Below are 144,179 nucleotides of genomic sequence, written 5' to 3'. Positions count from 1 at the left end.
AAGGTCAATGCTTTTTTATTACAGATCTTTTTGGTTATACTTAGTCATTGAATTGTAAGAAAAGATGTAATAAGATCCTTTATATATATATATATATATATATATATATATATATATATATAAAAAGATAATTTTACTTTATATTGTATCTGTAACTGTAAGACTTCTGTGGTTTACGAATCAGATAAAACCAACTTAAAATCATACACACACACTGTATGCTGACAACCTTGTTCTCACACCCACACACAGACTGTAGGCACGTATATAAATACATAGTTATGTTCAATAAATTAGAGTCCAATGGGTCTGGTTAGGGAGATTAAAAGAAGCATTTGAAAACGGCAACCTTGAATTAAAAATGATTTTTATTGAGACCGCATTTCTGTATTAAAATATTTTTTATTGGTCTAACATATTCTAATCTTAAAGTTACATCCGCTGTAAGCGGAAAAAAACACAATAGGTAACAGAAATTATGTTTTTAAAGCATATGCAATATAAATAATGTGTTTTACCTTGAATGAGTGAATGAAGTTGCTAAAACATTCCCAATTATATTTAAATGGAGTTATATAGAATTACACTTATATGAAGACAGAGATTAGAGATACTGCCCCATACATTTTGGTTCGCTCTATTTATAAAAAATAACATACGTGCTCCTAGCCTCGCATTAAGGTGTAACTAAAAGCACCGGGGAAGCAGGTGGCAAAAAATCAATTACAATCTACACATTTTTTTTTTTTATAAGATGAGTACAAAAAGGTCAACAAGTCATCTTGTGAAGTGATTTATTTTTCTGTCAGGCGCATGACTGACACACTGTGAGCTAAACCGAGCTAGCGTGCACACTGCGTTGTGCACCTGCCAGCACGGCCTCACACTTGGACACCGTCTTCTGGCTTCTCAGCCCCTCCGCATGTTCATTCTCAGACAGATAACCACAGGCAACGCGTCGCAAACGCGGCAGCCATTATTGGCTGATTCACACATACAAAGTTGTGGAGCAAACAAAGATTTAAACCAGGAGGGAGAGCATTCACATACAAAGATCATCCGCTTGCACCTCAAGGAACATTTAAGAAAACTAAGTAAGTTTTATTTTTAATGCTTTTTATCACTGTTTAATAAAAAAATAAATAAAAAAAATACACATAAAAACTAATATGATCAAATTATTGATTCGGTGACTTCTTTTCTTCTTTCAAACCTGACCATTAATGGAGATGAAGACAAGTTTGCCTTCGTTATGTGCCAATCAGTTCCTTTTTTGTTTGCAACAACTTTTCTCAGAATGGAGGCTTATAAATTAAATTCAGAGTTTCTGTGAATTCATTAAACTGTGATACAATCACAGCAAAATACACTAAAGACTCGGTGGAGCCAACAAAGAGAGCAGCCCAGCGTTGTTCTTTGATTATTGACCACAGTTCACCAGTTTCAGAGTCCTAACCATGCTGTCAGAAATTAAACTGTGTTCTATTGGTAACTTAGAAAAACAGAGAAGTGAAACAATTTTTTATTGCATAGCTGTGAATAAGACAGATATTAAAATCCCCATACCAAAAGTAGAGAATTATCTTATTGGAAATAATAAAAGCAATTAGTTTCATTTTGTATGTAATTTTTTTTATTTATTTATTTTTTTTACTGATTTACTGCCAGTAAAATAACTGGTTTATTATTACACTGAAATGTATAAAACCTTTTTTTGAGATTTCTTATCTAGGGAGAAATAATTTGAAAGCATCAGTTTATTGATTGCGCTGAAATGTAAAAAAAAAAAAAAAAGAGGAATGTATGCATATGTACTTAGGTATAGCGCACAACGCTGTATTGCATCTCCTGTTTCAGAAAACGACTTACAGATACGTTTAAATGAATGACAGTAAGCACAGACACAATTATCCCTTGTTATTTCATTGGTTATTTATTGAATTTAGAAATAAGTCGTCATGGGTTTCCACATCTACAACACGCTAAATGGGAAACATTTTGTTTTGGGATTTTTGTGCACAACTCAAGCAAAAAATGCAGCAATTTATGACTGAAAGATTTCTCTGAGCTCGTGTTGGGTAAAAGATGGACGGATTTCAGAGATGAATTTCTTTTGCAGCCGAGAACATTGGAAATCTAACCATATGTGCGTTGCTTCAAGTCAGATTAAATTTACATATGCATGAAATAAATACGATCCAAAATTTACAGTAACTGCCTACACCTCAACTCCAATCAACTCAATTGAGTTTGACTCAGCAGCGCCGATTTACAATGAAAATGTCTCCTTATGACAGCTTACAGGACAAACAGGTCCAATTTACATCCTCAAAGATGTGTTCAGTTATATAGATTCAGATGTATTTCCAATTTTAACCTAGTTATAGTACAGTGTAGTCTGATTTCCGGTATAAAGACAATGGGTTTGAAGTCAGACAATTTTCAAGCATCATTGTCCTCTCTTGTTCTGAAACAGCCGTCTGCCGAAAAACACACTACAACTGAAAATGTCCTTCTGTACAAACATAGATGAGTCTGACCAGCTTTCTTTGATTTGTAGGCAATTTTTTCACATCGGCGAAAACACTGAGGGAAATTGTTGAGCAGATAGTTGAGGGCCCTGATTTTTACAGTCTATGCAAGTTTTACGTTTCGAGACTGAAATGATCATTCTAGACGAGAAAAAAATCAGACCTGAATAATAGTAACGGTCTTCTAGATTAAAATCACAGGAAACTTTATCATGAATTTAACTGTGACTGACAGCATGCTTCGCTGCTCTTTGGTTAACGTGCACATTGCTCCCTCTTCTGGTTAACAGGCAGCAGCATTTTAGAGGAGGAAATGGCTGTTTTCTTTGTTTTAGAAGAAGAATTGATGTTAACATTAACTGTCACTTTTTTTCTTAGGAGCTTACAATTCCCAACTTATAGCATAGCATAAATGTATTATTTGACAAGCATTTTCTTAAAAGAGTAAAGTGAAATCTACATTTATTTTACCAAAAATAATAAAATACCTAGTCTTAAAATGAGCAAAACTTCAGCTTTCAGGCTTTTCACTCAGCCTGGACAGCTTTGTGGATTTTTTTTTTCATTTTCATTTTCTCTTTTGGGGTTTCTTCATGCACTGTGCTGAGGAGAGTTGGCGTTTCATGGGCTGACGAACCTGAGATTGAGCCTGAAATCACCATTCTCAGGTTGGACAGTCCTGGAAAGAACCACTCAGTAGTCAAAGAGCGGCCGCTGGTCTCGGTCAGGCCGCTCCGTGGGCCTCAGCTCGCTGAGTCCAACGGGGAAGGCAAAATGTCCTGACAAACATAAAAACAAAACAAAAGAAAAAATCCAGCGGGTGAAAAAACGGGAAATGTGTAGCTCTTATAAAAATCTGGTTTAGAATGGTTCAGACAAATTTTCTTCACTTTCGAGGCGAAGTTTCTACCTTATTATGACCGGCTGCCTACAAGGCTAAATAATTAATTAAAGGTGCATCTTCTTTGTTTTATGCATTTTTGCTAAACTATCTACTGTCTATTTGTCTCGTTTTAGACAAATGTACCTAACTTCAGTAGATGTGAGACTAATTCACCTGTTCAGCATGATAAACTGTTTCAGGCCTGAGCTGAATGCAGGGGATTTTGGCGGGAAGAATCATCATCCAGACTGGGGGGGGGAGTGGGAAACTCCTAATAAAAAAATACAATCAAAAGAGATTCTCTCTTTGTTTTTGTTTTTTTAACTTTTTTCTGCTTAATTGCTTCACTCATTTTCCGTAAATGAGTCTCTGTGCGTATAAATTGATATGGTTTTTAAGTTTTAACGTCTGATGCTATCGATAGCATAAAGGTCGATTAAACGAGATAAGAGGTGATGGGCTTTTCTTTTTTTTTTTTTCTTTCTGTTTTTAAAATTCGATCTCAGAAAACTTAATGCACAGTCTCTGAAGCACAGCACCACATTTGTCTTTCTGTTGCCTGCTGACCTGCACTCACAGAGCAATTAAACACTCAGCCATCTGAGCGTAATGCACAAACTGCATCTCTCACTGGAAACATCTAAATCACCCCGGCCTGGCTTGATGAGGACTGTCCAGTCTCTCAGAGATCCTACTCTCATATTAAACTATGCAGATGGAGAGAGCACGATGAGACGCGCAGACAAAGAGAGAGGGCGAAGGGAGAAGGAGGAGGGGGGGGAGAAGGGAAAGATAGTACTTTACCCTCTCAAACACACTAATCTAAACCCTCTTCATGTGATTCAGAAATACTTCATTGTCTGAATAATTCATTTTCAACTCTGAGCACTGAGCTGCTGCTCTCCGTTGGCCTACATCACATCACATGTCCAACCCTTACACCCTCACAGCCTGATTGCGCACTAAACCAAACAAATAGCAGCCGTAAAACATAGTTATTTCCCCCCACATTGCTATTGCGGTAATCATGGTACCTTTGCAAAGCCTAATCCTGAATTAAGACCCTTGGAAGTGTTCAGAGCATGCTACGTACCCACATGGCAGACCCTGAGGCTCTTCACACCACAGTTCAAGACAAGGCAGGTAGACGCCGGCATGTGAAGCGCAGAGCAAAAGACACAAAAGAGAGCAGAGGAGTAACCTGGTTGAAAGCGTGTGATGTGAGATGAAAAAAAAGAAACACAGGTCTCTGAGTTTTAACGGCCACTCCTGCAGTCTTCAGCAGGCTGTGACCTCATCAGGCTCTGTGCTACCAATGGGGATGCAACAAAACACACGGTGACACGCCACCTTCCTGTTTGTCAGTGCCGGTGCTGAACTTTCCACTGACAGCTTCATTCATATAGTTTTCATGCATTTTGCAGAGTTGCTTTTTTTATTTTTTGTTTTGTTTTGTTATTTTAAACAATGCTTTCTTTTCAAGCGATCTCTTTTACTAAATAGAAACAGAAAGAGATTTCTATGTTAAATTATTGAAAGAATTAACATTTGAATAAAATCACATCAATCAAAACTGAAAAAAAAAGTATTTTAATTGCACATAAAAGTGCTGAATTCTTTATTTTAAAAACATTAATAAAAAATGCTGCTGGTGAATGTTTGATATTTTTATCTCTTGCATGTCTGCTCTCCAGCCCCCTCACACCTCCTCTCTAAGAGAAAAATCGTGCTTCGTGTCGATACCCACCCGGCAGGCCGGCAGTTTGTAATTGTCTCTCAGCCTCATGAGATGTGTGCCAATCATATTTTATGGTGACTGACGTCTCGACAGCTGTCAGGGCGATAATTATGGAAACTAATGGAAGATACTGAGGTTACTTTCCATGAGAAGAGGACAACCACAATATCCTTCCTGTTCTTCCTCTGTAGCGCAGGTAATGTGCGCCTGTGCTGAACGGCTTAATATTAAGCCTGTTGCATTTGCTGAGGTTTATTTCACTTGCTCTCTTTTATAAAAGTGATGCAAGCGCAAAATTCACCTCTTGTAGGGAAGCTCGGGGAAATCAGTTTTTGTTGCACCATTTATTTGCAGCTGCTTTCATATACATTCACATTGAACTTATTCACATTTTTGACACATAAGCTACGATGTTTTGGAGGTTTTTTTGTGGTGAGATTTTGTGTGAAAGGTCGACAGAGTAGTGCACGATTGTGAAGAGGACGGAAATAAAAAATAAAAAAAACACTGCTGAAAAGTGCAGTGTGCATTTGTGTTCAGCCTCCTTTATTCTGACACCCTTAAATAAAGTCCAGTGCAACACATTTCCTTCAGAGGTCAAACAGTAAATATATTCTAAATGCGTGAAATGTAATCTTAGTGTAATGTTTTCTGCAAAGCCCTCAGGGTGTTGTTGGGGAACATGCTGGTCATCTCACAGGTGAGGTTTCAATCCATCATCCTAAAATGAATATTTGACACAAAAGCGCACCGACCTCAACTGACTGGCAAGGCAAAGAGATCATGAATCAGGGACGGAGCTGTGAGGCTCATAGTAACAGAGACCCACGTCTCAGGTGTGAGAATATGTTCATTCATTTCAGAGGGACAAATCTGGCCTCCACGTAAGAAGAACAAAAGAAGGTCACAAGCTATCCTGTTTGCAGTTTGGTTCCCTACATTACTTGTTTCAATCAACTGTCTGCAAGAAGGTGCTCTGCTAAGAATCAGGCAAACTGAACTTTTAGGCCAAGATGTAAAAAAAAAACATGTATGGAGGAAAAACTAATGCTGCCCATCATCCTAAAAATATCACATTGAAAACACAAAATGATGGCAGCATTGTGTTGTAGAAATGCTTTTCTTAAGCAGGGACATGGACGAAAAGATAAGATGGGAAATCTGGACAAAAACAAAAGTTAAAAACGACAAAAAATTTGAAACTTGGGTGGAGGTTCACCTCCCAGCAGGACCAGAGCAGAGCTACAGTAGAGCGGTTTGGATTAAACTATACTCATGCCAGAATGGCTTAAATCTGTAGTTTTATTACAGATTTAAATCGATACTCAAAACTTGATGTCCACATATACCTTCCACCCGAACTGGATGGAAATCAGTTGCTCTGCATACAAGAATCACGCATCATTTCAAGTGTTAAATAAAAATGCCCATCACGCTTTTCAGATTTTTTTTTATTTGCAAAATAATTTGAAAACATTGCATGATTTTCCGTCGGCATCACAATAACGCAATACTTTATTTTGGTTTGACACAAAAAGGTGCAAATGAAACACATTGACATTTGTGGTGATTGCATAATAAAACGTGAAAACGTTCAAAGGGTATGAAACGCCACGCAACCGTTTGATTTCAGTACGGGTCGAGTTTATTGGCGATTAACAGGTTGCAAAATGGCGGAGCAGAGATAAGCAAATAAGACATATGTTCAACTAACATGATGCAGTATTTTCCACTTTTCAATATAAAGTCATTTTACCGTACTTTTTAACATTTCCACCTCAAACGTCGATGTTGCAAAAACGTAAATTATAAAAACACTACAATCTCCACGACTTGACCTTCAAGATAGGAACTATAGAACTGGTGAGGGTCAATATTGCAGAGTGTGACCCCAGTTCAGGTAAACTGAATATTTTACAATAAGAACAATGCAACAACTTAAACAAATTGATATCGTTTATTTTCAATAAAGCTTCCCAATCAAAACATTCGGCACATTGGGGGATATTTTTATGCCATCATTTTCAAATCACCAATCCCACCTGCTGGGTTAAAACCACACGCCTCATCAGTGTTTGCTTTATGCAGATGACCCATTTCCACAGCAACAAAAAGATGCATGCCCGTCCTGCTCAGCTGCTTCATACATAGTAAAAATAGATGTAAATGACAGACATCCAGCATTAATATACGCCACAAGTACATACTTAAAGCTGTATAATAAACTTCGGTTTTCAACATCCTTTTTAGGATGGTTAGGTCAGTATCCACGTTGAAGGAAAAGGTTGAATGAGAGAGCTAAAAAAAAACCACCCACACATTTTCCGATTGAATGATCCTTCAGAAAAGCCTCACGGCGATGGAAGTTGAGCAAGACGGGTTCGAGCTACGATTTTAAAAGTTGCAAAGAAGGAGGCATGTGGTGAAAAAATGTAAAAAGAAAAAAAATTATGTAAAAAGAAAAAAAAAAAGCTTCAGTTTCTTTTTTTTTTTTTAAAGTGTGCAAGCTCACATTCAATTGTGTCGTCCACAGTACATGACTTAAGGCAAGATATAAAACTGCACTTTTTTTAATAGATTGTCACAATTTAAATATTTTAGGTCTATTACAAACTGTACAAATAAAAAATATTTTGGATTCATAACAACAAAGTCACTCAACAGTGTTCAAAATTGATTTTTAAATGCAATAATTTACCAGATAATCTATTTGCAATCTCCCGCTTCCTGGTTTTGAATTATTTTGCATGTCTTTCCTGTTCGATCCCTGAAGGATGCAGGCTGCAGTCAGAAGGAGAAAGACGAGGATTCATGTCTTCAGATTGCCGCCAAAAGGCCCAAATCCTTAAATCGCGAGCAACAATCAGTAACTGGGCTCGTCTAAGTCCTCGTCGCTCCAGTCAGGCGGTGCGTCCGTTCCAAAATACCGATCTCCAAAATTTCCTGCGCAGAATAAAAAGACGTTTTATAAACTGGAATCGGCTAATTTTCCCTTGATCAGATCAACCGACTTTGACTCACTTCTTTATTAACAAGTGAGAATCAAGAACTAAAAATTCAAACAGCACTCACCAATGCCGGGAATGATGTGGAAAACATCATTGACCTTCTTGTCCACAGCTGTGGTGATGATTTTCACCTGTGGGAATGCGTAGGCCACTGAATGGACTCCCATTTCCGCCATTAGCAAAGAAACTAACAGGATCTTGTCCTCCTGAACATCATGGTCCTGAAAATAATAATAATAATAATAAAAACTGGTTAAATATCGAATGCAGCTTAATGAATGCAGAAAAAGGAAGATTTTTGGAGCAATCAGCACCAGCAGAACTCGAACAGCCATCATGGCAGCAGCCCCAGTGGACACAGTGCAGTCCATCAGAATCACGTGGTCCTCGCTGATGTCTTTGGGTAGACGAAGGTAATGAAGCTGAAAATGTGCAGACAGGATGTGTGTGGTTAATACCAAAAAACGTGACATAACTGACCTGCTGCTATATTCGGGACTCCTGCACCTTCCGAAAAGTCCAAGTTAAGAGCGCTTCAAACTCCTGCTTATTGAAAACTTTATATTCATAAAAGGTTTATTTTAATTACTCGTCCAGTGAAGTTAAGTTTTAAACTGCATTAAAATGGTTTATATCATGTTATCTAAGGGTAAAGCAATTACAGTTTTAAACAATTTACTCAAAATTTAAGAAAAACATGACTCAGCAGTGTTGATGCAGTGATTGTTACATTCTCCTCACTGATATCAACTCGGTGTCCATATGTATTAAAAAGTTACACAACTAAAGATCTACTATAAATAAATATATAATGAAATAAAGAAATAAATTTAACACAACAGTGAGCTCTATTATAAAACAAGTTTGTGTTTTTTATTATCATCACATGGAAAACACAATTATAAAAACAAGCAAAACAAATATTGAAAAATATTTTTTTTAAATTCCTTTCAACTTTACAAGCTTAGTGCAGAAACACGCACCTTTTCATAGTGCTACACAATTACTATACTCTTAAATTGGTTGGGATTTATATTTATGCTCATTATTTATAAGACCAGTTATATCTCCATTTCAATTTTACAGCAGTGATCGTTGTACCTCAGGTTCTCCTGTGTCCTGGTTGGTCTGGATGAGGATCTTCCCGATGCGGACGTCTTTACAGACGGCCCTCAGGGCTGGTTCCATGGTCTCCCCAGCTCTCAGGATGGACACCCCTGTAATCTTGGGGAGGAAAAAAATGTAAGCGAAAAAGAGAATTATTTTAAGTGGCTTTAAACTGTGACTATTGGAAAGAAGGCATAAATAAAGCTCACTCACCCTCTTTCCATGGAAACTCCTGCCTTCGTAGTCCTCTCCCTGGGGAGTCTGCACTATGTGGACCTGAGTGAATATTGGAGAGCATCACAGTATAAACGCAGAGCTGTTCAGAATGCTGTATACTGTGCTAAGGGGCATTAGAAACTCATGTGAGTGAGAGTGAGAGATGCACACAGCAACCCAGGATTTAGGTTTAAACTTTCCATTGTGGTAAGTTTCTAAGTTTCCATGCTTGTGTTGCAGGTCATCTCGGGCTGCGTATCTCTTTCTAACACAAGCGCCTCATCTTTCCATTTGTCTTTATCTTTTCACACTGTTTGCATTTTAAAGCCATCCATGTGTTTTGTTCTCACAGCGTCCTGAGCTGATTGTCGGCTGCCTTTATGCTTATTATACTCTACAACTCAAGACTCCATGCAGCATAAATCGATTTATTGATATGTATTTAACCTGAGAGGGGAGAAAGGAGAGCGCTCGCTCAATCAACAGGCGCATCAACCTCTTTGAGTAGAAGATGAACTCATCACGGCTGGTTTCCTTGTTTCTAAATGAGGTGATCAGTGGAAAAAAAAGAAGAAAAGAGTTACAAGGTTTATTCTGACAGCAGAGGCTTTCCTGCTAAATCTTCCATTAGGGTATTTTTCCTTAAGCTTTTACCTGATGATGGTGTGCATGCCCCTGACTTGGGGTGTGCTCTCCAGAACGCTGAGGGTCTGGGGGAGGGGTTGGGCCTGGTGTGCAGAAGCCAGGGCTGCCCTGTAACCACGGCAACAAATAGTAAAGCGGGGGTGGCAGAGGGTGAGAGTGCCAAAAACGGAAAGAAAGATGGACAGAGACTTGAGTGCGAGCACAAATGGATGCAAGCGCAATTAAGACTTGTGCAGAAATCGTGTAGAATTCACACAGAGGCGTGCACACACACTCTGTATATTCATATTCAGAAAACACACACACAGGTAAATTTACATGCAGATAAAACAGTAAATCAATAAAGATCTATTTCAGTAGTTAGAGAAAATTTGAAAAGCAAAACAAAATTGCAAGAGCACCTCTGGACTAAAAAATAAAAACCACAGAAAGCCACAGGGTACACAGATTTAGCAGAGACCGTGATAATGGATAAAAAAAACAAAACATTTAAAATCCAAAGAAATCTAAAATATTCTTTTGAATATTATTTGTAAGAATAATATTAATAAAAGTCATGTTAAAGGGAATATAACACCATATTTCAACAAGTAATGTGAAAACCATCCACAACCAACACCTTCTTTGTTTTTCATAGCTGATAAGTAAATCAGAAATTTAAAAAAAGTCTTTCAAATTTTATGCTGTAGACCAAGAAGAAGCTACCATATATACGGATGACAATATAGCATCTGTATTTACATCCTCTGAGCATCATAGCAACAAAAAATTGAAGAAGACGTAACAACAACACTTGAATGTTTCTCGATCCTTTTTTGTTTGGAATGACAGTAATTGGTGTACGAAGGTAAATTTCAGGCATACAAAGTTCGTCACAGAGTTGTTAAATACCTCTGTGTTGTGGTGGTTTGCTACGTCTCCAAGCTACTTCTTTCAGACAATATTTCTAGACTCTTCCTTCGCCTTTGTGGCTAGATACCCATGTAAATATTTACTTTAACCACTGGAATTTGAGCTGGAGACTTTGCTACCTCTACAAATGCAGTTCAGATGAAATGCCATTACTGTTAAGCAAGTGTGTTTCTGACACTGGCTTTTTTTCCTTCATGCCATTTTCCTTTTCTCTCCTAGCTATTTCTCTATTGCAGTAATACAATTACACAGTACATCTGAAAAAGAAAACTGATATATGCCCTTTAAACAAAAACGAATTGAAAGCGTTTTTTTTTTTTCTTTTAATTGGTCTCTGCTTAACCACTTGTAGACATTAGGTCTGAAAAACTAACTGGTTGATTTTGATCTCCAGAGGAGCAGAAACACAGTTATAAACACCCAGTGATGCAGTTATGTTGACACTACAAAATATCTACACCATCAGAAAACATTACAGATTAGCCAAAGGCAAGAAAAGAAAGACTTTAGCAGATCTGCTCACATATCCCAGCGAAGTTTCCTCTAAGGGGAGATTTTTTTTTTTTTTTTTTTTGACAAGACAACAATCACACAGAACGGGGACAAAGAAAAGACAAACAGATAAGAGAAGACAAATGAGAAGAGACACAACATCAGGTGAATGAAAGGATGAAGGTTGATCAGACAGTGTAAAGTGTGACAGCTGCGACTATGTAGAAATACGTCAAATTGTCATTTCAATCACAAAACAACAAAACAAAAAAAACCTCAATAGTTGATGTTTTCCTTAACATTATGAAAGCCTAGAGCTACAGGCCATGCTTTCACAGATTCCTACAGATACAGTAGAAAACAGAAGTATCGCCTTTTGGATCAGATTTTGATATCTGCATGTGCATCCAGTGTGTGTATACGCGTGGGCGGTGCACAAGCGCTGGTGCGGCTGTCACTCTTTCACCGTGTACAACAGTAAAGGTTGGTATTTCAGCTCACAGGCCCCAGCACATCCTGTGTCTAAAGACAGACACCGAGCTCACTTCCTTTCTCTGTCTGCCTCATGTACTGTGGCCGACATTCAATGGAAAAACTCGCTGCTTTGTAGTAGGGTATTGGAAACTTTCTCTGTGGCTGAGGTATGTGATAATCAACAATAGATGCAGCGAGAGCTTCCTTTCTCTTTCTCTGCTTTCTGTTAAGAGCCTCTTTCCCTCCGTCTCTGTTGTTGTTGCCACTTAAAGGAGGGGTCAGTTGCTCAGACTTTGTGGCCGTATTTTTAGACACAGGCGTCAGGAAGAGTGTGAGCTGTCATTTATTTAAACATAAAGAGAGGGAAAAACCAACACCTTTCACTGCGTGCTGGCTGCGTTGCACCATGTTTAAACTTTTTTTTAAACTACAGTTTCCATTGACTTGGAACTGGCCCACAGATTCAGATTGTACAGTCTTGAAACAATCACATCCCTTTAACTTTGTTCACTTTTTTTTGTACACATTCCAACCACAGTTCTCATTATGTCTCTATGGAATTTTATTGGAACAAAAAGTTAAATATTATTGCGATGCGGGAGGATAATGACATGTTTTTCAAACAAATAAACATGAAAATTGTGTCATGGATTAGTTTTCACGCCCCTTGAGTCAATATTTTGAAGGGCTAGCTATTGTTGAAGCTACAGCTGTGGGTCTTCTGTGGCATGACAACTAGCTCTGTGCATTTGGAGACCGACTTCTGCCCTGGTCTCGAGGATTTTTTCTTCTTTTTTTTTGCAGCCTTCAACTCTTAAGGAACTTGTAGGCCAAAATAATTAATTTTAATCTAATGCTATGTAGGATTGTTTTTTGTAACAATGCCTTTCTTTGTTCAAACTCACCATTATGGTTGGATTTGGGAAGTGACGGGACTAATTATCCTGACTAATGATTCTCCCAGTGGATCTCTGGATGTCTTTGGCTGGTTCTCTGATTTAATCTCCCCTTACCCAGCCATGTCTTGGTAGGTCTACTGCTGCGTCACACCCTTTCCATTTTCAGTTGATGATCTGAACAGTGCTTGATGAGGTGCTCAAAGTTCGGCATATTGGTTTAGGACTTACCTCTGCTTAAACACTTTCACATCATCTCTGACTTGTCCGCTGTGTGAATTGATACTGATTGTTTTCTAACAAAGCTCTGAGGCATCCAAAGACCTTTTTTATTATATACCGAGATTAGATTAAACGCAGATATGCGCTTTACAATGAAGCAACGTCTGAAGGTAACTGGTATGTTATTTTGGGGTGCCAGAGTAAAGGGATTTTTTTGTGTGTAAAAAAAAAAAAGTTTGAAAATATGATTTTTCTCCCACCTGAAGAAAGACTTGAAGTTTGTGGTTGTAACGTGACAAAATGTATGAATATTTTTTGCACATCTCCGTAACATATTACTACATAGTGGACGGCTTAATTCCGCATTAATACAAGATGCAACAGCACCGCCTGCTGATGTGTCCTGGCAGCCAGCACGACAGAGAGGAAGACATGTTGGTTTGTGCTTGGCGCTTTTTCGGTCCCTTCAAGTGGAAAGCTAAAGCAAGTGGTGAACTGGGAAGATGTCAAAGAGAGAAAGACATAGAGGATAAAGGCCACTCTACCTGACGCTGAGCTCACGCTGTGAGCAACGGAGGGTGTGGAGGAGGGGGGGGAGAGAGAGTGAGAGAGCAATCCATCAGCAGCAGGTGTGATACTGTGTTTGTGATGGGGAGGACAAACTACGCCACGGCAAAAAGTGCTCCCCACAAACAAAACTTGCGATTAGTGCAGTGGTACAGGAAAACCAAAAGTCAGTTTCATATGTCTTCTCATTTTAACAAACGTATCATTGGTGGGATCACAGGTTGTGTAATGTAGAAAGAAGCAGTCATGCCTTTAAAGACTAACTTGCTCCTTGTATCCCAATTTCTTAAAGCTACCGGTCAAGCTTTCTCCACAGAATCAATCAAAGTCTGCTGAGATACAAATTGTCACCAATAGAACAGGACGTCATGGTCAGTTTTTGTCTGTTGGTGCCATTTTGCTGTAAGTCATCACTCAAGATAGAATCAACCATCCTAAGCGCAGCTTCCATATGAGAAAATGAATCTGGTTATTAAATAAAGCATCTGATCAGTTATTTTACGTTTGCATTTGCATTGTTTTTATTTTTGCCTCTTTCTTCCGCTTTTAATTAAATTTCCTTTTAACAAAAATAAAAAACATGGAGTAATTTTTAAACATGACCAAAGCAGACTGGAAAACAACCTGAATTCTTCACAAACTGTGTTGAAATCTACAAAGTAGCTAAACCACTACAGCATTCATTAAGCCATCTGATCAGCTTGATTTTTGAGTCTTTTTCGGTATTATCAATCCAAATACACACAAAGCAGAATTAGCAGTTTCCCTCTTATGTGCAGGAGAAAGTCAAGGATACAAATCCAAAGACATTCAAAACCCTCACTAACACTCAGGCAGTTCAGTCATCCTCCACAAGAGGGCGTGATGGCCCTTGCATGCTAAACATAAAAATGGGTGTGAGCAAAAACAACTCTACAGAGTGCATGTAGTTAGGAAGTAGTACTTTAAAAAAAAAAAACAAGATGGAAAAAATGAAAATTAGCGAGGCTTTATTGAAATCTATTTTTATATCTCATGACCCTCCTTACCTCCTCCAGCTGACTGTGAACATGCTGCACAATCAGGTCAATGGCTACCATGTTTCCACCGCCTGACAGGATGATAGAAGTCAATGTAGTTTCAGGGTTTATTTGTCTTTTAGACCACAGCTTTGACCTTTATCTGATTCTATCTGATTCTGAACTAGTCCATGCAGTCAGTGTGTGTAAGCGCTCACCACGTGGCACCACCAGATCCGCCAGGCGCATGGTGGGCTCGATGTACTGCTCAAAAGCGGGCTTCACAAACTTGTTGTACTGCTTGATGACGCCCTCGATGTCTCGGCCTCGTTCCGTGATGTCCCTCCGCAGCCGGCGCACTAAACGGATGTCAGAGTCGGTTTCCACAAAGATCTTCATGTCGAGCAGCTGCCGGGATGCACCACGCAGTTAGAAAAATTTTGGTTGAGTTCACACCGATAAACATGAAGTAAAACAACATTGAGAATCTTATTGGTTGGTGGTGAGTTCACCTCCTTTCAGATTTCATTGCATTGTATTTGCTAATAAAAAAATATGGTGAAATTCTCTGAGGCCAAAACTACTGGAAGTTTATTAAACTTAGATTTTTTGGGAAAAAGTCCAATAACGCAGAAACAAAGGGTGTCGTGACCAAAAATTATTTATTATTCTTACAGTTTGTGTCAAATTTACTTAGTATAACGTTTTCTTTTAATTAAATATATTTCAGTAATGACAAGCTACAAATATATATATATATATATATATATATATATATATATATATATAGATATATATATATATATAGTCAATAAATAAACCCATGTTTTTGGAATTTATATAAAATTGTGTGTAATTAACTAAAGCCTGGGTAAACATCTCTAAATGTCATGTGAGTTACAAATTGCAACAATGCAATCAAACTATAATAAGCTATTATTGCAGACAAGTTTGTGTTGTGACTCAAAATGTAACTTTGTTACATAAAATAATGTTTCATTTTTAATTATAAGAAAACAAACGTATCATGAACACACAGTCAAGCTTGCACTTGGCAAAGTTTGTTTAAATATTTTTATAAGTTACTTCAGTAAGAGACCCATATAAAATAACAGTTAAAGTATGGAAAATGTAAACACCTGCAACAATGAAAAAGAGAAAAAACAAGGAAACTTTTTGAATATCCATTCTAAATGAGACATTGAACAGCCAAAAACAAAATCTAGAAAATCAATCAAATTTATCTTTGTAATTCTCTGCTCATCTGTATCAGCCCACATGTGCATGCATATGAGGTTTCTGCATTTGTTTACTTTGCAAACAGAGAAAATGAATATATATGTGTAATTAAAAGACCTAGTGAGAAATGAGTGCACTAATGAAATACACTAAAGCAAGCTTTTTCAATTATTTGCAGATCAGTATTTATGCTGTACCTGCAGGAGGGCTTTATCTGCAAAAGACATGATTCCCTCAAAGATGATGACACTAGCTCCATATACAGTTTTCTGTGGAAAAACAGACACAAAACATTCAGGTTAAATGCCCATAGAAAAAGTGATATAAAGACAGATCAGATTCATGAAGTGATATCTCAGTAAGTTTTAATAAATGCTGAAAAATAAGCACCGTGGCAAAAGTATTCCTACCCCTTTTACAATGTCATAGACAGTATGACAACTAATGCATTAAGTCTGATTGCTCTTCCTCTTCACTCTGACCAACTTAACTTTCCCTGCTTAAAAAAAAGCACGGCATAATGCTGCCACCACCATGTTTGATTACCATGGTACTTTCAGGGCAATGTGCAGTGTTGTTTAATATTGAGTTTCCACTACATGTGTATGCAGGTTTTGGTCTCAGATCAGATCCGGGCCCACATGCCCAGAGATTATCAGAGTCCTCTCAGAGAGCTCCTAGCTTAGAGTGGCTGATGCTAAGTGATTGATGCAGCTGAAGCTGGGTGGCTAGTGATTGGTGGATACACAAAACAAAGTAAGACTAAAAAACAAACAAACAATAATTTGTTTATAGAAATTAACCAATCATACACTCTAGACTGGATAAAGAAAAATGTGTCATGATGATGAAAACGAATTAATTGCCACACTGAATCAACATGTTTAATGGCAACTTATTTACATTCCCATCGTCATTGTGGTTTGTCACGGCTTCTCGCCATGCCGGTCATTTTACTAGGTCGTCTATCAAATAGAGGATATGGTATTTGCTCAGCTGTCAGCAATTTACTGGGATTGTTTGCTTGTATGAAGTTGTTTGATCAATACAAAATAGGGAAGTAAAGGACACATAACCCAACAGGACAGAGGAGCAAAGCCTACGGCTTTATCAGTTTTATAGACAATATTTCTGCTTTCTGTTGATCTTTCTTTGCAGCTTAAGACACTTTTATACTCACTAAAAGTCCTCAACACTCCCAGCATTTCATGAGTATAGGAGCTCTCTAAAAGCCTAAGGTGCTTTGGGATTAATTTTACCTTATCGAGGTGAAATTCTAAGACAAATCTTAGAATTCCATAAAATCCAGAAAAAAGATTTTTCTAAAATGTCATTAATAGGAGCTACTTTTACTTTTTGGAATTTTTTTGTCCAGCATTTTCTTTTTGCTCTGTTCTTGTGGCTTGTGGTAAACTGTATACGGGACTTTATGCAGTCCCGTATGCTACTGCTAAACAAAGACCGGGTTTGTGGAGTGCATGCAAATACACACAAACTTTTCCAGGTTTTCATTTGTAAAATATGTAAGAACTTTAATAAAATCCCATTAAAACAGTTTTGTTTGCAACGTGACAAAATGTGAAAAAGCTAACACAAATCAGGCCAGGCTGCGCTAGGTCGTCCTTACCCACTCTTTCTGTCTCCCATGAGTTGTGAAGTCATACACGGGGATTTTCACACTTTTGCCCTGTTTGAGTTTGCGCAGGGTGTGTGTCAGCAAATCAAAGTCGAAGGCATCTGGGTGGTCAAAGTTATAATCATTCCTGGCTGCCAGCAGCTGCTCCTCAGGGGACAGGACCTGAGGACAGGCACATCGTTTCAGCACAGCATGACTTCTACTGTAAAAAATTAGCCTGTGTTGCTCTTGTTTAAGCAAGAAAGAACTGGAAACATTTTATAAAAAATAAAATAAAAAAATATATATCTGCAATGCACTATCACAATTATACACAGTCAAATACTGCCACATAATATACACATGCTTGTGTGAAAACACTCATCCCTTCAAGAGCAGTCGAAGTTGGGAACCTAAATTTAGTAAAACATCATGCGCCACTGTGACGTCTGTACCAGGTGCTGTCTCTGTATGTATGCGTGTGTGTGCGTGTGTGTGTGCCCTTAGGCTAGTGGTGCTTTGAAAAGCCCAGACCTGCTATTTGGCAGTTTCTGAACACTGACACCTTCTTAAGTGAGCTGATTACACACTTAATATGATAAACTGATGTTCCTCGCTCTGTGTGGGCTGTAAGCTACTCCACCAGAAAAAAAATGAAGTCACTAATGTACAAAGAAATCCCTGTTAGCGTAGCGAGAAAACAGGCTGAAAGCTGTAGCAGTGGGGTATGACCCCCTGCAGAAAAGGATTACACAACAAGCGTGGGCGAACCTGTAGAGGGGTAAAAATGAAGTCTCTCATTTAACTGAACTTCACTGCACTCTTTTTCTATTCAGTCTGGCCTCCTTCTCCTCTGTCACTCCACTCCCCCCCCTCTCAGGATTCAAACTGAATTATATTTTGGTTTCTTTTTCTTCCACTATATTTCTGTCCTTCAGGCCAATGGGAGGATTTAGGGGAGCCTGATGTGAGTAGGCACCAACAATCTTTCAATGTAATGTTATGGTTTTATTTTCTTCAGTCTAAATGAACTTGCATTGATGAAAACTATACAAAAAATGTAGATGTGCGCGCGAGCACGCGCACACACACGCACGCACACACACACACACACACACACACACACACACACACACACACACACACACACACACACACACACACACACACATCGGTTCATGTCAGACACGCTGCATCATTATAAGTACCTTATAAAAAGAGTCCATTGAGAGCAAAACAACCCATGGAACATCTAAAGCTTCAATGATTTTCCTGGCAACTGTGGTTTTTCCTGAAGCGCTGCCTCCACAAAGACCTGTCAGGATAAGTTGGAAAAAAAAGACATTACGATATGTATTTATAGAATAAATAAAAGACAAGAGCTGCACATATCGGCGCATGGAATATTGATATTACAAACTCATGTTCTTAACATAATCTTTATTAGCAATTACTCCAAGTGTCAGATTTTGCATGCTTAACATTTCCAGCCTGTTGGGTTTGGAGCCTCAATACAGCCAAACTGCCACAGATCACAGTGTGGTGAAAACTAAAGGTCACAGAAAGAGCTGAAAATATTCTAATGATAGAAAACAAACATAAGTGAGAGAAAAATGTTGATTAATTGCAAAACTTAAAAATATATATCACTACTTCATGACTTTCTAATATCATGCAGCCCAACTGTGATGTCATATAAACCAAGCATGAGCTTTACTTTCATCAGGTTATTGTTTTACATTATATTGAGAAATTATTGCCAGACACCGGTGGATGCCCCCATAAATATTACCATACCAGAACTAGCAATATCGAAGTTTTTTTTTTTAATTAAAACTTTAAAGCTTTGGTAAGCAAAAAAAAAAAAAAAAATAGCAATGACAAATCTGCCAAATAAGGAAACTGAAAGTGCTTTAACTGTGATAGTACTATTTTCCAACATAAAAAGCCAAACAGTCTTATGATATTAATCTACCTCATAATATATAAAGCAATAGCAGACTCTGCAGCCGTGATGACGCTCTCAAATTATTTTAGGGATGATTATCAACCAGCAAGATGTCCAAATCTTGCTGACACTTAAGAGTGTGTGAGTAATCCAAACACTCAGTTGCACCTCTCAGGTTGTGAAGCATCGAGGCAGCAGCGCGTAGGAGTTTTTCTCACTTCCTGCCTTACTTTCACTGACATCCAGCTCTTTCTGGCCTGCGTTCTCTCACACCGTAGTAAACAATTCGGGTCAGAACCCAATGAAATCGGGTTCTGTTTGTATGCTCTGTGTACGTTTACATCAGCTGCTTTTTATGCAGCTGGGAAGAGATCAACAGTCTGGAAATACAGCTTTCACTCATCACGGGAATATAATATAATGAAAAGCAAATCAGTGTTAATTTCTGCAAAGTACAATTCTTACGTATGACTATTATGTCAAACTTGTCAAATCTAATTGAAAATGGAAAAAAATGTACATATATCTTTTATTAGATATCAAGGTAGGACAGTTTAGAAAAATGGTTAAGAGGTGAATTTTTCACTTTCTTTTTATTACTGAAATGAAATTCAAAACCTTTATGTAAACAGCACACTAAATATATGACCCAATAAGCCTCATTTATTTTTTTTAATTATCTGAAGCAAGTTAAATACGGTGGTTGTGACTCTGCTTTCGATTTCATTGGTTTTCCATCGAGATTGTGCAACGAACTTCTCTTTACAGTTTGAAGGGAAGCCGCTAAGTTGTTATAGTTATGTTGCTCCCTGCTGATAGTTATCAATAACAGATTTAGGCAACTTTAGAAAACCCCTGTTGTCAAAGCAAATTTCAGTAGATATATATTTTCTAGAGGTGTGCCGATCGATCGGTCACCGATCATAATCGGCCGATTTTCATGAAAAAGTGAATGATCGGTGATTGGCGATCATTGGCTCTTGTTGCCGATACCGATCACCTGCATCTCATTTCGCAGCCTGCCTGTGCAGCTGGTCTCCTCTTTCCTTCACACTGCGCAAACACGCAGCAAGAAATCCTAAGCGATGTGGAACTATAACGCACTGAGTGAATGGGGAAGTTTGCGTGTTGGGGCAGAAAATTGAAGCACGTGGGGTGAAGCAGGTCAAAATGGATCAACACAACGAAGCTAATATGGCATACAAACAATGCCATACTTGACGGAGTTTGGCTACATCGAGGCTCACTGCAGTAAAAAAGACATATGGAGGATCAGATAGCAGGTAAAGCAGCGCACAGCTACAAACACTCACCCAGATTACGGTCAGAAAGCTAAACAAATAACCCGCAAAATTATGATGAAGTCTTCGAGCTGTGGTGTAAGACGCTGATTCTGATCTCGCTGTTGAACCGCTGCTACGCCCTACAGGTAGTAATATTTCAGACGGAGCGCCGCTTCTGCTCCACCTGGTAGTGACTCTCACACCGAACCTCTGTTTAAAGCTGCAGCATCTAACCTAAAAAAATACATTTTACATACGTATTAAAACTTTCGCTGTCCTAACATGAGACAGATAATCTCTGAAAAAATAATCGATCTTCTCCCTGTTCTGCATAATTACTCCGCTCAGTCAGAAACAGCCACTCAGAGCTAGCAGTAATCAGCTAGCCGCCATGCTATCAGGAAGTTTTCATTCAGTAACTCTGGATTGTTTATTGTAATGGAACCTGTATTTGCCTTTGAATGTTAAGTTTTATACTTGAATTTTTTTGGCAATGTTGAGAAGTTTTATTTTGGCTCTTTGCATTTTTTAGCCTCTTCAGAGCCTTCATATGTTATCAGTCTGTTAAAGATAGTATTACCAATTGCAGTACAATTTGCAGAATACCTGCTTTGTTTAGTTTTCTTCTTGGAAAAAGTTATTAAAAACAAGTTTTTGTCTAAATCAGCGGTTCTCAACGTGGGCGGTACCGCCCCCCAGGGGGCGTTCAAAGGACGGCAGGGGGCGCTGGCGGACATTTTTACAAAAGGGGGGCGCTGGGATGCCTTTGGGGGGCGTTTGGTCGAAGGTAAACTTTACACCTTAAATCCACAACCATACCAGTTTAGACTTTGAGCAACTTGGTAAAACTGTATTGTGTAACATTAAATCATGCTTGGCTGCAGCTGTATCGATGGCAGCTCTTCTTCTATTCAGTGTTTTTAGCTTCATGGCGCAGCTCCGCATCAGTTCAGCGTTACACCGGCTGATGTCAGGGTGAAGGTGCGACGCTCACTCGCTCCCGTTGTTTTAAAAGGTTTATGTCGGTCTGCCTTTTCCCCATCGATACGCTTCCCAACCGCCATGCACCTTAGGGAGTTAAAAAAAAAAACAAAAAAAAAAAAACGCCGCGCACATTGCGCAAAATTCTGAAACAGGAGAAGCGGGCAAAACGAAGCGACGAACTAGATGTGAATTATGGCATAAAAACAGAGAATCCGACGCTGAACAGTGGAAAATCAACACATGACGATTAGGAGGCGCAGCAGGTGATGAGTGAAAATTACTGGTGGTCAATAAACGACAAAATAAATGTAGCAACAGGAAAGAAACTAAAGTGGACATAGCAATAAACCAAGAGAGGATAACACTAATCAAAGGAAACTAAATGGAAATGAATGAAGAACAAAATGCAAGAATAAACTAAGAAACTAAAGTAGGCTAAATACGGAGGAATAAACTGGTATGGCAAGTCCTTTTGAGCAATAATTAATACAGAGGACTGTATGGCAAGAATAAACAGACACTATTTCAGATAAAAGGTAAAATAATATTGTTGAAGTGCCATGGGTAGGGGCGCAACTACACATTATTCAGGTGGATGCAAAAACATAAATCGGCGCCCCCCCACGAAGGAGCGTAGAAACATACGCTCGCCTCCCCCCCCAACCCCCCTCCTCCAGACGCCGATAGGTTTAGGGCAAAACTCGCTACATTTACGCGAGTTATGTGCGCGAGGTGAAGGAGCGTAAGGCGCGCTGACGTGTACGGGAAAACATAATCGGTGCGCCGATTCAAAACATCTACAATAATGATAGTAACATTAATAATAAAATAATTGTCAGTGCAAAGTAGCCTACAAATGTTTTGGTGGGGGGCGGTGAGGGACCTGGATAAAGGCTAGGGGGGCGCTGGCCCGAAAAAGGTTGAGAAACACTGGTCTAAATTAAGGTGAATTCGTGGTTCCTTTTTCCACATTATGTAACCGGTAGTGTTTATGATAAAAAAAATAATAATAATAATTATGTGATCGGTATCGGTGATCGGCCCTCATGGGTGATCAGTATTGGTATCGGCAGGAAAAAACCTGATTGGCACATCTCTAAAATTTTCCTATAAGCAGGAGTTAGTAATGGAAAACACAACAACGTTTTGATCTACGTGCCACAAACACGCAACAAGTCAGATTCAGGATGGAATTTTTTCAGTCGGTTCATGAGCAAGGCTGAATTCCTAATCAGACTGGTTGTTGAAATGCATCATGGGACTTCAGGTTTTGTCACAAAGTAAGAGCAAGGAAACACCTCAGTCAGAACGCAAATGATTAAATTTACTTTTTAAAACACTTGGACCACGGAGAACAGTGCTTTTCCCAAAATATATACTGTGCTACGCTGCTATGAGAAAGTAATCTTAATAAAACAAATATGTACATAAACTGTACGTCTCTGCAGTTTCCTACCGATGACGAAGGCCTCTTTGGACTGTGCTCCATGCTCGTTGTACCATGGTGGGCGGCCGGCTGTGTAGATGGTTCGTTTGGAGGTGCGCAACAGCGGAGGCTCGGATTTACACTGGCTGGTGGTCCGTTTCCTGGGAGAAAGACCCAAGATGACAGAGGGCAGCAGCCGGTCCAGCGATCCCTCACCGCCTCCACTTTAAATAAGCAAACACAAAAGAGATCCCAGCGTAAGTATTTTAGAGCATTAAAAGAAAACACATGACATAATGAAAATGATCCAGTTAAATCACAGTGAACATACTGTACCAGCGATGACCTACTGTATCCCCAGTCATTGGTTAATGTTTATTTTTTTTACATCTTCAGCAAGTGAACTTTGTACACCATTGTGGAAAAGGCAGCAGGTAAAAAGGGAGTTTTTACGGCTGATTTGGGATAAAAGCTTAACAGATAAAGAAGTTCATATACAACTTTCGGTCCTGGAGATAAAAATGAGTTAACAAAAGACTTAAAATTTGTCTACAGCTATTGCTGAAAAAAATAAGACAGCCAAACATCCCTTTAGATGGAAGCAGAGACCTGTGTGTATAAATCAGCTCAGACAATTCAATCAAATGGATCCAACTGTTCAATCAGAGCACAGACACAAAGACTTTAAAATGTATTCATTGCCCTTGGACTTTTCAGACTTAATCACAAGCTTTGCTGTGTTTTATTGGGATTTTATGCGAAAGAGCAGCACTAAGTGGAGCAGGCTAATTGGGTGACATTTAGTAAAACCAACGGTTGGAATTACATAATTCTGCAAAATAGCTCAAACTCAATTGTATTGGACAGAAAATATTTAACCCAGTCAAGTAGCCATATTTCTGGACTTTGACTAGTCCAGACCATTCAAAACCAAGAATATGCTTGGATCTAAATCATTCTAGAGTGGATTTGGCTGAACCTCCACCCAAGACTTTACAGTCTCTCACTGGTTAGACTTCTGTGCATTTAGCTCCATCCATTGACTGACAGCATCATGCTATGGGAAGGCTCTTTAAAACAAAAAACCCTGATCATTGATCGACAGCCACAGAGGAGGAAAATCTATAACCTCTCCCTGCAGTGAGCTTTACTAATAACTGCTGAGTCATGCAGTCAGTTGTCCAACTGAACAAAACGCATCGTCCCAGTAATGAAGAAGGTAAACAAATTGCAACAAGCTGATTCAAATTAGACACAAGGTTCTCACTGGACAAAGGCACAAAGTGAATTTGCATGAACTACTCAAAGCAAACACAATGGACATTCATGTCTTTTTGCAAGACAGAGAAGCAGAGAAGCAAGGGCCCTGTGACTCATTACCAAAATAAGTTGAAGAGTTGAAACGTCAAAAGTGGAAATACAGCTGCTTCACTTTGCAGAACAAAAGCAATGCAGCAGCTAATTATAGAAGAATAGAAGTGTTTCTTCAGCTTTAACAGAAGTACTGTCTGCTACAGATCAATTTAGCCATACAACTGGAAAAAAACAAACATATTGTAAAATCTAGCAGAATATTAAGTAATCAAATCCTAGGAGAGCGCAAAACAGTACAAGTAAATTTTCTGATTACTTTTAATTTCATGTTTATTTAAGTTTTTTCTTTTGCAAAAGAAAAAAAAAGAACTACATTTTGACAAATAAAGCCAAATCTGACCTGTCCCCAGTTTTTAGCAACACTTACTGTAGTATGCGAGACATCCACACCTCACCCAGACAGGACTGTAAAGAGCCAGAGGCCATAACCACAAACTATAAGAAAGGAATTCAAAGACGTCTGCTGTCATCCAGTCAACTCTCTGCCTCTAAAATCTTAACTCAGATCACATAGTTCCTCAGGTAGAGTGAGGAGGCGGTCGGGAAGCAAACGAGAAACTGGCAAAGATTTATCTTATCTCATCAGTCACCTGGTTGAAGCCAAGGAGTGTACTCAGACAACAGACAGAGCTACGCATGAGACGCGGCTCGCTCAAACTGGGTTATCAGTTAAAGCCAAACCACAGTGCCATAATAGATTAGCCTGGCTGATGGTGCTGAATCATGTTCTTGCTCATTGCTCCAAAATGCAAAGTGCACACCATGAATGCAGCTTTGAGAGGAGTGGGGGTGGGGGAGGCCAAAAGGTCAGATTGCAGGTAAACAAGAAAACCTTTCGGAGTGCACATGTGAAAAAAAGGTAGCAATTTTAAAATATCCATAGCATAAAAATACCAAACATAAAGTGACATTTAATGATTTTAAAAAACAAGCTAGAGCCTTTCTTGCCTCAATTTGTATAACAGAGTTAATTTGTAAGACAATGCAGTCGCATGATTCCCCGGAGATCTTCTCAGTATATAAACAATAACAAGTTGATTCAAAAGATAGCTCAAGACGACATTCTTCCACAATCGGAGAGGAAAAAAAGGCTCCTTTAGAACCTGAAAATAAGATGTCAACATTGCAAATATATGAATAAATAAGACACTTACCTGCCATCAGATCTTAGAGTCCAACAGCCAGATATTCTAGCTCCTGAGTAAGCTGGTATAGTGTTCATGACGGGAGAAACTATTTCGGATTTGCTTGTGTTTTAGTTCAACACTTCTGCCAACAGGTAATAGTTTTAATACATCGGAGCACAGTAACACGTTCAACCACGCCCCTTGTTGCAAAACATCCAGAGACACTAAGGAGTTGGAGGCATGAGGGGGTATTAACTTGGGTGAGAAACGAAACTTAAAGCATCTGTTTAGGTTTCAGATTCTCCTTCCTTTGGACAGAGGAAGAGTCCACAGCTTGGTTGTTGGAGAAAACGACAGAGTGAAACTGCAGCACAGCTTTTCCCTCCTCTTTCTCTGCTCCTCCCCTTTGGCTGTTCAGCCAGCAAATCTAAGAGGATCACCTACCCTTTTCCAGATTATGTTCATTAGTTTGTATTAATAGCATCAGGTTAGAGCCATACCTCCCTAGCACTGGCACAAACACACGTGTCTCATAAACAGTTTGGACAGTCGGTGACGCAAAACGTGGCTGGAGGGGGGGGACAGCGCGACCGGAGAAAAGCGACACCGACAAGGAAACTTTTAAAGAGGGAATAGACAAGCAGGTAGCTGCTGTTGTCCTCTGATGTTGACTGGATCCAAAGAGGAGACGCCTCGGACTGAGCTGAAGAGGTGACAAGAGGGAGAAAAAGAGGGAAGGGAGGGAGATGATGGAGGAGGAGGGCGGGGAGGACGTGATGTGCTTGTACCCTGCAGAGACTCACTACGTCTCTGCCTTACTCAGAGACTGGAGATGTCAGCACCACTGAAAACAAACACCCCCCCCCCCACCACACACACGCAGAGAGCTGTGTCTCCTCCCAGGCTTCACTCCCACTGAGGACGGAGGGAATAAACAGCATGATGAAACCCAACACTCCTGCTCAATCAGCTGAAAGTCTGAAGGACGGCCGTTGGCAATGTGCAAGTCGCGCCCTTACACTCCTCCTGGGCCAGGCAAAGCAAATATTAAGTCTTTATTTATATACTTATTGAAAATCGATGCAATTAAGAACAAAAAAAATTACTAAAGAAATAAAGAAGCAAACAGATTTACTTTAAACCAACATGTCAAACCCCTACGGGGGTATTCTGACTGTACTACACACATCCAGCTTCTGTTTTCTTCCTTGATCAAACTACAATGGAATTCCTCTGATCGTAATCACAGTTATGGAGCCGTGGCCAGAGCTTTAAAGTGCAGGCTGAAGACAGCTGCAGCACAAGAAAGCCACACTGAAACAAGAAGCTCCAGTTAGTTGCTATGCCAAACATTCAACCAACTCTCTATGGATACAAAGACGCAAAGCCAAGTCCAACACAGCAGAGGCAGCTTGGGAAAAAATATGAATCTCTACTGAAGGCATGATTCAGATCGAGTCTGAAATGAAATGCATTCTGTTGTTATTCTGTTTAGGTATGAGTCAGACACATTTTTACACAACAAGAATAGGCTGTTTATCTAGAAAAACAAGGTTGCTAATGAACTACCAGGCACGGGAGAGAACAAAACTCATCTAAAACCAATCACTGAGACTTACAAATTTTGTATAAAAACTTTAACAAAGGCATTTTGAATATTTTTTCTTATGCCATATTATTTTGTAAGTGAAAAAGTGTAATCGCAAAATAAATGTCCCTACAGTGCCTTGCAAAAGTAATAATACTCCACTTACAGCCTCCAACTTCAATGCACTTTATTGGTGTTTTTGTGACAGACCAACAAGATGTGTGCAATACAGACTTAAAGTTTTAGCATATTTTGTGGTACTATTGCGATAAAAGTGACAAAAACTATTTGTTACTTTTGTTTTAGGTAATTGTGCAACATTGCATAACACAGCAACTGCAGCCCCACACACACAAATACAGGTCTTGAAAAGCAGCCACATATAGTACGACTAAACTTCACACAGTAACTGTAATAATCATATTTTCAAATTCAAAGATAAATCTACATCCTTCTCCCAGTAGGACATTTCTCACAATAAATGATAAAGAATTTGCTAAATGTCCATCACTAAAACCAACATGTTTAATATTTTTTTACAAGTAAAAACATTAAAAGTGCATCAAGAATAGATATTAGGCTCTCTTAAGTCAGTGCCAACTTTTACTTAGGACTGAGTCTCTATCCGCTTTGGTAGAGAGCGACATTAATTCCCATTCTTTTTTTTTTTTTAAAACAGTTTTACCTTATTCATATTCAATTTTGTCCCAGTTTTAAGTTTTCCTTCAATAATCGCCTGTTTTTAGCAACATTCATCTTTCCTTTAACTCTAACACCACAATCCCTACTTAAGACAACTTAATATGACGCTACCACTACAATGTTTTATGGTAGGCATGGTGTGTTCAGCATTATGTATAATGTTCTCTAACAAACCTCTGAGACTTTCAAAAAAAAGCTGCAGTGCTTAGATGAATTTTTTAATTGTTCACAAATTAGGTGATTTCTGAAGGTCACTAATTGCATTGGATGTAATTTAGCAATATCAAAGTTGATGGGGTTGAATGCAAATGTACAACACACATTTCTGATTTTTATTTATAAAATTCTACACACAATTATCTGCCACTTTGCATTGGCTCACTTTTAAATTTCCAGATAAAATATATTAAGTTGGTACTAATATGTATGAAAGGTGATGAATATGTCTACATTTTTCATTCAAAATTAGTAATGAACAATAAAATATTTCACACTTAAGCATTAGAATTTAGATTTTTGTGGAGTCGAAAATCATTCAGTCCTTGCCCTTTTTCAACTATACATAGTAAACAAGTCATGTCCATGTTCGATCCCCTTTTGAGGGCGTTTTTAATATCTGTGATTGTAGGTAAGTGAACAGGAACAGGGACGCATGGTACTGTGCTATTGCAGTGGACTGATCAGCAACGCCCTCTGGTGGTACTTCATGGGATCAACCGTCATGCTGGTGTGATGCAGAGACAATTTTTTCACGACATAGCACGTGTACCTTAAATTACACTATTGGGCCATTAAAATGTGAATTTCTTCCATTCCGTAACCATGAACCCAGGGCAAATATAATAAATTTGTCCGGAATATTAAAGAGATTAATATGTATCGCCATACAAAACCTAAATTAAAGTGGACTGTGGTCAGTGCCTTACCGTAATTTATGCCTCTCGGTTATACGTGTTAAAGTTTTAGAGCATGTATAGCTTAATATTGTTAGCTCATCGGATGTTTCAAAATATAAAGCTATATCAGGGGGCCACTTAGTGTACAATGGGACACGGTGGACGTTCCGACGGGTTACTGTATATGAAATTTGTATCTACCTAAAATTCTACCTAGAATCTAGCAGCTATTATAAGTGTCAGTTTAATGAAAAGAACAGTGAGTGATAGCATCAGTGAAGATGCTTAACTATTGCTGAAACAAAAAAACAAAAATATATATATATATATATAAATATATATAACAATCTATAAAAATGCAAAAATAATCCAAAGTTTCAAACGGCAAACACCCCACCCTGAAAGCGGAGTACCTGTTGGAAACAGAGCAAGTTTTCTCCTCGTTGTCCATCTTAGCAAGCCTTCCTTCCACGCTAACGGCAGACATTGCTTTTCTCTGTTGACAATCAGGTGTTCGGTCCGCGCTGAGGCATCATGGGATATGTAGGCGTTCCGTTATTCAGTCTTCGAACGCTGTGCAGCGTTGGCTCTCTGAAAGACTTCAAGCCCTACAATGCAATTGCAAATTTTTTTTCTTCTGTTTTACAGTAAAAAGCATGTACCGTTGAGTAAGCTATGACATCACACGGGGCCTTTCCCGAAGCTTAGTGAAGTTTAACAGCGCAGAGTAGATCCTAAATCTGATTATTTTTGATTATTACTAAAAAAAAAAAAAAAAAAAAAGAAATGTAAATATATAAATAATTTTTTTTAAATTTCTGAATGTGTTATTTTAACAATCGTTTGTCTTACAGAAACGGGCTGCACAGTGGTGCAGTTGGTAGAGCTGTTGCCTTGCAGCAAGAGGGCTCTAGGTTCGATTCCCAGCCCCGGTCTTTCTGCATGGAGTTTGCATGTTCTCCCTGTGCATGCGTGGGTTCTCTCCGGGTACTCCGGCTCCCTCACACAGTCCAAAAACATGACTGTCAGGTTAATTGGCCTCTCCAAATTGCCCCTAGGTGTTAGTGTGTGTGTGTGTGGTTGTTTGTCCTGTGTGTCTCTGTGTTGCCCTGCGACAGACTGGCGACCTGTCCAGGGTGTACCCCGCCTCTCGCCTGGAACGTTAGCTGGAGATGGGTACCAGCAACGCTCCCAACCCCACCAAGGGACAAGGGACAATTTGATGACGAATACTGCTGCGGCTGCATGTGGGAAATCCTTCCAATTCTTAATAATTGTTATCAATGAATATCAACACTTTTAAATCATCTATTCTACCTGGCTTTCAACTCCAACGGGATCTAGTTTTAAATTGTATGTTTGTTTTTAAACTGTAAGAGTTGTTTTTTTTTTTATTGATATGTTGTGTTTTAATGCACAGCACTTCGTGTCAGCTGTGGTTGTTTTAAAGTGCTTTATAAATAAAGTTTGTATGGTATGGTATCGTTAAGCGTTTCATGCTTGAAAAGCTCAGTAACTGTCATAACACTTACATAGCAAGACCTCAGAAAACTATCATAATGTGTGTGTCATTTCAGAATTTAATGTCACAATGCGATAGAAAACATGTACACTGTTGACATTATTCTATGGTGTGTCAAAAATGAAGTATCTGAATGGGTATTTCATTTTACATAGTAAATAGGCAGATGGACTGATGTCTCATATGCTGCAATGTGGTGAAGAGAAGGAATGAGGCTGGTTAGTCTACATTCTGACCCTCATCTCTTTTCATAAGATATGAATCATGACTTAAAGAACCTGCTCTTGGTATCAACAGCTGAATTAAAAAAAAAAAAGTAATTTGAGGTTATTTATGCATCTGATAAGGATCCCTCCTGGACATCTCCTTTGGTGGATTTAAAAACAGGACAAAGAAACTCGCAAAGGCACTAACAGAGAAATTAGTTTCTTTGCTTAAGGTAGCAATAACAAGAATAAATTCTTTCTGACACTTCATATCTAATAAGAACCCAAGTAGAGAAGTCTTGGGAAACCTTTATAGGTTCCCCCAACAGTAACATTTATCAGTATAGTAACCACAAGTTTTTGACAGTGACACATTATTTGTCATACAATGTAGAAGAAACAAAATCTTCATATTGTTCTTGAAAATGTGTCAAGAACAAGCTGCAAAAATATAATGGTGTCAAACCATGTTTTTTCAGCCTTGTGAAAAAACTAATTTCTTGTTTAGGGTATGCATAGTCCTCTAAAACTCTTTTATAGAGTACAAACCTTTACCAGTTGTAGTGAAGTTATTGTGAAGGATTGTATATAATGTGAATAACATTTAAAATAACACTGGTAAAGACCTTACATATGTACGACACTGATTTAGTCATCAAACTTTATTAATTAATTAAGGGATACTAATGCACAGGTAATACAACAAGTTCTGGGAGAAAAAGTGTAACAGTTCAGACACAAAGGAGGAACTGATTCCTCCAGTGTTAAGTACTATACAGCTTAATTTCAGATATGGAAATCTTAATTACATCATCAGTCTCATTTTATCTGTTACCCAAGTATCATAAACAGTTACGAGCCGTTGTGCAGCTCTCAAATATTTCATTACAATGGCCGGCACCAGAGACGGATGCCAGTTCCTGCTTTTCAAGTAGGTAGCATACAAAACGAACCAGGGTAAAATTCATAGGCTAAGAGGATTTCTAAGGATTAACCTTGGTTTTGGAAATAACATTGCTGACAAAGGGAAGACACTTGAGCCTCCTGTTTCCCTGGGTACAAAAGTCACACCACACAGTCCAGGTCACTAGAAAGCTCCAACAACACTCCTATTTTCAAGCCTATTTTATGTTATAGTAAGTGCACTAAATACAGAAACAAACACACATACATATGCCTTGTTGCCCCCATATCTATATGTAATAATAATAATAATAAAGGACTCTCTCAACAGGGTTGCCTTTGTGTACTTAAAAAAAAAGCTGAAATCATGTGCATCATCAAAATGGACAAAATAACAGTGTATGCCAACAAGCTTGGTTCTTTGTGGTCTGCGATTATTTTTCCAACATTGTGTAAAATTCATATAATGTAAAAAGCATTTTAAAGCAATTAAAGAAAATTTGGGGGCATGGATCGGGGAGAGGGTGGAAAAAAAGCCACACATTTCTAAGAAGACACATCAATATCAAAAAATTAGCAAGCCAACAAAATCAGCTAAATATGGTATATTGCTGTAAGTTTTAAACAAGTTGCAGTTTATTCACACTGCAGGATAGATGTGTTTTCCAAGTAATAGGAAGACAGATAGTAAAGGGTGTTATAAAATATAAAATATCCACTCTTATAAGCAGTGCTAAACTATCATATTGCAACACCAAAAGCTTGTCGGGTAAACACAGTCGACGCAATGTTGTATGAGACGAGAAACAAGCAGCTGACGAACTGATTCTGTGCCACAGCATCACACTCAACAGAGAGTGTCACCGTTCTCCGACATCCACTCGTTACAAAGGTGCTAACCGTTTAATACAAACACACACACACACACGCACACACCCACACACACACACATTCGCGCACACCCATACACGCATACACGCAAGGTCTGGACAACTCGTGTTAAAAACTCGTCCATGGACCGATCAGTGCTTCTCTAACTTCTGCTCTTTTGTCAACTACGCCTAAATAGCAGATAAAGGCCCATTCCACCATAAAAACATATTCATCGCCATCTTAATACACTCCACTGTCTGATTAGTTCAGGAGGAATTCAAGTTGAATTTTTGCTGTACATTATAAAACAGCACGGGGATGAAACCACTTGAACACACCCATAACCTATTAAACTCTATATTCCTAGGGTATGTTCAGCTGACATCAGTGCTTGGATTTAATAACTTTGACATTTTGCTCCAAAATTCAGACAACTTGCCAGAAGGAGAGTCATGGCTGGATGGATCTGTAGACTTTAGGCGCGTTGTATCAGGTCTTTAAGGTAAAGTGGCAAGTAAAGCACCCTTATTATCCCTCACATCACAATATATCCAAAACTAGCAGACTGGCTATCTAGGTAATACACACAAGAAAATCTAAAATAGATTTGTGATCTTTTTTGTTTCTTTTTCTTTTTTTCAAAAGTGAGCGTCATTATTTTATACACAAACAGCACAAATAAACCAAGAAATATGTTGTTTACATTTGCTGAAAAGTTTAACATAACTGTGGATTCAAGTATCTACTTTGACTTTTTAGCATGTTAAAGTGAATATATTCTCTCATCTTAAGTAATCAAGTAATCTAACTTGTTATTGTTTTATAACAAATCTGAAGTTAAAATGTTGAGGAACTCTGAACTTTGTTAAGACCAGTTATGGCTTTCTGGAATACAGTACCTTGCAAAATCATTCATACCCCTTGAGTCTTGTCAAATGTTTGTCCTGTTAAAAGCACAAATTTCAATGTGTTTTAATGGGACTGTATGTGATAAACCAACACAAAGTAGTGCTTAGTTGTAAAAACAAGAAACATGATCAATTATTTTTATCTATTTTAAATTGTAAAAAAAAAAAAAAAATCTAAAAAGCATGGAGTGTGCTCAGCATCTTAAATTTTAATGCATCTAAATAAAATTTAATGCAACCAAGAGACTTTAGTTCTAGTAGATTTTACTACTAGTAGTAACATCTCAGTATAAACCCAGCTGTTCCCCATAGGCCCTAGTGGATTGTTGGAAAACACTGATGAACAAACAGCCTCATGCAGACCAAAGAGCCCCATCAGGCAGGTCTGGGATGAAATTGTAGAAAAGCTTAAAGCAGGGATAGAATATAAAAATAGCATCCTGAGCTGAGTTATTTGAGAACTTTACAAATCTGGCCTTTATGGAAAAGCAGAAATAAGATGATGATTAGCAGATTGACACAAGCCATGCAGGGGACAGCAAACGTGTGAAAAGTGCCACCCTGGTCAGATGAGACCAAAGCTGACCATTGTCCTAAGTGTAAAACACTGTACAGGTGGATCTACAGAGTAACACAGATGTGTATTATTAGTAAAAATACACTATGATTAATTGCTACTTCATGTTAGTTAACCACAATGAAACAAAACAAAGCATTGTGGAGTTTGTGGTTGCAATGAAACAAAATGTTAAAAGGATTGAAGGGTATGAACACTTTTGCTTGGCTCTGTAAGCAATAATTACACAGTCCTGTTTTATAGTTCAGAGTTAACTGTTTCCTTTCCGATCAGAGCAACATTTTCCTACTCCTGTTAAAGAGACGACCTGCAGGCTAGACCGAATAGTCCTAGAGTGCAAAAACGACAAGAGGAGAGCAAGAAGGGTAGAGGGTTAAAGTGCAAGGCAACAACTTTTAGCTAATTCATTCAAATACATCACTTTCTGAGAATGTTAATTTACATCTTTTGCCTATGTAATAAAAGGTTATCATCTTAAACCTTTCTATAAAAGATAGCTTTTTTTAAAATCTTCTCTGCATCTTAGACCTATAGTAAAGCAGAGCCCATAGTATGGCCTCCTTTTAATAGAGATATATAATTTGATTGTGCTGCAACGGTGCAACAATGTTAAAAATCCTTCCTTCTGCTAAATATTTTGTTTGGCCAGACCTTGTTTTGCTTCTCTAAGTGAAATCGATTAAATAATATCACTGTGTGTTATTGTGATTTAATTATCATCTTAAGAGATAAATGAAAAAAAAAATCTCTTTTTGGGTGTATTAATTATCACCTTCAGTTTAAAGTAACCATGGAAATGTTAGGTAAAAGGAACAGCACTGTGGGAACGAAAACAACTGAACATTGTAGCTTATGTGAAATTTGCTCACAAGAACTGGAAACCCAAAAAAAAGTAATGAAAGCAAAACTAAAAGGAAAAATAATAAATTGAAACAACGTTGCACTACAACACGCAGCAAAATTTGTGACTGACCAAAAGCCAACTGGACGCATCAGGCTTGAAAACGAAGGATGGCATCATTACTTTGAGTATATAGATATATATATATTTATATATAGTTACTGTTTATGTACACATACAGTATATCTGTGAAGAAACATGGAAAAAACACCAGCTATCATAAAATGACTTCACCATGCTAATAGAATTTCCTTTTTAAATCCTTTCAAAACAATTTAATTCTTGCAGAGAAAATTATTATTATTTATCTATTTGGGATACTACTTCTGTTTAAAAACTTCTATCAGTGTTAGGGTTTGGATTTGCACTTGGTTTACGGCCTCTGCTGTGGGATCAGAAACTGAAATGTGTGCCCTGTAAAGGAAACAGAAGTGGAATGGAGGAAATGCACTACTGTGGTGATAAATGTTCATACCAGTGCACACATTAACTCTAAGGTATAAAACCAAGATTTAAAGACTCTTAAAATCTTTAAGTTTTCATCGTTGATCTGGCTTTCTACCCACTGCCAAGGTGGAAAGGTCCTTTTAGCTTCCGAGTGGCACGTTTACCAAAAGCATCCATTTCGATTCCAGGGTTGATAAAAGCAGTGCTACTCTGAAAAAAAGATCTTCTTGGTTTTGTTCCGTCTGGAGGCAGGGGGGGGGATTTGCCTCTCCTGGCCTGGATCATCACTGTCCGTTTGGTCAGGGATCAGGGCTGGGGACTGTGCTGAGCGAGAGGGAGGGGTCATGGCTGGAGGTGAATTTTGGGCGGTGGTGAGGGCATCTGTCTTTGTTTGTAGAGACTCGTCCATCAGGGGCCGTTCTTTCGGTTTCCGGCCCCTCTTTTTACCTGAGGTGGCACCGTTCCTCACCTCAGCTTTGAATCCATTGTTCTCCAACCCTTTGCTCTTGCTACCAGAAACCACTTGGCTGGTTGATGCACGAAACCAGTTCTACAAAAAATAAAATAAAATAACCCACACCAAATCAATTAGAATTTGAACAAACATAAGCGTAAAACATACCAAGTGTAAACATAAAGGAATATTACTGTTAGAATTGATGACTGTGGGTTACAGCTGATAATTCATAAAAAAAATAAAAATAATATATATATATATATATATATATATATATATATATATATATATACACATACAGAGCAATTAGAAAATAGAAAAAGACCAATTAAAAATGATTGATCTACTGAGAAGTATGTGCACAGTATAATGACTCAATACTTTGCTGGGGCTCCTTAAATTACTGCATCAATGCAGCTTGGCATGGAGGTGATCAGCCTGTAGTTCTGCTGGAGCATTAAAGAACTTCAGGTCGCTTCGATCATTTATTTATCATTTTGGCCTTCACCCCTCCCAGAGAATGGGCTGCTAAGTAGTTCTTGCTGAGCAGTTACTTTTAGGACACTTTTTATTAGCTTCTTATACTGCAGAGGGCGCGATCAGCATAACTTTTATTAGCTTTAGGAAACTTTTCTGCAGAAAGATCTATGTGTTTTCATTTCCTTCATAGCAGCCTTCATAGCATCATTATTTAACAATGATGTCTTTGTACATAATGTCACACAATTATCAGACACACTGCATACACACATATACTGCTACGTTTGCATGCAAAACATATATGTCCCATGAATGTTTTGCATGATTATCTAAGAATGTGGCATTTAATTTGAAAAGGTTTTTCTCAATGAAGCTGGCACATTCATGTCCAAATATACTGTATGTTTATGTTAGTGCGTTCTTAATGGCTGTTTGTTAAGTTTCCACAGAGAGAGACCCACCTGTGAGTGTGTCTTACTAATGTGATATTTAACACCGCTCTCTGAGCTAAACTCCTTCTGACAGATCAGGCAGGTGTACTTTCCCATTTCGCCACCACCCTGAAAAACACACAGACAAGTAGAAACAAAAAAAAAAGTGTAAATACAGTATGAAGACTAACTTGAACTAATTCAAAAATACAATAAGAATGCATAATAAGCTCATCATGTTAAGTAGAGATTCAATGGATGTGCATTGAATCTCCATTGAATCTCTGTAAGTAACATTTGTTACTTTCAAATGTGTTCTTCAGAGATGTGTTTATCTCCTTTATTGAGTGTAATATTTCAGTGTCATATTGAGTGTCATATTTATTCATGAATGGATCATTGTGCATATGCCTAAGTTTTAGCTTTTGTCAATCTATGTGTTTTTGTGGTCATATTGATATTTAACATTAATCTTAAACCGAGAAATACAAGTCATGTAAATAAACAATAAAGGCCCAAATGACTTGTTTTATAAAATGCACATTTTAAAGGAATAAATTAGTACACCTACATCTTTATTCCCACTTAAAATGACAAGTGGTGGTGAGAAAAACGTTCGTCATACTGATGTCAGAAACTAAGTAGATAAACTGCAGGAAGTGCCTCATTAAAATTATTTCAACCAAAGGGGTACACTGGCTGTAAGTGGCAGTGTTGTTCTTTAGTCAGAAGACATACTGATGTTTGCTGATATCTTTTGTCTAATGAGTAAAAATAATAATCTTTTTGGGTTTATCTATAATAAAATTACAATAACCAAAAAATAAAACAAGATTTAGACCAATATGTGAACTTTTCTGTCAGAAGATCTAAATATTTAATTAGGTGTCCGACATTTTCTATAAGATTGATTGAGTCCTATCATGCTTTACAATTTTAAGATTTCCTATGACATTTTCTTTCAGATAAGCAAAGATAACTCTTAATTAAAGGTTGTCTTATGAGATATGAGTTCTATGTCTTATCAGGTCTGTTATATGGGGACTTGACCATCAGATTCCCCTAAATTAGTTACTTTTTTATTTTTTGGTGATGAATTTCAACATTTTCTATGACCTATGTTCACTACAGACAAACTGAAGAGGAAACATCTGGTCTGACAGATGACCTCAGGTTCAAATATTGGATTGGCTTCTATTTGTGTACATTTCAGCTTATTTGATGTTGTCACAATAGATAGGTGTGGTTTAGGTAGCTGATAGATGTGCTGCAGATGGAGGTCTGTACCTGGCTGCAGTTGGCAAGGTGTGCCTTCAGTCCAGAGACGCTGGAATATACAGCTTCACAGTTCTGAAGTAAAAACAAGAGCAAGGGATCATAATGAGTCAGTGAACATATTTATAAAGCTCTTAAAAAACTGAAGTAAAGAAAACAGACTCTCTCTCTGAATTACAGTGATTTCAAGCAAAAATATTTACAAAGTTGTACAATTATTTAAACCACTCCTTCGTAACTAAAATCCCAGAAAAGGTTCGCCCTTTCTTTTTACAAACTCTGTACTTTATCCAAACAGATTTGTTTTCTGTGTTTTGACATGTTAACAAGAGGAAATTTCATACAGCATTTGTGCAGCAAATGAAGCCCTTCTCCTTCACTTGGTTCTTCCAGGTCTCCAGTAGCTCTGGGCTGAAGTTGGGGAGGCCAGGACGAGTGTAGTTCAACTGTACAGAGGAGAATATTTTTCCTGGATTGTTAACTGAATTAAAGTTTAACTCACTGCAATAGATATTTGTCTTTCTTTATTGTGCTTATGTATTCATGCTGTCACTAAACATTTACCACATTGCATTGCAAACGTGCTCACATTACTTCAGATTTTTTACATTTTCTCTTGGTATTTCACAAGCCTTTATCAATTTACGGGTATTTTATGTGGCCGACCCAAACAATGTAATCCATATGCTAAAATGTGTGGTGTGTATACGTGCATTGAACTGCCCTGAGGAAATACTTCATGGAACATTTATGGGCAGATTTCTAAAAGTTTTTCAAATCTCATTCTCATTAGATTGAGAGTGCTTGTAAACATCGATTTTCAAGTCTTGCTACAGATTCTCAATTGGATTTAAACTAAAACATTACATAGTCACTCTGACTCTACGTTTATGTCAAATAAAATATACTGAGGTTTGTGGTTGTGACATGACAAAATGTAAACAAACTTTTATCGATATCAATATTCTAGCCAGCACCGTATGTGATGTGTCCTCACCCTTTTGCTGTCAGGCACCAGGTCGTCCTTGATGCGTCGCTTGGTGCCCCAGTCTTTGGCCAGCTCATCCTCTGCAATCTCCTGCAGGTGGAACACGGCAACCTGAGCAGACTGTCGCCTCACTCGGCCGCTGGGTGTCCTTTCAAAGTCCTCCCCCTGACTCTTAATTTGTGCTGCTTTCTCTTTGCTTTGTTTTCTCTCCTCTTCCCTTTCCAAGTCTCTCTCTTTAGGCTGGCTGGATGGGGGTTTCTCCTGCCAGTCTTTCCTCTCGTGCAAGTTTTGCTCTTTTTTCTTCGCTACTAACGGAGAATCATCAGAGATCCCCTGGAAAACAAAGACGGAACTCATTTGGGAGAAATTCTTGATGCTGTGACAATATTTCATCAGTCCTCTCAAAGATCCACTTACCCTTTCCTTGCCTGTATTGTTGTTGGTGTCAGTGATGCTGTTCTTGTAGTTATTGGAGTTTGTCGCTGTCGTGACGGTGGTGATGGTCGGCGGGTGCTCAGTGCGTATGTGGTAGTCTCTGCCTGCCTTGGAGCGGTAGCTCTTCCCACAGTGCTGTAACAGAAACACAGGCTTCTCATCGTCAGAAAACTCTCTTCCACAACGCTGCTGGTGATACTGGTAGCCCATCAGACTGGAAAAGTGGGCTGAACAACCCTGTGTATATGCATATATGTGTGTGTGCGTGTATGTGTGAGAGTGTATGCATGTTTGTGCACAAAAGGTTTGTAAGATGGTGTGACAACAATGACAAGAGATGAGACAGGATGAACATTTAGCAACAAGCCAGGAAGGCAGAAAATCTCAATGTTTAAAGGAACAGCAATACTGGATTCAGTCAGCGTTTTTTAGTTGATGTTTGACAGGTGGTAATTTTTCTGTGTGCAAACATGTTACAGCTAAACATCAATCAGGCAATCAGTTTTACAAATTTCCTTCTTCTCCGAAACCTTTTGACTTTTTGTCGTCCCAGAAACAGGAACTGAGTGATGACGTGGCATAGGCAACATATCAGAAATAAATAAATAAGTTGAAATCATTGTTCCAACACATTTTTCTTGTCAAAATGTCAAACCTTTTGTAAGCTGGAAGGAGAGATGTTTCTACACAAATCAGACTGTCAATATGGAAGCGACACAATCCACAAACGTGGCATGAATGGATGAAGTCTAGCAAAAAGATTCATTCCTCTATTGGCTTCTTCACATTTTGTGGAGCCACAACCATAAATTTAAAAGCATTTTTCTGTGGATTTTACTTGATGAATAAACACAATACAATGCATAATTGTAAAAATTATGCATTGTATTTATGCATTGTATTTAAGGTATCAGAGAAAGGGAGGATGGATACAGACACACCATACTTTTCAGAATTTTATTTGCCAAAACTGAAAAGCATTTTTAATTTCCTTCCACTTCAGTCATGCAATACTATATATTTCTGGTAACCTAACACATAAAATTAAAATAAAATACAATGATGTTTGTGGTTCCAAAGTGTTAGAACTGGAAAAAATTAAAGGGGTCGGGATACTTGTGCAGGGCAAGGTATGGGCAAATGGATGAATAGATAAATGAGTAAAACTAATATAAAGTTTGTCAGAACATCCATCCATCCATTCATTCATTGCCTCTACCCGCTTGTTCTTCCATGGTTGCAGGTGGGCTTGCGCCTATTTCTCGCGATCTTTGGACATCCTGGACAGGTGACCAGTCCGTCACAGGGACACAGATGACAAACAACCATGCACACAACACAGTCATTCAGGGAAGATAGTCTAAAAAGATATTTTTCATTTTCATTTTCTTTAGTTATTTGGATAATAAAAATACTAAAACTAATTTTCCAGACTTTACAAGGTAGGAGCCTTGTAAAAGGAGAGTGGCACATGTGAGGAGTCTGAGAACAAAAAGACACCAAATCCAAACTGCCAAATGTGGAAAAGAGATTGTGTCACATTAGACAGCAAAACTGACAAAAATGTGAATGACAGATGTTGAAAAGAAATTATGATGTATGATAAAAGGCAGGAAAGAGACAAGGCCATGGAAAGAACTAGAGAGGAGAATACCTCAGTAGGACACTTGATTCGTCCCATCTGTTTGAGCACTCGCCGCAGCCGTTCTCTCTCTTCGTGCTCGTTGCCTGCCTGGCCTTCGCTCCCTGAGGGCTGAGGAGGAACAAACACACCGTCACATAAGCTTGTCGCACCACCCGCTTCCTCACCACCCGCTTCCTCACATCACAACAACATTGTACCAAGAAAGCATGTTTTCCCTCTCGTTTGTTCACACTGTGGCAGGATCATTGAATGATTTCATGGTGAGGCTGTTACTCAAGGCGTGTTTGTGACAACCGTCAAACTCATGTTTTCACTTGAACGTCGCCTGGTGCCAAAAGCAGCCAAGACCAGAACAACAGATGGTAAAGCTGCCAGATAGAAAAAAAAGAAGAGTGGGGCACTGGAAAGAGTCTGGACCTACTGAGTAATCCCAGGGGGGTTAACTTCACGTGTTTACTCAAGTGTAAAACGCTCCACGAGACGCACGGCATGCAACTCTGCAGCAGATAAAAGGTGAAGGTAAAGAGGAGATGCCCTTTTATCTCAACAATAATGTTCCCTTGCAGATCGAGCCTGTGATTTACACTGACGGGCAAAAAAGGGTAGCTGTGCATCAACATGCATTATTAATTTCTCTAACATATATAGAGCAAAAGAAGAGTGAGAACCACCAGGCAAGGCAAAGAATTACTTGTTTGTCCTGTGATGGACTAGAAGTCTTTCCAGGGCGCAACCCAACTATCTAACACTATGTAAATAAGGTTTTTAAATAGCCCAGTTCATGTACAAACACTTCAAACACAAAAGACCAAAGGTCCCTGAAAACTACACGCTACAAAAATACCAAACTACAACACCCGTGGTATGCAGCTACTATAAACTTGCATAGTTTATGGCTGCATAAAAATAGGGACAAAAATAAGTTAATTAAGGCTAATATTAATAAAATAACCACATCAATATCAAATACTTATAAATAATTCAGTAAAAAGAATCACTACACATAAAAAAGGACCAGAGTTCAAGTTAAGGGCTGAAAGATTGACAGGACATTAAAAAATGACGCTTCTATAAATCAAAGCCACTAGATGAATAAATCTGATTTAGCAGATGCTGCAGTGGCGGTATGATGTTCTTTTCTGCAGTAATGCCTGCATAAATATGATCAGTAGAAATACCAACTTGCCTTACAAACGCATGATAAATATTTTTTGCCATAAATAATTTAAAAATAGGAGCCGCTGTGGTGAGAGTGAGTATGGTAACTGTCCTTCAATCAGAAAGGAACAAGTTTAATTCCAGCTTTCCACTACTTCAGTCAGGACCTAATCTGAGATTTTTGTACAAAAACACAAGTGACAAAACCACATCCAAAATACTGAGATCTTTTATAGTTTCACTAACTATTTATGATCATCTATAAAATATGCTGTGCATTGTAATTTTCCTGGAATAACTCGCCTTCTCATATCTCTGAGGATCTTACATACCTAACATGCTGAAGTCATCTTCACTGCTGAATTGTAAGGATGCCAGTAATGTCGGGCTACAAGTCCCTTCAGAAGATATATAGCTGATTCACTCAGCTTAATTTTGATGGTGCAAATGGATCATTGCTCCAAAACTACCAAGCATGACACACTTCATAAATATACATGTACGAGCCCATGTATCAGCTCCTTGGAGCCTAGGTGTTCACCACCTTCCAACATACTACAAGCCTCAAAGTTTACTGCCTGTAGAGTCGTTAATTTTTTATGATACCTTTACAAATAAGCAGCTTTGAATTATTTAACAAACTTCATTGCAGTGTCATTGCTCTAATGCAAGACAGGGCATGATAGTATCTTAATGAAGCTCTTGGTCATCAGAAAGAAATAGGAGCAATAAAACAAAAATGCCACCAGCCAGGTTACGATTTCCAATACAATTTTAAGGAATTAAAAACAGAGATGTATTTTACTGAATGGAAAGATATTTAAACATAAGGTATAACTTCATGGGCCCAGAGAAGAAGCAGCACATCAACGCAAGAAAAAGTCAGAGCAGTTTCCAAACAGCTGAAATTCCTTGCTGTCAAAACACTCTCAAAACTCTCAAAACACCCAAAGCATTTTCCTCAGGGTCAGGCTAAGATTGATACACAAAGAAGACACAACAGGGTGTGTATTTAACACAACTTAAAAAAAAAAACACAACACATGCCAGAGTACCTTGGTGCTGTGTTCAGCCATGGTGTGGTAGTTTAGACCAGCTTTGGACCGGAACTGTTTCTGGCACTGCTGGCACTTTAGGGCATCCTGGAGCTGAGGACAGTGAGGGCCAAACAGAGAATCATTTATATCAAACAAAAACTAAGGTCGACTTTTCACTAAACTGAATCAATCAATGCACAAAAATCTAGTCAACAATCTGGTCAGTTCTCATAAAAAAAAACCAACCTCTGAGGTATAAGATAAAAAATGATTATGTTACAACCAGAAACTAGTAAAAATGCTGCACAGGCTGGAGATGCTGGCAGATTTTATTTTCATAGCCACCTAGTGTATATACGGATGTCACTTTAAAAAAGCCAGATTGTGCACAGATGGATTTTTGTTATAGTGGCATAAAAGCCAAAATCAGGCCCTGAAAAGGCAAATTTGGTTTATCGACACAAAAACAAATATAAAATGTAAATGTAATCTATTTAGTAAGGTCTGCCTATGTCTTAAGATGACTCTGGTAGACGGCAGATTTAGTTTACAGATGGCATAGTTAACTACCGATCCACGGGGAGGGGGTCACTTTAACACCGCTGATAATAAAGACCCAGCACCTGTGGTATTTCTGGATCATATCTGTACAATGCAGAGTTGAAACTTAATTTTTGAAACAGTAATCGAGGTAATATGCTTATTCACCATCATGTTGTATCGCATAACATCACAGAATATGCAAAGAGTAATTAGAAGTCAGTATGACATTCCCACAGCATTATAACTTTGAGAAACTATTTATCGTGGTTTCAGAGTATCAAGATCATGGTATCATGCTATTTTAGTGTTAAAAATGTAACACTAAATATGTACAATAGCTAATGATGCCGCTGTTACAATTAATTAGTCAGGCTATGTGCTCTGGTCCACGGGCAGATCTTAGCCTCTAAACAAACATGTTCATGGTAGTTTGGTAGCTTTAGTCATAAAACAGTGTTCCCCTACCAAAATAGAATATTGACCCAGTTTCAGAAAAGTTTTGGTTTTCTGTGTGGTAGACAGGTGTATTTCTTGCTTACCTTCTGGCATATCTCCATGTGTTTCTTCAGACCATGGATTGTTTTCCTGGTGACAATGGAGCAGGTCGGACACACCACTTCACCTCGCTCCGAGATTGTTCGCTGCCACTGAGTGTCAGAAACACCACCTGGGCAACAAATGGGAAGCAGGAAGGCTTGTAAAATGCATGTAAAATATTAAGGATTAGGAACATTTTATTGCTTCATGTTTTTCTCAGTTTAAAATAATCTATCAGATCCCAGAACCGCACTGAACAGAAGAGCCCAGCAAAAAGCAGTACACACAAAGTCAGATAGGAAGAATTTATTCAATTTCTACACCCCTGTAAATAATGACAGGCTTCCAAGCCTGGGTAATTTTAAATGTAGCTTTGTTACACACTAGCGACCTTTCTCCTACGTGCTTCTTACATAATAATGGCTGGGATCTGTGACTGCTCCATCCTGAGAAGGATGAAGCAGTCACAGAAAATCAAAGAGCGAACAAACACTTAACAGCAGGAAGTTCCTCAACATCTGCCAAAATTAGTAGGTGGTATTGCACAAATTAATACAAAAAAAAGCAAAAATCTAGTAAATCTCTGCTTTTGAAATGCTGTGGCATCACTAAAAAAACTATATATGGAGATTAGATTCTTTTACAAACTGTGCATCATGATAATATAGCTGAGCAAACTTATGTTAGAAATCCTTTTTTGTTATTTTTTTCAGATTTTGTATAAAATCAGCATTGGTCAATTTATTTCTTTAGGTTCACTATTTTTTATTTATTTAAGGATTTCATAGATCTGATCTTAGTTCTCACCCGAGCTTGCTGTCACTGGCTCCTTCTTGGAGGACTGAGCAGATGCGGGTCTTCTCTGAGGTTCATCGCTGAACCCACAGCCCTCTGGTCTCTTCACACGACCTGCCTTCAGTTTCTCCTCGACCTTAGTCATGCCTGAAATGGACATACAGAAGATACAACTACTGTAGTAATTAATTTGGACAATAAACTATTTTTAAAAAAGGGGGAGAAAAAATGACAGTGAAGAGAAAATGACAAGAAACCAAAGAGTTAAACTTTATGTACCATAGCATAAAGTAAGGACAATCAACTGTAAATATTACTTTAGTAGAATTGGTGTTTTGAAAAAGTTTTCACATCACCTTAAGCTTTTGTACATTAACTCCAGTAACATATATTTTTTGCTTTTATATGACTGACAGTAGTTTAAAATTGTGAAGTATTAAGAAAATTACATTGTCATTTCCTGTACAGCTAAAAACCTGAAGAGTCTGACTTGTACTTAGTCAATATTTTCTTGAACTGTTTTGGGGTTTATTTCTATCTGCTTTGCAAATTAAAGACATTAAATATTTAACTCTTTTTAGAAATAGCTCAAACGCTGGCAAAAATAGCCTTGATCCTTATTTTGAGCATCGATTTTCAGGTCAACAAAATCTCAATTGAATGTATGTCTCGGTAGGTTTGAAGTTGTGCAATACTCTCCTCATTTTTTTAATGATGGATTAATTAGTTCTCTGTTGAGCACGACGATGGCTCAGGGATAAAGCGCGTGACCCCTATATAGAGGCTTTGGACTTCGATGCCAAGGCCGAGTCCCGGCCAGATGACAGTTGTTCCTTCCTGACCACTGTCAAATAAAAGCCAGGAGAGCCAATAAAAGCTTAAAAAACAAACAAAAAATAAGCATTTCTCTATTATCGCCTTGCCAATTGCCTTGAGGTTATAATTAAAATCAGTTGGTTGGGTTGGATGTTATTTAGTTATATAATAATAGAGCTTGAATGCAAATACTATGCAAACTTTTTAGATATTTTTTTTGGGTGAAAAAATTATGCCATGCATCATCTTATCCTACTAAAAATGATGCACTGCTTTGGCTTAGACTGTCATATACAATGCCAATAAACTGCACTGAAGTTTGCAGCTATATTGAGGAAATATATGAAATACTTCAGGGGTTCTGAAAACTTTTGCAAGACACTGTATACATATGAGAGGCAGCCTGAAAGAGAGCAATCAGTCTTGCAAAACGGCAGATGAATTGTTTGACATGTGATGAGAAGTGCTTTACAGGCTGAATATGCTACATGAGTCACTGAGTATTTCCAGCATATCAATGAGACAAAGACAGAAGGAGGTTGGTAAAGCTGTGTATGTGACTCACTGTTTCATTTAGCCAGAAATGAAGCATCTCAGCAGTTGCCACATTAACGCTGTTAAAAGACTAGCTCCATTGATCAGTAGCAATAGGGAGCATTCACAATGACACAAAAAATGCAATTCTCTTGAAATGGCCTAAAATCAACTCTGCAGGGACACAGTGGTATATTAGCTCTCCTCAGAATTGTATAATTAAATAAAACATCAAATAATTCCTGAGGTCTTCTGTAATCAATGTTGATTCTGTCTACACAAACGGTCTATTTATCATCTTTATAATCATGGTGACATGGTAATTAAAAATAGTGGTAGAGTGCAAATTTCCATTAGAAAGGCTGGATTATCTGCAGTAGCAGGTGCTTACCTTTCAGCCCAAACGTCCCAGATATTGACGGCTGTTCTCCGGTGAATTTCTTGGGAGTTTTTTGCTTCCGTCCTGGACCATTAAAAAAACCAACAAAAAAAATACAAAAAAGGAACTGTCATTGTATCATTAAAGACGTAGCATACACGACAAAAACAAAAGTGCATTACAACATTTTGCTGCAATCTTACTGTGCCTCATTCGCTCTGGATCTTCGTCGGGGTAAGAAGAGGGAAGACTTCCGCCTTCACTTTCACTCCCTCCTGCGTCGGATGATGTGCTTTGAGACTGCGACTGAGACTGAACTGTGTGCGATGGCGGGTGAATCTGCTGTGAAGCCGGGATCTGACTGTGTACTTTCCTCTCACTCTTGAGGTGGGTTAGTTCTCCGTTCTGAGACGGTGCGGAAACCTCGTACGTTTTTTTCACCTTAAAGAACAACGGCGATGGCGGACTGTTCTCCATAGGCCTAAATTCACACACCGAAGAAACAGATTTAGGCATTAAAACACTTAAAACATCCGCCTGATTGCTTTGGGTAGGAATTTGAACTTTCAGTCACCTTTTCTTGATGTTGGATTTGACAGGAATCTTAAGAAGTTGCTGTTCCTTGGCCTCCTTGCTAACTCTCTCTGGGTGGTTCCACAGTTTGTGCTTCTCCAGCCGTACTTTTGTGGCAAAAGCTGCCTCACAGTAGGGACAGCCGTGACTCAGCTTCTCGGCTACAGTGGGCTGAAGAAAGATATCATGAGTGGGGACCTAGATTAAGCTCTCCACCTACACATTATCCAATATTAGTTGGTGGTTATTATTTGAAGCTCTTAGGTAACTTAGAAATCATTCAAGAAGAAAAACATAAATTGTATTTCTTAATTTCAGTAGTCGTATAAGATTCAATTGCGTTTCTTGGATCTTTAAACCTTATCGGAAGAATCCAAACAGAAATAGCCAGTAAAATAGCAGGAAAAGCAGCAGAGGCCAGTGACTCACTCCTTGGCAGCGTTGATAGTGGTACTTAACGCCATAGATGCTGGGAAATTCTAACCAACAGCCTGTACATGGACATTTAACCCTGGAGCGGCGCTTGAACTCTTCCTTCCATTGTATTATCAAATGGGCCTGCATAGACATGATGACAAAAGAGAGAGAACCTGCAATTATTATTTTTTTTAATTTAAATTGGTTTATCTTGCAGACATCAAGAAACTGTCCACTATGAATGGGTAACAAAGCCCAGATAACGCACCCAGACATGTCCAAGAGAGATACTCACAGGAATGCTCCTAAGCTCCTGACCGTCAGTCTTAGGCCGACCTTTTCTCTTCCCATCTGCTTGGTCGTCACACATTAAACCTGGAAAAATGAGAGAATAAAATATCTTTGGAATAAAAGTGACGCCACTACTTCACACTTAACAAAAGTGCAAATTGTTATGACAAAGTTTCGTGAAGTGTTCCACAAACCATTTTCGGTTCTCTTAATTCTAACAGAATTAATGATTCACAATCACTATAGAGGTTGAGTTAAGGAGCTAGGATAGACAGGTAGATGATGGATCACCAAAATGCGATATTTTACCTTTTTGTTTTTTCCTAAAACCATGCACAGTGTCGCCTCCAGTATTTTACAGTAGTTCTTCAGCAGAATAACAGTTTTTTTTCTTTACAGACTAAGAGCACAAAACCTTGAGATGATAAGCTTGGCAGTTCTGTTTTTAAGGTGCAGACTGCTTTTGTCTTCTAGATAGCAAATATACACAGTTGAATTGTTGTAACAACCAGTTAAAGCTTTAGTTACTCTTTCAAACTAATGTGAAGCTTCTAAGCAGCAGAAACTGTATTTTTTTAATTTGAACTGAACTGAATTCACTCACTTAAAAGTGCAAGCTGTTAATGTACATAACTGCAGGCTTTAGAGCCACTGTGTGCACAAATACTAGACAAATTATATTTTTGAAGACACATTTTATTGCTGAGCAACCTGTGACAAATAAACAAAACCAAACTGATATATGCTAAAAGCTGAGTTATCAACAAGATATAATTGAAAGATATGGACAACAAAGGAAACTGACTACATTTTATGGAATTATATTTGCTTATATTTAAAGTGATGAATAGGTCATTCAAGAGGTTAGTGCAATAAAATATCAGCAAATTTGTTTGTAAATAAAAAAAATATTTTATATATAGCCTGCAACTCTAAATTTGAATAAATAAAGATTTAACTAGAAGAAATCATTAGAAAAATTGCAAATTTCAAAGCAATTCACTGTCCTCCAAGTGGACAGTGAATTGTCCACATGGACAATTCACTGTCTAATGTTCATAGAATGAGAACATTAGTAACATTGAGGACTGGATAGTCAGGTCAGCACATTAACAGCACAAGAACTAGGCACATTTATTAATTTTACACAAGTTGTCCAGCCTTAGCTGCCCTACTCTGCAATGTCCTTGTGCTTTAGTTTGTTTTAGTCTCAGACAGACAAAGACAGTGAATTGTCCTCCACTTGGAGGACAGTGAATTGTGTTGAAAAAATTGCTTTTTATTTGCAAGTTAAATGCTGTGTTTTCATCGGCAGTTAGTGGCAAATTATTATAATTAGCAGAAATAAAGGGATGAAAGCATCAGCTCATGTGTAATTAATTAGTTTAACGTGTTTCACATATTTATTGGACTTACTAAAATGAATTTACTTTTCAGTAATATTCCAATTCATTTTAATAGAGCTGTGAACTGTCCAAATCTATTTCAGAGCAATTGCTTTCTTCCTGCAAAAACAAAGCAGGTTTTGGACAGAAACACACACAAGGAGGCGCTTCACCACACATACATAATCTGATATCATGGGATTCCCACAAAAAACAAATGGACTGACTCAAGTGTGTGTATACACAGAGCTAAATGGAAACCAGGGGAGTCACATGTCACTCTCTCTTGTGCATGTCCATGTGTAAGCATGTGTGTTTTTGCATGAGTGTGTGAAAGTGAAAGCTGTGTGAGCAAAGGATATAAATTGCAGGAGCTTGAACGAACCTCTGACACAGCAGACTGCAGACTGACTGCCTCAGCTCACTCTGTTCTCTCTGTTGCGCCCCTCTTTCATCTCTGATATTGCTGCTTTCCTCTTTTCTCACCACAAGACTAAGTTTCTCTCTTTTCTCTCTCTGCTCTTGCTCATCTTTCTCGATGGTTCCACCATCTCAGTACTGCTCTTTTCTCTGCCACAATTAAAACCCCCACACTCCCTCTCCGTAGCACACTGGTACCTGAGCAAATCAGCCCAGACAGATGAAGAGTGTGCTCCGTACAAGAATATATGTATGAGTGAAAAGGTGAGAAAAGAGGGAGTAGAGAATAAAAAGGATGTTGAACAGGGAGAAGGGAATTTCACAGAAGAATGATTCTGGCTGAACATAATACTGAATGACAGGGCTGCAGGTAACCCTGCTCTGCAGAATGTGTCTTTACATATGCTCTGGACCCGACCACATCGACACGGCAAGACCAAAAGAAGCCACACAAAAGACCACCTGGACACACAATTTTAAATTAGAGCCTCTATTATTTTAATTGCTGCTGTAGTAGAAAAATATAGCTGGCAAATTAACACTTGTGAAGCACTGAGGATGATTTTGTGTTGCACGCTTTTTGTTAAAACTAATTTTATGTTTCAGATCTGCAGTGATTTCCAGTTTGAGCTCTGGGAACTGTGGAACCCTATACAGAGGCAGGTGTGTGTCTATCCAAATTAAGTCCAATCAACTGAATTCACAGTAATATAAGTATGAACTGTTTGTAAGGTTATTTCCGTGAAAATATTAAGAGTTTTGTGTGATTTTAACCAGGGGGATGAGTTTTTTAATTCTGATTAACTGTATTTCAGTAGGAATTCATGTGACAAACTTGCACAAAATAAAGTGGGAGAAAAATGATCAACAGTTTTCCAACTTTTTAACAAACAAGACTTGCCAGAGGGTTGCTTCATAGCATTAGTAGACAAACACAGCGCCTTAAGATGAAATTATGAAGTTTAATGCAGGACATAGTTATAAAACAATACTCCAAGTTTGGAACATCTCGCAAAGCACTTTTTCAGTCCTCATTTGAAAGTGGAAAACATTTGGAACAGCTGCAAATCTCACAAAACCTGGCCGTCCACCTAAATTGACAGAGATAATCAGTCAAAGTGGTAGTCAAGAGGGTCATGGCAACTCAGAAAATATTGTACATCATCCTAAACACACAATGCCGCATATGAAACATGGGGGTGACAGCATCATGCTGAGGAAATTATTTTCTTCAGCACACAGGATGGCTTAATAAAACCTGCTAGACACAGCCGTAGACTGAGACTAAGGTTCAGTCTGCAGTTCAATGACCCTCAATCCTAGTCGTAGCTCATGCAGAATAGTTTACATCAAAGCAAAACTACTAGTTGCGACCTCCACAAATTTGGTGTGAGGCAAAAAATTAACTTTGTCGCCTACAAGCAAAATGCTATGTATAGAAGAGAACATCATCCTAAAACCACAATCTCCATGATCAGAAAATGATGGTGGCAGTATCGTTCTGTGGACATTTTGTTTTTTCAACAGACAAAATGAAACAGAATCTGCAAAATTTTCAGTCTCTAGAAGTTTGACGCACAGTGTGAGACATACCAAAACATTTGCAGCTGTAGCAGAAGTGAAAGGCTGCTCTATACAGTATTGACTCTTGTGGAGGAGGGTTGAGTAGAAATGCACACCACACTTTTTTACACCTGTGAATCGTTTTCATTCTACTTCCCTGTTATTCACAACTTTGTGGAGATCAATCGCATAAAATCTTAATCAGACACACTGAAGTTTGTTTTTGCATTAATGTGAAAAGGGGTATGACAGATTTTGCAAGTCACAATGCATACAAGGATTACACAGCAAACTTTTAACACCTCCACTTTCCTTCTTCATCTCTTGTTCTCTCAGACCCACACCCACAAACAAAGACCACTGAAAATGTTTGTGTCTAATCTCTTTTTGCAGACTCACAACATTAAGTTAGTCTGAAAATTACTAAAGATAGAGCAAAATAGAATGAGACGTGGCACAGCATTGCAGACTTGAAACTTCAAATACTTGACAAAATGAGTAAACACAAACATAAAAGCACACAGTCCTGCACAAACAAGTACACAAACCCATTACCAGTGTGCATGTGTGTGTGTGTGATGTCAATGCATTGATATGAGTGTATTAATATTCTCCAGGCACCAGAGCATTTCTCTATTAGCTGGGTAGCAGCTGGAGAGGTGATGCACTTGGCAAAGCTGCTCTTTTGCTGAGAATGAAATTGAGCTTGCATTCTAATTCTTGTCCTAGAAAATAAAGGCCTTGAAAAAAAAACAGCATAATTAATGAATTTTGCTCTTGGGAAAGATATGATCTTGTTGCTATGGGAATAACATCCACTTGTCTTACCACAATTAGAGGCCTCTTAGTGAAAGCAAAACAATCTGACTCAAATTTATGAACTGTGCGCTACAATGCAAACAATAACAGCCTGTTCTGCACATAAATTATGCTTCTAAATATAAAACGTTAACTCTTCTCTTTTGGATTATCTTCGTAAACAAATTACAATCTTTAAGCAGAAGTTGGAAGTTTGGAGCACACTGGCGCTCTGATGTTCCAGCAATCACGTAAATTGTTTTGGTCTGAAACAAAGCAGGCCCATTGTGTCAAACCCGAAGCCCGGTTCTCATGCACAGGCCACGGGGATAAAACAGCTGTTCTGCTAATGTCAGAGTGTGATTCGCTCCCAGCTGCCTGCAACTGTTGCGCCACACTGTTTAACACTTGAAGGCGTGCAAAAAGAGAAAAGAAAAGCAGAGAGGACAAGAGTCAGGACACAGGAGTCCTGGCAGCTGTCTAATGATCTCAAATAACCTCTGCGTTCTCCTAGCTACGCCTGCAACTGCTCTCCCTTAGTGCAAGCGTTCACGCATTACCCACAAGCACACACGCATACACACAACAGTATGCACGTACAGAAGAGCCATTTGTTTTCCTTGACAAACACTTACACAGAAGCCTTTGTCTGTGTCTGCACAGTGGGCTTCAGACCTACTGTAGTTATAAACAAACATCCACCACGAACACATGCCTTGTGGAATGAGGGCATAGTTTCACTACTTCCTCAATCTAAATGGACAAAAGGTGAAGAAACCAATACACCTGGGTTTAGAACACAATGCTTACAGTAAGACTCTGCTGCAGACAATGTGGTTTAGATTTAAAAAAATGTTCTCACATCTCACGTTTCATACGCACTCGTGTTTTTTTACTACTTCCCACGAACGCGTATACTGTATTTTTTCTGCATGTATTTTCATTTCCTCCCTCTCTCTTTCTCACTCCATCACACACACACACACACATACTCAGCGCATTTCTCCCTCTTCTTCGTATACGCACCTCCTTTCGAAGACGTCCCCATATTCCCTCCCAGTCAGATCTGCTTCCAGAAAGTGAGTAAGACAGAGAAGTGAAGTGGAGCAGCGCCAGAAGTCACTAACTTACTGAAAAGAAAACCAGACTCTGTCAGTGCAACCGGCTCTCAGACTCATACCGTCTTTGTCTTACTGCCCTCCCTCTCTTTCTTTTCTGCCCCACTGTAGCTGTGCCTAAGCTAAGCACTTCCATGTTTCTTCACAACTAAACTGTCTTATTCTAGGAGAATATGATCTAACACCAACCTCAGGAACCATCATTCCTTTCTTTGGTGGAATTATCACATAATGTAAATTTTTGCTGTTCATCAACAGAAGCAGCACTAAAACAGAAAATAAAAAGTCTTTCAAATGAACTCAACCTTATTCTCTGATCTTGATGGTGAGATGATCTTTGCAAACAGGACACTAAAGAAACCTGCTACCGCAACAGGAATATAGCTATAAGAAAGCTCATATGCTTGCTGGCTGGATGGATGGATGGAATTGTTATTCACACTTCAATTCTTCAATTAAACATTTCTACAACAGACCCACATGTGCTGCACTGACATTAATATTAGAATGTACAGCCCATCCTCACTGAGGTAAAAACTTGTTTTCCACATCAACATGTTTTATCAGATAACAATTAGAAGTCAAGAGAACATTTGGGGTGTAAACTAGAGGGTGATGAAAGCAGCTCAAAGTTTCACTACCTGTATAAGCTCTCTGAATATTAAAGATTAAACTTGTTTGAGTTTAATTTACAGTGCAGTCCAGAGAAAATATGATCTGCTGTTAATGTAATCCTACAAACCCTAGTACAAGCAGCTCATGTGCAAAATGGCTTTCTGCATGTAAAAACAATGCTGCTGTATGCTCAGGGTGCACATCTTTCAGTTGATTTGCAGGTTTGCACTCTCATGTTTCATAGTATGAAACTGACTCAGAGTGGGAGATCCTCGGACCACATATCTTTAAAATTAGTAGCTAGCGTGAGAAAGCAAGTGTCCAAATGAAAAACTACTTTCAGGGCGCACGGCGCCTGAAACCACAGAATAACGACTCATTCCTTATAAGAAGCGATGAATACCAGTTTAATACTACCACTAAACCACACATTACACAGCCAGTTCAAAGGAAAAGAGACATGGTTGAGATTTCTGAAATGTAATCTGGATACTTACAAATTATGCATTGATCTTACAGCTGGTTTTTTTTTTCCATGCTTGTGCAGAACTAATGTGGTGTAATGGTTTTAAAGACTTTCAATCACAACAACTCCAGCTGGCTGGTCACATATGTATAATTTCAAGGGAAGGACGAAAATAAAGGAGGAGCCGAGCTGACAGCAGAACAAGCTAAATCTTTGCAAATGTATAAACCACCAGCAGCTCACAGTGGGGTTTTTAACCGTTCCATTGCATATAAATAAATATAAACATGACCCATGTTTACGGAACAAGCTATACAGTCCAGATACATGAAAGCCAGACAGCGCCTGCAGAAAGCCTGCCGCTCCCTCCTTATGGAAAATAACTCACAAACTTAAGATTCTTTCTTCTTACCAATCTGTTTGTCATCTTTTTCACAACTGAAAAACTCCACAAATACTACGTACAAGGATAATGAAGCTTTATTAATAGAAGAATAAGAACCAGGCAAAAATACCCCCAAATATTATCCAACATTTTACTAATTTAAACAAGAGACAGTTAAAGAGATGAAGGAAGGAATTTGTTTATCCATCCAGAATGGGACAAAATAAGTCAGAGGAATTGTGAGTACATGGAGAGAAAAGGCAGAAGAAAAAAAAACTGATGGAAATTAAGGCAAATGTGCAGTTCTAGCAAATGGCAGCTGTGGGCCAGAAATGAGGGTCCCACAGGCAGAACGATCTCATTTCACTCAGTTTAGAACATTGATGTTTGCACATATGGACATTAGGCTGAGGTATTTAAAATCACCAAAGGTATAATTTCCAGTGCTAACATAGCCAGTATAATATTGTAGGGAGAAGCCTTTCTAATGCAATTGTCTTCTAAAGAAAGAAGCTGATAATGAGTGAATGAAACTTGTGCAGCACCTGGTGCTGTTTTCTGTACACTGAAAAACACACCTTATGTGAAAAAAAAATGCATAAATATGGCATTAATTAATGATCTAACAGTATGTCTGCCTTTCCTTTTTTTTTTTTTTGTAAAAACAGTCCAGACCAGTCAAGACATAGATAGCACTCATATCCTGAAGGTATGCTGTGTTATCTGGTATCAACCTGTTAGTAGCTGATCCTTCAAGTTTTGTAAGGTGGGGCCTCCGTCTCCATGGATTTATTTGTCCTACACATCAACACACATGTTTAATTGGATCTAACCTTTGGGGAATTTGGAGGTCAACACATCAAAATTATGCTGTTTAAACCGTTACTGAACCATTTATCACTTCACCTGTCAATTAACATAATGTTATTTCAGATCTGTGTATGTCTGTATACCAGACTGGGTAAATATTTTTCCCATACAACCACATAAGCCAGTGGTTTTCTACCACTTTTCACAATTATATTTAATGATAAACGGTATGTTTATGTTTTAAGCAACAGAAGACATTGCAACTGCACATTTGCAGTTCATATTTATGGGTCTTTATTTTGTGCTCCAGCGGTATTCATTTGACAAATATCACTCATTTGTCATAGAGGTAAGATGTTTCAACATACTTTTCCATTTTTAATAAATATGATTATGGATCTTTTAATTAATGAGTTCATAAGTTAATGTTTTTATTCATGACCTTTATACAACTATTATGATTGTTGTGTCTATGTTCCTTGCTTTTGGATTTTAAAGGAGCTTCTGGAAACTCGCCACTGCTTGTATGATTCACCCTAAAACTGGATATACTGAAATTTGTCCAAGTGGAAGTCTAGAGTACCAACCTTGTGACAAACCGTACCCTTTATGTGTTAATTGGTCTGGCTTTCTATTTGTAAATGTAACATTGGTTGTTGTAAATTTCCTTTCTATTTTGCACCTTTTGTATCTATATGCAAACAGTTCCATGTTTTATGATGACCCTGATGAAGCCCACAAGTTTAAATGTGTTAGTCTGTTGAAATAGTTATTTTTCTGATGTGCTAATTACATTATGTGCAAATTCTTTAGACATACTATGTTTAGCTGTGCTGTCAAGGTTTCAAGGTTTTGTGAATAAAAACGGCAGAATTTCAGAAGTCGCAACGAGAAAATATATCTGCCCTATTTGGAAGTTCGAGCCCTGACTTAAAGCCTCGCAGGAAGACCTTTGCAGAAGCTTGAAAAAAAAACTGAACTACTAAAGACAATGTGCATTACTTTTAGGTAAGAAAAAACCCCCACAGTAAGCACAAAAACACATTAAAATAGCAGCAAAAACATCAGAAAAGGGAAACACACCGGCTTTTTAATGGTACAAAGTTTTCAGTATCTCATTAAAGCCTTTCATTAAATAAAAATATAAATAATAAATGGTTTAAGTGGCAGGGGAATATTCAGATATTTCCTAAAATAAAACAAAAAATTTACATTTTACTGTTGAGTGCAGGTACGAAGTTGGGATGTGGGCTTTTCAACTGTATCTTATCTGAGTGGCTCAGGTGGGTCATTATGAGGAAGAGGCTTAGTTAATAAGACTAGTCTGACAGGATAAGCTAGTGGTGGCTAATCCTGAGTGGGAAGCACCAACTGTCAAAATACCTGCATTTAGCTGCAATCACACAAAGCTGCATCAAAATAATCACTCTCAAAATGACTGATGGTAAACATGGCAAATAAAATAGAAAATTTAAGGCGCATTAATATTGAACATCAGCAGGAATTAAGGAAGCAAGAAAACAGGAAGCTCATAGCCGTCAAGATGCATGAGAAACACACTGAACCTTAGATGTGGATGGAAAGTCTTCTAAAAAAAAAATGTAATTTTTAAAAAAAAATATTCTCTTGGAGTTTGTGTGTAAAAGTTTAAATATGAAAAAAAATCACAGTGGGTTACAATACTTGACCAGTGATTTTGTAACCCTCTGCAGCAGGTAAGTGGACAAATCAATATGAATTACTCAGTCATACTATTGCAATGAAGCCTTGATTGATGAGTATAAAAAACCTTAATTTGACATTTTTTAAATTGTATAACAGTGAATTCTCTGTAAATCATTTCTGCTCAACATCCCGTCCTCTGTGTTTGCCTGCAACAGTGAATATTCTGCTGCCACGCTCATGTGAATAGAAATAACTTAATGAAGAAAATCTACAGTTAACTAACTGCACAACGGTGGCAGAAAGCTGCTTACATTTATGGATTTAACCTGGCTCATCTGCTCAAATGTCTGTGAAATTCCTGAATTAAAATATAAGGTACCTACGTAAACACTTACAAAATCAGATCAGTCAAAATAAACATATTATTCTTTTTAATGTTTTGTAATAAATCTCATTACGTCACCCTGAGGAGTTTCACTTTTATATTCTGGAAAAATATATATATTTTACTTATTCTTTACATTATTTAACATTGAACATGCTGCATTAAACATGTTCCAGAAGTCGGAGCTTTTGAGCAAAGTATAAACCTGTGGCAAGATTATATCACATATAAGTTAAAAGTGTTTTATTTGCAGGCTTCAGAACAGTGGAACTTGTTATTTGTGTTTGTGCTGGCTAATATTATCAATAAAATACCAAAACAGTATATATTCATTCAATATGTTCAAACACTGAAGGAACATGTCCGCAAGTAGATCTACGGAACTTTTGGTGCCACTGGTTTACTTAAGACGGAAACACGATGAGGTGCACGCCTACATTCTGTGGGTGTGCAGCCATCTTGAATACTACACTTCCTCAGCAAGCTCTGACTGTCTGAGTCATATTGTTGTTGCTTTTCTTTCTGGGAACTCAGAAAATCTGACTTTGAAGTACAAAGATAATGCAGCAGAATACATAATGCAATTAAAATATCTTGTGGTGTGGTTTAGGTCTAATCTGGTTTAAAAAGGTATTAAAAATCAATACTTTAATGTCTTAAATAATACCTCCTCTATATCTTCTACTTCCTTTGAAAGACTTTCTTGAAGGTATACCACAGAACCAGACATTTTCTACTCCTTTTAAATGGTTAAGTGTTCTCTGAGCTTGACAATATGTTTTGCAAAGACTGACTTCAGTTGACCGGAGTATTTTAAATAACAGATTTACTTCTATCTAATCAAAAGAAATAATAATACCAGGTTTAAACACAATATCAAAGGGAAGAAAACATAAAACAACAAAGAAAAACGTCTCAAAGTCAACCTCAAGGACCACATCCTCCCATGCGATCTGTCTGGTGTGGCAAGATTAAAGCTTAATCACAACACTTTAGGAACGCATGCAAGCCGATCTGAACTTATTATCTTCATGTTTCAAAGCACGAAGACTTTCAGGAAACCACGAGTACAACGAAGAATGGCTTAGACAGTTTGTTTTCTATTATTTCTTTATGCTAAATTTTATTCAGGAAAAACCATTAACGAACAAAAGACATGAAATGAAAAATGAAACATAATTAGTTTTTGATAAAAGCCTTGTTTATTCCAATGTTTTAAGCCAAACCAGCTGAGTAAAACAGTGTTGTCGATAAGAAAGATGTGCTACAATAGTAAAGTACAATAGTAAATAGACGTATAAGTAAATAAACTTATAGAACACTTTTCTTGACGTACAGACCATCGAAAGTGATTTTTCCACACAAATATTCACACCAAAATACAGATTAGCAGATCACTTCAGGTACAGTGTCTTGCACTTCAGTGAGAAAAATCTGGAACCAAACTCACAACCTTTCAACTGCCAGGCAACTACCTCATCTCCACAGCCGTCACCTCATTCTCTATTTACTCTTAAGTTTAGCTCCCACAGGATCACATATAACATGTCCTGTTTACAGCTGGAGGAAATCTGTTTCACTAATAAGAGAATAAGAAGCAGATTCAGTCAATTAGCAAAAACATTTATGTGGATTTTTTCAGAACTCAACAGTAATCTTTTCCAGATAGTTTTTGGGGTTTGATCAATCCCATAGTTTTGGAAGTTTGCAAATATCATACTGTAGAATATTTTTACCTCACTATATGTCACAATTCCTATAATGGAAAATAATGCATGGAACTCCTTGGATGTGATATTTGGCAGGTTATTAGATTTCAAGAATCATACATTAGTCCTTGGTGTGCCAATATCGCACATGGTGAGTTGTATGGATTCACTTCACTGCCACTAATCCTCACTCCTGATGTAGCAATAGATTGCTTGGAAATGAATGGAAAGGAGTGCGGACATTATGACAGAAAACAGATGAGTTAGGAACACAAGGGTTTTACCTTAACTAATAATACCAATATTTAATCATAACTTTTCATTACATTTCTTCCTAATGTCATCTAAGCTTCATACAACTTCTCTTGAAACAACTTTAACAGCTATTTTTTTTTAAATAACATCAGAAAGTTTAGGTAAAAAAAAACAAAACTATGCACACCACTAAACACAATGATTTAATTGCACTCGTATCCCTGGGAAGCTTTGCATGCGAGTCAGAGCAAATCAACCATAGGAAAAGAAAGCGGAACATATGCACAAACTGTAGAGTATTAAGTTACCTGGAAAAGTCCCATAAAAACCTGGACCAATTCATCACCTGTGAAAACAGTACTAACACAGACGCACACACACAAATCCCTACTCATGATCTGCAGGGTTACTCATTAAAGAAGTACATGTGTGTAACTTCTAGTCTTACAGTAAGGAGAAAATGAGGAGACGGCCACCAACTTTTCACTGATGGATCTATAAACGTATCTTTATTGAGTAATAAAGAATAAGGGAAATCTATATAACATGACACTTTGAGAGCTTGCATGTAAGAAGCTGCCGTTTAAACTGACTCACTGTCTTCCACCAAAATAAACACAACATGAAACCACAAGACCAGCACATTAGCAGGAAGCAATATGAGACTAGAGAGCATGTTCTGAATTTGTGCCAGCGATCAGATAAGGCAGATAACTGGAAAACGATAAAGGAGGGATTTTTTATAAAGACTTAAATGTGTTTTTGTTTCTTATGTTTTCTGCACTCTGGGCTTCATCTTGGTGAATAAGGTTTGTATTGACGCCCATAAAAAGCAGGCACCACCGAACACATGCAGGCCCCCGCATGGATATGAAAATACAGCCTGGGGATTTTACTAATAACAAACACAATGAAGCACCTCTGTGTCTGGAAAAAGGAGGCTATTTTGCAGCAACCAAAACAACTGGGTCATATTAGCACAGACCCAGCTTTCCAAGCCTGCCTGATGCTATTACCAAAGTCATGAGGATCTGCTGGTTATTGAATTGAAAAACCATTCCCTAGTCTCGCTTTCTCCTTCCAAAATATTCCATCTCCATCCAGATGGCTTGGGGTTTCAATCATGTCAGTGCTTGGCAATATGTGTTTGTTTGGCTTTCTCACTGTAAGGCAGTCCCAGGAAAAAATGTTGTAGTTTCCAGGCCCTTCTCTAGTGAGAGGGGTAGAGTTACATACAGACTGGAACCAACGATTCTTAATAAAATATAAATCATTTAAAGAAATGCTGTAGGGACCAGTTAGAAATATGGTAAGGTAATCATATCTTTTGGAAACAATGCAGGAATTCTCACCAGCTAACCCAAAATGATAAATTTTCAGCAGATAACATAAAACGAAGATACCAAGTGACATAAGAATTCATACCTCTATTAACATTTTCATATTTAATCACATCATGTCCACAAACTCCAGTGCATTTCTTTGTGGTTTTATGTGATAGATAAAAACAGGTGGCATTACAAGAAGAAAGCGGTTGTTCAAAGGAAGCAACAAGAACTTCAGGCTTCCAGAAGCTATGCACGTGAAACAGAAAACATGTAGGAAAATGTGTCCTGGTCAGATGAAGCCAAAACTAAACTTTGTGGCCTACATGCCGCAACATTTTATGCAGCAGACAAGTAACACAACACAATTAACATCTCCACAGCGACAAATGTAAGTGGAAGCATTTGTGGCATGATAACCTGCATCATCAGCTGACCAGACTTGAAAGGAAGTTAGATGTTTCTGAACACAGAGCAGGTCTGGAAGAAAACTTGACTTGACTGCAGCAGAGGTTCACCTTCCAGCAAAATCTGACAACCTCTGCCTGTCTTTTCCTTTTATATCATGTCCATTACGTGAAGTGGAAGCAGCCTGTCGCCAGGTACTGACTGGGAGTGCCTGGGTTCAATATTTCCAGCTTATTTAAACCTGCTTGTTACTGACATCCTTAAGACTTAGAAAAAAATTACAAACACTGATACTTTGGTCTGTATTGTTATTGTATAGTTTTCTCCACTGTTTGTTCGATGAGAGAGTAAAAAAAATATCAATAAATTTACAAATTAAACATAAACGCATGGATGAGTATCTCTATATTTTGTTGGAACATTAGTGATTTAATCCTCCAAAAGTTCTTTAGAAGATGCAGTTGTCCAATGTGTCTCTGGCAGGTCTAGGTCCATCACTACATACAGATTTTGGCGCTGATCACTTTCTAGCTGTAATAACTGAAGCTGTGTGCAGACTCTAGATCGTTCTTCTTTAGGTTCAAAGATAATAACTTCAGTTTTGCTTCTACTCATCAGAAGAAACTTCTGCACATTCACACACTGACTTGTTTTCTGCACATTCTCTGTGCTTGAGTGGGTTCATTGTCACCTGGTGGTATTGTAATGTAGAGCAGTGTATCATCTACATAGTTATGGTAGCTAATATTATAATATGAGTTAGTGGTAACATGTAGATATTAAATAAGGAGAGCCCCAAGATGGAGCCGTGATCTTTGTTTGCTTCAATGAAAAGTTGACAAAATTCCTGTTCTTTAGGTAACGCTTGAACCAGTCAAGTAGTGTACCAGAGGTACATTTAAAAATTAAAATGTTCTTTAACAGCGGCATTTGAGTTTGAGTCTTTCATTGTTTTGCAATAACTAATGACCTAAAAAAAGACTTAAAAGAAGTGATCAATAGGTTTTTATCATCACTTTTATCACTTTGTCATAGCTGTAACGCATAATATCATACATTTTATGAAAAACACTGCCCATGTCTGATACCCTCTATCATCAATTTACTGATGCTATCAATCACTCATTTATGGTTTATTAGTTTTATGTCCACTTAAGTTACATTTATAAAATTTCTTAAATTAAATTTTAATTGAAGTCAAGAAACATTTTAAAAAGAACAAAATACAAAAATACACTCCACACTTTTCAGGTTTTTATGTTAAAAACTTCCAAAATCTGAGACATGCTAAGTATGACAGACATGCTTAGCTTATGTCTATCATATAAACTCCAATGAAATATGCATAAGTAATAGACTCTAAAATAAAATAAAACTCCCATGCAGTATGAATGATTTTGCACAGCACTGTATGAACAAAAATTCAAACACATTTACAATATGTGTTAGTATGTTATGTCAGAGTCAGTAGGACAGATGCTCCACTTCACATCCCCAGAAGAATTCATCTGGGGATGAAGCCTCTACTTACCTGGTTCATCCCAACAAAAGCTTAATTCTCACTAATCATATATAAAGAGGGACATTGGTATATCACTCACTATGTTTGTTGTTGTTTTCAGGGCATGGCGTGCTTCTAACAAACTCCTGGGGATGTCCGTGTTTGGGTGTTTGGCCCCTCGGTAGGCCCGGTGAGGACAGCTTCCCAAGCCTGGGGCCACTGGAGCTCTCCATGCCTGCAATGGTAGATTATGAGGTTAAAGGCTTTCTGCTGCTCATTAATCTGTTCCCAATGTTTGTAAGAACATTATTAGCACTCCACTACATCGATAGTCTGTGAAGATGCTCTCTCCTTGTTAATGCAGAGTCTTCATACTGGTCATTGGTACTGTTGGCCTGAAGGTCAGATAAGTGGAGGCACACACATCATCTGCAGTGGTAATGAGGGTGTGACCTCCCATGTTTCATTTCAAAATCAATAATCTGACTTCATGCTCTGCCCATTAGACAAAAGGTAAGTCAAAGAAAGGACAGAGACAAGAACTGCTGCTCTGCTTGATCACTTTGTTGGGCTATCTGCTCAGGTAGCCAGCTTGCAGTTGACTTCATGTCAGACATATTGCTGTGACTTGCCAGCTGTAGTGTCAAAACAGTTTTAGCTTCATTAGACCCACGTTTCACGCCATGACTGGTTTTCCCCAACTATTTCTAAACAGCGAAATGTTTTTCTTGTAATAATAAAAAATGTATAGTGGCCTTCTTTCGCTTTCTATCTTATGAAAGACCAATGAAGGACCTGTGTATTAGGTCACCTGGTCGACAGCAAAGTTTTCTGCTTTACAGTATTAATTATCAACATTAACTGCTGAATCTCAACACACCTACTGCATACATAAAATGTACTGTTCCTAAAATTTTGATGAAGAAGGCTGCCAATTATTAAATGAAGTGACAGCAATTAGAATCCAACATGCTTTCACTCACTTTTATAAGTTACAACACCAAACAGTATGACACCCAGTAGGAACCAATCAGTTTCCATTTTCATGCCATGCTTTACAATATATGTTTCTGGTTGATGTGTCCTGAAAATAATTTGCTTTCATTTTGCTTAAATATATTCTGACATACATAGCAAGTGCTCTGCATTTAACAAGAAGTTGAAATGCACAAAGGCACAAACAGGTACTAGAGTGCATGCAGGAACAGTAGTTTGGTATGACTCAGGGGTGTTAGATCACCCAAGCCCTGAAACTAACAAATGTGGGCAAAACAAACAAAAAAAACAGAAATGAGTAATTACAAAAAACAGTAAAAAAAACCAAACCAAAAAAAAAAACAGAACAAATAATCAGAGATTAAGTTTGCAAGGTTCTTTGCAAAAAGTTAAACATGGACCTTCTTTGTAAAATAGTACATAGCTAATGTATATGTACTGGAATTAAAATGTAGCTTACTTCAAATATTAAAATACAACATTCATGTTGTAGGAAAATACTGTGAATGTTTTGAGTTTGTGTGAATTTTTTACCTTTATTTACAAATGGCAAAATATTAAAATATATGCAAATAAAGAAATAGATCTAACAAACTTTAAATATACTTGGTATTTTTCTCACTTAAGCTAACTGCCAAACAGTTTCAGCTCCACCTAACACTGTAAACGGTTTGGTAGCTTTCTCTAAAATATTTCATCACACTGTTCCCGCGGTTTAATGACCTTTTATTTAGATGTCAGAGAAAGTGGCATAGTGACTACAGAGCATAGTTAGCACAGTGATGCTTCTCCACTTCCTGCTGCTACAAACTGCTGGTCAACTATCTGAAAGAAGGCCACTATATATATATTTTTATTACAAGAAAAACATTTAGCTGTTTAGAAAAGGTTGTGAAAAATCAGTCATGGCGTGAAACATGGGTCTAATGAAGCTAAAACTGTTTTGACACTACAGCTGGCAAGTCACAGAAATATGTCTGACATGAAGCCAACTGCAAGCTGGCTACCTGAGCAGATAGCCCAACAAAGTGATCAGCAGTATTATACTGGTGTATCTATAAAAACCAGAACAACAAAAAGAAATCTTCTGCACATGAAGAACTTATAAACTACTACAACATTTAACAAGCGTTTATTCTACATCTTTGCTTTGGACTATGTAGAGTCAAAATAACATTTTTATTGACTTAGGCCCTGAGTTAATGCACCCGTTTGCAAATTTTACACCCATGTTATTTTTTAGTGTTGTCATTTTGCACCCACCTACTTCCATTTAAAACCTGTAAACAAACAAACATGTTATTAAGCCATTGTGTATCAGTTTGTTTTACATGCAGTAAAGTTTTGACCTGAATTATGAAAATAGTGATAAATTGCTCAAATCATAAAAAAATACATCGTTTTCTGAAATATTTGCATTAAAACTTGTTTTAATTTTTGGGATTCTGGTTCAATTCAAATTCAAAAAACTTTCTTGATCCCAAAGGAAAATTAAATAACTCTGATCCATGTTCAGACAAATTGATTGCTCTAAAATGATGTGCCATGATCAAACCAAATTAACTCTAACATCCAACTAGTAGACATATTATTTATTGGACTCCTAAAACTACATTTCCCCACAACAGGGCTAGAACACATAATAGAAAATAGCGTGAAACTTAAAGAGTCTGGTTCAATCTCAAAATGAACTACAAAAGTACTAAATGGCAAAGGGCTAGAATGACCAGAAGAACCCTTACAGATAATATAATATATACTTTTAAAATGGTTGAAAAAAAAACTGTATCTATTTTAAAATAAAACAAATGTGATATTATTGTGAAACAAGAGGGGTTTTTTTTTTCTCTCATGTTTTTGTTTTTTTAGTTAGGAACAAGAAAGTGCCGAATACAATAAGTAATTCCATAAAAGATTTTTTGCAACCATCCTTCGAGTTATAATAAATACAAGCCTGTGACGCCTCAAACAAACCAACCTGCAAACAAGTATTTCCCACTGCACGTGGCCCACTGCCACGGTGTTTGTCAGCTATGGTCAGACTCAATTTGAACATGTGAGTAAATAAAAACAATAAAAGTGTTCCACTTTTTCCTCCTTTAGTCCGACCACACCTACCTGAACTGTGGGGTCAGTCACTCAGCAGCAGGAGCCCTGGGGGGCCCCACCGGGTCACCCACGTGACGGGAGGAGGAGGTCAGGAGACAGGCACCAAAGTGGGCGTTTTTTCCACCAATGTTATGTTACATGGCAATCACACCTGCTTGTACGTCAAGGGCCGTTCAGACAGGAGGCTCGGGGGGCCGAAGGGAAGTGGACAGCCGTCAGCCTCGTCTCCTCTGAACACGACGACAAAAAGACGATTCACAATCCCGAGTGTCCATGAAAAGAAATCCAGTGTAGTTTCACCTCATTCCCAGTTTCCAAACGCATTCTCCTCCCTCCTCCTTTTCTGCATTAATATGTACACCACGAGGCACTTCTCCAACCTCCGTCTTCTCCTTAGACCCTCCAGAAATATTAAAAAACACCCAGGAAACACGACCAGGTCCTCGGCTCCTGAAGGAAAAATATTAGAATACAGAATGGTTTATATAGGCAGTGAAGCAAAATGGCGACTTTATTACGAAGGAGGAGTAAAAAAAAAAAAAAAAAATCCCTGCGCTGGCTGTAGCTGAAGGGAGGCACAAAAATATGTTTAGTGCAGTAATTTCGACGGCTGTGAGACAGTCGGTTAGAGTAAAAGAAAACGAAGCGAAGAAAAAGAAGAAGAAACGTCGGATGTTAGTCCAGTCCCCGGCTCCTTACCTCGGGATTATTTCGGCTTTTTTATACGGATTTTATCTCGGCGGCCGTGTACAGTATTACAGTAGTGTGTGTTGGGTCATGCGCGTATCCACTCCACCTTTGACAGTTGCAGCCACAGTCTTGATGCAACTTGCGAGCTCTCGCGTTGTTATTATCTATTTCGAAGTGAATAACAACAGTGTGGGGTTGCTCTGGCTGATAAAGTCGCTGCAATATACCCCGGCTCTCGCTGCTCTTTCGACGTAACGGCGCTGGTCCCTGACGAAAAAAAGGGGTCAGGGCTTAAATTCCTCATATCAGCCCTCGTTAAGTGTTTGCATCGAGCTGCTGCTAAACATTCGACCAATCTGACCCGCAGCTTGAGTTCAGTCTGTGCAGTCTTCTCTCTAAAAAAAAAAAATAAACAGCTGAAAACCAAGTACGCCAGAAATTTACTGAATATACCACTGAAGGCAAAAATATTTCCTTATGTCATCATTACCAGTCTCTGTAATATTTTCTTATATTGCCACAGAATTCAAGGTCATCGCCTTAGATATTAAATCCTATTTATTTCAAGTAATGACATTAATGGATCTAATGCAATATTTAATCTGCATTAGATGCTCTGTCAGCTGGCTGCAGGGTATGTGCACATGGCTTTTCACCCATCTAAAGCGGCTAATAATAAATGTTTCACATATGGCGGGAGCCTACATTTTTCTCATAAAGACAGCTGACTTCATGAATCATTCATGGTTTCATTGCCACCTCTCTGTGTTTCAGTACAACAACAGAGGGACTCTCTTACTCTGACTGGTGCCAGTCAACATGGACTGATATTCTCCTATTAGTGGAAATGATTTGAAATCATGATGTAATTTAAATGTAGAAAAAACTATTTTAGGTATCGCCTGTGGATGGCGGCATAGCTTAACTTTAGTGTTGCCAAGCATATTGCTAGAATTGTCAAATATGTAGCTTAAAAGGCAGAAATGGGAAATGAAATACATTACTAATAGGTTAAAAAAAAGTGATACATTATTTTTCAGTTCTGTGCATAAATAAAAAACATACCCTTATTATGTACACATAGTTGTATTAGAGTATCAATAATCAGAATCGACTATACAAAATTTATAATTTCATGCTTAATCTTATTATTATCAACTTTATTATTATTACTATTCTTCTGAAGTAGGTATTAGTTTTTTTTATTAAATTTTCTTTTGTAATTTAATTGTACCACTTCTACTGTTATTGCAACTGTGGTTGATATTAATGAACTGTTTCTTCTACTATTATTATTATTATTATTATTATTCGACAAATAATTCATTTTTATATGTCTCACCACGTTCAGTCAAGGTTTATGACCATAAATCACCCACTAGAGGGCACTACAGTTCAATCATTTCTCAGAGTGAAAAGGCAAAACGAACATCTCATCATTGTGACTTCAAAACTTGTGATTTGGATGCATATCTTACTGGTTTTCTCAATTGTTGACTGCATAGTGTTTTTTTTTTTTTTACAACTTTGTATGGTTTTATGATGTAATACATTTTAAACTGCCTTGTTGCTGAAATGTGCCCTACAAATAAACTTGATTGATTTGTAGAGCCCAAAATGTCATGTCAGTTCAGAAAATATTGGGATATTTTATATTTGTTCATAAGTGATGACTAGTAGAACCATCAAGTATATGGTGATCTTGAATCGCAGCTGCCATTGCTAGCTGATCAAGTTAAATCTTTAATACACGCTTCCTGTTTAATCGGTTCTGATAAATACTTCACTCTGGGGCACTGTGTGACCCGTGAATAATACTTCAAAGCATGATACAGGTTTATGTTTTTTCTCCTTATCAGCTGAGTAAGCACAATCATGTCTTTTTTTTTTTTTACTTTTTTTTTACTGGCAAGAGATAATTTTTTTCCTAATAACTTTTCAAATCAAAAGCCACAAAGCGCACTAGCGTCATTCTCATTACTATCTTTTGACACTCTACTTGACAGTTTGGCTCCTCATGAAAAAAATACAGTTTTGAGCTATTTATATCACCAAGAGCCTTCTGTCAAGCAGTTGTTAAAGGAGAGATGGAAGACATATAGGAGTGTTTCTCATTCAGTTTCTGTGCTGTCGGAGGATTGAGAACCAGCAGATCAAAGTCACAAGGAAATAGTGATGAATCAGAAAAAGCACGGGTCTCAGGATTTGTCTTATCTTCGAGAACAGTCACAAAAGCTCCCATTGTGGAAGCATAGTTTCCAAATGGTAAATAGAAGAAAACAAAAAGAGAAAGATAATAATAACCAGATTCCAATTAACTGAAGCATCCAACCATCTGCTATGCAGATTTATTCCCCTACCAAGGTTGAGAAGGTCACTGTTCACTGAATCTGTTTATCATACATGTGCCCTGGAACTAACAGGTGAGATGCTTGATGTCTTGCAGTAATTGGATCTATTTGAGTGTGTAAGTGTGTGTGTGTGTTCTGAATGCATGCGATGATGTGTCAGCGAGAGACAAAGTCAACATCTGTTTAGGCAACACTTTGTTTTCACAGAGTCAAAGTTGTGACTCAGGGACCCTGAATAATGTTTCAGAACAGATGGAAGATTGAGGCATATTTGAATTATAAAATACATCTGGCATGGGGTCTACTGGAATTATTTTACAGATTTTTTATTTTTATTTTTTTAAGAAAACGAAGCAACATGAATGGATTTGCTGAAAACAAAGAACGACCTCCAAGTTCTTTGACTCAACTCAACAAGTAGAAAGTTTCAACTTTAATACAATTAGGTGTTTAAACAAAGTAGTGATCCAAAACACACACACAAAAATTGTTTTGGAATTGTTAAAGCATGGCTATATAAAAGTGGTGGAGTGGACACCCTCTATGGCATGGCATTGCCCTCAGGCAACAAACCACAAATCTGTACCTCACGTTACTCCTTTATTTTATTTTTGGGGGTTGATGATTTAAAATACCTGCAGACATATTTTTGTACAAATAAAAGAGGTATTGAGGCTCATGTGACCTTTTATTTAGAAGAGGAGCGGTACTTTTTATGAAGCGGAGGTGCATGCTCCACCTTGCCTCCTACTTGTAAGTTATACATCACTTTTCTTCATGTTTACATTTGGGTCACTCTAACTAAAAATATTTTCATACCTGTGAGTATGTAAAGAAGCATTGTAGATAATTTCAAGACAATTTTTTAAATAATTGATATGCTAAAACTGTGTTTTTTTGTTTGGAAATGTTATCCTTTGCTTGGCTCAAATGCTAACAAAGAATCAGAACAACAAACTCTTATAAAAAGAACCTGCAGCCCAAACTCCTGTCACTGATGTGAATCTGGTCGCTATAGATAATCAGATAAACAGATGGTGATTCCCAGGTACTCCAATAATCAAGTGCCAATAATGTGATATACACTTTTTTTACACATCAGCAAGCAATTTCTTCCTGATGTTTAACATATAATAGGGAAAAAGACTGATTTCAACATCCTTAGTGATTCTAGCTCTGCCAAACTTACACATGTACAAACACACAAATGCTTGTTTTAGTAATTTGCTCAAATGTACCATTCATCAATGAAAGTTGGTTGTTTATTTTATATTTGGTGAGTTGGAACCATGTCTGATTTATTTTTTGACAAAAAAAGTATTTTTATGAATATAGTTTTTGTTTGATTTGTATTTCATTTTTCATAATCACTGTAGAAAACTTGGCGTTTTAGACCCCTTGTAGCACCATGTTGCCCTGAGGCAACAAACCCAAATCTGGTTCCGGGAGGTGTCATGGTCCAATTTTATGATTGATATGTATTTAACAGCCACCAAGCTCCCAAAGAATGCAGGAAAATATTTTTCCCCCAAAAAACTAAAAGTCATGCCATAGAGGGTTAAACCAAATATTAGTGCAGGTGTGTGCATTGGGCTTGTACGTATAATTCTGACCATATATTGACTAGAAAAAAGCTAGTGAAATTCAAACATATGCCTGCTTGGGAAATTCACTGAAGTTGTTGTCCACCCTGAAAAAAAGATGGGGTCAAATGCATCATTGAAAGACCAGGATTGATCTTACATTAAGTTGCTTAAGTAGCGCATGTAAGCTTTTCATTTACATTGCATTAAATATCACCGATGTGCATAATGTGTCTCCGGTTGCCTATGTTTATTTCATAGATTGTTAAATTGAACCCCGGTTCTTGCCCATGGACCACTGGAGAAACACAGGCCTTGGTGGTCCTTTGCTGGACTAAATGAGGTTAGAAGATGGATGGAGTTGAGGACAACCACTGATATGAATCATGTCATGCCTCCAAATCAAACTGTTTCTAAATGTATTTATGTGTAATGAAGACTTTGTGATTCACTGGAATGAGTTCTCTAGCTGTACTTTTGTATGAATATCAAAACCATCACAGTAATTTCATCTCTACTTGCAGATAAATACATATTTACATATATATTTTTAGTACACCAATTTATATAATGGGAAACACTGGAGGGAGAAATACAAATTAAAATGTTCTTATTACTAAATTATCCACTGAATATGCAAATGAGTACTTTTATAGTTGCAACATTTTATAAAACAAAAACTCATTTTAATCTAAGCAATTAACCGGGAAACAATTTTGCTTCTCACTAATTTCATTTTGTCTATTGGAAAATGAAAGAAGGAACTGTGATTATGTATCCAGTTTTAAATTATGGTGCACTAACTTTTTTTTTGTTATGTTTATGAACAAGTTTAGCTTTTGAACAATTAAAGGACATTATTTCCCTTGATGAGAGCAATGCAAACTTTAAATATTCATCAACTGAAAAAGGAGAAGAGGTAGCACAAAATGTTTGAAGAACAGGAAGTAAATTATTCTGTACTATAAGAGCAACATCTTAAATCACTTTTTTAAAAGAAACAATTAGCATTGAAGATTCTTTTTTCCCTTTCTGCCTTCTTCTATTTTCAAAATGACTTTTCTAGTATCATTTTTGCATCTCATGTGGTTGTCTTAACATCACTTTAGGAAAAACTTTTAACTTAAGCATGCAAACAGATAAACACCATGTCAGTACATCAGGGCCAACAGTTTTTCTCAATAAGTTTATTCAAAAACAGCGGTCATCATGATCCATACATACATTTATGTTTGAATCTGTAGAGCAGAGCGAACTGTATTTTTTTCAGTGTTTGAAACAGTTCATTGATGATCAGTGAACATAAACCAAATGTGTTGATATTTACAGTGGATCAGGTCTACTAAAAATTACACAGTGTTTTCTTTCTTTTAACAGTCACTCACTCACTTTTCCCTGCGGCTCCCTGCTAAAAGATGCATGGATGGCTGTTGGACGGGCAGGTTGTCTTCACTGGATGTTTGTTTATTTTATTCATTTATGTGACATGAGAACCATCATTCTGCAAAGCTGAGCGTTACTGCCTGGAATTACATCTGCAGATCTGGCTTCAGTCACTTAGGGAATCTGGTATCTGGCTTGCTGTCATTGTTGGCAGTTTTGCTTTCTGAGCTTTAGAAACTTCAGTGTCATCTCCGGGAAAGAAACCGAACGGAATACAACAGAGGGATGTATTCCCCACCCGCCCTCAGAGCTTGCAAGTGACAAATGATGGAAAATATAAAGATCCACACACAAATGACTTTCTTTCCCTCGGCAGACCTTCACAGCTCTGTGGAAATAGTTTCTTAACTTAACTACCAGATACTCCTTTCCCATTTACCTCTACCTGTTCAAATTATTGCTTTATCAGACCTATGCAGTTAGCGAGCATTGTGTTAACCCCATGAAACCCTTTGATCAGTCATTAAATCACAAATACATAAATTAAAGTGTGTGTTACTCTACTACACTCAATTATATATAAAGGTTCATTTTTTTCCCAGTACTACACTGCTGAGAAGTCACAATACAAAAAGGACTATTGTGGGAATGACATTCATCTCATATTATTGTAGATGGAAAGTTTCCGTCATTTTACATTAGTAGCTCTGTTTGTTCATATGTTTTCACACCACGACTCAAGGAATTAACCCAGATTTTCTTGATAATGAAACATGTAAAATAATCACTGGTGTAGAGGTCTTAAAGGGATAGTTCAGATTTCTTCTATGGAGTTCTGTGCAGAGGTTATGAGCAGTCAATGCCTTACCCACAGCAGACACCTCTATAGATAAACTGTTACATTGTAGTTGTTTTTCCACTGCTCTACTTTTTTTTTTTTTATCATCAGGCAGTTACTCTTCAAGGTTGTACAACATGAAGTACTTGGCTAAACAAGTTTTACATTACGTGTACTTGACTAGGTGCGTCTAACTATATACCTCTACAGTATGGAACTAAATGCCAGCATGAGTGTCATCTGTAGCTACTAGCGTTCCCATGGAGCTCAAGGTTTTGTAATCATGCTGAGTGAGCGCTGAGCTGAAAAACAAAACTCCCATGCAAAGGGAGCACACTGCAGACAGAGAGAGTGGTGAGACCGATCACAAGCTGAGTAAGAAAAAACAACAACTATGCCTGTTTTTTTTTTTTTTAATATAAGTACAGGGTATGGAGACACTGGACACTGCTGTGCTATCTTTCGTATGTGGATAAATTATTTCTGAGAAACAACAAGTGCTTAAAACTAGATATTCTGGTGAAAAATTCTTTAATTCTTACTTTTACATAATTTTTTCCCCTTCTCTCTCTTTTTGAATGAACACCATGTTACGGTTGCAATGAGGCTGTAGTGAAAACTGTATATCTCCAAGTGGCTCACAGACTCAGACACACATATTTAAAGCAGTGTTTGAATGAATCACAAAGATTCTTAAGACCAAAGTTCTTGTGCTTTTCAACTAGGCAAATCCTGACCAGCAGTTAGTTTAACTCTCCAGGTAAAACTACCCTCCAGATCTCCACAGTTAAGTTGTTCATAGAGATAATGCTGCAGACAAGACTCGGACTACTCATAGCTGCTCCACAGAACTATTTATTTAACTAAATCAAAGCGGATCTCCATGAATCCAAATTTTCAGACTTGAATTTCATCAGTGCTGTCAGGCTGGTTCAATCGAAATGAAAATCAAAAGGGACATTTGTAATGATCCCACCAGTGCCAGGTCCGGATCAAGCCTGGAATAGTGATAATCTTTCGTTGCATCATTAGGTTACAGAGGGTCTCCCTGCTTTGAACGGCTCTTTGTCTTTGTCATAGTGCCTGTAAAGCAGATTGGCTGCATTGAATGGGAATCCTCCAGACCAGTTGGCATAGAGTCTATAGGCTCGTCCTCCCCCTGCTTTCACTCGTTGATTCTCTGCTCACATGTCTGGAGATAGCAGCTCTTCCGCAGCTCCTGGAGATGTATTGTGACAGGAGACGAGGGGAAGGACTGCCAAGCACATCCTGGGATGAGCTAAGAGAAATTTCCAAAGGAGGCTATGGAGAGAGGAGAAGGGAGAAAAACAAAAAATGAGTGCATCATCAGGCCTCACACGGAAACAGTACTGTTTTCAAGTGAAGCGATTCACTGTTCCCACGTCAGGCCTTTAATCGGCTGGTGGCCAAAGGCCTCCATGGACATCTATTTTATAGAAACTCTGTGTTTTTTGTTTCAAGTAATTATTATGGATGGTCACAGGTTATGGGAAATGCTGCATGTAATAACAAGCCAACAAATTGTAAATCAGTTTTGTATTAGAATACAATAACAAAAGATCAATAGCAAAACACATTAAAATTTTTATTTATTTATTTTTTTCCAAGATGTCTCGTCATGGAATACATTAGCATACGATTAATTGAGAGTGGCAAACGTACTCAAACCCCTTGAACATTTTCACATTCTGCCGTATTGTAACCATAACATTTTCTGTATGTTAATAGATTTTTTTAATGTGAAAGAAAGTAGCAACACCATTATAAAGTTGTAGTTACATTTTTGGTCTGCCTTTAATTTAAGCCCTGCTGAGAAAATAATTTGTAGAATCTCATTTCACTGCAATTACAGCTAAAACTCTTCCGTTTCTACCATCTTTCTACATGCGGAGCCTGCTGAATTTTCTTTGCCTGTTTTTAAAAATTTTTTTTTACTAATAACAGAAGAGTTTTGGAGCTGTAAAGTTTCAGTATTCTCAGCAAATCAGTACAGGCAGCACATCGTTTTTTGTGGTGGGAGAAGATCAGATGTTTTAATGACAATCTTTGCAGTTGGTTTAATTTTTCCTAATTAGCTAAGATTCATGTACATGGCAGATGGCTTCACACAAAAACACAGACTAACTTTGATCAAAAGTTGATATGTTGAGCAGCGAAGAGGTATTGGCAGTTTATTATAAAGATAAACCAACAGCTAGTTCCTCAGCAGAAGACAGAAGAAGGAAGGCAGATTTCTCTCTGGGCTTTGATCCGAATCCTCAGTCCCAAAAGTTTCCCGATAAAAATCCTCGCACATTGCTCCCTACTCTCTGAGCGCTGTGGCTTTGGGCTGTTGAAGACATCGACTTTACCTTTCAAAACAGCTCCTAAAAATAGAATAATACAATATGCATATACAAGAAAAGAATGGCAAAGGTTTTCTAAATCGATGACAAGGCTTTGTTGAAGGAAAAAAAAAAGATGAATATGAGCTTTCTGGAGTATGAGTTGTACATATATTCTTTTAACTTCAGCTCTGATGTGAAGTAGTCAACGACCTTCCAAATGTTTCCGACTGCATCAATATGTTTTGAGAATTCCATAAAATAAAGAAAAGAAGCTGTGAGACGTTGATTTAGCAATGAAGTAATGAGAATTATACAGAATTATTCCAGAATCGATTTAAATGGTTAGAAAAGCAGAAGATGCAGCTTTCTCTGCATGGACATTTATCCATTCATGTCTCAGTGGATATTCACTGCATGTGAACACTTGACCCTGTATGCATCCAAGACAACAGACAGTAAATTCAAACTGACAGCAAAACATAGTTTTACTATAGTATGCCAGTATAGTCAGACTAGCCAGAAACAGAATGATTTAAACAAATTAATGAAAACCCAAAAACAAGACTACCTTCAAGTGTATGAGTGGATGTAAACTTTTTACCAGAACTCCATTACATGTTCACTGCTTCACCCGTTTTCTGATTTACCATACAAATATAACACCAGTGGAGTTCAGCTTCCATAGCCCAAAAGAAAACCTGTAAGCAGTTCATGCTGATTGCATCTTAAGTTATACCTGTACAAATTAAATCATACATCAAAGCCCCCTATTTTTTGAGCCAAACACAGAAAAGCAAAGGCAAATATCGGAGTTATTGGAGCTGATATGTGACCTAGGCATAACCAAAATGTTTGAATCTTTATGATAACCAAGCAGCTGGCTCTTTCGCTACTCTATCCTCAGTGTGGTATTTTCACAGCCTAGACCAGATGTGTCATAATTTTCATTTGCATGGTAGCCTGAACTTGCACAACCGCTCTCGAAAGAAAAGCTGTGTAAGTGATGCTGCAGTAAACTGTTCTTCTACAGTTTACTGGTCCATCTACATGGCAGACATTTCACTGGTCTGCAGAAAATGAAAGCAAACCTCTAACAAAAAAAAATAAATTTCTTTAAAATGAGTCTTTATTAAAGAGTGCAATAAACTCAGGAGGATTTGAACATGTATGCAGATCTTTTATTGGTCATTTTAGTGAGGCGTAATTTAATATTGTGTGCCATCTGTCAAAAGTAGCTGGATGCAGCATTTCTGCTTCTTGCAAAGGGTTTTGCATCACAAAGCCTTTTACACTCCTGATGTGAATAACATGAAGGCATTGTAAAAGTGTCACGCTCATATCAGAGACAAGCTTGCGTGAGAATTCAGCTGCATCTCTGTATTTTCGTTCCCTTCGCAAAATTTATTGTGAGATCAATATTCAATTTTTGGTAAATCCATTGGAGATGTATCAGGCCTGACAGGTGGTATGGCGGCTCCACTTAATCACTGCAGAAGTGTGAGCGTATTAGAAGAATCGTTCAGGGAGAAAAGTTGCAGTTGTGTGCGGAGCCGTGCGAGTGCAACGCCTAAATGTGTGTGAGCTGCCGTTTGAATACACCCTCTTTCTTTCTTGTTTCATGCTCTTATCGTTCCATTTAACCATGACCAGGCCTCTCCACACTATTCAGCACAGAGCAGCCAGCTGGTTCGTCTTTGCTCTCTTGTCCACGTAACCCAGTCGTACCCACAGTATTTTACATTTTCTCAGTCTAGTCCTACCTAGTTTGAAATTGTAGTTATTTTTATGTGAACAGCATTATTCAGCTCAGATAAATCAAGAAACAAAAAATCCAGAAGTTTATATAAGTAGAAAAAATGCCAAAGAGTTTATCTTCAAATATTTTTTGTCTCAGAAATTATACTCTTTAAACATTTACAATTTGGTATATTATAGATGGTAAATGCGCTGTATTCTAGCGGCTGTTTTATGTGATAGACCAACACAAAGCAGTAAATAGGTGTATAGAGGAGGGGAAATTAGTTTTCCAATTTAAAAAATATATATAACACATTGCATAACGTATGACTTGTATTAGCTTTAATTTTTGAATTTAGATCAAATTAGTGAGCTGATGGAGAAGTGGGGTTGCCTTTGAATCAGAAACGCAACCAGGCAAAGTTTCTCTGGGCATAACCCTGAGCACCCTCTACCCCATCAGCACATGAGTGAGGGAAAACAAAGTTACACTTAATAAGCAAATATTTTACAACTTTGAGGCGGGGTGGATTAGAAAACATAATTACTTTTTAAAACTGTTCAAAAAAAAAAAAGTTTAAACCTTTGACCTCATTCAACCTTCACATCCAACACCTTTCACTCCTCGTCTCATGACCCCACCTTACAGCTTCCCAGAATGTCCCACACACCTTTATCACCTCTCATTTTTCTCCAAACTTGTGAAAACCAAGCGTTATACGAGGTCCCCTAATTAGCCTGCCCTTGTAGCTCCGAGTTAAAGCCTCATGAACTGAGAAATTACGTTTGCACTGCCCAATTAACGGAGGTGTCTAACAGCAATTTAATACTCTCCCCTTACCTATTAGTTGTTTCGCATCTTTGAGTTTAATTTTGTCTAACATGCTTGGGTGATTTGAAGGTCATCAAAAGCACTCCTTATACTGTGAATTGTGCCATTGGGAGGCATGTGCACACTGACTCAATTAAAGTAGATGGAAAGGTGTGACTTTGACTTTTTCTTTTGTAGAAAGTTAGTTTAAGAAGTTGGAGAGACATGTATCTATAAGTGTAGTGCACATTCAATATCTCTACAATGTGTAAATAAGCCAAGTCATGAAGGATCAGTTGCACTGTGCCTGGCTGTTATTTGCTTCCTACTTAATTATTAAGAGCTTCACAGCACTAATTTCTTAGCAGATTGATTGATAGAAAAAAATTGGGAGTTCCAAGTTTTAATGCATCTGCTGAACAAAATATAAACAAAAACAACTTTAAAAAAAAAAAAAAAAAAGAAATATGCTATAATATCTGGCTTGTGCATCGCTGACAATTACTTAAAAAAGACCTCTAAACTGTCTTGTTCCATTTTGGGTGGTTTTCTTAAAAATAGAATAAGTTAGCCATGATGACTAATCTTATCCCTACAAACTATTAATATTAGTCCAATTCTGGGCGTGGATGTGAAAATTTACTTGAAGCCAGCTGTAATAGAAAAGAACAAACTCACATTTAACAAAAGTCTTCAATGTGTGGATTTAAAAGTTACTGTAAAGCAGTCTGTGGCAGATATGCAGAAGCCAAATTTTAACAGCATCAGCAGCTTAGGAAGTGAAACTGTGAGCATGCCTTTGAGCCAACACCACCTTTATTACTTGATTAGCTGTTTGCAGTATCAGCCCATAATGAAATATTAATAGCAAAAAACCTTGCAATATGATTTTAGAAGCAGCACACCTAAACTTAGCACAGGGTTGATCATTTACCGCATTTGTTTTAGATATTTTTTGTCATGTTTGCAATAAAAAAAAAAACTATTTTACTCAGCATGTACCAAAACAACCCTAGAACAAATTAAAACAAGCTTCAGAAATACAAAATCTAGAAGCCTATTGCAGTTCACCCTAAATTCTTTTGTCCTCTTCTGATTCTAACCATGTAATCAGCAAAAACGCTTCTACTGCTCAATTTCGGTCAGGGTTTTACAATGTATCATACCTAATGGAAAACCTGAACCCGAGTACCTACGCAGCGTTGTTCTCATCAATAAATATGTATAAAAGACCTTGATTCAATCTGCACAACCTGAAGGACACAAATGTTATTTAGAAGAGACATTATACAAGACGAAAATTCAGGAAGTCAGAGTTTGCCTGGGCTCGTTTTCCTGTGGCTGGGTAGTAAACGCGGTCAATGAAGCTCTTGCTGAGATGCAGTGCAGTAAATCCTGAAACCCCCACCAGTAAAACCACAAACAACTGCGCTTGTTTGTCCGGCTCCACGCGTGTTGCAGCAGGGATGCATGGTCCCACACTGCCTCCCCACTCTTTGATAAATCTCCAACCAATTTGTCTGACTTTATTGTTCCCTCTCCCACTGAAACAAAGCACAGGAACCAGAACAGAGAGTTACGCGGTCACTTACTTCTGCTAAGGAGCTGCAAGTTGCGGACCTCTTCTCTGACCTGCAGCTGAAGGACTTGCTGGAGGACCTCCTGCCTCAGGGAGTCCTGGACGATTCCCATCCGCTCCAGCTTCTCCCCGTTGAGGCGCAGCAACGCCCGTCCTGCCAGTAGGAGGTTAGGAATTAGTTAAGAGTTGTCCTTGACTTTCTGATATATCTTTTTTTTGCACTGAGTGTCAGTGTGGATTCTCAATAAATTAACAATGCTCTTCAGAGTTGTGCATACCCCCATCTACAGCATGAATGTCATAATAATCTTTGATTTTTTTAAAATTATGCAATTAATGTGTTGCTTGTCCAGGATGAAAACATCATACAACATGAGACTTCAATCATTTCTAAAAAACACACAAAAAAAACAGGGAATTGGTACACAAGTTTGGTGAATTTCTTGGAGATTTTTCTAATCCATACATCAATACATACGTCCATGCCAGTTATTCAAATAGACTGAAATATTCACATACACCCAATAGCTGCATAAATGCCCCTTAACAATTTGCAGAAAAAAACTACAATTACTTTTTAAGTCATAAACATGTTTCCAGTTATTTTGTCATTTATTTTTGGTGAAGCTGAAGAATTTGAAGATGATCCTTCACCTTCATTGCTCTATATGCTTTGAGCAAAGCATCAGTACCACCGGTAATCAAACAGACCCTCAGTATGACAGCTATCACCACCATGTTTGGCAATTAAAACAGTTCCTTCTAGGCATGAAGGCCTCACTTTAAGAGCGTCAAACATTATTATAGTATTGTGGCCAAACATCTTAATCCATACCTTTAGGCCAGATAAAGATTGAACACACTTGACTGTTCCAAAAGGACAATAAACCCAAAGCCAGGCCAAACCTGGATCTAAATTAGAAAAAGAGGGATAAGATTATCCTATCCTGGTAAAAACCAGGCCCCTGTCTTAAGCCATTAGTTTCATACAGAGGGTCTGGGCTCTCAGTTACTGCTTCCTGGAGGCCTGGACTGTGTCAAGGTTTTACATTTTACCCAGATGCTAACTTTTGTCCGTGACGTACATTCTGAATCTTACAAGAAATTACCGGCGCAGTAAACAGCCATCCTTCACAGTGAAAAGAGAAGTGTCGATCCAAACAAGGCGGCTGTTAATGTTCAAAAACTCAAATTCAAAGATACTTTATTGATCCCAAAGGGAAATTACATGTTGCTGTGACTCATTAATTCAAAGTCTTCAAAGAGTTAGACAATAATGTTAATATTTGGAAGCGTGGCTAATACGCACTTAATTACTTTGTTCACTTCCTCCACTGCAATGGAGGAATGGCAGTCTGCCTGTAGTCTGTCTACAGGCAGACTAGAATTCTAAAGCAGCGCAGAAAATCAATGTCATCATTCGCAACTTCTCCTGCTGGTCGCTGATTGGCCTGGTAAAAAAAAATCTACCAACGGGAGTGAGGGGGTTTGGGGGGAAGCCCAGACTGTTCTGGAAGAAAGATTTTATTTGAGCGAAATTGCACAGGAAGGCAATGACCAGGCTAGGTCTGACCTAACCTCTAAGGAAAATTTGTCAACAACGAATTAAAGCCAGACCCATGCCAATGAAGCTATCAATTTAACTTACTTACCAATTACCAGGGAGAGAGTTAGTGTTTATAATCTAAAATAATAATATGGCAATTACCCTTATATTGAGTATGTGTACCATCTGTCTGCAGGTCATGGCAATTCAATGTCGACCTGCTTAACAACACAAAACTGCATCAGTGAGGATTAAACATTCTTCACTTCTCTATGGAATATTGCAAAACTGCAGGCCTAAACGAGAGGTACGGCATAAATTACACAGAAAACTTGTGAAAATATAGAACTACAATGTTTTGAGGTCTGCACATGGTTGTTTAAAGGAAACAAACACATATCTCACATTTACAATCAACTGCAAAGTAATTTATTATGTTTAAGCTTGCAGACTTACTCTATAATTTACATAAAGGATCTGGCGATTCATTAACTGTTTAGCAGGGGTAAACAGTTAATGAATAGCTAGATCTTTTTTGTGGTGGTATTTTATGACAGTGTTTGGCAATTAACCCTCAGGACACAAACATTTAGCATATCATTACCCAGTATAAACAGAATTTAAAACCTTCTGTAGACGGGAACGGCACGAAAGCTTATTTGCATGGAGGTTCAAAAAAGGAACAGATACCGCTGTGGTAACAAGAGCTACAGTGTGTCCTTCAGTTGCGCAGCTAAGAGGAGGAATCCATCATACCTGCAGCAGCTCTGTACGACATCCAAAACATAATTGGACTCATTACTCATGTGGCTCCCTCTCCATATCATTCGATTCATTCCAATTTCCTCCGTTTAAATATCTGCACATCCTCTGCTTCACTGGTCTAGTTCTTATTCTGCTTTTTTGTTTAATCTCTTATTTTAGGTACAGTTTTTTAAATGACTACAGCAAAAGTATGAACTTTCATCTCTAACGCATAACAAGTTCTACTTATTAGTGCAATTTTACCCTCCCTGGGCAGTCGGTAAGCTTGCATGTGGTCTGAATGCAGAGGCAGTGGAGACGGAAGTGGGATAAAACATAGATAGTCCAGAAAAACAAAAATCAAAAGGCAGCTTTCAGCTTCCTTTGATCTCCCGGTCCATGAAATACGAGTAAATTTTCTTAACAGAGGAACAGAAGTCATATTTTATGAGACTGGCATCACAGTGCAAAACGGCTTTGAGGGTTTGATGGTTTGGGTTTGTCTGGATCCCCTAATAGTCCCACTGGATGCCGTTCTTTTACACTATGTGTGAAGAAATACACAACATGCCTCAAACCCCCTAACAATTGACTTAATACCCAAACACGATAAACAAAGCAACCCTCATCCTTTTGGAACTGATAAAAATGATGCCTTGGACAAAAAGCTTGTTAGATTTTCCATTGTTCAGGGCTTTAATGGACAAGTACTTTTTTTTTTTTTGCAGAGACAACTGTGTCATTCTTCAAGTAAACAAATCCTTTCTTTTATCACTGTATGTTAGCAAAGATCTCTGAACAATGCTGTACCACTGTCACAAATCAAACTCAGGCCATCTATTCAAATGCACTTTTTCATACAACAATCCTCTTGGGCAAAAATGTTAAAATCTCTCAAACCTTTTCATACTTTCTCACATTATAGCCATATTCAGGGGAGGGGGGGGTATGGAATAAGCCAACATAAAGTTGCATATAATGGAGAAATTGTTCAACAAATCTGAAAACTTAAGCGTGCAATTGTGTCTAGCTAAATACAGGACGGTCCTTGCACAAAACCTGTTTGATGCAGCAAACATTTAGTTCACTTTCCAGCAGAACAACCCTAAACATACAGTCAAAATTGCAACCGAATGGTTTAAATCAAGGTACGTGTGTTAGAATGGTCCAGTCAAAGTCCAACTGCAGCGCCAAGTGATTCTACAAAGATTTGACTCAGGGGGGAGGAATACAAATGTACACCACTCTATACTGTTCAGAGTTTGTCTGTGAAAACTTTGGAAAGCTTATATCTTTCTCCAACTTCACAGCCATGTACTACTTATTGTTGGTTTAAGACAAAATCTTCACAAAATACTTGAAGGTTCCTTGTAAAATGACAAAATGGGATAAAAAAAATATATCAGAAGGTACGAATACACTTTCTCTGTCAAAAATGTGCATTGAGTTTGAATGAAGGATTCAATAGACCAACAAACATAATGTCAAAGAGCAATTTTTATATGGAACAAGACATGAGTACGGAACTGCTGTATAAACAATGCAATTGTTACCTCCGATGAAGTTCAACTCCCCTCCCTTAAAGGATACAGCAGTGTGACACGTATCAGCTTTCACAACTGCTGTACGGTGTGTTTATGCCTTTGTATGCTCATGCTGTTCGGAGGATGATTATTTGCTTGTCTTACTGTGTCAGAAAATTTGTATCTAATAACCAATTTTTGTGCAAACAAACTCTTGAGAGCTAAACAAGACACGTTTTATTTTGTGCATGTTTTTCAGACTGAAATGAACTAGTTTCTCTGTGTATATACGCTCATTAACGTATTTGCCTCGCCTTCTCAAAAGCCCCGTCGTTTCTAGAGCTTGCCAACAGCGGTACCAGCATGTCCCAGAATACCCCCTGCCCTTGCGATGTGAATAAGTGTGTACAAACGAGACAAAGCAGATGAATGGAGCTCAAATCAATTCCCTTCAGACAGACTTAATGCAGCTCCTAATAATTGCCTGCAGATAGTGAAAGTGTGCCGTCAAAGGGAGAAAAGAGACACAAAAACAGAAGCCTTTTTTTAAAATGGAGATCGCTTCCCTCAATTTGGCTTCAGACTAAATTGCTTATTAATGGTGTCTTTGGGCAAATGAGAACCAATTCTACCTGGGCTAGGGCAATAATGACTCTTAAAGTGGTCTGAAAAGCAATCCAAAATGCAGAAAGGTAAAGACTTCCTTACATAAAAGAGGAAAAGCAGTTTAAATTGTATGTATAGGACTCCTGTTTTTACCGAAGCCAAACATTAAGTATTACATTTCTAAAATCCTTTAGAAATGTGTGCATACCCACTAAGCAAGTAAAAAGAGTTTATGCACCAAATATATGTCATTATTACATTTTGTAGCAGTTCAGTGCTTCATACCTCAACCTTTAGGCACCATTATGCCATACATGGGTAAACATAGGTCACTGTTTGATACGTTTTCAGTATGCTTGAATCAGAGGACATACATACAAATATGTAAATAACTTTTTTTTTTCTTTTTTTTTTTGCTTTGAGGCAGCATTAAGCAGTTTCAAAAATGTAATACAAGTATCTTCTAAAACTTTAAAAGTTTCAAGTACTTTTTAAAGTGAAGTACTCCAACCATGTTTTCAGTGAGCTATGTACTTACAGAGCTCACAGGAGACATGGTTGGAGTACTTTCAATAAACAAAAAACGAAGGCATAGCCAGTGCCTGGTTAGATGGATGACAAAATGTTAAAACAATGAATAACAACTGAAGAATAAAGTAAAACACAAAAAGGGATCTGCTCAAAACAAAATAACTAAGGCAAAACACAGATAACAAAGTTGTTATAATAAGTTATGAGATGTATAGCTCATAAAAAAAGTCGTAACAGTAAAACAGCAACACCTCAGATGTCAGTCCTCATGTTTTAGTTGAGTTCTCTCCCTGGTTCAACACATCCGGACTGAATGATGGCTCATTAGCAGGCCTCTGCAGAACATTGACATGCTGAGGACGTAGTAACCAGCTACCACCAAGGAGAAAACTAAAATCTCCAGGTATCTAAAGTCAGTCCCCTAAAAACTGACTATGCGTGCAGGAGCGTTTCATAGCTAAAAAAAACATTAGCATGCTAAGTTTTAAGGGTTATTGTTTCAAATGCTAACTTACTGAATCTTCCACTATTATTGGAAGTCTCAGTAAAGAGATGTAAAAACATTAAAATAATACAAATTCATTGCAGTAGTATAATTCCACACACAGAAAAATGTAGAAAATTCCAATATGTGTAAACTTATTCGGAGCGGGGGAAAAATCCCCAGGTGAGGAGATAAAACCAGGAATCACCTGTGCCACAAGTATCGATAGCCTTTGCAGACCCAAAAAATCAGTTTGTAATGAGTCCCCCCCTGCTGAATCAGAGCACTCAAATTAACAGTTGCACTTTTTAACATTTTTCAGAGTGGGATTATGCCACCGCTATTGAATACAGATTTATTTTGGAGCTCTTTTTTTTTTTTTTAAATCAGAGGTAGCTACAAACAAGTCTGGTGGGTGCTTCAGGCTTAAATTTGTTTTTTAATGCAAAACTGACATGTGGTCTCCGTCCCAATTCACACGGTTATTAATATGCATTTCCCTGCTCTGCCTTTTGGAAAAAGATAAGCTGAAAAGGAGATTGTGGTGGTCTTCTATTTTGGTAGTCTATATACACATTAATACAGTTTAGTAATAGCTAAGGAATTAGTAGATGATGGAAACTTTAAATGGCAGAATAATTAGCACGTATTCATTTTAAGTAAATGCAGACTACATACATATATAATATAAACATGTACTGTGTGGTGGAACCAAGTTAAAATTGCATAACACACAGTCTGATAATCTAAGTCTTCACAAACAATGACAGCCTGGAAAGGTAATTTTGTAAGGTTTGCAGACACCGCAAGTTAACAGTTTTGATTTCTCTTTAAGTAACACACACACACACACACCACAAATGTAAATACAAACGACAAACTCCATTACTGTCCTCAGGCAGCTTGTTCCACTGTAACCGTGCCCTAACAAAGAGACTGAAATAGATACATTTACTTTTGGGTCACTGGTCTAATGTGGTACAGAAAACAGAATCTAGCACGGAGCTGCTAATATCTTACACAAAAGCCATGTGGGTTTATGTAGAACACTTTTGTTGTGTGCAATTGTGTCATGATGACTCCAAAAACAAGAACTCATTTGGCAATTTAGCAAAAGAAAATAATAATAACAACATTAAGTAAACTGGCATCACAGAGCACACAAAATCTGAGCAGTTTTCCTTGCCTCTTTTTCTACAAATTCTACAAACTGTATCCATGTCGGTGCAGTTTTGTCGAGCTTGTTAACCCTAAAGCAAATGTGTACATACAGCATGTGGCTCCTCAAAAGCCTACATGCAAATGTAGTTTGAGTGGTGAATGACCCTACGGCACCATTCAGCAATCTGTTCTCTGTGCAGTCATGAAATACCATTTGGCCTCTCAAGGTTTGGAAGAAATGTGTGTAAGTCTTGGATCTGGATCTGGTGGCGGTAGGTTTTTAAATGTAGAGGTGCCTGCGTGTGCTTTTGTAGTTTTTTTATTTATTTTATTTTGTAACCAATACACACTTATTACTCTGTTTTCTTTCTGCAGCTTTGCCTTTCTTCACCTAATATAGAGACTTTACCCTTTAAGTCACCTCACAATGAAGACTTTAAATCTCAGTTGTAGATTTTTGAGTTTAAATCCCCTTCAAGCTGAAAAACTAAGCTGTAGGATAAAAAAAAGATCCATGTGACACCTATTAGCATTTTAATGCATTCATTTGATGTGCCTTAATAGAAAAATACATCTAAAGTGTGTATTAAAAAACACTCTAAAGGTCATGGAATAATTTCTAAGATAGTTTACTCTGAGGAACACTCAGAAGCAATATTCTGAATGTTCCTCACGTTTGTCGTGATACTACAATTTTAAACTTGATACAATACTAAGAAAAATACTCAATATTCAATAATATTTTGTTACTGCACATTTTTTGCACAGTCATACAAAAAGTGCAAACAATCAGTTATTTCATGTCATTAATGTGTTATAAAGACGGTGTGCTTGCATCTTTCTGCCGTGTGTTGCACCTGTGATAGCGTGATGGGAGAAGGCCTCTACGTAGGTCAGGTAGTTGTGAGGACAGTGTTTCTTCAGCCACTTGCAGACATCCTGCTGAGTCCACAGCACCACAGGTTTGGACAGACAGGACAGCGTAGGACTGGTGTGATAGACGGTGAAGGCTTCACCCGGATGCAGCTGAAACACAGAACAGCAACCGAGTATGTTTGTATCTCTTCATATGTCTTCATATGAGATTTGAAACACAGCTCTGTTTCCCCAGTTAAGCTGCACATGCAGTAACTGATGTAGCTCATTTCACCATGCAGGATTGTCACATTATGCTGAAATAAGATGAAAGGATGCATTCAAATACCATAATTTTAAAGAAAACTACTCCCAGTAGTGTAAACCAGAGACAAGAAAATAGTAATAGGAAAACAGTCATCTAATTGCCAACAAATTGCAATATTGACTGACACTTTTCCTCAACTCCACCAAACCAAAAATGTTTTTCCGATTTATCCGCTTAAAAAAATTGGTATAATTTGCTTTATGCAGAACAAATTTAATCAACACAATTAGCTTCCATGCAGCGCTTGATTCATTAGTGAAATTAAGGTTTGAAAGCTTGTGGGCATAAACAGGCAAACAGATGTTGAGTTAAATTTGAATTAGCGTCTTATGTTCACCTCACAACCCCTGATTAAGAGGGACGTCGTGTTAAAAACTGTTCATGGTGTTTCTTCTAAGATTTTTATCTAATAGTTTCACTTTCATTTGTCTTTTTGCATCTCTTGTTTTCCGTTCACTAACCGACACAGGCTTGAAGCCAACGCAGGCCCTTCCTTCGCACGAGTCGATTGCAGGAAATTAATTTGGATATTACAAAGTGACAACCGGTTCATAAGGCCAGAAAACACAACGATCCCCATGTCCCCTCAGTTCTCATTAGAAGTTACTTACTCTCATAGCTAATCCATTCAATTATGTTCTGGCTGAGCTGACTCTAAAACAAAGACTTTGGCTTATTTTCAGCAGAAAAGCACTGAACGGCTGCCAAATGTTGTGCTCAATAGCTGACTGCGTTTAATGAGATTAAGTATGCTGAAATGTCATATGCACAAATGCAACATAGACACACTTTCACTGAGAACAGAATGGTCAGCTTGCAGAAAAGCTGCACATCTCAATTTGGCTCCCATGCAGTATGCGCTGTATATTTGTACATGGAGCTTCAATTACCTTCTCTTTTAATAAGCTATCGAATCTTAAAAGTTGGTCAACCAAGTGTGATCTGCTTTATTGGACTTAATTGAAAACATCTGCATTTCCCCTCTCCAGTGTGCCTGTTTTCCAATTACACACATATTTCTGAGCAAGTCGGCGTCAGAAAATTTACAGCTGAGCCCAGTCATTAGCCGGGATCGAGTTCGAGAAGACGTGGGACTGGTTACTCCTCTGGATGATTAAATACGATAAACAGAGGATAATTATTGCTTATACAACAGGAAACCAGACAGTTGCATCATTTTGACATTGCAAATGAGTAAAATTAACCAAATAACTTAACCCAGTGTGGAACAGTTGTATTCTCCCAGCCTTTCTAGAAAAGTTTAAGCTGTCATCCAAAATCATATTATTATATGTATGAATTAAGAATGTTCATAATGGCAAACGAATGAATACTTTGGTAATATAGTACATAGGTTTGCATTTATTTCAGATTTACGTGTGCATTTATAATCAAAATGTAGCAAATGGCATTCAGTGAAACAGACAGAAAAGGTGAGCGCATATAAAATAGGACAGAAAAGGGAGGGAATGCTGTGAGCTGAAGAGTTAGCTATACTCTGAGTGTGAATAATGGCCTTCATCATCAAGAAGCCAGACAAGAGGGAAATGGAATAATAGTTCCCAATCATCCCTCTGTCTCTCTCTTTTTTCCATCCCTCACTCTTCTCGCTCCATTTGTTGGCCATCCATCAGACTGCATCTCCTCTGGCCAGATCCGTCTCGTCCCTGCTCACCCTTTGCTACCTCCCGGCTCCTCCTGAGACCTACTTCTGTCCAGCTGGAGGAGGTCCCTCATTTGTTACATACAGAAGAAAAGACGGAAGGGATAGGGGCCCGGCAGAGGCTGCATCTGCTGAGGCGGTCTATTAAATGGTGATGATATGGACTGGGAAGAAAAAGGGAAAAAAGCTGGCAGTCGCAGAAAAATACAAATCTCTCTGGAGAAAGACAAACTCTTATATGACAGGTTCTTATTCTGTTTTTAATGTAACACTTGGTAATTAAGTTTATTTATATAACGCCAATTCACAACAAATGTCTCCAGACATTATGCAAAAAAATAAGAAAATAGAAAATACAGCGTATGTACAGAAATAATCAATGAAACTTTATCAGACCAAGTAGGTGAGATATTTTATCTCAAGCACGCTTTGTACAGCTAACAAAGCTCCTGATTGGTTGTAATAAGGTGTTAAATAACTACTCATTAAAGCGTTGTTGTCCTGCTGAAAGGGAACCTCTGCCACCATTTCTTCTCGTACCGCCCTCTATCTATTTTCCTATCAACTCTGTAATGAAGAGTGCGTCCCAACAGCATAATGCTGCCAGCACCACTTTCATTATAAAGATAAAGCAATATTATTTTTACAGAAATATATAGACTATGATGTCTGATTTCCTTCTCTGACTAAAGCACCTTCCTGCAAGTGTTTACTGTGTCCTCTATATGGCTTGAGGGAAACTATAAATAGGACTTATGGATTTCTTTTTACAAAAGCTTTCCTCTCGACACCGTTTCATAAAGGCCACATGTATGGATCTCTCAGCACCCACAGCTGACAGATCCTCCCGCCCGAGTTGTGAATTTCTGTATTTCCTCCATCATGGGCCTTTCATCTGATCTCCTCGCTCCAGAAAATTCCCCCAAAACTACACTGGCATTTGAAGTTGTAACATGACGAAAATGTGAAATAGTTGAAAAGGTCTGACTGCTCTTTTTACTTTTTTTAAAGGTACAGTATTACTCAAAGAATTACGAGTGAAATCCAGAAAGAAGAAAGTGTCAAGTTTTCAAAGTAGGAGTTGGTTGATGTAGGCTGAAAACAAACATGGTTAGATCATTTGAAACTATTTTGTAGCCCTCCAATAAATTCTGGATAAAAAATATGCAGATTTGTATATCTGTATTTCAGTGTTTTTTGTGCATTTCCACCCATCCTTCCCTATATCAAACTCTGACTTTCTCAGTACTCTCTCATTGATCATTCTGTTTGTGTACTGAAACAGCATTTTTTGCCATTCACTGCTCCTTTTGATCTATCATGTCCCATATCCTCCTCCACTCAGTTCACATAAATCTCAGGCTCCTCTGCCTGACACTCTCACTCCACATCTTTTTTTTTTTTTCCTTTTTCATCTTCTCGTCAGTTCGGTCTGTGCATTACCTTGACTTCTGTGAGCTTTGTCCTCCCTTAGTAATTTTGTGTGCGCGCGTGTGTTTGCAGTGTCTTCGTGTGTAGTTAATTAGGGATTAGCTGGAAGTCAAGAGAGCGTGGGGAATCTGCTAAATTCATTCTTTGCGACCGATAACACACCTCTTCCGATGGCTGTCTGTTAGACCCTGCGTGAGATTGACGATCGATCCAATGCTAATCAGCAGTAAAAATTCTACTGTACAAGGATGAATAGATTGATTTTTTTTGTGGTATGCATATCATGTACCTCCTCCTTACTTTCTCTCTCGGCTGTAAATCTTCTCTGGGTGTCACTTCATCCCTCAGCAGGATACTAAACACTCCTCCTCTATCATCCCTGCAATCTGCTGTCTGACCAAACAACTCCTTCCCTTTCCCCAATCTTTGGTGCCCATCGAACTCTTGCTCTGCTGTCATTAGAGTTGGATCTGCAATCTGTCTCTCTGATCCCAAAGACCCTGGCAGATCATGACATATGATCCGACATATCTCCTTCATCCTCCTCCCTCCCTCGTCCCTCTCTGCACTGAAACTTTCCTCGGCTCCCCTTTTCTTGGGGTTTAGCACCCCGTTACTTCGCCTTGGTCAGTCCAGTCTCGTGCCTTTGTTTAAGTGTGTCAGGGGGATTCTGTAAATGCTCCAGTGGCTTTTTGTCAAGTGTCTACTTGACTGTTCTTGTGTAAGTAACTTTGTGGAAGTGTGAACCCTCAACCTTGGCCAGCTTTTGTGCAGCTCTGTTTTTGCCTGTCCCCGGGATTCTGAGTGTTTAAAAATGTTTGCACTCATGCAAATATGAGCAGCCTCTCAGTGGGTGGACAAAGAGCCAGATGGGATTTTCGCAAAGCTCTCCATTTAGCATGAGTCAAACATGTGTCTTGAAGAGTGCAACACATCACTGAGTGCCAGGACAAGGACAATATAGGCTCAAGCTTTTCTGGCTCTTTGCCCAGCAGCTCTTATTTTCTTTGTGTGTGTGTCTGTCCGTTTTCTGCACTTCATCATCGCGGATTTAAACAACCAAGGTGATCATTAGCTTCACGGAACTCGTCAGCCAGTCGACCACGAGGTTCCCTGCAGGTGCCTGTGATTTCCATGATTTTGTGACTCCATATGCAGACGAAATAATACAATAGAAAGCAACACTCTTTGATGCAAATGCAGTAACTAAGTGACGGAAGTTGTTATCAGTAGGATGTTTGCAATTATGTCAAAGGAAACACAGATGGAGGAAACTATTAAAGTCTGTGACTTAGCTGGGCTTCAACAGACCAAGACAGAGCCAGACCTTTGGCAGGCAACAGGTAGGCTGAATGGAGAGTAGGGAAGATGCTTTGTTTTATCCCACTGAGACTTTAATCTCTGTCCGTCATGTCATAAGGGGAGCGGCAGTTGAGGCGCCGCAGTGGACGGCGCTGCAGAAAGAATCTGTCAACAACTGGGAGCATAAGAAGAAATGTAGAAATAGTTTCTCATTTTAAATTTTAACTGCAAAGTTTGGCTTTCGTGAGTCGATTACAACCATTTTGCGAAATGTTTTTTCTCTACTTATACTGAACCGTGCAAATGCTTGTAAAAAATGGAAGGGCTTTCAGTCTTCACCTAGCTCCAAAACTAAACAAGAGAAAATGCTCCTCAAAACCATGTGCTTCCATGTCATTGGAAAGGACAGAAATGGAGCGTATAAACCAGCCCTAATAATTTAAACTACTCTCATTCTGAGAAATGGCCCTTTGCTAAGAGAGAAGCAGCATAAATACCATCACTTAAAGGTAAAATACTAAATTAAAAAAATCCCCACAAACATTGTAAATATTTATACTGAAAAAATGTATAACTGTGGTGAGAATACAGTAGACTAGAGATAATACAGTAGACTAGAGATGACTAAAAGATGTCATCTCTAATAAAAGAAAAAAAAGGACTGTGAATTACATGCGGGTGTGTTTTCTCCATTAATTCAATTCTTTGTGTCAGTGTCGGCTCAAAAGGTCAGCCACGGCACTCGGTAATGAGAGGGGAAAAAATAATCACAGAGCAGTCTTTCTTATTCGCCCACCAAGGCAAAGCAAATTAGCGCACGAAGAAGGAGCTTTGCTTCCTGTAACAAGCTCAGTCCTGCTTCAGAGAAAAGGAGACTTCTTAAATTGTGTCTTTGTTATTCCACCTAGTCCCCGGTCTCATCTAAACGTTCACCCACAAGCTGTGTGGCAGACAGCAAAATGAGCCGCGCACAGAAAACCCTCCCTTAGCCCCCATCTGGTTATCCAAACAGCAGCCAAGGCACGGTCGGCACAGAAGGTGCACCGATGAGACAGTAGCTCATTATTTGGAAAAAAAAAAAAATCAGCAAGCAGAGAGGTCGGTGTATTGGTTCACATCCAGCAACCAAAACACAGTTAAACTCAGTTAAATAGAATAATAAATAATTTTGTTACTGGATCGTCTGGATAATTGTAATTTGTTTAGCTTATACCTTTGTCCTATTTCTTCTAAATCACCGAAAACAGGATATATGGTTGTTGGTGACCGTATGTGTCGCTACGCTCCATTTGAACCAGTGACACTTAGAGGCTGTGGACATCTTTGATACTAACAATCATGTTTGTGCATGGATAAACACCACCACCACCACCTCTCCTTCCTCTGCCATCATTATCTCTCATCACCCCCTGACTGGGAGTTTGCACAGCGATGCATAACGTGCTTTATCAGCTTTGTTAAGCACATAAGAAGGATTCCCCAGGTCCTACCTTGCATCCAGAAACTGAGCCGTGTTTTACTTAAACGGCTCCCTCATTAAGGCCTGTGTGTGCCCAGCCAGTTTAATGGAGAATAATCTAATCAGCCGTCCTGAGAGGACCGCATGCACACACAAGCAGTTAACACAATACACGTGCGCACACATTTGCACCCCAATAAACACACGTTTCTTATCATTACAGCTATATGAGCGGAGACCGACCGTGGTGTTTGGTAAATGCGCAGACGCACCTCATGGAGCTGGACTCCACTCTCATTTGTTAAATAATGCAAAAAGAAGCTTGTCGCCACGAGGAAGTGATAAGCTTTAGTTCTCATGGTATAAAGGAGCTTTAATTATCCAAGCTTTGTGTAATCACACGGAAACAGCTCTTCACTCGTCTCTTATTAAGCCTTTTACAGCTGTTGCAGCTAAGAGGACTCTCTTTTATGAATTATTAAACAAACCGAGTACAGTGTGCATGTTTCACAGTCTCTGAATTACAAACTTTCTCAAAAAGCGGTTGGAAAAATGACAGTAAAGGACATCCACGGGGCTATCAGCTCTCTGTCATTTGAATATTTAAATGGAAAAGAGGGAGTTGATTCACATGCCGTTTTAGGTCCGATGCATTCAATCCGCTCTAATATAGTCATTTTTCATTTTGATTCACTTCTCATTTGCTTTGGGAGGAATTAAAGTTTCAATAAAGCAGTGTTTCCAACTAAATGGTGCGAACGGCTCCCTGCATTGAATCACTACGACGATAAGCCACTAAATATTCCTCACATGCCTGACAGCACTCAAATGAGTTTTATATCTGGTGTTTAAACTCATTGCTTTTAAATCCCTGGTGAGAAACATTTATCTATAAAATAAAGAAATATTTCAGACATATTTAACATTAAACATCATCTCTAGCTTTCTGACTCACTTAGACCGCACAAGCACCATTACATCAGCACTTGTGTGACTGTTACATAACCAGTTCTTCTCTGGTGGCTCTACCACTGCAGAATCAACCAATAATGAACATTTTGGCTCATCTCCAACAACATCTCACAGGCAGATCTCTCAATTTGTTTTGAAAGTGAACTAATAAGAAAATGTACTCCAGAAGGCTCCAGGTAGGACTTCAGAATCACTTTCAATTGGTTAATAATTCTTAAAACTTGCAAAAGATAACAAAAACTAAGTCCTTAAATTCTATTTATTTTGGTGATTTAAGATACTATTTTTTGTTTCCTATAAGTACGGCTAAATTCACACAACAGGAAAATGCAACTCAAATCCGATTTTTTATTTTTTTTTTCTGCCCATGATCCAAGTCTGACTTTTTCATGATAGTCTGAACGGCCCAGTTCCAATCACTTCACCCCCCAAAGATATGATTTATTCCACTTTTACATGTGGTACTAAATCAGATACGATATCTGAGAGTTTTCGGCGCATCCGTCACAAAGTTCATATCACATTTTGGCCAACTTTTATGTCATGAACGTGAGACGTATCATAATTTTTAACCAGAAGAAGCCAGATGGGATAAAACCGGATATAAACAATGACTGAAGCAAGCAATGCAGATGCTACTTTTGCACTATTATGATCTTGTGGCTGTACTATTGTGCCACGACTTTGACATTTATCCACAATCTTGTGAGAATAAGCTAACTTTGTAATTTTATGCTCTTAAGTTGGTGTTAGTTCCTTTCAGTTTACTACTAATAAAATCTGTCTGCAATCACTTCGGTCTTGTATGCATTTGGGTCCTACTATAGCCACACATTAATGCCCAGATATTCTGAAGTTTATCTCTGATCTGTGGTGCTAAAAACCAAGGAGACTGCTTGGCATTTTCATTGAGAGAAAATATTTTGTTTCTGATATTTAATTCGGAAATTACTGCACTGACTGTAGGACATTGGAGTGGGACATGGAAGTGGATGTGAGCAGTGGGGTGCAAGAAGAAAAAGACGGTTGAGAATGCCAAACGTATTTCTGATAAGGGATTATCTTAAAGAGCACTTGATTGCCGAAATATGTTTGACCTCATTTTGCAAGCAAAACCGCCACTTGGGGTTAGTTTCATGGACCGGATGCATTCGGCTTCTGCTCTGTTTGTGCAGAAATGCTTCTACCTGGATGCCCTCTGTGCCCGGCTGCTGCAGTAATTTGACGGTGCGCGTGTGCGCTGTCTTCTGGCCGCGGCCGTCGTGCCAGGTCAGGTTGCTGCCTCCGGCCCGACGCGGCAGCTGGTAGCTCAGCTCCTCAGCAGACACCGTGTGCTCCAGGGAGGCACGGCAAAAACTGAAGCTGGACGCCGCTGGTCAGGAGAGAAAAGGAGAATTTTAGCCAATCAGCATTTTTCTACCTTTGCTCACATAAAATCTTTACACCGAGTGATTTTGACATTTACTCTAATGCATGCACATTGCTTACCAACTCTAGATTCGCTGTAAACAGACGGCTGATGCAACGATGATTCTGGGAGATTGAGCTACTTCACTGTGATTTGTAATTATGCTGAGTGCATATTCAAAGAGGGAGCACATCATTTCTGGAAAAGTAACTCTCTTACCAGACTGGTTCCTGTTTATATAACCCCTACATCATGAATATATGGGATGTGTCTCACTCATCTTGCCCTCCACTCTTCCTCTTCTCTGTCCTTCTTTCACCCTGCTCTCTCAGGAATGTTGGATGGATGGACAGAAGTGTTGGCTGTGACACGGCGAAGCAGACAACTTGTCAGCTTAGGGTCAAAGTGCAGTTCAGTGAACGCCATGAGGCATCGTATGCAGTTTGAATCAAATCTGACCTGTGGTTTGTCATCTCTAGCAGAGCTATTATCCAACAGTGAAACGGAGTCATTGGGGTTTTATTCGCCTATGGGGTAATTTAATGCAATGTAATGTGAATTAAAGAGGAGAAACATTACCTCAAGATCTTTGGGAATCTATTTAAAAGTGTTAAATCACAAGTGAGTTACTGTTAGGCCCAAAACTCATTTGTCAAGAGAACCAAAGATGAAACAGTGAATAGTAATAACATCTAGCATGAGTTGCAGTGTTATTTCATGCCTGGATGGATTGGCAAGAAGCCCATTTATTAGGGGTTAATAGCAACCCAACTGTGCCACAGACAGCCAGTATCTGGTAAATCACTTATACATGGCTGCCTTGTTCAAGAAAAGGCTCCGTGGAGCAGAAATGATTAAAAATAATCAGTGGTTAAAACAGATACAGAAATAAAAAGTACATATTTGAGCACATGTAAAAGAGCAAATTGTATTTATCAAATAGCCATACAACCACATCATATCAAAAAATGAAACAAATAAATTGCAAACACCTGTTCTAGGTTTTATAAAGCAGATATTTAATTTTACAACACAGTGTTTAGACACAACTAGACTCTTAGAAAAGGCCTGTCTTTCTAAAGCAAGAAGGCATTACTTTATATGTATAAAAATGGTGAATTAAATGAATTTATATCAAAAGCTTTTCCAGTCATAGCAACCGCTTACAGCACTTCACCCTAGAGCCACATTCACCTAATCACACTCATTCCTACATGAACAACTTAGGGTAAAACGCCTTGTCCAATGGGACTGCACATCGACATCATGTGACAGGGGGAAGCCGAAATCACACACACAACTTTCAAATCTTCCCACTGAGCCACAGTCGCCCTCACAGTCGAACAATGACATGTCGTCCAGAACTGCACTGTGCCACTGTCTGTCGTTATGAACGGGGAATGGATTGTGTTCTTGACAAAAAACCCCCCACAAACTAAAGATTCTATGTACGAAGCTCAACAGCTCTGTAAAAATAAAAAGGTTAAGAGGATAGATTCTTGTCACCCATCAAAGACAGTCACTATTGGAAATACTTTTTGTCACAAAGGAATATATAGCACAGGAGACTTGGCTTCAAAAAGAAGGAACACAACAGCGAGGGATTAGGACATAACACAGTTCATGCCACGGTGACAACGTTAGTAGCGAGTCAGCAGAGATTTTATAAAGACTCCATCCATCCATAGGGGAATCCCAAGGCTTTTCCTGATCAGCCGAGAAACCTAGTTCGTCCTGCGTGTTTCCTTTTTTCCCCCTCATTGACTGAGGACAGGAAAAGGCTCAGACAACGATGAATTTGATGGCAGCTTCTGTCTGAATGGATATCGGTATTTTTACTTTGCTTCCAGTTAACAAGGCAACATTAGCTCCTGGATCCTTTTTGGGGGAAAAATGTCATGTTTTTGACACAAAGACCTAACTGCAGACCAAGTTGCAGTTAATCTGCAGTTGGGCTTAAAATGTGTTGCACGATATGATGTAAATGTAAGAATATAAATAGACACGAGTGTCGGTGCCTGCTTGAATCAAAGAAAAAAAAAAAAGATGGTCAGAGCCAGAGTTGATATTAGAACAACTGCATTATTTCTTAGAAGAATTTAATGTTTCAGAATTCATCAGTTATTTGTCACTGTAGCAAACCACAGAGCGATTTTAAATCCCTTTGTTAGGTGAAAGTCTGCCAAGTTTTTATTGCTCTCATACCATTTTTCCTGATTTGCTCCCTATCAATATAAAAAGAAATCACATACCTTCTTGTACCTTCTGAACTCACTTTTGAGCTGGAAACACTGTTCTATGTGGCACATTATGTCTTTGTTTGAGGCCAAAGTTCATATTCTCACAGTAAGTATTACTTTTCTCCAACTTTCATTTCAGTTCTGCGCTGTTTTCTGCATGCTGTCTTTAACACTTCTTTTTGCATAGATTTCTCGATTACAGGCCTGAAAATTGGAATGAATAAAACAAATGTGAGCTACAAGCCTGAACAGAATTGAAATGGATAAGTGTTGTAAAAACAATGATATACGGCATTTTGACTGCACTGCAGCTGATTGAGAAAATGCAGATGATTTCAATTTATTACGAGTCGGTAAGTAACTGCAGACTCACAGCGTATTCAAAGTGGTATCCAATTCTTTTGTGTTAATTGAACTTCCCTTTCAAATCTTGTCAGCTCATGTGAATATGGTTATTGAGACAAAGAGAGATTCGCTGATTATAGAACTAAAAGTGGAACAAGGCGTAACAAATGTCATTTTCATTTCTTTCTGATGTAAAAAAAAAAAAAATCTTTATAAGAGAACAATGTAAGAGAAAGCTTTCAGAAGAGCGGGGAAACTTAATTTCATTTTCTTCAGTGCATTTTTCTCTCTCAACAAGAACGAGAGTTAAATTTAAGACTATTCTGGACTTTATATAAACAAAAAGAAGGTGTGCTGGTTAAAATAAGCTCAGAAAGTAAAAAAAAAAATCCAATGATCGTCTATTTCTGATTATTCTAGCAGAATCGCAGGGAGGCTGGTGTCTATTTCCAGCGGTCATTGGGCAAGCGTACACCGAGTCCATCACAGGACAACACACACACATACACCTACATAAGGACAACATACTAATTAACATTCTTGTTTTTGGACTGCAGGAGAAAACTGGAGTCACTGGACAGAACCCCCACATTCACATGCAAACGTCACAGAGAAATTCACAGGATTGTCTTGCTACAAAAACAGTGCAGCCCACTGTAAAACACACAGGAAACTATCAAAGGTCTATGTTTTTCGACCATTCCACCCAGGAAAGAAAAGCTTCAAACTAATGACTATTGAATATACATTTCTAACCATGCAAGATGGTTATATTTGCAAACAGAACTGGTAAAAAATATATATATATATATAGAAATGTAACTTCATCCATCAAGGGAAAAACGCATTTTCTGATTTTACTTCACAATTTAACAGCGGAGCACAGAAACCTGTTGGAAGACAGCTGATGTTTGAGGAGAAGCACCTGGCTGCAGCTGAGAGGAGTGAAGACAAAAACACGTTTTCTTAGCATACAAGGCCGCTCGAGAGAACAACGATGAATACAGAATTCCCATACCTGTGATGCAGGAAGGAACAAGAGGGAAAAAAGGGAATATGAAAAAGAAAAATCCCTGTCAGGAATCACTGAAGTGTAACCTTGTCCAGCCTATCTCCCTCCATTTATTTCTTACTCTGCAGAGATGTGCATCATTCCCGACTTCCTTTTTCTGCATGCTTCAGCCTCGCTGTCTTATGCGCTGTACTCCTTTTTTCATTATCTTATTTTTCCCCCCCTTCCCGTAATCTTTTTGCATTTATCAGTCTTTTTTATTGTCGTCACGTCCTTGGGGTCGTCGGGATCAACCAGGACCCAACTCAGATATAATTACTGCCAGTCAGCCTAACGGCGGGAGACAGGAGGAAGGAACATGGAAAACTAAGCGCCTTAAAACCCTAAAGACCTGCCAATCTATCAGAAAGAGACAAGAGGAAGCAGAGAAGCGAGAGCGAGACTGACAAGAAGGAGAAGGAGGGAGTTGAGCTGTAAATTAGTCCTGGATTCCTGTAAACCAACCTTGACTGTATCAAGGTAAAAAGATCTCGGGAGGACGAGACGTTAATGTTACAAGCCAAAACTTTGCTGCCAATAAACAATGATTCCACACTTGATAGACATAACCTTTAAAATGAAGAATTGCTGGATTATGACCGCTCTCGTCTATTAGAATCTAAATCTCTCCACAGTGCCGGACTCCCTCTCCTAAAGCGGTCATAAAAATGAAGGCAAAGCACTCATTCTGCAGACTTTAATGGACTTAGTTGGCTTAACCTTCTGGCACAAGATACCAAAGAGAATTTAAGATCAGCCAAAGATAATTAAATATCCACACAGTCAAACTAATGTCCCCTTTGAAGCGGCATGGCAGCGAGACCGCAAGCTTTAAGAAAATGGGGCTGACGTTTATTTAGGTTCTGCTAAGTCTCGTTATGTCTTTGTGATTTCAATCAGACTCGGGGGTTATCTCTCACCTTTCCTCGTCCGCCAGAACGTGCGCACGATGAGCCTGGACAACTGCCAAGTCCCCACTGTCCTATTTGTCACTATCTAGTGTTGTATTATCTCTCTGTGCCCTTGTGAGTGACTTTTATCACCTCCCCCCCCAGAGAGGGGGCGGTAGGACGAGGGATGATGGAGAGCATAGGGTGGGAGTCGGAATGTAATGTTTTAATGAAAAAGAAAACTATACTAGTAAAGAGAGGATTCTTTTTAACTGTGTACAATTAAATTGCCATGCTTAGATGAAAAAAGAGGTGAAAAAGAGGACCGTTCAGAGTTCCTTTCATAATAATTTCATGCAGTGTTTTTTTTATTGAAATTCTCCAGTATATATATATATATCTATAAAAAAAAACATTTTTCTACTTGTGGTATCCGTGTGTCCCACAAATCATGAAAAACGTAGTTGGCTTCCAATCTGATAGCAAGATAAAGGAACATTTCACAGTTTTTTGGCAGTTGAGCTGATTTAGATCAACATTATTTAAAATTTTATGATATCGGATTATGACGTATCAGATTCTTGAAAGCGTGGTTTATGTCTGTAAAATCGCTTTTGTTTGTTATAGTTTTGCTTAATTTAAACCAGACCCAGGTTAAGAACCACAGGTATAGCTTAACACTCCAGCAGTAAGAGACGAGGTCATTTAGACTCCAGGAGTTTTCTGCTCTGTGCGGTGCGGTCGCACCGACTCCGTGAGCGTTTTTATGAGATTTATTTTTTTTTGTGTGTGTGTGTGGTTTCGGAAAATGATAGTCTGACGGGACAACCGCCCGCTTCCCCGCTGTCTGACCCTGATCTTTGCTGTGCACCTCGTGAGTGTCGTGCCAAGGCTGCAGCAATGTTAAAATCCTATTCTACAAGGGTCAGGTGTACTGGGGGTGTCCAAATTCAGTCCTCGAGAGTTGCTGTCCTACATATTTCAGATGTGACTGTTCCAACAAGCCACAAGTAATGTCTGAATTACTTCCTCAGAATATCAACAAGTTCTGCAGAAGCCTAGTTTATTTGATTAAAGTGCATTGAACCTGGAACACTGCAAGACACCGCCTGTTTAGGAATGGAGTTGGACATCCCTTGGCTGGAGACCAAAAAAAAAAGCACTGAAATTTCCATCTTATGATTTTTTAATGGATTTGCATTTATCTGTGAGTTCTCCGTCAATAACCCAGTACTTTTATTAGATGTTTTTTTTTTTTTTTTGGATAATGGAAAAAGGATTTATTTCTAGAAACCCAAACACTTTTTTGCTGTAGTCAATTTTCTTTAATGCATATTTGCAATGTCTTCGAATTAAGTATGAAACATTTATCGGAATGTTTCAAGACATTCCAAAGTTTTAAAACGTTATAGTTCAAAACCATTAAAATGCTACACCATATTCTTACAGTTTAACAGCCCTGGCTACATGAAGGCCACTACACAGACTCTCACTAGCAAGGACAAACTTGTCTGCCTACAGACTTTTCTTGTATTTTAGAAAAGTGTTTTTAAAACACTCACTGCCATGGTGTCCAAACTGAAGGAGTGTCACTCTTTTCTTATTAAATCAATACTTTGTAAAACTTTGGTTGTAAAGGTTTGAGTGACATGTCTATTAAGCAGCTGACTGCAGGCTGACTCCCTGAGCAGATAGCCTGACTTATTTAATAGACATTTAATAAACATTTTAAAATGTAAAAGTTAAAATGTAAAAGTAAATGTAAAAGTTAATATAACAATTCATGTAACAAGTAGGATTTTTATGACTATATGTGCTAAATGACAAATTTTAGAAGCAATATGAATGACTATTGATTTTTGGTTTTAAATAGAAACTATTAGATAATGTTAAAGACTTCAGTTTAGACATTTTGTACAAATACTGTGAAAATGTGGCGTTTTTTTTTTACTCAACGTTATTAGACCATTTAAATTCAAATCTCATGCTGGCCTTTGTCTACTAAGGAAGAAATTCAACCATATTCTATACTTTTCCACACTTTCAAAGACTGCATAGAATCCCTGGCAGTTGGAACAAGAAATGCCAAAAACCAAGGGCAAAGTGTCACGGAAAGCTTTACATGAGCGTACAGAGGGTAGGAAGGTCAAAGCGACTCAGCCCAGTGAAGTGTAACCTCATATCACCTCCTCTTGACTGAACAACCTATCTGCTGTGCAGGAAGGATAGCCAAATCTCAGAGGTATTCCCTTTTGTAAAGGTAATTAAGATGTTAGGTACGGCACCCTGGAAGGTCGTTTCGAGCCAAATCCCAGAGTAAATTAACATGGCATCGTCCAGCATTACTCATTTGACTCCAAAGAGTGTCTAAAGTAGTCTATTTTTGCTGTGTAGGCTCTTCTGCAGAAGCCTGATTCCTTTTTCTTTGATAACTTTGGCATCAACCTAGTAGTTCACATTAACTTTACCCTCTCGCATTGAGAGCAAGGCAGTTGGTCTATCCACCGTATTTTGGGCAACATGCAGAGGACACCATGGTGCATTTCAGCTGCTTGATATTGGTATTTACTTGCTCCAACAGTTTGCATTCAGCCCAGTAAAAAAAGCATTCTATTTGCAGCATAAGTAATACATAAATGTGTGCAGTCACCCTGTAATCTTCCAGAGTGTGAAACATCATAATGCAGTCATTTAATGCTTGTGTAACACATTGCGCTTGGTATCCCAACTACTGCTTTGAGCATGCTAATATTTCTGCATGCTGCTGGTAAAGCAAGTGGACCTTTCAACACTCCTAGTCCACTAGAACCCAGTTTGAACCCAATGAATAAACCTTGAAATTACTCTTCTTGAATAAGCAAGAAGACCAGAATGTGTTTAGAGCTTTGAATATACTCAAGAACCCCGTGATGGCTCACATTAAGCACTGCAGTCCATTATCCACTCTGACAGGGAGCGTTCGCCGAGGATGGGGCTAAGGTTTACCTTTCACCAACCATCAGTGTCACGAAAGCAAGTAAATAATGGGATGATAGTAAACAAGCACAGATTCAACTCTCATCGTGGCACAGCATGCACACATGCAAGCTAAATTCCCTCATACCACTAAGAATGAAGGTCAGCACTGCCGTACGTGCGTTACTGTGAGTCACAGGCCAAGTCGCACAGTCGTACATCTGCGGAGTTTCTATTGGCATGCATCCGGGCTATTGAGGCTGAGCAAAGCTACAGAGAGAAGGCCGTGCAGATGGAGAGCAAATGCAGGAATCGAATCACAGGGCAGCCATGCCTCAGGATGCACAGAGCTGCCCGGCACACAGGTGGGGATGGCATTTCGTTTATGATTCTACAAATTGGACAGAAGCGCTATCCTGGGAGAACGTAGCCCTGCTGACATGATAAATGCCAGTTTCCTCTCTGTGGGCACAGCTGCGAAGGAAAACAACTCTGGAAGACCAAGCACATTCACAAAGTCAGACAGAACTATTGATCAGGTATTGATGTGTCACAGAGAGAAGACAAGGTGCATAGATGGTGTCTCTTCCACACCAGCGGTGGTCAAATCTCTTATTTAGAATAAATACTTCATTTTTGTTTTGTTTTTTTTTCTTCACAACTTAAAATATCCCTGAAAAGAAGGGTAAGCATAGTACAGAGGTGGGACATTTTAACACGTACTGGAAGAATGTTAAAAGGAAACCTTAAAGCTCAGATAGTTAATGCAGAAAACAACCATAAAATGGGTGTAGAACAAGCCAGAATACAATGAACAGACCAAAAAGATGCTGAACATTGAAGAATAAGAAAAGGTTAACAATGATTTATAGTAATCAGACGCAGTGTTTTTTGTCTGCTCCCCTTCACAGCTGAAGCCCTCATATGACGACACGGGAGGACAGATTAAATCTCTTTGCCTATCAATAATCCAGAGTGAATGTCAAAGAGGAAGGGAGCGGAAGGACACAGAGGAGGAGGATATGAATCTAAGTAATAGGATATGAGATAAAGTTTGATAAAATCAGGGAAGGATATAAACAATGAGTCAATCTGCATTAACAGCAGTTACCTGATTTTGAGGCTTAAACCTCGAACATAGCTCTGATACAAACGCTCCTGTACCCTTGCCCTCATCAGATCAGATGAAACTCACTGTTCTGCACAGAAATATGTGTTCACTGCACCTTGATAGGGGATGATAATGCATTGATGTATTTTATGTGGCCTGTTCAGGTGTGAAGAGGAAGAAAAAAAGAACTCTTTCAAAATCGTATGTTAGCACTATTTTGATCTTTTTGTTGTTGCTTGGAGAAAGTACGGAAAATATCAGAATTTACCTACATTGTATTTTTTAAACACATTTTTCCATTTTTCTTCTATTTACAAAATAATGGTTGTTTTCTATATCTGCTGTGATCTTGCCACCACCCTTTGAATGAAAGAGTGTAGTCAGTCTAGTCACAAAAATCTGGGCAGCATACAGATGTCCCTACCGGACAGCTATAAATGATGAGACAGGAAGACTTAAAGCAATGAATAAAGAGTGTTGCTCTGGTACATTTTACCTGAACAACACTAAGGTAAATTGTACTCCTGCTAATTATTTGTCCTACAAAAGCTATTATATCCGTGGCAAGGGCATAGTGGAACTAATGGAGTAGTTAAAAATTAATGTCTATAGATTTTTAATAATTTTTTAAATGCTCCGCAAACATTTGTCATCCATGTCCTTCAAATACACAGAAGAGCTGGATTGCAGCAAATTGATAAATGGAAACAACATTGTTGAAGGAAAAGGTGACACCTGCTTTCTTACTAAAGTTACGAACTGTATCGGGGCGACCCAATGCGTCGCTCAGTGCGGATTTTAAATATGTACCGTGGGCCCCAACTAGAATGGTTAAAATTGTGGTCCTATTGGGACAGGCAACTGATGCAGACTTGGATTTTTCTAGATCCGCTTTTAAATAATTCATTAAACTAGGCTAAATATGGAAAGTGTTTTCAAAGAAAGATATATCCTGCTCTTGTTACTGAAAACAGAAAAAGTTTTCCTTGCCTAAGAAAATGCAAAACACAATCAGAAAACTGTATGCCTTTCTTTAGTAACAGAAAAGTTCAAAATTCATTGTTTTGGAATTTATAATAATGTAAAGATCTTTTTTCTTCTAAACACAAACTATTTTATTCAATCCAATAATTTTGTTTATTGTTAAGCAGATGTATTTTTTTATTTATATGCCTTTCATTTATTTGTTTTTGCTGTTTACTTTGAGCTGAAGGATTTTGGCCCATATGACAAAATGTTTGGACACCACGTTGTTTTTGCGAAACCAAATTTCCTTTTAGCGTTTACAAAGAGATTTTTACTAACTGGATATGAATCTGCAATGTAAACTTTTTAATATACTTTAACAAATATAATTGACTATAAAATGCAATCTAATCTGCACATATGGCGTTTTGCACAACTCTTTAAATTTTTCTTAGTCTTTAATATTTTCCTTCCTACAACACACCTCAATATTTTAGTAGGTCTTCAGACATGTTGTTTAGAAATTATCTCATTAATATTTCATTGGGAATTTTATTGAGCTAAACAATACATTTGCCAAGATCGGTTTTGCGATATCTACGCATATTACAAAGAATACTAATGAGGAAACTATTCCGGATCAAAAGTGGAAATGGGAGAACTGTCCAAATTCTGGTTTATGAGGCAAAAGTAAAAGCAGGACAATCCCATGTATACGTTTTTTTTTTTCCAGAGGCGTTATGATTTAAGCACTGCTACACCTTTACACCACTTGCTCTATGTTAGCTTTACACAGACACTGTACTCATATTCACACACCAGTGAGCAACTCAAGCTCCATTAGGCAGCTATATGTATAATGAATGATGCAGTCAGAATGGTGGATGTCAAAAAAAAAAAGAAAAAAAAATCATGGCATGAATGATTTTCTAATGAAGAGTTAAGTACCGTTTCTTTCACGGCATGTAACACGTGCGTATGTTTGAATCATCTTTTTCATAAAGTGTTAAATAATTAAATAACACAGCGCCCTTACTGCAGAAGTAATCGGGAGATCATTTGGTTCGCATACAAATGTTACTGTTATGATTCACCTCACATAAAAATCGTCATCAAACTTTATCCAAATTAGTCTGATTGTCACATCGGGATGAATTAGAGTAAATGGGGCACAGCATGAAAAGGGGAAAATTACACAGAAAGGTCAAGTAAGTAGGGAGCAACTTCATATACATGCAGAGTGGGAGCACATCGCTCATGTAAGCAGATGAAGCAGCAGCGATAAAATGAGATACATGGATTAAAAACGTTCCGACCACTTTGCTCCTCGACTCTTGCTCCTCTGATGAAATGACAATGAGCTGGGGATATCTCTTTCACAGGTTAGTCTCGCATATTAAAAATGTCACAATATGAGTGAAGTGTTAATGCCTGAACAAGCAGCAAATATGTCTTTCCATCGAGGGCAATAAAACAAAAAATGAGAGGATTTCAAGGTCAGTTTGCAATTTTCTGTTTTGTGATATTTACAAACGTGCACATATCGATAATTGGAGCAATAACTAAAAGGACGAGGAGTGTGACAGAGAAGGCTGGACAAGGACCCCAGGCTGCTGCCATTTATAGTGTCAAATTGTAAAACTGCAGTAAAAATGATCACATTATTCATTCATTTGAAGTTGTTTCTAAATACATTTAACGGGGAAGTAGATCATCTGTTAGACTAAATATTGCATATTATTCAGACTATGGCTTCCAGAACCACAATATTGGTCTTTGGAAGCGCATTCTTCATATTTGTTGATCTTTTGAGAAAGATAAATAAATCCAGTTCTACAATTTGAATGATTTCAGATTCATTTCCAGAAGGAAAGTTCACCGCTTCAAAAGTTTTAGATAGAAATGTTTCCCATTATGTTGTGTTGAATACCAGTTGATTCAGCTGTCAAATCATAATAATAAATTCCTCAGACCTTCAATGTTGCAACATGCTTTAATCTAAAATGTCACAATTTGTTCGGTTTTTCTGACACAGAACGCTCCTGTCCAAACTTCTAAACCAGACTGGCATTTTAAGGTTGTTGTCCAATGCTGTTCTCTTGAAGGGCAACACAGTAAACGTGACAGGATAATTTGGTTTCCTAAAGGTCTAAAGTAGTCCCTGTCCACCCTAACCCAGCACAGAGTCTTCTTTTCATTTCAAGAGCAATTTAAGCCGACCACTCGGTGCGACGAGCAAACACACCAGATGGTCTACTAATGAGCTTTATAGTGTTCCGCATCGTGAAACAGATTTTATCATTAGCTTTTTATGAAAAAAGAAAAGGATTCAACAAGACTTCACACAGGCAGCTGCAAGTTTTTCTTTTCCAGTTCACACATAAGTATTTAAGCCCTTTGAACTTGTCCACATTTTTTGCCACGATAAAACTAAAAAAGTTCATATATTTTGTTAGAATTTTTTATGATGAACACAGAGCCGTGAACTATTTCAAAGCATAGTGAAAAGGTTTTCACTGTAAAAACAAAATGCAATTCAACATCAAGACCTGAATATTGATGTGTCCTTGTTTTGAAGAAAATCATGCCCACAGTATGATTCCACCACCTCCGTGTTTCACTGTAGAGATACAGAGTTTAGGTTTGCAGCCATAAGTTGTTTTTTTTTGTGACACATAGCACTTAGCATGTTGGTGAAAAACTAGTTCTCTCATCTGAGCAGAGCTCCTTCATTCACATGTCTACATGCTCTCCTGCATGGTTTGGACCAACATGTATTTCCTCTTCCTACATTTCTTTTTGTAAAGTCGTTGTGGGATCTGCAACCTGTGGCTCTGGAGCTGCATTGCTGGCTAAAATTAATAAAGAACCAACTAATGTTTCTAACATAGTTAAAATGAAAAAATGCATTTTTTTTGCTTTGCCCTTTTTTCACTATGTGAAAAATATGTGCTTTTTTAACATGATTTTGAATTAATAACATAATTTAGCTATTGTGCCAATTTGGGCATATTTACATTACCAAGAATGTTGATGCAATGTCCTAATCAAATAAAAGAACATCAAGAAAATGAATACCTCCTCTTTTCTAGAAAATATTTATGTTTTTCTTTCATCTAAAACCTAAAAAAATGAAATCAAATCCTGGTTCTTTAAAAATGACAGTAAAATGACAAAATAACTTGTGGATTGTGTTTCATGACCAATGCAGATTTATTTTCTAAAAACATTTCAAAACCATGTGTCCTTCACAACTATGCATTACTTTGTGATTTAATATGACAAAATGTAAAAAGAAAATCAAGCATGAATACTTTCACGAGACACTGTGGATTGTTCTTTCAGTGATGCATTCAGAAAACTATTCAGGAGATATCTGCATCTTTTTTTCCTGCTTTCCATAAGGAAATCCCTTCCACTGTCACTTGTAAATCCGGTTATAGATGCCAACTGATCCATAAAGATAACAGTTAACCACACTTGTATTTAAAAGTTGCATCTAGTCTATAAATCAATGCAGCACCCTCACCCCATAGCCTGATGAGAGAAAATGATGAGGAAAGGTTCAGCGGTCAATAAATTATTGAGTGTCCCTAAACCATGGGAGTCACGCGAGTAGTCCACTGTGTTGGCTAATGTGTCTCGGCGCTCATAGATCTTTGTAATAAATTAGGAAAGAAATGTCTAAGCAGTGAAGCGTTACTAAAGTAAGTCAACATTCTGTGGCTCATATATTAGTATAAACACAGAGACATTTCCATAAACCGAATAACTATTGTGGGGCTTATCTGAAAAATTATCCCCATTTCTAAAATAAAATCAGGAAGACAACAATAAAAAGATTTTTTTTTTAAATCTGGAAAAAAAATGTGGAAATAGGCTTATGGCAGGGATACTAAACTAAAGGGAGAAAAAGATAAAGTTAATGCTCAACAGAAGCTGAGAAGGAAACAAAGAGAGCAAAAGCACATTGCAGAGAGAAGGTAAATGGGTCATCTGTGAGGGAGATGCAAAGAAAACACAAAAAACTGAAAGTAGGGAATTAATTTGGAAATTTATATAAATAACAGAGATTTGAAGGCTGCAGTGGTCTGAAGTGATCAAGACAACTGCGTCTCATTTTTTTTTCCTTTAAAGGAGGGTAAGGAAAAAAAAGAAAGAAACCAGAAAAAAAAGAAGTGAAGGGGGGAGTGTGTGATGGGGGCCACACAGGCAGGCTCAGGCAACGCTGCTGATACAGGTGAGAGGGAGTGTATCAGCAGTGCCACTGGCATAAACAATCAAGGTATGAAATTGCTCTGCTCTATCTCCACTCTGCATATAATTTTAGCAAGCAATGCAATTAAATCCAGGATTTCATAGGCTCAGCTCTTCTCTAAATGGATTCATTAGGCAAAATGAACCATGTATTTAACCATAAACCTTTCATTTGAAGTCACTAAAAAGTAATATTTGGAAAACAGATATTTCTGTTCTTTATTTATGTTTTTTTTATTTTGCATTTTTCCAGGGTTGTCTGGATGAACACTTCAGGTTTCAAACGTGTTGGTGAATAATTTCCCATAGCCAGAGAAAAAGATCCATCACATTTTAAGACCTGCCTCTGATACCCATCAAAACACCTGGCACATGTTTTTTTTTTTCTTTTTCTTTTCCCCGATACTACAAATTTATCTGAATGTGATTTAACGTTCCACTTTTCATTTATTTTCTGGGTTTCTCCCAGCAACTCCCTCTAATTTTCATGGTCATTAATCTTTATTATATTGTTTACAAAGAATAAACTTCAGTTATTGAATCATAAATTTCATTTGCTGTCTGACGTTACTCAGGTTTCCAAAACTGCTTTAAGCAAATCAGCATAAATCACATCATAAATCTTCATATTTTGCACTCAATTAAATGTGTGAAATGTTTAGGTTAGCCTCAATAACAGAGCAGAGGATGACAGAGGCTGGCACATTGTGTGTCCACACGAGGCAAAACCTGCTGCACATGATGTAGAGTCTCATGGAGACTATGAACACTTAGGTGCTGAAACAGGTACAGGATTGTGCAAGGTAAGGTGTTTGGCATAGTACGTCAGCTAGCTTCATATTCCCCATTCTGGAGGCAACAACAAAGGGCTTTTTTCATGGAAAATTAAGCTAATCAGAGAAAGAGAGATGAGGTAAAACATTGCACCATTTACTGGTCTCAGTCACAAACTGGGATGATTAAATGGAAGAAGACAAAAACAATCTGGTAATGTTATCACTGTTACTCTTACCCAAGGGCGTAGGAGCAAGTTTATCATTGGGGGGACACACATCGGAAACTTGAAAGATCCGTAAATAGCTTGAGCAAAAATGCCAAACAATGGTGTCATCAACGTGTTACTCTAATCTGACCCCTTGTAACGAGTAATCTAACGTTTTACTATTTACAATCCAATAATCAGATTAAAATTACGTATCCAAGTTACGTATTGGTGATTATTTTTTAGAAAACACATATTGTTGCTTTCTTCTTTTTCCTTGGGGAGATAAGTTACATATGTAACACCAGCGACACAAACGTAAACAATGGAGGGAAAAGAGATGCACATTTTCTAGATGATGGATGAATTTTTCATTGAGTGATCAAATTACTCTTTCAAAGTAACTATGCCATCCATGGCAACAAACTAACTACACTATATATCATATGTGTGTAGACCTGTCACAATAACAAATTTTGATTTTTGATAAACAATATTATTGTTGTTTTTAGACCATTTTTAAGTAATAAATGTTAATGGCAAAATTATAATGCAAGAACACAATCTGAAAGATCAGTAAACTTTAAATTATAATGAACATTTAACACTGCAACTGGAAGGCATTTCAAATATCCAAAATAAATAAACAAAACGACAAATAAAATGAATTTTGAAGTCTTTGTAAATAAATTTTTCCTTCAAAAAAAGGTTTAGCTGAGACCAAAGCACCAACCTGAAAGCTTTTATCATACAGTTTTTTGTAGAAAGAAAGAGAAATAAAAAGAGAAGTGATAAATCATGCCAATGGAAATTATTGAATTTGTTTTAATTTATCATGAGCACGGAGCTCGGTTCATTGTGCGCGTTTAAGCGGACACGCAGAGGCACGAGCTGACGCCGCCGCATGCGCAGCGTGTCACAGCGCCTCGTGCATCTCTGGATCTTTGCAACTCGGTGCGGATCACGCGCGCCGCTCTCCCACGCGGCTCCAATGTAAACCTTAACTATAAACGCCATACCGCTGTCTTGGCTCAAAAACTATGTAGCCTGAATACAGTGACCTTTAGTGAGGATACAGAATGGAGAATGGATAAAAGCTGAACTCCTGCTACAATCTTTGCCTCTCTTGGTTACATCCCTGAGGTGTGCCAAGTGTGGCCCACATGCATATAAAGTAAATATGACTATTAATGTAAGTAGTTCTTTGTGTATGTATAACTTGCCTACCTTAGTTTGCCTGTTTTTGGTCAACATGTGCCTCAACATTTGGTTACTGTTCCTTAGAGATGGACAGAGGACCCACAATTTATACTCTAGGAATAACAGTAGCACTTCAACATGTTTTTACTCAAAGTAAATTGTAGCTGAATAAGAAATTAAACTAAGAAGCATTTGGTAAAAAGTTGATCAGTACTGAGTAATTGATCTAGTTATCAATTATTTCATATCTAAAAAAAATTACACAATTAGAGGGCCCAAAATATTAAGTTCAGTGGAAATTTTGGTATTTTAAAGACAAAATGAAAAATTAGTTTAAATAATAGTGATGCTTCATAATAAAATGACTTGAGTAAAAGTAAAAAGTTCAGCATAGTAAGAGTATTCCTAAAAGTTCATTTGAGTTTCAAAAAGTTACTCGACTATATTTCAGTAAATGTAATTAGTCACTCTTAAACTCTGCCCTTCTGAGGGAACAGGAGAAGGAACTGTTAAGGAAATAAATTAATCTTGATATTAAACATTGTTTCAATTAACAAATGAATCATAACACCCAGAACATATTCTGTTATGTTTATTTAAGGGTGAAGGAACAGAATGACTGGAGATTCTGGCTGAGAGGGACCAGGGCTGACACGGCGAACAGTGAGGAGAACCGTCTGCACTGTGAGCAGCACCTGAACTCCTGATGGGTCTCCTTCAGGAAGAAGGAGAGAGACGGCCGACCTCCACAGAGAAGAGTTAACCCAAACATCAGAGGAAAAATGAATGCTGGTGCTCAAACAGAGCAGCCTCTTTTCTTAAATCCAACACACACAGGGTGTTGTGGCCCTGATTAAAAACCTGCTAACTTCAATTTAACTGAAACACAGAACATCCAGAAATGTGATGAACTTCAGCTATAAAGTGAAAATGACACAGTGAGATGAAAACATGTGTCTATATCACTCTGTTACACAGGACATTAACATTTTAAAGTGTTTGTTCCAGAGCCCCTGATACAACGATAGCATTAGCTCATCCATCAGACATTTACTGAGGCCTGAAACATGCAGGGCAGACGACCTGAGGACTGACTGGTTAAACTATTTCACTGACACTTCAGATTGCAGATTTCCAATTGAAGGCGTCCGTAAATGAACACAATCATTATTCAATAAACCAAGCTGTGTAAAATAACTGTTAGGGTTGCTATTAAGAACCCAATATGTCATGTTTGTTCATTTCTACGTTGTCGTACATACAAGGTACTCCACTCACTGTTTAGCTTCATGTTGAAGAATCTTCAGTGTAATGAAACCAAAAAATAAAACGGGTCCAAAACTTTCAATCTGTATTCTATTTTTGTAGCTTTGTTCTATTAAGATTGTTTCGTTTATTTTAAGCCACAAACAAACAATCATTTTATTGTCTCTGGGACGTGAAAACATGAGATTTGATTAAATTAGAACTTCACAGATTAGAAGGAACACAGATTTCATAATAAAACATTTTGTTTATTCAAAACGATAAAATACAGACGGTTCATGCACATCAATGGTATAAGAACAGCCACATTTTTTTAAATGAATGTGTCACCAGTGCATTTGGCCGAGTGTTCCTGCTCCAGAAAGGTGAAGGTCTCTGGTCATCCTGAAGCTGTGAGCCCACTGGGAGTCTGAAGGGAAACACTGAGACCAGAGGCCTGCAGGATGGTCTGCATCTGAAAACATACATGATGGAAACATTAATGAATGTACTGCACCAAAAAGCTGTACTTTTGACCTGGTGGCGATGGTACCAGTTATGGTAGATCTGAACTTTGGTTTGATGACCTAAATATGAGAAACTTCAGACTGACAGGAGTTGGGTTAAAGCCACATCTTGTGAAGTTGGGATATTTTTCCTCCGACATGATCCAGAGGAATCGCAACAAACCAGAAGTTGGACTAGAATTTATTTCAATGTCATTTGTGAATGTCAGCTTCTCATTTTCAACAGTGCATATGCATGTGGGCCACACTTGGCACACCTCAGGGATGTAACCAAGAGAGGCAAAGATTGTAGCAGGAGTTCAGCTTTTATCCATTCTCCATTCTGTATCCTCACTAAAGGTCACTGTATTCAGGTTGTCTGTTTACAAAGGTAAAACAAGGCGATCGACTCGAAACCACTCCTACCTTTTTACTGTCTTTAATCACCTGTTGGGCCATTAATTTGAACACGTTTTGTTGATTGTATCCTTAATAAGATGTATTGGATCAGAGGACGTGCTGGTCTCAACATCCTGGAGGCGTTCAGTTTGTCACCTACTGCCGAGATCAACTCAAAACCTCCCGCGATCGTAATTGAGCCCTATTGATTAAATATGACTGTAGTTGGAAAACAAACATCAACGTTAGTAGCTTACCGTGTAACGTCTGGGCAACCGGAGAATCCTGGACGGACAGCAGCGGTGCATGTCTGAAAGATGGCCTCCGACGCAGATCTCCAAGGCTCTCCACTCTCATTCTTTCAGCTCGATGCTCCGTAGAGCTGCCTCTGGATATTGCAGTTCACTTACGATGTACAGTAAAGTTGCTCCTTATAGTTGGATCACAGCTGGTAGCTACGAAGGTGTCCCGAACCCTCAATCGTAAGCCAACTTCAGCGGCCGCTTCGTTCAAACTATAAAAACTCCCGACGGTGAAGCTCTGAGTCCATGAGAGCCGCCAACTGAAACACGTTCTGTCTGAGCGGCCACACGAGAACTAAAGTCAGGAGTAATAACACTATTTTCTAATGAAGTTAACGAGCTTCAGCTTATTGATAACCCGTTAGTAGGTCGCCATCTTTCTTGAAGCAAAGTATGGGTGTGACGCTAACCAACCAATTGGGGAAGTTGTAGCCTGATGACGTGCCTCTCCTCATTTGCATTTATTTTTTCCAAGTTTTGCGGGGAAATAGAATGTGATAAATAAGAAAATAAGGAAATACTAAATAAATAAGGGAAATTGGAAAAGTAACTATTTTTCAAACAAATGTTAAATGAAAAATAGGTAAAAGAAAAATGAGTAAATAAAAAAGGGATATATGAGAAATTGATTAATGAAACTGGGAAATAGAAAATCAGGTTAATGGAAAAAGGAAATTGAAAAATGGTTAAATTAAAAAATAGATTAATGAAAAATGGGTAAATAGATAAAGGGATCAATGAAAAATGGACAAATGAAAAATAGATTAATGAAAAATAGATAAATGAAAAAGAGAAATAGAGAAATTGATAATCTGAAAAATAAATAAATGAAAAAATTGGGTTAATAAAAAAGGGAAATTGAAAAGTGGTTAATTGAAAAATAAATTAATGAAAAATGGGTAAAGGGATAAAGGGATAAATAAAAAATAGATAAATGAAAAAGAGAAATTGGGAAATTGATAATATGAAAAATAAAGAAATGAAAAATTGGGTTAATGAAAAAGCTAAATTAAAAAATGGTTAAATGAAAAATAGATTAATGAAAAGTGGGTAAATGAAAAATAGATAATGAAAAAAGGAAAATTGAGAAATTGATTATATGAAAAATAAATAAATGAAAAATTGGGTTAATGAAAAAACTAAATTATTTATTTAACAAATTATTTATTTATTTCACTCATTTTCTTCATTTTTTGATTTATTTTACTCATTTTTTATTTATTTTACCCATTTATTTATTTATTTAATTTTGGCTGAAATGGCTCTCCATACGCTTCATCTCCAAGACGACGAACAAAATATGTGTAAAGTTTTTGGCTTTTCCTTGCTCTCTTTTTTCCATCCTTCTCACTTTGCCGCTCCACTCCATTTCAAAAGAGCAGAACAAATTTTATGTTTTTTGAACAATAACAATTTTTGTTGCTAATCTGTTGCTAAGAGATGTTAGTGTTAGTGTAAAATAAGTGGTATTTCAAAAGAGCGGAAGAAACATATTTTCTTATCAATAAGAATTTTTGTTGCTGCGCTGTTAATCTGTTGCTAAGAGATGATCGTGTTTTCTGGTAACCAAGTTCCACAAAGTTCAATAAAGTAAACGTCTGAGAGAGAGCAGAAGAAATCCTATGTTTTTTGAACAATAACAATTTTTGTTGCTAATCTGTTGCTAAGAGATGAGTGTGTTTACTGGTAACCAACAGTGGCGGAGCTAGACTTTTAAAGTTGGGGGGGCCAAGACTACCTCTGGGGGGGCAACATTTAAAATGTGTGTGTACATCTATCTATCTATCTATCTATCTATCTATCTATCTATCTATCTATCTATCGTCCTGCAACTTTTACATGTGTCTCTGCTCAAACACACCTGGATCAAATAAGCTGCTCATTTCCAGCCTATTGCAGAGATGAATGAATGCTGGTGAGGAAATTCAGACATTTTGGAGCAGAGGTGAATCTAAAGGTTGCAGGATGGTAGGTAGCCCTTGAGGACTGGAGTTGGTGACCCCTGGCCTACTGGATCATTTCAGTGGAGATTTCAGACTGTGGCAGGAAGCCGGAGTGCCCGGAGAGAAACCTGTCAAATCTTTTTACATTTTGTCCCATAAATTTAAATCAGACACATGTTTGGTCCCAGTCAGATTTCTCCAGCTCAAAATGATTACTAATTAGATCTTCTAGGATTCTTTTCTTCTTCCGATGTTAATATTTGTAGCTCCTTTCCAAAGGGCCCTTTGTCTTCTTCCAGAGGAGGGCTGGAGAAACTAACCTCTGGTGTCTGATCACTTCTTTTCGTAAATGTAAATGAAACCGTTGTTGATCATGTCTTCACTGCAGTCGCTGTCTGCAATGAAGACATGCTCGTTGTCTGCCTTCACGGTTCGTTCTCCCTTCATTAAGTAACAGTAAATGTCTGTCTGCTTGGATCCCCACAGATGACGGAGGACAGGTGGTACGTCTCCGTACCACATTCTGCAGGCACATCGATGGTCTGAGTGGCTTTTGTTCGGTATTCCCTGGTAAACCTATGCAGAAAAAACACCAGGACCTTGTTATCGGTCAGACAGTGTTTCTTCTGCCAGGGTGACCCGCAGCCTGAACAACGGCGTTTGCACGCCAAATCCAACCAGTATTCAAGCAGTATAGAAATACTGGTTGAAAATAATACTGGTGGAAGTGAAATGAGGGCGCCGTCATTCAGGAGCCTGAGGGAAGTGGCTCCACAGTTAGAGCAGGAGTCGTTGTCATACAACTCTCTATCTGTGTCGCCACCAAACGAATCCAGCCAGACCAGCACAGACTCCAGCAAACTTTTTGTGTCGAAATCCTTTCCCCCGCCTGATGGCAGCTTCTTCTCCCTCAGCTCCATCAGAACTGGGGAAAGGTCTTCCTGACTAAAATGCTTGCCGGGCTGGCGGACAGCTGAGAGGAGGAGACTCCCACAGCAGGGGATGGACGATGCCTCCAGAAAAACCCTTTCCTGAGCGAGACACCGCTTGGTGACGCTCAAGTTTAGGACGCTCTGGAAGGCAGCGTTCACCCAGCTGTTCTGGAGCTCATTGGAGAACTTGAAGTTCTCCTCCTCTTGTCCTGGTCCTGCAGATGTCGTCCCTACATCTGGCAGATCTGAGCCAACGCCATCCACTGCATTAACGTCAGGGGAACAGGAAACCTCGACAGCGACAGAGACATTTACATTTAGAGCTGGTTTTTCGGACAAACAAGCAACTCTGTTGTGTTCTGAAATACAACGATCCCCGTCCGGGAAACGTTGTATTTCAAAGGACCCTGAGAAAGTGGCCTTCAGAGGACTACTATCCTGTAAGGATGGGACCAGCGAAACCAAAGCTTTGGCTGTCACTTCAGCCACAGCTTTGGCTGCGAGATCAGCCGCAGACCAATCTTCCCCAGCCGGGTTAGATTTTTCTGCGACTGCAGTCTCACCCTCACGTTGTACCATCGTTTCTGAACAAACCTCCCAGCCGGGTCGGTTTGTCCAGAGACAGTACCATCGTCCTCTGTACTGTCTCGTTCAGAGGACGAGATGGAGTCCGAGGTCCCAACATCCAGCGAACAAACCTCCCCAGCCGGGTCGGTTCGTTCTTTGGAATTGGATGGAAATCCATTCCAAAACAGATCGTCCTCTTCATTCTGATCGTTTTCTTCGTTGCCATCCTTACCTGGAAAAAACGATCGCACACTTTCTTCATCCCAGTCGTCACGGCATATCCGATGCCCCAACCAACCGGGAATATCAGGGGAACAAGCGCTGTCGCAAAACTGAACATTGTTGCTTTACACAATTGTGAAACTCCAAGAAATGTAGAAATGTCTGGATCCTGACTGATGCTTAGAGATTCCAGCATTCAAGCATTAGAACTTCTTTGATCTACTGTGATGTACATAATGTCACCTATGACCTCATCAGTGAGCTCACTGGACTTCTGGTGCAGCGCCTTGCTTCTGATCGTTGCTATGGAAATGATCAGCTCAGCTCTGCATGACTCAAGCTGGCATAAATATTAAATAAAACATTATAATTTTATTTTACATGAAGAGATTAAAGGATTTGTATATGATTTAATTTTGCTTTTGTGGTTTTCCATACCTGCTGTGGTATAAATGTTCTGAAGCCTTTTTCCACTATAATTTTTAATTACAATTACGGAAATTTATTAGGATTATAATGTATTAATAATTGCACAGTGCTAGGAACAGTCTGTGACTTATTATATTTATTTGTATACATTTTCGCAGACAATTTAATGCTGTGACTATTTTACGAAACATAAGAAACAACAGGATCCAGCCCTGCACTTATACATCATTTTATTGAGGTCCAAAACTTAGAAGTTCTTGTCTTGCGTCATTCAGGAGTCTTGGGTATAAAAGGGCTTCATGATTGTATTTCAAAGGCAGATTTCAAGAACAACTCGGGCAAGAGTTTGGGTCAGACTGTGCTATTCCGGGATGTTGAGGTGTGCAGGAATCTTCACTATATATATATATATATATATATATATATATATATATATATATATATATATATATTATATATATATATATATTATAAGTCCCTATGTTACGGAGAGAAAGCTTCTTCAATCAAGACAGGGCTCGGATGTCTTTTACTGAACATTTCTGTTCAGTTTTTATTGAGGAGAAAACGGCCCATGCTGATAACGGCAACAGCTGTTTGTTACCTAGCAACTAAAATCAACAGAAGCAAGACAGTGACAAAAGACAGAACCAGATCCTGTTAAGCATTCTTCAAAATAAAAGACTTCCTCTATCCAAATAAATCACACTTAAATATGTTTCACTTCACCTTTTGTAATTATATACAATCATGTTCAATTCAATTAATAATAATCATCATGTAAATTTTGGTTGACATATAATTGTAAATCAGCCACTTATCATGCAAATTATACTTAACATATAAGTGTAAAGACCAGTGGCGGAGCTAGACTTTTAAAGTTGGGGGGACCAAGGGGGGGCCAGGACTACCTCTGGGGGGGCAACATTTAAAATGTGTGTGTACATCTATCTATCTATCTATCTATAATTTAAAAAAATAACCAAACTGAATATTTGGTTATTTTTAAGCCCCTCTGTCATTTGACATGTTATAATTAACACCTTTGACTGGCGCACATGGAGACATGATAGACTTTATGCAGAGTTCATCGCAGAGGAAACTAAAATCAATCAAATAAAAGATCCTTTCTGAATATCATCTCATGGACACTGAACTAAATGCGTCTTTCTGACCGAGAGCTGACAGCGTGTTGAAGAGTTATGGACACCTTGGTTAGGAAGCTCTGTTTGGACAGGTAATTTGACAGGTAACAATATTTCGGGTCGGACCAGAATTATTTGCCTGATGGTGGTTCGGGCTTCTAATGAGTTTACATTTAATGAGTTTGCAGCACACAGAGAAAACCTAAAGAGAATGTGATCTACTTATTGTAGTTTAAGTAGAGGAATAACAGCTGACTGTTGAGAGAGGAAAGAATTTAAAGTGCAGATCCGTTAGGCAGAAACAAGCGCAGAGCGCTGGGCAATAAATGCGCGTAAATGCTCCACCGTTACGCTCCAACTAATCACACATGAGATGACAAACGCCAAATATACAATATATAGTTACACTGCTTAGTTAATGGTGTTTTAAAAACAAAACCAGTAAAAACTAGTTAATATGTCAGATTCCCTCCTCAGCCTCGTCTTGATAAGAACAGAGAGCAGTCCGCTGGTTTCTGTCCAGACTGTGGTCAGCTGACCACTTGGTGCGCAGACAGTTTCAACTTTACGCACAAAGAACATCGTGGAGCTCATTATTAATCATACTAAGAACAATATCAGTCAGAGAATCATCTCTGATCTGGACGCTTTAACGGACCAGAGACTTTGGAGCTTCTAGCTCAGCTGATCCGCTTCTGCGGAGTTTTTCTCCCGCTGAGGGAAGTCAGTGCGGGATCAGGAAACGATCAGAGTTCTGCCGTCTTCTAATCACGTCATTTCGTGAATTGTTACCTGATTTCAAAAACGTTCTAACAGAGAAATAATAAATGTTTCGTTTGATGACTACAAATTGGAAATAAAATTTTTTTTTTCTTTGACGGACAACGAAAAAACTCTAGCGCCACCTCTCCTCCAAACTACGAACATCGTCGGCCCCTCTTCGGTTTTTTCTTTTTTTTGCGGAGGATCAATAAATAACTTATTGGTGTTTTACAACCACCAGGTATGAAGTGCTTTAGCCTTTGAGTTGCACCACAGCGCAGCACAACTGAAACACCCAGGACAAGAATTTCAGCTTGTTTTTATGAGTACAAAGGAGGCTGGTATCGCGCCTGATCTAAATCTATTTACTTATGTTATCACATGGACTTATATAAAGTTTTATACATTTTCTTTTGATATATTTATTATTGTTTTTCTTCTTTAGATATTAGGTTGACTTAGAATGATTCCAAATAATGTACAGGAATAACCTGGTGCTGTTACATGTCAATCATCTGGGGGGGCCACTGGGGGGGCCAATCAGATGACAGGGGGGGCACTGGCCCCCCTGGCCCCCCCTCTGGCTCCGCCACTGGTAACCAAGTGCCACGAAGTGAACTTCAGATTTTAACTTTTGCAAAATTTGCCAACGTTAAATGTCTTATATCTAATCAGGTAAGCATTACTTCGAAAAAAGTTTGTGTTTTATAAACTATATAACTTGTTAATTTGGTTTTAAGAGATAAGCGGGGTATTTAACGAACTGCCACGAAGTCTAAATCGAGATTTTTGTGTAAAACAGACTCATAATTTGTTATTATTAGTCTGTTAATAACAAATATTGTTAACAAATATTGTTATTGTTATTAACAGACTAATAACAATATTTGTTATTAGTCTGTTAAGAGATGAGTGTTTGCTGGTAACCAAGTGCCAGGAAATGAACTTCAGATTTTTACTTTTGCAAAAGTAAAAATCAAAAGGCAGAGCACAAACATTTCTAATGTAACTATTGCCCACATTAAAAGTAGGCTTTTTCCTAAAATAAGCTTTTTAGCTATTTTGTTTATTTATTAACCATGTTTAGCACACTGAATGGAGGAAGTCAATGTAAGACAACATGCTAGTTATAGCCCACATGCCACTGGCTGCATTTAGGCTAATATTACCATTATTCGATCTTGATATTGCCTAATGTTTTATGATACCAAGTATAGGCTACAGAACAAAGACAGAAATATTGACAGAAAGAGATGTTTAAGCAGAATCATTGCAAAGGCAGAAATGAGGAAAAAAAAACACCATTAATCTTAAACTCCTACAACTGGCTTTAATTCTTGAGTTAAAGGAATTCTATTAAAAAACAGAAACACCTGCTTTAAAAGCAGACTTAAAATGTTCCTTTCTGTGAGCACCCTATGCATCATCTGATATTGTTTGGACAGGTTCAGATCTGATATCACTTGCCTTGTTAAATTTCATGTTCCCAAGTTCTCTGACGAGGCCGAAATTTGATAACAAGTCAGATTTCTAAGTTTTAAAAAGTTATCAGAAAGGTAGAAAGTTTGCAAATTATTTTCCTTACACTTTACAGTTATGCAGCACTTTGTATTGATCTGAAGTAATCATCTTTGTTGTAAAATATCTTGGAATTTGTGGCTGCAGCATTGCAAATGCTAGAAATAGTTATGGGATGTGAGCACTTCTGCACATCATGGTGCTTGTTAGAGAGCCCTAAATATTGTATGTTTATGTTATTTCCCTCAGTTACTCAACATATACTGTTACACAAACTCACAGTTTCAGTGTTGGGGTCACATCGTATTTGGGAAATGTTTGATAGTTGTGCACATAAGAAAAAAATAATGTAGTTTACCGCTAGGTGAAACGCTAGTTAAAATCAAACCTACTTGGAGATACTCAGACAATGTGTATATATATTTATTCATATTTATATAAATTCCCTTCTCACCCTTCTGCAGGTGGACTCTTTCATCCTCTGAGCTCGAGGCCTCTACCAGAGGCCTGGGAGCTTGAGGGTTCTGCACAGTATCTTGGCTGTGCCTAGAACCTGACATTTCCGGACTGAGATGTCTGATGCTGTTCCTGGGATCTGTTTTAGCCACTGCTCCAGTTTGGGGGTGACTGCCCCGAGGGCCCCGATGACCACAGGCACTACCACAGGTCCCTGCGCTCCTCGGCCCTGTAGACGCAGGGTGAATCCTAGCAACTTGCGGCCTCTTTGCCGGGAGCACCGGACGCCACCTGATGGTGTAGACCCGCCGATTTCTGCCAGGATCGGTTTGGTAAATGCCAGGTTGCTGACAAATAAAACTTTCGTCATTAGGGATTTCTTTTCCTCTTATTGATTGGATGTTTTATTAACAGAATCATGGACACGTGGTTAATTTTAATGCTCCAAGGACGTCAGGGTCGGTGGAGGAATAGTGACTGTTATAAGCAGTTTTACTTGTAAACAGTTGCCTCTGGCCTCGTTTAGTAGCTTTGAGATCAGCCTATTTGAACTCGGCAGCTCTCACACTGTGCTGTGTGCGGTGGTCTATCGGCCACCTAAGTACAACAAAAACTTTATAAATGACTTTTCTGATTTCCTGGCTGATATCATGCCAAGGTATGACCGAGTTCTCATTGTTGGTGATTTTAATATTCATGTCTGTCGTCCTACTTCACCTATGGCTCAGTCATTTATTAATGTTACAGATTCTTTTAATTTTGTGCAGTCTGTGACTGGTGCTACCCATGAGCATGGTCACAACTTGATCTTGTTTTATCTTATGGTCTACCAGTTTGTAATTTAGTGATTGGTGACTCATTATTTTCAGACCATATACCTGTTTTATTTGAGATAACGCTGTCCTGTGCTAAAGCTAAAGCACGCGCTGCAGCTCGGTTCTATCGTGTTCTTATCCCTTCTACTGCTGGTCAGTTTTCTTCTGCTTTTAATCAATTTATTGGTGTATGAAGTGCTTCATAAATAAAGTTGGTATGGGATGGTATGGTACTGTGGTCTTCACCTTACAGCCCTTTTCCAGTTCCTCTCTGAGGCCCTGGTATTTCTCAATTTTCTCGTGCTCCTTTTTCCTGATGTTGTAGTCACTTGGTATTGCTACATCCACCACAACGGCTTTCCTCTGTTTATCCACCACCACAATGTCCGGTTGGTTCGTCATTACCATTTTGTCTGTCTGGATCTGGAAGTCCCACAGGATCTTAGCTCAGTTATTCTACACCACCTTTGGGGGTGTTCCCCACTTTGATCTTCCAGTCCATATTCTGCAGATGTTTCTGTACACTATGCCCGCTACTTGGTTATGTTGTTCCATGTACGCTTTCCCTGCCAGCATCCTGCACCCTGCTGTTATGTGCTGGACTGTCTCAGGGGCCTCCTTGCACAACCTACACCTTGGGTCTTGTCTGGTGTGGTAGATCTGAGCCTCTATTGCTCTGGTGTTTAGGGCCTGTTCCTGTGCCGCCAGGATGAGTGCCTCTGTGCTGTCCTTGAGTCAGCACAGAGCCATCCTACCAATGGCTTTTTCCAGCCATTGGTAGGATTTCCTGATATCAGCCACTTCAGTTATTTGTCGGTGGTTTATCCCATGTAGGGGCTTGTCCTCCCATGATGGTACCTCCAGCATCTCATCCTCTGTTCCCCATTGTCTGAGACATTTATTGAGCACATCATCTGTTGAGACCTTGTCCTTGGTATATTTATGGATCTTGGATGTTTCATCCTGGACAGTGGCTCTCATACTCATTAGTCCCCTGCCTCTTTCCTTGCGGCTAGTCTCAGGGTGCTGGATTTAGGGTGGGACCCTCCATGCATGGTTAGTAGCTTCTGAGTCTTAACATCTGTGGTGTTCATCTCCTCCTTTGGGCAGCTAATTATTTATTTATTTATGTATTTATTTATGTATTTATTTTTATTTCTAACAGACAGAAAAGACAATCAAAAAATAAAATAAAATAGAATGAAACAGACTACAGAAATAAGAGGTAAAACAAATTATTATGCCCAAGTGACATGCACATTTTATATTTTCTGTTTGAAAAGGAGCAGGTAGGAGATGTAATATCTTATAATGTCCTGCCCCTTTCATACTTATCAATTTATAATCAATTAACTGTCAAAACATCAAAACGAGACAACTTGTTTCCATTTTACATGACATTTAAAGATGTCCCATTATTTAAAAAGTATTTATATCATCAATAGTATTTACAGACTTTAAAACAGTCATCTTATAGAACATATTTTGCAATAAGCTCCTTTTTAATCAGTTTTTTAAGCTGGTTTATATTTCTACTTTTTTGAACTCATCATTCAATCCATTCTATACATCTACTCCACGCACCGATAAACTAAAACTCTGAATGGTTGTTCTAATACATTGTTTTTTAAAATGTACTTCACCTCTTAAATTATAACCGCCCTCTCTGTCAAAACATTTTCTGTATATTGGGTGGAAGTTGGTGATTTCTGACCTTAAACATGAATTGTACAGTTTTAATATTTCATTATTCTGGGACCTTGTTGCTCAGCTTGGGTTCCCCAAGGTTCAGTTATGGGCCCACTCCTCTTTTTACTGTACATACGCCCAATAGGTTTTATTTTAAATCGCCACAGTAAAGGATTCCAAAAAGGATTGGTTCCCTCAATTTAGAAAACTCAAGAAATCACCTACCTTCCTTGTGGCTCGTGTTTAGTCAGAATGCTGGACTTAGGGTGGAGGCCTCCATGCATGGTCAGTAGTTTCAGAGTCTTAACATCCGTGGTGTTTATCTCCTCCCTTACATTATATATAAATAAAAAAATAAAATAAAATAAACAAAACTGCAACTGCAAACCAATTGTGCAAGTGGTTTGCAGTATATATATATATACACTGCTCAAAAAAATAAAGGGAACACTTTAACATTTAAGTGAACACTGAAGTGTTCCCTTTATTTTTTTGAGCAGTATATATATATATAAAAAAAACTGCCCTGCGACAGACTGGCGACCTGTCCAGGGTGTACCCGCCTCTCACCCAGAATGTTAGCTGGAGATAGGCACCAGCAACCCTTCCCAATCCCACTAAGGGACAAGGGTGTAAGAAAATGGATGGATGGATAAAAAACTGCAACTGCAAACCAATTGTGCAAATTGCAGTATATATATATTAAAAAAAAAAAAAAAACCTGCAACCGCAAACCACTTGCACAAGTGTCAATCAAATGGGGCAGAAATCAAAAACTCTGGAAAGAATCATAATGCTTTCCAGGAAACTCTCTGCCCCCACTGCAGTTCTGCATAAGTATGAATCCCCTCAGCCAAATCATCAACGCGAGCCATCCCGTCCTTCCAAACAGACTCCAGGATGGTGGCTCATGGGATCCTCCTGGTCAGAGCCGTCATGCACTCCCACGACATCTGCCCCCGACCCGGAGTCGGTTAGGCACCTTCTGTGGGAGTGCAGCGCTGCTGTGGACCTGTGGGCAAAGGCCGGCTCCTTGCAATTCCTATACTTGCCAGCAAGGGAGGTCCTAGACACGCAGCTAGTGCTGCATGGGGTGAGCCACCGGAAAACAGCAAAAAAAGACTTCATGGAGATGTGGCTCACCCTAGCCACCATAGGGCCTCCAGAAACTTGCTGGTAAGCAGGCGCAGGCAGACGCCCCCGCCCCATGGCTGTGATCTGAATGGTGGCAAAAAAAAGAAAAACATACAGACCTACAGGTGGCGCCTGTAGCTCAAGGACACAGCCACAATGAAGAATCGCCTGCGCCTCTTTGGACGAAGGAGCCAGCGCTCCACAGACAGAGGTCCCAGCAGCGGCGGCCTGGCTCTCCGGGTGAGGCAGGTGGGAAGGAGCAATGGGGGAGGAAAGCCCCTCTGAGCACCATCGCTGTTTGGAAGAACGGGATGGCTCCAAACTTCAACCAGACTGGCCACGGATACCAACTCAAGAATGCAGCCACCAAAAGTCTCCTCCTCTACATGGATGGCATCAAGCTGTACGCCAAGAGCGAGCGAGACATCGACTCACTGATCTGCACCACCAGGACCTACAGCACTGACATTGGGATGTTATTCGGACTAGAGAAGTGTGGCGGATGATTACAAAGAGAGGGAAGGTCATCCACACAGAAGGGTTTTCACTCCCAGAAGGAACAATAGCAGACATTGAGGACAGTTACAAGTACCTGGGAATACCACAAGCAAATGGCAACCTTAATGAAGTCACAAGGAAAGGAGCCACAACCAAATACCTCCAATGAATAAGGCAAGTCCTGAGAAGCCAGCTTAATGACAAGAACAAGATCCGTGCGATAAACAGCTACGCCTTCCCAGTAATCAGAGACCCTGCAGAAATAATCAGCTGGCCAAAGGAGGAGATGAAGACCACCAATGTTAAGACACTCGGAAACTACTGACCATGCATGGAGGGTTTCACCCCAAATCCAACATTCTGACTAAACACGAGTCATAGGGAAGGTAAATAAGGCAGGTGATTGCTTGAATTTTCTAAATTGAGGGAACCAAACCTTTTTGGAATCCTAAAGACCTTTATTGGAAATAAATAACCTTCTTAGAGGATTAAGAGGCAGAGCCAGGACAACAGGTGGGCTTAAATACACAGAGGGTAATTAGGGAGACTAGACATATCTGGGAACAATCAAGACAGCACAGAGGCTCACAGGGGAAAACAGATCCAGACACAGAAAAACCTCAAAACTAAATACACAGAAAAACAGATCCTCACACTAGGGCTGTACGAACAATTAGCCCTCAGGTTTCTCTGACAAATTGTTCCACAAAAAAGAGCCATAATACTGGATGTATAATAAATGACTAAAACTATATGATCATGTAAAAGGTTAAAATAAGATTCATAAATATATACGTATAGAAAACAACAAGGAAAATGACAAAACGATCCCTAATTGATTTCTATTTGCTTTTTCTCTTTCTCTGTCTGAGCCTCGCGCGGTACCTCTGACCTCAACTCCTCCCATCTGTCCTCCCATGGACCAGATGATGTCCCTCCTACAAAACCAGCCGATGAAAATGATGGAGAAGATCTGGAGGATCAAGAAGACAGAAAAGACCTCCATCACCTCCAGGGGACAACTGTCAGTCTGCTGTTGGGCATTTGGACTGAAAACTGTGTGAGACTGAGCTTTAACAACCTCCGCTGGTCTGCTGTCCAGTATCAGCGTAGAGGAAGAAAAACTAAACATGCTTCAGAGCTGTTAGAGAAGACGACTCTGAACTGTTGACGCTTGTTTCATCTGTGGACAACATGGACATTTCCTGAGGGACGATCTGGACAACCCCAAGATCCAACACCAGAACCAGTTGGACTGACAGGAAGCCAGAGGAAAGAGACGGGGGAGGATTTGGCTGCAGCAACGCAGAGACCAAGTGGGGGAGAGGGGCGAGAAGGAAGGAACAACATGAATCCACATCAACCACTGTGAAGGTCGACCTGTCTGTAATGTCCATCTATATCACGACTTTAAATCTGAAACAACAGAGCAATAGAGTGAGCAGCAAAACTTCACTCTACCAAGTATCAAGTACTTCAACTTTTGACACCAAAGAGGACAATGACCAGAGCAACAGCTAGTTTGGATGTTTCTGAAAGGCTCTCCACTCAAAGAACTATTGCTGGTCCACTGACCAAAGCAGAGAGTGAAGATTTATACTTTTATGACAGGAGGTAACAAATCCTCCTGAGCAGGCGATCAGTGTTCCTGTTTCTACGCTTTACCTACTTTCCAGATGGAAAATCTGGGCTTTCTTGTTGGGTTTTGAACGGACACTTATCTATACCTGCACTGCACTAATGTAATATTTTTGTTGTGTTGGGTTTCCTAGAAAACACATGAAATTGGGTAGCTTAATTATAATCATTCTTAGTTGTTTGACTCCTAAGGTTAAGAGTTTAGAAATTCATTCTTCTAGACATAAGAGAAGTCAATTTAAAATTAACTTTAATATGTGTAAAAGACTCATGTGTCGTCTCTGCCTGGCAGAGCTTTCCATCCAGAATTGCTTCATGATTTATTGTCCTACAATCTCTCTGTATTGTGCATAATTCATAAATAAACCTGATTGAGTGATTTTACCTGAACAGTGCTTGGTAAGTTTTTTTCCACAACAATGGACAAAAACATTAAAGGTTCTCAAGTAAAAGGCGTGGCAGTTTTAGCTAATGTTGGACCCATGAGCCGATGCTAACATTAGCATATTAGCCTGCAAAGACTTTTATGCGTCATCTTTTCAAAGAAAAATTAACCTGTAACCATATATGCGAGTAGTAGAGGCATACATGGCACATGAAAATATACTGAAGACGAATAACTCACCTTTAAAGAAGCTCTGTTTCTTCCAATGGAAGCTTCCCGCACTTTACTGTGCACCGCTGAGCTGAAGCATTCACTCCAGTGACAAACAGTCAAATCCAGTTTACTCAAAATAACGTAGTCTTGTACTTTTCTCAGGCCAAATATGTACATTGATCACATTACTTGAGTTGAATAAACAATTTAGTGAGACTTGAGTAAAACATACAAACCTAATTTAAGTAAGAATAGGTGTTGCCTTTTAGAGTGTTCTAGCCTTACCGTCAAGTTTCTTGAAGGTTTACTGTTGCATCTGCTACATCAAAGAACGCCAGAGCATTTAATAGATGCAAACTGGATGTTTGTTTAGAAAGGTAAACTGCTTATTATTAGCTCAGGCTTAGATAATAATAAACATGGGCTTATTATTATTTTTGGAGATCATCAGCTCCAAAGATTTCTACAGTAACAGCTGTGTTTTCCTATGCGTAGGTTACCAACACATTTACTTTCCAATTAGACGTAAACTGGTTTTGTGGTTTTCTGAAGTAGTTCTCTATATCCATGTATGAAATGTTAGGCAGCCAAGGCACTTCTAGCACTTTCATGAGGTACACTTGAAGTCTACCGATTAAATGTATTTCAAAACTCTTCGATCTTCCTTTAATTGCAGTTTTTTAATACTGGTTTTCACCGACATTCCTGCACAAGTCGCCATGAAAGCTCTTATTTTGACGGCATTGTAAACACCCTACAGGCAATGCAATATGAATACTAAGTGGTGTAAAATCTTCAGTACATTTACTCGCCATCTGCGATTCTCACAAAAATCGAGGGCATGTGATATACACCGTTTAAAATATTTTTAGTAGCAGATTCACCCATAAAAGCCAGAATCCAGTCTGCACCAGGTGTCTTCTGCGTGCAATTTGTCCAGTGCAATCCGTTCTGGACTTCCCTTTTTTGTTTCTCTGTATTCACTCCCAGCAGTCCAACCTATCGCTGTGAGTCTCCAAGCACCCGACTGCAGTGATTTGGGGTCTGTCTCTCTGAGCTTAATTGCCGTGTTATCACCGCCACTCCTGCACCGCCACCAAGTCCCGTCCTTTCAGTCAGACGGACATGCCAATTACAGCTTCTCCACACAAACAAACACACACCCACACTAGATGTTGATCCCTCACAGGGTTCCCTGAGGCTGCACCATCAGGTAACAAAGTAGACAGCAGCTGGAACAAAGTGGGCAGTTAAGGATGAAATGGGGAAAAGAATCAAAGCTTTTTGTTGCCATTATTCACACATTTAGACAAGTACAGGCACGGGCGCAAAGAAGTCCCAGCTGGAGCTTCTTGTCCAGGCCAAGTGATCGGAGGGAAACTTTCTGTTTCCTTACCTCTTAATCCTATAATCACATACAAACATTCACACACACATCTCCGTGATTTTCTTAGCTTATCTTTAACCAGCAGACACACAATCCAACAGTTTTGAAATATCCATATTTCCATTTGCACTTTGTTTCACATCCAGGAGGAAACTGAGACGACTGTCATGGGTAGGCAGTGAATACCAGTTTGGATTCAACATGGAACTAACAAAATTTGGCCAGCCATCAAAAAAAGTCTATTATTTCCTAAATGATGAGATGCTGTGTAAAATCCAAATAAGCACAGAATGAAAAGGTTTGTAAATTAGTCAACTAAGATATGTTGGCAACTGTGATTTCCAATGTACATTTAAAAATATATTCATTAATTAAGCAATTTTGGTCTAATGTACTGTCAAAATATAATCTTAAAGGAGCAGTGTTATGTACCTTCCAGACACATTGTGCCATTTCATAGCACAATCTGGTAGCCATGTTGTTACCGTCACTTGTTATAAAAATGCTGTATATATCAAAAATATAACTTAAAAAAAAAGTTGACTTCACAATTTGACACCTTGAAATTGGCCTCCAGCTCTTTATGAAGTTCCTGCTCTTTCCGACACGCTGCCTTCTGAACATCATCACAACGAAGCTCCTCCGTTATGCTGTTTATGACAGTTCATATGAGCGTTTGACTGTAAAGTAGTTTGTAAGATACACTCAGCAAACTTGCAGTTCCACCAGGATTTTTCTAATTGCTGCTGCTAGTCTAGAGGAACTGAGTGGGAGAGGTACTGAACTGTGAGGCGGAAGCTCAGCTGGAGACTGCAACTCCAAGGAGTAGCTTTTTGTAAATAGGCGGCACTTTGTGAGTTAGTCCTCTGAACAAACATCATGAACTTCCGATCACATTTAAATTTCAAATGACATTCCTGTTTGGGCTCTCTCCACCTTCTCAGCCATTTTTACACAAGGATTAGACAGAGGACAAAGTTGTCTGGTTATTTTGTTCAACAAAATTTGGTTTGCAGGAAGTTAAGCAAGAGTTGAAGATGGTGCTAAAATTTTGTCTCCATACATAAAAAAAAAAACAGTCAGAATGGAGATGATCTCTGCAAGGTCTTGAAGAGGTTTTCTGTGGAGCATCAGAAATGCAGTCATCTCTCCCATATGCATGATCAAGCATAAGAGCGCTCCCAGTCTCACACAGTGAGATTGTGGTGGTTCGTTATCACAGTGACAGCATTATGTATCCTGGGTGCTTCATGGAGGAGCTTGGCAGCAGCAGTTGTCAGTCTGCTGTGTAGTGTGGCTTGCTCACCTGTGTACACTGATCTTGAGAGAATTCGAAGCAGGACTGCTCGTAACAGCCAGCGGCTACAAACTCATTACTCCACCAAGAGCTTAAGTCATTTTAGCTCTTTGTTCTTAAATGGACTGGGATTCTCTTTCTATGCTAAATGTTCAAATGCCAAACACCCAGATAATATTTAGGGTTAAGCATCACAAGTTTCTGGCCAATACTACACTGTCTGCAAACGGCAGAAAAAATGTATGCAACCCAGTTCAATAACCCTCTAAATCACAGTGCAACATGATTGACAGATCAAATAAATGAGAATTCATACCAAGCTGCAGATATGCCTCACATCTTTTTAGTAAAGCAATAAGCACAAAATGTGATTAATTTCACCTTTCATAACAAAGCAGTCCACACAGTATTGAACCCACATCTCCATGTGGTAAACACTATTTCAGAGTGGCACCTTACATCAGCTCAGGGTCAAATTCCCATACGGCAAATTTGTTCCCCTAGCCTTTACCCATGCACTACCTTTTTGTACCCATAAAAAAAAACATTTTACAGACATGAACTTAACCCGTGTTTATAAGTTCATTTCTCTTTGTTTTCAATCCCTTTGATGAATTATCAAGCAAAGTAATCATAACAATATTCAGGCATAATTTCATTTATTCATTACTTTTTGAAGACAAACATGTTTTTATTCATTGTGGTTCTTATCCCTGTCTGGCTCAGTTTAATCTTATGAAATGTAACAGTCTCTTAATCAAATAAAAATAACTCATCAGAATTACATAAGTGCATTTCTTTACAGCAGGTGGTAAGAATTTTGGAGAAACCTACTTTAAAACATGGATTATGAAAGTAAGGGTGTGAAATAATGCATGGTCTATTTGAAACGTTCCGTGGAAAGAAAGCAAGAACAATAGCAGAATACAATTTTTTCTCCATCTGCAAACATGACTGGACGGTCGGAAGTCATCTGCTTTCTCTATTCATGGCGGTCATGCTTCTGCATCCTGCAAACATTTGCATATCATTTTAAATTAGGTGAATTTCAAACAATACAACGTAATGCCTTCAGCCAGATTCATACAGTAGGTCTCTGTCAATATCAATTTTTCCAATCCCAATCTGCACCAGTCCTCCAACTTCCCCTCTGTTGACATGAAAACAATCCAAGATATATTCCTTACAGCTGGGCGAATTGGAGACGGCTGCTGTGGGCCTCTCTCATGTAGCCACCAGTTAATCAGCCTATTTGTAGGACTATGTGAGTGTATGTATACTTGTACTTTAATGATACTGCCGGCTCTAATAAGTGTGTGTGTGTCACAGCGGTTTCATTTATTCTGTCCCAATGTTCCGGTGTCAAACCAGTTCTAGTTCCCATTATCTTCCACTCCACTGAATCATCCCCTTATTATCACCAAGCGTCACACACAATCAAACACACACACTGACGCACACAAAAACATACCCTAATTATCCCACAGATACGTCATTTTAACAAATGGGCTATTAATAGCACATGGGTGAACAAGCCTTTTTAACACTTTTTTTTTATTTCTGTTTGACAGACAGATACATAATTCCATGACTATGTTATTATAACCTTACATAGCAACATACTGGATGATTATGGACCATCTAGGAAAGAGTTTCACCATCTACCCCTTAATTATTTCACTTTCTGCCGAGTTCACCACAGGGTCATCACAGTGTCTCTAAGCTAAATCCACATAGGCTTCAAAGGTTCAAGAAGAGCAGCTTTATTTCTACTTGTAGATTCTGAAAATCTTTTCCGTTTTGTGAAGGCACAAAACATTTCGCAAACTTAAAATCAGCGTCTTCATTTTCGGTCCCGTCCCGAAAATGCTTCTTTGCAAAAGTTGGTGACTCATCCCATCAAAAGCAAAATGTAAATGTGTGGAAGCACGAGTGCAAAAAGCACGTACAGTTTAACAGCGTCTGTAAAAGTATGTGTGATTGCTCCTGCCAAGACCCAAAGCCTGCAGTGCTCCAGTGACCTGTTATGTAGGGCGAGACCGAAACGCTGGGATGACAGCTTAGAGCCCGCCCCCACTAACTCTGACTGACAGTCCGGTAACCTCGGCTGCCTCTCGAGACAATAACTCGGTCTCGGTTTCACTTTAGCATCTGTCATTTCAGCTTTCACAATTTTTTTTTTGTTTGTTTTCTACAAAGTAAACTTTTCATATTTAATATCATGACTTGAGGAAACAACGTCAGGTTGAAGGAAAATATTGTTTCTCAAAGTATTCTAACAATCTGATGTTTAAGGGCACGAGTCACATTCTGTAAAACCCTCTTAATTCTGTCAGTGTTTTCACGAAGCAAACACATTAGTATCTTTCAGTCCTACAATCTATAGTGGTGGTTCCAAAATCTGCAGTCGAAAATCAACAAGTGTGAATTTTTAAGGTGCTCTTTGGAAATCAAAAACAAGAGATCAAAGATGATCATTTCAAAGTATATTTATGCTATAAATCTAGATGAGGTTTTACAAATACATAAAAGCTAGATACTGGCTGTTGATACGATTTGCACCGTCATTGTGTAACTTTTATAAAAGAATACTTATATTTTTTACATATCAAAACTGTCACCATGTCTTGACATGGTGACAGTTACATATCAAACATACATAATCAAAACTGTCACCATGTCTTGACAGATAATCTGTAAAAAAAAATGGATCTCATGGTCCTATCATAAACACACCACTCAGTCAGAGCCAATAGAAAGAAAGGAGAGAGATTATATAAATACACGTGTCTCATGTTAGTGGCACATGAATCTTGCAAAATTCATGCATAGAAAAGTTTGGGTTAGGTTGTAAGGGCATATAGAAAGAGCAAGTTGAGCGAAGAGCAAAGTCTAGATCCAAATTGGGTTAAACATACTAAAAAAGTTGAATTAAAGTAGTGACTCAAGTTGGCTGAGAACAAATGCAAACCATACATTTCCAACTTTTATTTATAAACTAATTCAAAAAGCATTTATCTTTTTTCTTCAAAGTCATAATTAGGCACAACTCCTTGTATGCATATCTCAAAAATTTCTTTTAGTTGCGTCCTCTATAACTAGATGTGAAGACCTATTTGGTACCAGATTGGTAACCGGATGTCACACTCCAAGTTACTTTACGAATTTGCAGGATATCAGGAGAAGACACATAAACAAACTGGCTAAAAAGAGCATGTCTTCTTTTTACAGCCTTCAGGACATCTTCTGGACTCTGGCATTAAGGTCAGTTTATATCTGTGGAAAATCAGATTACATTACGTGCTGAAACTTGCTTGTTATTTTCAGCTACTACAAAATGCCACTATACTCTGACGGGCGCATTTTTGCAGCATGCATTTCCCATTGTGACTTTTAATGCTACAGTATGGTTCTTTAAAAACGACATTAGTTCCCTTGAGATGAGTTAGCATGTGAGGGAAGAAATAAAAGTTTGTGAAATGAAAATGTCACATGTTCAGTAAGCATGGAAAAAATTGGAAAACTGAAGCATATATCTATTTAAAGAATCTCCAGTGATATTTAAAGGACGGCATCAGACAGGCAGAATAAAATATCGTAGAACAACAATACAGTCGGTTGTAGGTTGAATGGTGCATTTTACATTTAATATGACAAGGAAGCTCCGCATCTTGTATAATTAATGTGTTTTTCCACACTGCAGTAGATTTGAAGCTATTTAACTTAGAAGCAAAGATTGTCTTACAACTATGAGTAAAATTAACTTTTAGTCATGAGTTAAATTAATGCTGACAAGGCTACAATTACGTATATGTAAACATTGGAAAACATTAATCTAAAAAGTGGAGCTTAAGAGAGAGAATATGTACAGTAAACCTTAGAGTTTTTACACTAAAAATGAGCTTTAAATTAATATTACATTTTCACTTTGTTTAGAATTAGTTATCAAACGTTTATGTTTAAGTTTTTGAAATGCTAGCAGCTTAGGGTACAATAGTCTTCGATGTCAGTCACAATGGACGTCCTGATTATTTTTAAGAAAATCTAGGTTGTGCTAAATTGTGCAACCGTCAGCCCTAAATACACTACAAAAAAATTGTTAAAAAAAAATCAAAGAGCTCTTTTCCCAGTCAAACGGTTCAACACAACCTTTATGCTTCTTAGCCGCCAAGCAACTGTAACAGCCGACCCCTAAGTGATGATGATGATCTGTTGGATGCAAGGCAAAAACACAACGGGACATACTCTCTTATTATCACACATTGCACAAATCGTGGTGAAGTGTGCTACGATAGAATAGATAACTGGACCACAGCTAAGGGCAGTTTCATCAGAAGTGGTGAGTTCTTTTCCATGCATGTTTTGGTTCTACACTGCTGGATTTACCTTAAAACCTTACAAGAGTGCGAGACATTAGCATCATTATTGGTGATCTATGAATGTCAAAGGGCTGCTTAAAGAGCTGCTCGTCTTTGTTGGTTTATAACAAATTTTGTTTTTCAAAATGGACAATAAAAGCTAGAGACAATAGTACTTTGAGTCAGAAGTTGGTTTTAGTTTGACCAGTGCAAGACAGTCTATTTTTTTACCATTACATATGTTTAATTTAATTACATATTGTTTTACTTCACAAAAATATACACTGCTCAAAAAAATAAAGGGAACACTTAAACAACACAATATAACTCCAAGTAAATCAAACTTCTGTGAAATCAAACTGTCCACTTGGGAAGCAACACTGATTGACAACGGGGACTTTCGTCGGGTCAATCAGTGTTGCTTCCTAAGTGGACAGTTTGATTTCACAGAAGTTTGATTTACTTGGAGTTATATTGTGTTGTTTAAGTGTTCCCTTTATTTTTTTGAGCAGTATACATACCTAAAAAGAAAAGAAAAACATATTTGAGACATTCATGACCTCCAGATTATGCACTCCTACATTAAATCCAGTAAACATGAGCAAACATACAAGAGCATTGAGCTACATTTGAGCAACTCTTGCTCAACACCCCAGCTGTCAAGGTGACACGCTGACTCTTGGCTGCCCATTGACATGGTAAATCGAGGGCTCATTCTAGCATAAATGTGAAAGCCAGGGGAGGCCTTGGACTTTGCCAGAGCTTTATATGGAAACTTTGCATGAATACATACACAGAAGGAGCAGGAGAGAGAGCAATGCAGCAAAACATGAACAAGGGACATAAGATAGATGAATGCAACAGAAGGTGCGCCGCGCAGAGGTAAAAATGATTAAAAAGTATGAAAATATAGGCAGGAAGAGCGAGAGCAGCGAAGGGAAGGAAAGCACTAAATGTGTGATAAGAGGGGAAGACAGAAAATTGATTTCTATTTTTGGAGGAGGTACGACCATTGGGTGGAATAAGTCTAAAACATATTTGAACTAACATCGAAGAAGCACACACACACTTGGTTTCCTCCACATAAACTCACATAATCTCACATGCCGATGAGACCTGCCAGAGATCACGCAACGAGATTGCTTTTAGGAACTTAATTGCTTTTCGAGTGGATGAGCATGACTTCTGCTCCTAAATGCGAGAGGATGTATGGCTTGTTAGGGTGTAACTGGAGCCATCAGCAATTTGGTTAGATGGACAATCTCCACAGAAGGGTGTACTGACCCCCAGCAACTCAGTAGGAGGAGATGCCTAACCTATTAACAAAGAGTGAAAAGCTCCAAGCTTGCGCTCTCACACAAGGCCACACTTAATTAGGCCGTTTGTTTAGCACACTCTAATGGAAAGGACAGCAAACCGTATGAGAAGGTTGTTTTTCTCCTTGAAACTGTGAGCTGAAAGACATCTGGCCAAGGATAACTCAAAGGACAAAAACGTGTTTATAGCCCAACAAGCCCTCTTCTCATTTAGTGTGTCTCGTTTTGTCTGGACAGATGGTGACGATAGAAGGCAACAACAGATACAATGTAAAAACTTTAAATTCAGTAAGTTCTCCTTTCATTTAATAGGACATGTGTCACTTTACTCGAACAGTAAAATAATACAGGGAAAAGAATAATTGAGTTGACATATTTCAACTCAACAAATGATTGAAATTGTATCTAAATCGGTGCAATCCTTCAGCAAAATTATGCCTTTCATTTTTTTCCCCCCCTCATTCCACCCCTTCTAGTTCCCTCCTCAATCGCTCCATTGCTGAGTAGATGGCTAATTAAAGGAAAGAAATTGGATATGGGCCTTTGCGCACTCCAATTCAGAAAAAAAAGGAAGTGACGAGAGGGAGGTAGAAATGTCAGACCCAAGACGAGGACACAGGATCAGACAGGTAGCGCCTTGTCCTCTGGGTAAGCATTTAAGTGATGGCAAAATGTAGCAACAGTGAGGGCAGACGACTAACCAAAGGAGACGTCTGAGGTGTGACGCTTTGGGGCATAATCCAAAACGCACCTCAATCTGCTTATGCTAATCCACTCTTGATTTATCCTGCAGTGATCTTGTCCTTTTTGACCACTATTTCACTCTTTTGAGCAGAGAACATTTCTATATCCATTAAAGTCTTAAATGCTCAGTCAGGGTTTAAGCCGTGTTGGATCTCTGTCTATAGCAAGTTATCACTGAGGCTGGACATTCAGATTACATTACCGTGAAAAAGGCATTTTCTCAAGCTTGCTTAACAAGTTTAAGCTATTTGTAAGTATGACTTTCAAGTACATGCAGGTAAATTTATTTGCTGGTGCTAATTAACATGAGCAAAAATGAGTTTGCACATGTCCAGTAAATTCTCAACTGACATAAAAATAAATCTGATTCTAAAAGTATGTCATTAGGCAAAGAGCACGAGACGTTATGGATGCAATTGACAGAAGAACTTTGTATTTATTTTTATTTATGTAAATTACTGGTGGGCAGATGGCATCGTCAAAGACCAGAGCATATAGTGTTATGCAGACTGCAGAGTATAAATCTTGTATGCTGAAAGCTGATCGCAATTTTGGCAAATGTATACTTTTTTTAATTCAATACTCACTGCAGAAAAGGCAAAATAAAAACTAGATTTTTCTCTCTTTTTTTATTTATTTAACCAGGTAAAATCCAATGGAGATCCAGATTTTATTTGCAAGAGGGACGTAGGCAGAAATCTTCAACACATAGCAAACTTGCAAAAGTAAACCAAACTTAACCATATGCGCAAATTTGAAATAAATTTTAAACAGCAATGCCATTGGCTAATAGAATGATGTTGCTCGTTTTTGAGAAGCGATCAAAATAATTTCAATGAAATAAGATTTGACATTTTTAATTCAGACTAGAGTTGATTCCATGCTAAATTCCATGCTTCCATGCAAGCTGAATGCTTGCTTCCCTTTTCTCTGTTCAAAGACGTGGAAGAGAAATTTTGTTGGAGTGTAAAGAATGGGCAGTAATTGATCATTATAAAAGAGATTTAAAGTAAGGTGGAGCAAAGTCCAGTACAGTTTTATAAACGAGTATCGTCAGGTAATTGTATCTTCGCACAGTTAATGGATGCTATTCAGCTTCTGCATACAACTCACTGTGATGTGCAAGACAGTGAGTTTTATGCCTGCCTGTTGCAAACCTTAAGGCACAATCATTGACGGTATTCAAGGATTGAAGAGGTTTGGTCAAAGTATTCATATATAAAACATCTCCATAACCCAGGAGTGGTAAAAAGATAGCCGATTTGTGGTTGAGAGGACAAACGCACACACATTTTTCAGGTGAAGCTGACAACACTTTACCTTTTCGTGGCCCGCACAAAAAGTCCTGTTTAACAATATACCTTTTTAAATTAAAATGGTAATTTTAAAATGAGAATATTATTTATTACAGGTGAAAAAAAGCTATTTAAACCAACCTGGCCTTATGTGAAAAAGTATATGACCCCTAAGCTCAATAGCTGGTTATGCCAATACCGACAATGTCCTGCTGCAGACAACAGGTGTGCTTAAGATTAAGGCCAGGGACTGATTCATTTTTCTCTAGGATGTCCTGGTAGGGAGCAGAAGTCATGACCCCATCAATTACCAAGCAGCCCCGGACCATCACACTACCACCATGTTTGATGTTCTTTTTCTAAAACATTATAGTTTCATGCTTAATGTGACAGGACACAGAGTTTCATTATTGCTCTTCAGTCCACAGAATATTGTTCAATAACTCTTACAGCTCACCAATATGCTACCGTATTTGGCAAATGTGAGATGGGCTTTGCATTGTTTTTAGCCAGCCGAGGTTTCCATGTTTGAGATCTACCACGGGTGTCATTTTTGCCTAATTTCTTTCTTGTTGTTGAATCATAGATTCTCATTTTCACATAGGCAATGAGGCCTACACGGCTCCACAGTCACTCCTGGGAAGGTTCATTACTGTTGTAAGTTTTCTTCATTTGTGCATAATGACTCGCTGGAGTCTTTACAAAGTGAAGTACTACAAACATGACGCTTGCAGAGATCAACTCTAGTAATGGCTTCTATAAGAGCATGGAAATACAAAGGACATTTTACTGCAAACAATAGTCACAGTCTAGAAAACCTATTCCGAAGTGTTTTGGTTCTTCTGCATTTAAGATGCCCTTTCATTAAATGCATATCCAAACATACCTGCAAGAAATAATAGCAAAAGCCAACGACTGTGCCCTCAAGCTGAATGACAAGTTTATACACACTTAAGGTCCAGGTTTGTGAGCGCATTTTGAAACACATCCATCTCTGTCTGCTCTCTCTCTCCTTCTCTGTCCACTTCATATTTATTCTGCTCTCTGTGGGTCTAAAATCCACAGGATCAGGTCAGGAGCAACTACAGGCCAGCAGAGGATCAGGGTGTTGATGATGGATGATAGGAGTGCTTGTGAGTGGGTGTGTTTCTGTGTGGGTGCGTACACATTTAGTAGGACTCTCTATGCATTAAACTGACATCCCTCCACCCCCTGCTGTGAAGGATGATAATGGATGGTGGGGAATGAGGTTAGGCTCTTGCATGCCTTACATGCATGTCCACATGGAAAATCCCTGTATAACCTCACAGCAGATCTGGAACAGAGGAGGTTAAGACTATTAACAAATCAGTTAACTCCAAACACCTAAAAACCATTTGGCTCCACCACCAAATGCATCAAATGGACCGCAGCCATCAGCAGGCGATGCAATGCACACCAGGGAAAAGACAACAAGGGTGTGTTCATGTGCTTACTGCTCCTCCCCCCATGCGTCTCCTTAACTGTGACACTAGAAACCTCTTTTGCTTCATCTAACATAAACATATCCACAGAATAAAAAATGCACATGTTCAGACGCACACTTGGTCTGAATTACTTTGTTAGTGCAGCAGGCTTCTCCTGCAAGCCGGGAAGTGTTTCACAGCTGAACAATAGTGTCACCTGATCACAGGAGTGACTGTTTATGTGACACTCCTGATGATCTTTCATCAACACATACCCACTTTTTGAAGATACAAATCAGTGTTTCAGAGAAAGCATGCCTTGTGCATTTCAATAATACAGTTCTCAATGAAGTGTCCATTGAATGTTGGCCATGCCCAGTGAGAGAGATGAGGCCGAAATAAACAAATGGCCTGGGTTTTGATTGTGTTCCAGCTGTGTAGTCGTCTCCCCGTAGGCTGTCAGGTTGCTGATGAGCTCGGCTATGTGTGTGTCCAAGTGTATCTACATTTTTCTGGCAGCACGCGGATGCATGATAGCCATCCTGACATCCTCCGCATCGCCACAAATCTTTAGATATCTAGCTGAGCCTGGTCAGCCTTGTCTCTTTGAGCATAAAAGCAATAGGCTTTTGGTTATTTTCTCTCTAAAAATAAATTTCTTGTGCTAGACAATGTGCTTTTGGTCTTTGCCGTGGTGAAGTCTGTATAGGAGAGGAAGCAGACAAAGATTGATGTGTTTGTATTGGCTGCTTATCTCTGATTTGACTATACTTCCAGAGTTTCGGAGATAAGTAAGCCAACATTCCAGAAAAAATTAACCTGCTCAGATTTGTTAACATGAAGGAACGTATAGCTATGTAGCGCATATTCTACCCTCTTTTGTCTGCTGTCTTTTATTAGGAATGCAGCATCACACAAAGTGAGATGGAGCCGTCAAACACGGTTTCATAAATGTCTTTAAAAAGAACAGTTCAAAATTTAAGCGGTCTTTAACCTATGTTAGAAATTAGCAGAGCTTTAATCACTGACATCAGTATCTGTGCATATGTGCTGGAGAGTATAAATCCTTACCTTAGCTCTCACATTTTGTAATGGTACAATGAAAACTATACAATAAAGCAGCACTCCTATCGTCTACTACGAGTCTTGCCCTTTCCTTGCCAGATGAATTGATAAGTTTAAATCCTATTAAATCTCATCCCATCAGTCACAGTGTCCACACCAAAGAACGTTGTTGTAAGTACAATTTAGTAGTGCTTACATATGAAGCAATCATGCATCACAAAAAGACCCAACTTTTTCAAAATCCCGAGCAGCAAGTAGGATCAGTCAAGGTGATTATAGACAAACCAATTGAATAATACTTTCAGACCTACTGGTAAGTTTAGGCAAATATCTGAAGAACTGCATCTGCTTCAAATTCCCAAACATGGATGAGAGCATAATTATGCAGCATGTATCAATGGCAGCGAGAAAGAAAAATCATTCTGTCAGTAAAATACATTTACACAACATTGAAGATGTCTATGTAATTAAAGCAGCCATGTAAGCGTTTGTGTATATGTAAAAGAAAAAAAAAAAAAGACTACAAAAACCAGGCTTTGTAATTTGTAGTACCTACTGGTCAGCAGGTGACAGCCTGCCAAACAATGACACTGCAAATAAAAGCAAATTGAGAACAATCTGAACTTAAATGTTTCACTGAGCAAGGCTGACATGTCTGAACTCATAGGCCATATGTTAGCATCCAGTGTCTCTCAGGGTGTCCTTCCCTGCTTTAAACAGTAAAAGAAATATAGTTTCCACTCTCTTTTATTCTTTGCACCAACGTGCATTAAAGTTTAAGTGGAACAGTGGCACTTTGTGACATCAGTGCCCAGGGCACTGCATAAATCAATGCTGCTTAAGCAAACTTCGGTTCAATTATAGATAGTTCAATGTGTAACTTCAGGCAAAGACACCATGCGGCCATGACGTTAAAACCACTGACAGATAAAGGGAGCAACATTGATTTTCTTATTGTAGAGCAATGTACTCCATATGGAAGATGACCCGATATTTGACACTTTTCAAAAAATTATTAAATGGGGTCAGAACGGTTTTGATATGAAAAGGAGAAGCTGAAAATCATAAAGGTATACTAAGGTGTGCATTGCATTGGTGTATATTTGACTGGTTTTCCTAAATAGACAGATAGAAAACACATGCGGCACAACAGAGATGTTCCAACACACATTATTGTCCTTGAGGAGAAAAAAATAAGCTTTGATTAGACTTCACTTAAGTCTCCTAGCCTGCAATAAAAATCAACCAGCCATGCAAAGGACAGATGGAGGAGTGTAGAAAACAAACAGAGAAGAGGTGTTGAAGTAAATTTAAAGCACAATAATGCCAAATTGTGCATCTTTGCCCCTTTAAGCTAAAAGGAGGTGGGAGAAGACAACCCCTGGACTTACAGAGAAGCATAAATTTCAAGCTGAGGCTGCAAAATATATAACCTCATCACTTATTCATCATAGTTGCAAGGATTCTGTGTTTGATATGCAAGATTTAGTAACTAGTGAGTATGATTAAATGATCTCTTCCCTTGCTTTTTAAGAATTCGAAATGAAAATATTCTGTATTTAAGATGAAACCATTGTAGGACAATACAGGACAATTCTATTTCTATCTAGGGCTAATAAAGAAAAACTAAAAACACATTATTTTTCAATTAATTTGTTAAATGTAATAATTATAGAACAAAACACATGAAAAAAGCATTGTTATTAAGCGGCAAATATAATTTAATCATTTTGCAACAGTGAAAAAATAAGCAAAAAAAAAAAAAAGATGAGGGATAAAAATGCTTCTAGTTAAATTAAATATTAGACCCAAAATGCACTATTCCTGGATCCAGAACTCGCTACATAAATACACAATGGAAGAAAACTGTTTTTGCCAGCAAAATGCTGTTTAATTACAACTCTTAAATAAATATCACAAAATCCTTTCTATGCTCCACTTTTTACAGTTTAGAAATGTTTAACACAGCAAAGATAAAAGACATTACGTAAAGTTTTCTTCTTATTTTCCCCTAATCTAACAGCAAGAACCATGTCAACAACTTTAATTATCGGCATGCTGTAAATGACTGAATAAATAGGCAGCTCTATTTGTGCGGATCTTCTGATGTGAGGCTTTTTACCGTCACAACTCACAATTCAGATGCGAACAAAAGTCTGTCAGAAAACTGTCCGGCTGAGAAGCTCCGCAAACTGAGCGCTCTTACCGTCCACAGCCATAGTCGGTCTCAGCGTGTATCTCTCCGTGGTGTCAACAGGACTCCCTCATCCTCCCAGAGAGATAAAAATGTAGGTTACTGACAGAGAGGATGAAGAAGCGCGCCTCTTGGCCCCGCTATGTGAGCATGGAGGAAGCTCTTGATGCGGCCGTGCTGAGAATAAAGGAAACTCACTCGCCTCACACCGCCGCTCTCGGTCGGCTCACGGCCATTTATTGTCCGGGACGTCGGGACCAGTCCGACACAAGGCTGCTCCTCCTGTGTCTCCGCCCCCTCTCCATACCTGACCGCCGGGAGACTAAAAAGGTCATCACGCCCCGACGGCAGCTGTTCATTGGTACACAGGAGACACAGCAACCCGTCTGTCCCTCGCGCTGGAGACAAACACACATTTGAATGAAACCACTAATTGCTTTAAAGTGGCACCTGTCATCGGTTTGTTTCACTGGATCAGTTGTCTACTGAAAATCTACCGAAGAGAGAAAGGAGAAAAAAAAAACGACAATTATTGTTGTAAAATTTTACTCTACGAAAAGAAGTTTATTAAAAACTAGCAATTAATGTAAACTACAGATTCATTAAGCTTGTTTTTTTTTTGTTTTTTTTTTTGCAGGTGTAATTCTTAGTTTTAATAATCAAATGTTTCATTTTAGTAAGAGATCCTGCCTGAATTATAATTATATACATTTATTCAATTACAAACTTCCACTGAGATCAGAAAGATATAAGGATAATCTGACCAAGGTTTCCCTTTTAATCTAACTGAAGTCATTGCCAGTCTGGAGGATGATTATCCAAAAGTTTCTGCCACAATTTAGGTGTGACTGACAATAGCAAAGTCCACCATAAGTCAGAATGGGTTCCTGTCAAATAATAGAGAAAGAATCACAATTGCAATAATAATGAAAAGTTGGGTGTAAAAACATAATAGGCCCAAGAGAAATGGCAGGATGAATCTCATTATGTAAAAGCTTATGATGTAATTCTGAATTAATTTTAAAAATAGATTTTTCT

General features: G+C 38.4%; 3 protein-coding genes and 1 long non-coding RNA gene across 11 annotated transcripts; 1 reads left to right on the top strand and 3 right to left on the bottom strand.

Annotated features, from left to right (window-relative positions):
• Positions 1-6,585: 6,585 nt before the first annotated feature.
• uckl1b (uridine-cytidine kinase 1-like 1b) lies at positions 6,586-29,415 on the bottom strand. 5 transcript variants are annotated; one of them, XM_008413913.3, is made up of 15 exons: positions 29,285-29,415; positions 23,215-23,408; positions 18,752-18,858; positions 17,556-17,726; positions 16,126-16,197; positions 14,908-15,097; positions 14,720-14,781; positions 13,670-13,686; positions 10,138-10,236; positions 9,931-10,024; positions 9,481-9,543; positions 9,262-9,384; positions 8,475-8,582; positions 8,225-8,381; positions 6,586-8,095 (listed from the first exon to the last, which is right to left on the bottom strand). In XM_008413913.3, exons 1-15 carry the CDS (start codon positions 29,356-29,358, stop codon positions 8,016-8,018), a joined length of 1,611 nt encoding a protein of 536 aa, XP_008412135.1. In that variant the 5' UTR covers positions 29,359-29,415; the 3' UTR covers positions 6,586-8,015. The 5 variants fall into 5 exon arrangements, with proteins under 5 accessions (XP_008412135.1, XP_008412134.1, XP_008412137.1 ...); XM_008413912.3 differs by lacking the exon at positions 13,670-13,686 and adding an exon at positions 11,564-11,583; XM_008413915.3 differs by lacking the exon at positions 29,285-29,415 and adding an exon at positions 25,713-26,391.
• A 1,831-nt stretch (positions 29,416-31,246) lies between these two features.
• Positions 31,247-67,005, bottom strand: znf512b (zinc finger protein 512B). 3 transcript variants are annotated; one of them, XM_008413908.3, is made up of 18 exons: positions 66,612-67,005; positions 65,922-66,362; positions 62,908-63,042; positions 48,004-48,083; positions 47,721-47,849; positions 47,293-47,462; positions 46,922-47,199; positions 46,731-46,802; positions 45,002-45,136; positions 44,197-44,324; positions 43,133-43,225; positions 40,929-41,027; positions 39,257-39,511; positions 38,849-39,172; positions 38,196-38,297; positions 37,864-37,926; positions 36,607-36,705; positions 31,247-35,758 (listed from the first exon to the last, which is right to left on the bottom strand). In XM_008413908.3, exons 3-18 carry the CDS (start codon positions 63,038-63,040, stop codon positions 35,414-35,416), a joined length of 2,505 nt encoding a protein of 834 aa, XP_008412130.2. In that variant the 5' UTR covers positions 63,041-63,042; positions 65,922-66,362; positions 66,612-67,005; the 3' UTR covers positions 31,247-35,413. The 3 variants fall into 3 exon arrangements, with proteins under 3 accessions (XP_008412130.2, XP_008412132.2, XP_017161348.2); XM_008413910.3 differs by having other exon boundaries at positions 39,257-39,409; positions 66,612-67,002; XM_017305859.2 differs by lacking the exons at positions 62,908-63,042; positions 65,922-66,362; positions 66,612-67,005 and adding an exon at positions 53,192-53,308.
• Positions 67,006-71,695: 4,690 nt separating this feature from the next.
• Positions 71,696-143,536, bottom strand: samd10b (sterile alpha motif domain containing 10b). Of its 2 annotated transcripts, XM_008413907.3 has the most exons (6): positions 143,340-143,536; positions 143,154-143,216; positions 95,025-95,209; positions 86,685-86,853; positions 79,246-79,386; positions 71,696-74,059 (listed from the first exon to the last, which is right to left on the bottom strand). In XM_008413907.3, the coding sequence occupies exons 2-6, from the start codon at positions 143,164-143,166 to the stop codon at positions 74,037-74,039; spliced, it is 531 nt and encodes a 176-aa protein (XP_008412129.1). In that variant the 5' UTR covers positions 143,167-143,216; positions 143,340-143,536; the 3' UTR covers positions 71,696-74,036. The 2 variants fall into 2 exon arrangements, with proteins under 2 accessions (XP_008412129.1, XP_008412128.1); XM_008413906.3 differs by having other exon boundaries at positions 143,154-143,535.
• On the top strand, positions 120,080-122,044 carry LOC145552253 (uncharacterized). Its single transcript, XR_014088232.1, has 2 exons — positions 120,080-120,369; positions 121,677-122,044. It is a non-coding gene; the product is annotated as an uncharacterized LOC145552253 (long non-coding RNA).
• Positions 143,537-144,179: the final 643 nt, after the last annotated feature.

Source organism: Poecilia reticulata, chromosome 7 (genome assembly GCF_904066995.2).
Source record: "Poecilia reticulata chromosome 7, P_reticulata-male-v2, whole genome shotgun sequence".
NCBI classification, from domain to species: domain Eukaryota; kingdom Metazoa; phylum Chordata; class Actinopteri; order Cyprinodontiformes; family Poeciliidae; genus Poecilia; species Poecilia reticulata.
This window is presented reverse-complemented; position numbering and strand designations above follow the sequence as displayed.

What these genes read in the sequence shown, in the direction of transcription:
- uckl1b (XM_008413912.3), bottom strand. Translation starts at nt 29,358, where the DNA reads ATGTCTGCCGTTAGCGTGGAAGGAAGGCTTGCTAAGATGGACAACGAG. An exon ending in GGAGTTTCCATGGAAAGAGG is followed by an intron (nt 9,385 to 9,480) that starts GTGAGTGAGCTT and finishes TTCCTCCCCAAG; the next exon opens with ATTACAGGGGTGTCCATCCT. An exon ending in AGGACACAGGAGAACCTGAG is followed by an intron (nt 8,583 to 9,261) that starts GTACAACGATCA and finishes GCACATTTTCAG; the next exon opens with CTTCATTACCTTCGTCTACC.
- znf512b (XM_008413908.3), bottom strand. Translation starts at nt 63,040, where the DNA reads ATGGAGAGCTCCAGTGGCCCCAGGCTTGGGAAGCTGTCCTCACCGGGC. An exon ending in TGGGACGTTTGGGCTGAAAG is followed by an intron (nt 45,137 to 46,730) that starts GTAAGCACCTGC and finishes TGTCCATTTCAG; the next exon opens with GCATGACTAAGGTCGAGGAG. An exon ending in TGGTGCCTGACAGCAAAAGG is followed by an intron (nt 38,298 to 38,848) that starts GTGAGGACACAT and finishes TCCTCTGTACAG; the next exon opens with TTGAACTACACTCGTCCTGG.
- samd10b (XM_008413907.3), bottom strand. An exon ending in CGGGCACAGAGGGCATCCAG is followed by an intron (nt 86,854 to 95,024) that starts GTAGAAGCATTT and finishes TCTGTGTTTCAG; the next exon opens with CTGCATCCGGGTGAAGCCTT. An exon ending in CTCCCATCACGCTATCACAG is followed by an intron (nt 79,387 to 86,684) that starts GTGCAACACACG and finishes TCCTACTGGCAG; the next exon opens with GACGGGCGTTGCTGCGCCTC.